The 107,049-nt window shown below is 38.8% G+C and overlaps 5 protein-coding genes across 9 annotated transcripts; 3 read left to right on the forward strand and 2 right to left on the reverse strand.

Moving 5' to 3' along the window:
- Positions 1-721: 721 nt before the first annotated feature.
- HDAC10 (histone deacetylase 10) lies at positions 722-85,482 on the forward strand. Of its 5 annotated transcripts, XM_063307919.1 has the most exons (21): positions 3,377-3,548; positions 5,883-6,017; positions 8,467-8,563; positions 9,979-10,076; positions 10,158-10,262; positions 10,341-10,409; positions 11,442-11,568; positions 12,237-12,302; positions 13,273-13,332; positions 13,438-13,527; positions 15,299-15,405; positions 16,715-16,782; positions 17,828-18,110; positions 18,606-18,693; positions 20,553-20,638; positions 21,689-21,742; positions 22,042-22,123; positions 23,170-23,355; positions 24,575-24,734; positions 24,896-24,966; positions 85,472-85,482. In XM_063307919.1, the coding sequence occupies exons 1-20, from the start codon at positions 3,418-3,420 to the stop codon at positions 24,919-24,921; spliced, it is 2,118 nt and encodes a 705-aa protein (XP_063163989.1). In that variant the 5' UTR covers positions 3,377-3,417; the 3' UTR covers positions 24,922-24,966; positions 85,472-85,482. The 5 variants fall into 5 exon arrangements, with proteins under 5 accessions (XP_063163990.1, XP_063163991.1, XP_063163992.1 ...); XM_063307920.1 differs by lacking the exons at positions 3,377-3,548; positions 85,472-85,482 and adding an exon at positions 722-739 and having other exon boundaries at positions 24,896-25,392; XM_063307918.1 differs by lacking the exon at positions 85,472-85,482 and having other exon boundaries at positions 3,380-3,548; positions 24,896-25,393.
- On the forward strand, positions 29,451-53,157 carry TUBGCP6 (tubulin gamma complex component 6). Its single transcript, XM_063307909.1, has 25 exons — positions 29,451-30,279; positions 31,635-31,798; positions 32,813-33,023; positions 34,572-34,745; positions 35,240-35,361; positions 36,212-36,287; positions 36,686-36,795; positions 37,311-37,402; positions 37,754-37,893; positions 39,985-40,134; positions 40,291-40,372; positions 40,468-40,556; positions 40,703-40,818; positions 41,667-41,805; positions 41,897-42,013; positions 42,908-44,159; positions 44,730-44,782; positions 45,368-45,560; positions 46,832-47,000; positions 47,678-47,819; positions 48,086-48,280; positions 48,471-48,603; positions 48,836-49,049; positions 50,494-50,693; positions 51,689-53,157. Exons 1-25 carry the CDS (start codon positions 29,530-29,532, stop codon positions 51,778-51,780), a joined length of 5,175 nt encoding a protein of 1,724 aa, XP_063163979.1. The 5' UTR covers positions 29,451-29,529; the 3' UTR covers positions 51,781-53,157.
- Positions 54,416-63,752, reverse strand: SELENOO (selenoprotein O). The gene is made up of 9 exons (XM_063307910.1): positions 63,282-63,752; positions 61,266-61,469; positions 60,644-60,824; positions 59,878-60,008; positions 58,979-59,259; positions 58,635-58,785; positions 57,080-57,265; positions 56,594-56,750; positions 54,416-56,317 (listed from the first exon to the last, which is right to left on the reverse strand). Exons 1-9 carry the CDS (start codon positions 63,734-63,736, stop codon positions 56,111-56,113), a joined length of 1,953 nt encoding a protein of 650 aa, XP_063163980.1. The 5' UTR covers positions 63,737-63,752; the 3' UTR covers positions 54,416-56,110.
- On the reverse strand, positions 66,444-85,548 carry TRABD (TraB domain containing). Its single transcript, XM_063307923.1, has 10 exons — positions 85,534-85,548; positions 84,257-84,319; positions 83,236-83,314; positions 81,514-81,680; positions 80,671-80,811; positions 77,892-78,002; positions 76,408-76,547; positions 72,610-72,782; positions 71,329-71,440; positions 66,444-69,748 (listed from the first exon to the last, which is right to left on the reverse strand). The coding sequence occupies exons 2-10, from the start codon at positions 84,278-84,280 to the stop codon at positions 69,571-69,573; spliced, it is 1,125 nt and encodes a 374-aa protein (XP_063163993.1). The 5' UTR covers positions 84,281-84,319; positions 85,534-85,548; the 3' UTR covers positions 66,444-69,570.
- Positions 85,549-102,769: 17,221 nt separating this feature from the next.
- Positions 102,770-103,507, forward strand: LOC134500734 (tetraspanin-7-like). The gene has a single exon (XM_063308102.1). It carries the CDS (start codon positions 102,770-102,772, stop codon positions 103,505-103,507), a length of 738 nt encoding a protein of 245 aa, XP_063164172.1.
- Positions 103,508-107,049: the final 3,542 nt, after the last annotated feature.

Below are 107,049 nucleotides of genomic sequence, written 5' to 3' on the forward strand. Positions count from 1 at the left end.
ACTAAATGATTGAGACGTTCAGCTGAGAAATGATACGCAAATCTTTTAAATAAACGATGTTTTTAAAAAAACAGCAACGTACGAAGGAAACAAGGGGCGATTTTTGAAACACAATAGCTCAGATTGAACATTGACACAACCAGGTTCTATTGAAGACAATGTCAGCGAAGCATGAGCGATGTAGAAAACCCGGAGTGGATTCTACAAGAAATCGGAATGCGCCGAAGGAAAGGAAAGAAAATGGCTTAAGCGTTTTTTTCCCGCTTATATTACTCTTAATGTCTCCTACACAGAAACGTTATTTAGTAACGAATCAACAGCAAGGCAGCATTAATCTTGAGCCACTTCCGCCCATGGAGCTAACATAACTGAAGAATATTACACTGCAGCATGCTTCCCGATTCAGTAGCAGCTCAAACCTAACTTCGATCGGAGTCAATGAGCGGAACGCGTTGCCCATTCTTTTAACTCACCTCTTCTACTATTGGCAAAGAACAAACCGTCGGATGGTCCAATCAGAGATGGAAACGCTTAGGAAGGGGCGGGAATTGGACCCTTTGTTTGGCAGGTTGATGTTCCCCGCCTTCTTTGCTCTGCTGTTTCTCATTGGTCCGACTAAACATTCTGTGTATACATTCAAGCCAATAAGGCATTGCTGACTGCCCGCTCCTCCCTCCGGGCTCTTTGATCTCCCCCTCCCTGCGGTGAATGGAAATATTTAGCAGAGGCTGCATTTCGGGTAGGAAAGTTCGTATCTTAAATGCCGTTTGACTTTTTTTTTTACAGTAATATGGGGCTGGGGTAGCTAATCTAGACGTGTTGCTTCTGGTAGGTTAAAATTAAATTTGGAATAACATTAGTGCAAAGAAGAGATTCTTTTGCGATCTTATCTTGCTAACGCCGATCACCTAATTCCAGATGTTTTCAAGTGGCTGGTTGTGCTTCCTTTGGAGAAATAGAGGGAAATTGCTCTCTGCACATGGTCAAACGAATAGATTTTTTTGGTTACTTTTGTACATTCCGAGCTCAATCTTACTTGAACCATAAGTTCCCCACTCCCCTTTTTAATGCTCCATTCCTTGAGAAAAATATGAATAGTACGCAGAGTTGCAGCACTTCTCATTTTAAATCACTTTATTTAGACCAGTATTTTTCAAACTTGGCACGTCTAAGGTATGTGGACTTCAACTCCCAGAATTCCTCAGCTAGCATGAGAATGACTTCTAAGTGTCTTTCAGCTGGATAGGAACATGCTCTAATTCAGGGTTTTTCAAACTTGGCAACTTCAAGACAGTCATGCAGGCTGGGGAATTCTGGGAGTTGAAATCCACACGTCTTGAAGTTGCCAAGTCTGAAAAACACTGTTCTAATTTCTCAGTAGGAGGCTGAAAGTCCTCTGAGCATGCTCAGTTTTATTTATTCATCATATTTTGCCACTGCCCATCTCCCCCCAGAGGAGGGACTCTGGGCTTTTTACAAGAAAGGTAAAAGATTCAAAATACAATAAAACCATAAATGATACACTTACTCTTGCTAGATCCTTGGACTGTGAACCTGAAATTAGTTTCTGGAGCAGGACTTTCTGGATTGCACCTAACAGATGAGAGAACCCTGAGTGCTATTAAGAGTCCGCAACGCTGGGTGGTGTTTCAGGGGGTTGAGAAGATGATTCTTCTGTGCTCATTCAAGGATAAATGTGGGGGGGGGCTATCTGATCTGAAATACGAGAAGTCTGATGTGTAAAACTCCAGATGACTGCTAGATGGCAGCACAGATAGATCCTTTTGCTGCTATCTGGTAGTCACCTGGGTAATTCTAGAAAAGTTTTTTTGCTTTTATTTCCTACTATTTTGTTTGCAATATTAACTGAAATTAAGTCCTTCCATTATTGAAGGGCCCCAGCAAATTGCTGTAGCTTCAGATATCCATGGCTGCGTTCTGACTACAGTACTGTTTGCCATAGGAAGGAAAGTCTGCGTGTGGTGATGCAATTAAGGATTCCAACTGTTGAAACCCAAGTTCCAGACTCTGATCCCAGAGGTCAATTGATGACTTTGGACCATGCTGGCTGGGGAATTCTGGGAGTTGAAGTCCACACATCTTACAGTTGCTGAGGCTGAGAAACACTGTTTTAGCCCATCCTACTTGACAAAGTCTTCACTGTAAAGATAAGCTAATGGGAGATCTCATGTGCACCACCCTGCCCTCTTTGAATTAGGGGTGGGGGGACATTTCCTGAAGAACTGGCACATTTAGGGGCCCTCATGCCTATGGGGTGCCAAACCATGTGGCAGTTCAGTTGCTATTATTCACTTAAAACAACACCCTAAACCATATTTTAGAGCAGCCTCCCCAATCTGGGGCTTTACAGGGGGCTGCAACTTCCATCATCTCAGTAGCACAGTATTGTTTAGAGCAGCCTTTCTAAACTTTTTGACCCTGGAGGAACCCTTGAAATATTTCTCTGGCCTTGGGGTACCCCTGCACATTCAGGCTCAAATATAGGCCAGAAGTCACAAAATTATTATATTTGTTTCATGTGTAGGCCTGTAGATATGCATTAACAGTGTTCTTAAACTAAAAATATACAATGAAACTTACCTCTTTAATGTGAAGTTGCCCAAATTTGAAATTTTTTAAAAAATAAATCCTGATCTCCCAGGATTCCACAGAACCCTGGTTGAGAAACCCTGGCTTAGAGGTAAGGAGTCTGCAGGATTTTTTGCTTTGTCAAAATTATGACAGAAGCCCTGCACCACAAGCTGTGTCCCATTTGAGCTTGCAAGTGAGATCACAAGGCATGTAGAGAAGGGGGTGGGGCTTGCATCACAATGCCACAGTACTGCTTTCATCACTCTGGACACCCCCCCAGCCCTTTCACAGATGCTGCCATTTAGAGGACCCTTGGTGGGAAAATTCATTGACACACTGAGATGATGAGTCTGCTTGGGCCTTGAACTAGAAAACCTCCTTTTCCTCCTGTGCGGTCTACGACGTTCTTTAATTAGTTACAGTTCAGCAACTTATGCAGTTATTGGGGAATATGCTTGGTTTAACCAATGATCTATAGCAAAACAAATTAGAATTGGAAACTGTGGTTTGATCTTGCCCTGCTTTGGTGAACCATAGTTGAAACACAGTTTGTCCTTGTCAAAACTAACAGTTATGGGTAGTTTGGATTTGAAAGAAGATGCTTCTAGTTTCCTCCTATAGAATGGGCTGGAGAGGGGAAGAAGATGCACTCATGTCTGAAGCTTAAGGAGACTAGTTCACATTGCGCTAAGCTACAGTTTAATGTTACACTTAAACTGAACCAAGATGATGATTGCTCTACTAACATTTTGATCTGTAGCATCATTTCAGAATGTACTAAGTAGAATAACAACTGATGTCTCGATTCTGCTACTTCCCTTCTCTATGCATGCTCTGTTTCTTTATGAACCATGTACAAAATATTTGCATTGTGTTTTCAGACAAAAAGCAATGGCAGCTGGAACAGCCTTGGTTTATGATGGTGAAATGAGCAGCCATAAGCTACTTTGGGAAGAGTAAGTACAGCTTCCTTTCTTTTTTCTTGTTTAATTTTAGAAATGTCTATTACACAGTAAAAGGGAATTACAGATACAGGTAGTCCTTGAGTTACAATAGCAGTTGGGACCAGGATTGCTGTCATTAAGCAATGCAGTCATAAAGCACAATATTATGTGACTGCACCACTTAGCGACAGCAATCCAGGCAGTCCTGGTTGCCATCGTAACCCCAAGGTGCGCAGTTCGTTAAGCAGGAAGTGGTGGGAGTCCCAGGTAAGCGTGGGGTTGCTGTAGGGGAGTGGGGGAGGCCACATGTGAATTAGGGTAGGGGATGCTGTGGGCACGGGTGCATGCAAGCCCAGGGAAGCCCAGGGTAGGAGGGCATGTCATAGTGCGCAGGAAGGCCAGGGGGACTTAACCAGAGTGACTTGCGACCTTCCTTGCTGGCTTCCCCATTGACTTTGCTTGTGGGAAGCTGGCAGGGAAGGTCACAAATGGCAATTGCATGACCATGGCTTGCTGCAGCCATTGTAAGTGTGAGCTGACTGCCAAGCCCCCAAATTGCAATCACGTCACTGTGTGGGCACTGCAGTTGCCAGAACTTTGAGGACCAGTTGTAAGTCCCCCTCGTTCACCACCGTTGCAACTTCATTGCATTGACTGCCTGTTCTTGACAGAGATTTCCTTGATGTGGAACCCAGTAATGTGGTTTTCTTGGCAGGAATACAGAAGTGTCCTGTCACTGCTTCCTTCTGGGATGTGTTTCTGACAGCTCAGTCTAGCGTAGAATTTCCTGGTGGTATCCCATCCAAATACAGACTAGATCTTACATTTCTTTCCTTGGCCCTGGAAGTAATACTTTCTGAAGTAACACGTTTGGGGGAATTCGAAGAGAATCTAACATCTGATAGTCTGTCTCCCACTTTTTTTCTCTTTAAGGGGGCACAATGATGCCCTTTCTGCTGTTAGACAAAGAATAATGGTTTGTGATTAACAGACAGTCCTGAGGCTTCTCCCCAATAATGTTTTTTTAATAAGAACTTTCTTATTAGCACATCTCAATGTGGTCCCTACAGCTGTACTCCAGGAAAGATTTAATAATATACCTGTGGTTCTGGGGAGGTGGAAACACTCCCACATTTTTTTATTTATGCCAGAATATGCAGACTGAAATTATTCCTCTTTTTATAAATAGACCCAGCGACTCAGATCTCTTTTCCTTGACTCTGCTACTAGCTAATAGACGGTGGCCAGATTCTGTGCTGCAGCCTGTAAGATTAGATCAAAAGGCAATTTGGGAACATTACTTAATTGATTACAATCTGTTCTTGTGTTATCCTGTTACTGATTGGTGTGGTTACATGATTTAAGTTTATTGCACCATAGGAAAGTTTTATTTGTTTAGCGTTTATTTGTAAGGTTTTCTTTTACTCCTTTTATGGTGTGCGTTATTGATGTACTCACTCCTACTGAATATGCTTATTCATGTTATGAAGCTGGTCTATGACTGTAATAAATATTAACAAATGAACTCTTAATTCCAACCAGATCTGACCCTGCTTAGCTTTCTTCAAGGTTAGTTAGGTGCTGCCACCTGGTGTGACATACTGGTTATTACAAGGACATTTGATCCTCATAGGATGTTGACGGCCCTGCAACCCTGGGGATTTTTTGCTCACCCAGAAAAGTAGTGCCTAGGTCCCTGCTCAGCGTTTTTTGAGGTCAACCAGGTTGGCTAGATGGTGCCAATGTGCTATGTGTGCAGATTTTTTTACATGTATTAAATGTACTAATCAGCAATACTGCTGTTTGAGGGTCATACCTCGACAGTGGTACTCCATGGGCATCCATGGTTTTGTTTTTTCAAAATTTGCAAAATGGTGGATGCAGCATCACGGCCAAAACCCTGCCCCTTTGGTATGGTTGTGCATTGTTGCTGCACATGCAAAAGGGGCAGGGCTTTGATTACAACACTGCTCCCACCATCTTGCAGATGTTGACACATACACCCCTGCTGTGGATGCTACTGCATGCTTCAGAAATGAAAGGAAATCTGGTCTTGATCCTGCCTGAGTCCACTGTATCATGGCAGAGTTAATTGCCTTGCCCTTAACTAAGGCAGGGCTCTTAATGGGGGTCTCTTTGTACTTGGGCATCATTCAAACGCCCGGTTTTAAAGGGCTTGTTTTAATTAATATCTGAGACACTTCATTATCACTAGTAAAGAAGACATTCCTTACATTGTTTATTTTCTCTTTCTAGTAAAGAAAAAAAATCTGCTTCTTTCTCAGCTGTAACACAGATGGATTCTTCACAATTTCACTGGGAACCTAAATGTTGTTTCATTTTTAGCCCAGTCTGTGATATTGAGGTCCCTGAACGGCTTTCTTCCTGCTATGACTGCCTTCAGCACTATAACCTGGTTGAACGATGCATTTCTGTCTCTGCCAGAGAAGGAACTCACAGTGAAATCATGCTGATTCACAGGTATGCTCCTGTGGCAATGTCTTTCTGCCTCAGCCTGCGGTAGAGAAATAATGGGGAAAGAATCCGCAGCATCATGTTTCTTTTACACTATACAGATACAGTTTGTTTTCATAAAGTCCAAGTTAAGATCTAAACCCCTACATGGGGAAGTCCCCATTTGCCCTTTCTGAAGTACCGCAAAAGCGCATCACCAAAATCTCGTGACAGAATAGCCTAGGTTAAATGATATGATTTTTAGCACCCATGATGTCATATATGTATTGATGTCATTGTAGAAATGGTACATTTTTGTGATGGCATCATGACATGTATGACATCAGTTGCCCCTGCTCAAGGACACTCACAGGAACAGGTGTGCAAAGCCTTCCATTCCCACCTGTAAACTCACCCCATATATGTGGGAGGGAGGGAGGGAGGGAGGGAGGGAGGGAGGAAATTGTTCCAGTCTACACCATTGGAAGGTATTTGGCAGTTCACTGGATGGTCAGGAGATAAAATGATAAATTGGCTGTTGGCTCAGATGTTGCCCATGAAAACGTTGCAAAGAGAGTTTTGCAGTATTTCCTCTGGAGCTACAGTTTCTCATTGAAAAGATGAGAAACTTGGAAGAGGGAAAACATAAAAAATTTATTTCCTTCCCTTTCAGCATCTTTATCGCCAGTGGGCACAATTACCACAGAAAGCAACAATATGACAATTGAATCAAAGTTTGAATAAAGTGTATTGAATCAAAACTTGAATAGGTTGTCCCCTTAATTACATTTTTTTGGTCCCAGCACAACTAATTAGAGGTACTAATTGCTGATCAACATGATTTTCCCAATTAATGTAAGCAGAGAAGTTATCTGAATTAGTAATTAGATAGTTACCGAAAGCTGTCTTGTAGCATTTTAATTCCAGAAAGATTTCCCAGTATGGACTAGACTGTGGGAGAAGAATTGGGCAAAAAGCAGCAAACAAAATATCAAGCTAGGTAAAGATAAAGGTTTCCCTTGACGTAAAGTCCAGTCGAATCCGACTCTAGGGGGCGGTGCTCATCTCCGTTTCTAAGCCTTGGAGCCGGCATTGTCCGTAGACACTTCCGGGTCATGTGGCCAGCATGACTCACGGAATGCCGTTACCTTCCCGCTGAAGCGGTACCTATTGATCTACTCACATTTGCATGTTTTCGAACTGCTAGGTTGGCAGGAGCTGGGATTAACAACGGGAGCTCACCCCGCCGCGCGGTTTCGAACTGCCGACCTTCCGATCGACAGCTCAGCGGTTTAACCCGCAGCGCCACCGCGTCCCTTAAATATCAAGCTATATAGAAGCTATTATTACACACTTCATGCACTTCTCCCAGCTTATGCACAAAAAGCTCCTCTTTATCTCCTCTATTATAACCTGGAACTGTTGGACACTGACTGACTGGTCTTCATCAATTCTGATGTGGAACATTGCTATAATTTAGAAGACAATTTGAGGAGGAGTCTATCTGCTGTTGAGCGATTCTTGACCATGGAAGTTCATGTCTAGAGCCTTAGTGTTTTTATTTGATCTGTTCTTTCACGGATCATTGTTTTGATCCACCCTAGTATGCTGCTGTGTTTCCATGCACCTCTGCATACAAATGGACTTTATGTATGTTATTAGACTGAGGATTCATCATATGGTTCATTAAGCTCATTATCCATCGTGATAACTAGAAAAGGTCACTTGCTGGGCAAGCCGCAAAGACGTAACATTCTGTTCCGAAGTGGATTCTCTCTGGTTCAGCTAAGCCTTGATTTCTGTATGTTTCAATTACTCTTCCAGGGAGATTTCTCTTGGCTTCTTGGACCCGCCACTGCTTCCTTTAGCTATGGCAGCATGCCATCATCCCCTCCCCATCTCTAACTGCTCCCTGCTCTGCCACTCCCCACAGTTTCTTAGCATCAACACTGATCTGCACTCAGATTAATCCACAAAGAAAAGGAAAAAGGGAAAACGCGTTTGAACAGAAAGGGGGATGAGTTCAAGGCTGGTATTCATCCTCTGTCTCTTAACCTTAGGAGATTGATCGTTGCCCAGGGCTGAGCCACAGTAAGGAATGAAGTGTCACTAAGAGTTGTCCTTATGCACTGTTGGATTGCTAACTTCAGTGCCTCCTAGACTTATTGTTCTAAACTTTTTTTTAAAAAAGTCCATCCCAAAGAAATGTGGTTGCACTGTACATGGCTGTCCCTGATCAGAGAAATGGTCCCATCAGTACTGTTTTGGCTTGGGGGCAAAATCAGTAATGCAGCCCTGTCACATGTATTGGTTCAGTATGTTGTTTCAGGTCGCTTTCCACGGATAGCTGCCTCGTCAGTCTCTCTGAAGCAGATTCCTGATTAGCAGGGTTACAAACAGAGACAGTTGCATTTGAAATGGGCTCCCACCCTCTGCTGTGCCTATGGGCGACCACAGGTTTCTTTTTCTTCTCCAGTGTGGATTATGTGAACACTGTGAAGAGCACTGAGAAAATGGAGGAAGAAGAACTCCAAAAAGTCTCTGCTGGTTACGATGCCGTTTACTTTCACCCGGTATGGGGGTGTGATCAAGAGCTTTTCCTAGACAGAATGTTCCTTAGTGATAAACCTTTTTCTCTAAGCCCTGTTGTCCACCCACAGTGTTGTGAGGCTGCTCTTCTTCAGAATTAAAGTGTATTGTCCTTCACCCATGAATATTTCTAAAGGATCCAGGGGTATCCTGGGGGTGGGGGTGGGGAGTCTTTGATCACATGGCTGCAGATGCCATCTTGACTTTTTTGCCCTCCCTGTGGAAGGTCTGAAAGGATCTATTGATTTTGCTGCCACCCCTAAACCCTTTCCTGATATTTAGAGATTCTTTTCTTTTCCTTTTTTTAAATCTCTCTCCAAAATAATGTAACTAGAGGAAGATGCAGAACAGCACAGTCATTTCGTTAACATTTAAGGAAGGAACCAGATTAGCGTTTAAAATGGATTGTAAATGGCCTCCCTTAATATTAAAATGTTTCTATAGGCTGTCAGTTTTTACCTTCCCTGGAACTAAATTTATGTTCATAAACTTGTCCCACTGATAGATGGAGGTTTTTGTATGGCCAAGACTCCAAGCTTCCTCCAGACCCATCCTTCCCCCCACCTCCCCCAAATTCCTCTTTTCTCAGTTCTGCCATTGTCTGGAATATAAATTGGGAGGAGGTGACTGTTGAGTGGTTCTTTGAGTGACAGTTCTAATACCCAATGCCTGAATGAGTGGGGAAAGACGGGGTTGTACAGTGCCGTCCTGTTCCCATTTCTCCAGCCTCCATGTGTTCAGGAAGGAGTCTATACTGCTTGCTCACAAGAACAACTCTCAGTGTGATTCATATTCCTACTTTATTTGAGTCTTCCTGAATCACCTGGAAAGCAAACATAGGTAGAGTTTACCTCTGCACTTCCTGCCTGGCCATATGGAGTTTTGAAACAAGTGGGGCTGTGAATGCAACTGCCTCCTGCCTTCCCTGTCTCATCTCCATGCCTATGACTATTGGAATGTCTTCCCAGTTCATGTGTGTGAGCAATGTCAGATTGAGATGGAGAAGGAGAATTTGGGGGATTTGTCATCATTTTGCCTTTCCCATGATGTGTTGGTTTTCAGCTCTCCAATCCCCAGCTGGCATTTCATACCCAAACCATAACCCAATGAAACCCAGAGCATGATCAGCGGTCTTGGGATGCTGTTGAAAAGGGATGGAAAACCCCCCAAAAGGGGGAAATGGAATGGGACACCTGGAACAGGACTAGGTCCTCACCAGCCAGCCATAACCAGGAACATCCCACACTGGAGCCACTTTGCTTCTCATTCTGAGAAGAATGAACAAGTGGGAACACATGCTTTGTCTTCATGTGTGTGCATGTGTTCCCACGAGAATGTGTTCATTCTTCTCAGAAACTACAGTAGAGTCTTTGAATCACAAACTTGTTCTGTTCTTCAGACAACGTATCGTTGTGCCAAACTGGCTGTGGGAGCAACATTGCAACTGGTGGATGCTGTGATGTCAGGAAAGACCCGTAATGGCATGGCTCTAGTAAGGTAATAGAACTGAAATGTTCTCTTGGTGAATGTTCTCGAATACAGCTTATGGTTAACTGACCCCATCATGCTTGGTTGCAGGCCTCCAGGTCATCATAGCCAAAGAAATGCAGCCAATGGATTTTGTATCTTCAATAATGTTGCTATTGCAGCGAAATATGCTCAAAGAAAATACAGCCTGCAGAGGTTGAGTATATCTATTTAAAATTGCATCCTCTTGAAATGGTCTTACCTTTTAATGAATGTTGTTGTTGGTTCTTTCAGAATTCTCATTGTTGACTGGGATGTGCATCATGGACAAGGAATTCAATATACATTTGATGATGACCCAAGGTTGGTCATTTACTTGTTCTTGGAGATTTTGTAGCAAACCTGAATATGACTTTTAATTTTTTTTTTAATTTCTTTTGGAAGTGAATTATCAAAGAACGTTAGTAACAAAACAGCAGGCTTCAAGACATTTTGACAGTTTTAAGTCCACAATTTATTGTTATTTTGGTTTTTAGGCAAAGTGTATTAATTTTGCTATAATCTATATTTTATACTCTGAATTTTTTAACATTGTTGTAAGACTCCCTTGAGTGTTGGACTAAAGAGAAAGATGGGGTATAAATCCAAGGATAAATAAATTAGTAAAAAATAAAGTATCTCGCATTTGAATGCCTGACTCCCATGAATGAAATTCCTTATTTTTTATTGTGTCAGTTCAGTCCTCTGTTTTATCCAAATTTTGCTGAATGATGGCTCCAAGCCTCTCTGGTTTTTGGCCATAATTGCTTGGTTATGCTCAGTGGCATCCATGGATGTGTGTTACGTGTGAGAATGTGTGTGTGTCAAAATCTGCAAGATGGCAGATGCAGTATCGCAACTGAAGCCCTGCCCCTTTTTATTTATTTATTATTTAATTATTAAGTAACTAAAATGGCTGCCATATATTAAGCAATTATCTCTGGATGGCTAACATGTAATGACAAGAACAATAATAAAGACAATATAAAAAGAGAAAAACAACTGATTAAAAGTATAGTTGAGTTGCCCTTTGTATGTGTGTTAGTGTCAGATGCTTGTGCAAAATGCATGGGGCTCACCCCGACACCCACGGTTCTGCGGAAAGTTTCAGTTCAGCGCCATCTTAAAATGTATGTAACTATGCCGAACAGTTACATACATTTTAACTGGGTATGTAACTATGCCAAATTAAACTCTTTTTGAGGCCACCCTATATTTAGATCAGTTAACAGGAAGCTGGATTGTGAAGATTCCGATCTTAATTCAGCTGTTCTCTCCTGGAATAACCACGGCTGAGACTAGTTTGCTTGTTTGTTGTAACAATGACTTCATCAAATCCTACTTTGTTCTTGTTAGCATTCTCTATTTTTCCTGGCATCGGTTTGAACACCAGAAATTCTGGCCTTCACTCAGTGAGTCTAATTATGATGTGGTTGGTCAGGGGAATGGAAGAGGATTCACCATAAATGTACCTTGGAATCAGGTAAATGTTGTATAATAGCACCATAATACAAATATATTTTAAGCTAATGTGAGTAGATCAATAGGTACTGCTTCGGCGGGAAGGTAACGGCGTTCCGAGTCGTCATGCTGGCCACATGACCCGGAAGTGTCTATGACAACGCCGGCTCCAAGGCTTAGAAACGGAGATGAGCACCGCCCCCTAGAGTCGGATTCGACTGGACTTTACATCAAGGGAAACCTTTACCTTTTTTTACATAGAGCAGCATAGTTTCCACTGAAATACTGTAATTTAACAAAAACAAATGAAAAGACTTCTTCCTCTTCTTCTTCTACTATTTGTATGCTCAGAACTGAGTTTTATTTGTAGCAAGGACTTTAAAAAAAATGACAAAGTTTTATCAGTGTGGTAATATTACTGATGGCTGAATTTGGGGCAAAAAAAGAGAGAGTAAAATAGAGTTTTCGTACTGTCAGCTGGAACCCAATCCAATATTTAAAATGTCCATACAATTTTTCTTCCTGGGGATTTAGGAAATTGTATGCTGAATACAATTTGGAAATTGTATGAGCAGCACAATGCTCCCCTGAGATGATTTCCACTGAGGTATTTGTGGAATAATAGGCCTGTATAGCAGTTTGGTTTTTTTTAAAAAGAACCGTTATTTTATGTTATGCTCGGCTTTGCAGGTTGGATTGGGAAATTCAGATTACCTTGCTGCGTTTCTTCATGTCTTGCTTCCAATGGCTTTTGAGGTAACTTTTTAATTCCAGGCCCACCTTTGTCCCCCAGTTGCACACATGTTATTTAAAAGTACTGTATAGAAAAGCAATTGTAAAATATTTTTGTGTAGTATTAAAAATAATCTTCAGCTATTTAAAAGCAATGATCTCTTTTTTTAAAAGTTATGAGCAGCGACATCCTCTTGACTTTTTTGCCTCCCACCAGAGGCCCTCCAGTTGTGCTGTTGTGCTAGAGTTATCTCTGGATACTGGGAGCTGCTAGATTTTTTTAAAAAGAGCAAGGGACTGTGAGCCCCTTCACAAATGGCACATCTTCTACATAGACACACATTGTTGTTCTGTTGTGTGACATAGCCAATTCTCTTACATCTCTGTAGTGGCATGAAAGGAATAGCTCCAGAGATGCTAATAAGAAATGCCCCTCTTGGCTCCTCACTGTTGGCCCTCTGTTTGAGGTCAATTGTCTTAAAATGAATGGAAATTCCAGCTCAACCTTGCTGGATTGAGATTGAATTGGCCAGGAAAACAAATGAGCAAGGAACTGAGGATGACAGTGTGGGCTATGAAAGACAATTTTTGTCCTCGATATCCCATATTGGTCAACCGGAGGGAGTATTTGCATGCAGATTCTTCCAGCAAAAGAGGAAGCAATGGGAACCCTTGTGGGTTGCTCTGAATCAATGTTTCTCAACTGTCTGAGGGATTCTGGGAGTTGGAGTCCACACGTCTTAAATTGGCTGAGGTTGAGAAACACTGCTGTGAAAGGCTTTGTGAAAGTTTGGAAAGTGAACAGTAGAGTAGAAATCAGATCTTAATTTAAGAATAGTAGGTGGCTGGACATGCCCTGAAATGCTTATTGGGGGAATGGAGAACTTGTGACCCTCTAGATCTTGGTGAACTACAACTCACAGCATCTTTATAGTGTGCTGCATTATACTACAATATAAGCTCTGTTTATGGTTGATTTTTTTTCCAAATGTAGTTTGATCCAGAACTTGTTTTGATTTCTGCTGGATACGATTCTGGAATTGGCGATCCAGAGGTAGGCCCTTTTCTAGATAGCTTTTCTTTATATTTTCCCTTGAAAACAGGCAATAGCTTTTTTTTTTTTTAAAAATTGTTTCTCTTTGTTCTGTCTTGTTTTTAGGGGCAGATGAATGCAACTCCAGAATGTTTTTCCCATCTTACTCATTTGCTAATGAATTTAGCTAAAGGAAAGTTGTGTGCAGTTCTAGAGGTACTGATTTTACTTCTGTCTGATTTCCAATTTAGTAAACGCTATCAACTTTTTGACTTAATGTTGGAGGCATTGTTCAGATTTTTCTAGGATTATCATATTGACGCAAAGCAAATTTCAGATGCTCAGTGGTCTAAAAATAAACTAAACCCCGCCTATTTCCATTACATTCTTTCATTTCTGCTGGCTTCCTTGAGATCTGTGATTAAGTATCACATGGGGATAAGATGGTATAGTCACTGACACCTTGAGAGAAATGTTATGCTTAGGATGTATTCTTATGGTTAGTGAAAATCCTAAGTTATGTTTCAGCTGAGTGCTAGTGTTTGCGGAAGGGCAAGTATTGGAAGAAGAGTAAATTTAAGATTATAATTAGGTGTTCTTGATCTCTATGATAACATTTAATGTCAGAGAAAACGTAGGTTTTTTCATGTGTTTAGGGAAAGGACTTGAGGGAATGATATTAAAGGCAAAACTGAAATACTTTGGCCACATAATGAGAAGACAGGACACCCCGGAGAAGATGCTGATGCTAGGGAGAGTGGAAGGCAAAAGGAAGAGGGGCCGACCAAGGGCAAGATGGATGGATGATATTCTAGAGGTGACGGACTCGTCCCTGGGGGAGCTGGGGGTGTTGACGACCGACAGGAAGCTCTGGCGTGGGCTGGTCCATGAAGTCACGAAGAGTCGGAAGCGACTAAACGAATAAACAACAAAGGGAAAGGACAATATTGGTTTTGGCAGAAGATGAATTTAGCGTTAGGGTTCTTTTAGGTCTCTGATAAAATTCTATGTCAGAGGTGATACAAAAAGCAAAGGAAACCTTATTGGCCATAAGAAATTTTGTAATAATTTTAGGGCAACACAATTTGATTAGACCATTGCAGAGATTATAAAAAGATTATAGGCCGTTGCAGATTCTAGGCCATTGCAGATTATATGCAGAGATTATAAAGAGATTATAGGCCATTGTTACAAAGATTATAAAGAGATTATAGGCCATTGCAGAGATTATAAAAATAGGGGAGATTTTGAGATGTCAAGATGATACCATTGCTTTTTTATATCACTTCTTTCTTCCTTTATGGAACCTAAGGTGTCATACAGGAGAACTTTTAGGTTTTCTCATTTTTTTGATACCTGAAGAGATTCAAGGTAGTTTACAGGTAGTCTTTGGTTAATGATGGTAATTGGGACCGGAATCTCTGTAACTAAGCAACGCAGTTATAAAGCATGACATCATGTGACTGCACTGCTTAGTACAGCAGTTCTGGTACTTCTGGTTGCTGTCATTAAGTGAATTCCTTGCCATTGTTAAGTATGATGTCATGTGGTTGCCATTTGCGACCTCTTGCCAGCTTCCCCATTGACTTTGTCAGAAGCCAGCAGTGAAGGTCACAAATTATGATCATGTGACTGTGAGACCCTGTGACATTGTAATTGTAAGCTGGTCACTGAGTGCCTGGATTGCAATAATGTGACCGTGGGGATGCTGTGACAGCTAGAACTTTGAGGACCGGTCGTAAGTACTACTTGTTCAGCGCCATCATTAAGTTCAAATGGTCACTGAATGAGTGGTTGTTAAGTGAGGACCACCTGTATTTTCAGTAGGTGACTGTATCAGGTGTTTGGAGACCATTGTACACTGGCGCCTTATGAGCACCAGTTTTATTTCCTAATAATTCAGCACCTGAATGTTGTTGTTTGCTTAATATTTACTTGGAGTTTTGGTGTGCTCCTTTACGTTTTACATCTGTTTGTTTTCACTTAGGGTGGGTATCACTTAAGGTCACTCTCTGAATCAGTTTGCATGACTCTAAAAACTTTGCTTGGAGATCCTTTACCTCCTTTGTCTGGTGAAATGATGCCATGCTTAAGGTATATGTATGTGCATGTTCATATGTGTATGCTTGTGTGTACTTGCATGCATGTAATAACAAAAAAGATAGATATGCATTGACAAGTTGTCATAGATAGAGACAAAAGACCAGTCCTAATCAAGGATCTGGGTGAGACACAATTATTTCCATCAAGGGATTGTCCAAAAAGCCAAACTGGCGGTCATGCAATTGAAACCACCATCTGGACTTTTTGGATTCCTCTCTGGTTCTGTCTGTACATAGGATCCAATGATTTAGATCTTTAAGGTCAGGCAACAGTGCAAACTCTAGCGTGTACTAGGTTTTTAGTAGTCTACACAAGCCATACCATTTTGCATTTAAATGCAGTGTCCAACAACTTTATCTATGCTGAATTGTAGTAGACAAATCTGTGAAGATCTTACAGAGCAGAGATTAGACATATGTTTGGTATGTAGCTACTCTTTTGGTATTAGGTCTATACACCATGCTTCACTATTCCATCATAAAGCCATTGCTCAGTGAGGAAGATAAGTTGTTGATCTGTTCTCCTTAACTGTAGGATGGTGTACAATTATGGCACGGATAAGTTGTAATATTTTTGAGGATTTCACATGTTCCCCTATCTTTAGACTTTGGACCACAAGGAAATTCAAATTTGTCTTTGAAAAAAAAGACAAATGTTGCCCTGAGAATAAGAACTTCTAATGACTTTCACTGTCTCTCCTGATAAATGGCATAGAAATATAGGCAGTATTTGATGAGACCTCAGAAACTGGTGCAGGAAGCACCACCCACATGGGACTTCATCTTAGCTATGTAGTGGGTTCCTCTTCACGGTTTGGATGTTGTAGGTAATTTAATTGAATTAAACCAAAAGTGTAGAATTACCATTGTTCTATTCCAATATTTCAAGCACCTCTGCAAGTTTGCTTTATTAATCTCTTACAAATATGCCAGTCTGTACACACAAAAGAATCCCCAGTGCTTGTATCAAAGAAAGAATTTGCTTCAACAAAGGCAGACTTGAGCTCTTCTTTTAATTGTCTGTGTATTGGAGTTTGCATCACTGCAAAACCCTGGGAATTATGGGGAAGAAAGGTAGAAAAAAATCCATGTAAAGCCAGATGGTGATGTTGAATATTGATATACCCAGCTTATTATGCTTTAATAATTTTATTATACACACATAAGTTGATTTTAGATGGCCTCAAGTTTTTGTGCCATATATCATTGCAGATAACACATTGCAGATTCTTAGCATTAAAAAACAGAGAATTTTAAAAAATATTTTAAAGATAATGTGTATTCTACTTGGTCTTTTTCAGTGCAAGGGAATCAATCCAGAATGTGAGAGCTGCACATAAGCCATATTGGAAGTGTTTGACATATGAAGGTAATGGCAGGAATCTCCTTTTTTTTTCTGATATACTGCTGCAGGTCATGGAAAAAGAATTAAAACTATTTCTGGATTTAGCCTACTGTCAATCCTTTTGTTTCTTAATTCACAGAAATCTTACCAAGTTTAATTATTCCAGAGCAGATTCTCAACTAGACAAGTTATCAAATTCCTGTGCCATTTTAGAAGCACTGTTAGAAACTTTGGCTAGATTTTAATGTCACTAGGTGATAAAGCCACATAAATTGGCAATATGATTGACTAAATTAACACGTCAAGTTTTTTTTTCCTCCTTTCTGAATTGTCTAATGAAGGATTGAAGATGCAAAGGATGTCAATGGCAAATTTAGCATGGATAGTTAAGCCAGTATACCTGGTTGAAATAACTGGAGGTGAATTAATTTAAAGGTATAGGAATTTAGGGCTATGCATGCTTCAAAAATCATCCAGAAGAAGTGTTTCAGAATGTGGGAGCACAAGCATAATGAGTTGCAATAAGGACATGGCTGCTTTAATGAGTTGATTCATTAAAGCAACTACATCTTTTTCATTCTTGTGGCAGTTGGAAAAAGCACTGCTGCTTTAATCAAGTAGTGTGCTCACTCTCCTCTGAAGCAACCCTTCCAAATCATTTTCAAAGTAGGCACAACTGATTCATCTGGCTTGTAAATCACAGTACATAGCTCCAAGAATCAGCAGATTGTTAAATACTATGCAATAGGTAACAAAAATGTGAAAAATGTATCTAATTTTAATATGATTTTTTCTACTAAAAATAATGTATAGATTGTGAACTAAATGAATCATCCCTGAACTGAATGCTTGTTTTCAGAAAACTGTTCAATTTTGGTAGCTTTGAAAATGTGATAATGTATAAATGCCAAGTATAACTAGGTGTTTTTCACCCAAACAACCTTCCATAACTTGGTTAGAGTTCTGAGACTTGTAATCCCAAGAAATCTGGAGGCCACTGGCTTGAGGAAAACAAGCATAATTTGTCTTCTCTGAAGAGACAGGCTCTGTTCTGTGTTGTTGTTCCCAGATGTAACCCCACTGCAAGACCTCAGTACTAGATCCTGTCAGGCAGAAGAAGCTGGGTCTACACAAACTAATGTGGAACTCCTAACTCCTCAAGAAGTTGGAAAGGGAAGTGTCAGTGAAGTCATCAAAACAGATAGATTTTTGGAGGTGCATATGAAAAGCACTGTGTCTTTGAAACCTCCTATTAAAACAGCAGCAGCTGTTGAGAGTGACACACACCTGCTCCCACCAGCTGTTCACATTCCAAAGGGACTGGATGCGGAAGAGTTCAAAACTACTATCAGGTTAGCCATACTGTTCATCAGCTCAAAACAAGGTATATCACGATACAGCCAACATTTAGTATTCAGCTTTCAATGAAAAAAATGTTCAGCCTCTCCAGTTCAAAGGATTGGCAGCAAAAGCTTGTATGTGTAAAGCATTCAGGAGGTGAAGCAGAAGCGGCCTGTGACGCTCTGTTCACCCCAGAGTTCAGTCTCTGTGGTCCTTTATATGTTGCAAGAAGGAATTGCTGAGTTAGATCTTTTCCTCCTCAATGGACTTGACTTCTACTTTCAGGGAGACATATTCCACTTAAGATTTCCAGCCTTGATTTTGTAAACTGGGTTAATTAATCTTGCAGAATTTTTAGTGTATGGTATACAAAGTAATTTGTAATCTGGGTAAACTTTATGTCCACTAAGAAGTTATGAATTCAAACCTCAGCATGTTGCTCAAGCAGTACAATTGTTCCAAATGTTCCAGTGTGTAACCACCATTCAAAAATATGTGTTTCACAGTGCATTTGATGCTGAACTTATGAAAGAAGAGGCCTTAAGCTCACCCTTGAACATGCTGACCGTCCTTAACAAAATCATTAAAAAGGAGGTAACATCACTTGGCAAAACTGGGTTGATTTGATCACATATGACAGAATTTCTTCTAATTTGGTTTTGAGGAGAACTAAGTGCATTTTAAAATCTCACAGCCACCCCTACAGGAGAGTTGTTCTTAAACTGAGGCCATGATCTTTCTTTCTGGCACTTTTCCTAGTTTCATAGCATCTTAAATGTAGGCTGGAGGATATTACATTATGTCTGTCATAAACAATTAGGACATAAGTTCATTCTCTTTAAAGACACATCAACAAAGCTCCATCTGCATGCTTAACTACCCGATTGTTGTATGGTTGGTTAACTCTTTACATTCTCCTAGAACAATGCACTATTATCCCATTACACTAATCCCACCTTGGGCATCATGCTACAATGTAGATGATGATGATGATGATGATGATTATGATGATGATTGTCCTGATTACCAGGAAACACACTGAGACGAGGACTTGGTCTCTAATATTTATTAGTAGTACTTAACAAGAATCCTAACAAACTGAGAAGGCGTGGGAAAACCCAGCCATATAAACCCCAAAGGTTAAGGCGGTCCCGATCTGTGTCTCTTTGAATGGCTGAACAGTTCCTCAGTGCTACGCATGCGCTTGACAGTCTGGGTGGGAGCCCCCTGCTCGCCATCCTTACTCATGACATTGATGATGATAATGGATTCCAATTAACTCAGTAAACCTGACAACTGCATGGAGAGAAAGCCAACCTGGGTTGTAGGGCTGAGAATAATTTTCTTAAACCAGTGAATCACATCTTATGGCTAAACATTGACATTTCTGCTAGAGCTGAAAAAGCTTATTTGGTGTCAAGCTGGGCTGTGTGCAAAGATGTCCTCAGGTAACCACAATGATAAATGACAATGTCACAATGCAGATCCTGGCTTTTGTACTTAAGTTCCAATGTTGAGCATAAGTCCCAGAGTTTGAATTGTGGCATCAATGATGTGCATTTCATTCCACCATACACACCTGTGGCTGTATGACCTATACACTTGCTTGTACAAAGCCATGTAAGAGTTTGAAGAGGCCCTGAGAGTATGCAGTCCACCTCAGTGCCAAAGCAGGCCATTCATTCATGCATAATCTTTGCTAGGATAAAAATTACAGAGCAGAAAAGAACTTCAAGCCACCTAAGTCAATCCTGATACTTTTGTAAATTGAATGACAGTGACTCCTTCTTTATACAGTTAATATGCCCCTAATGAATAGTAGAGAGGTGCTGCCAAATTGTTAGTGTGCTTAGCTAGGCTAATCAAATTTCTTTGTGCTAGCAACATGCTTTTTAGAATAGGAGTCCTTCTTTTTATAACAAGACACAAACTTGGGGAAGCTTAAGTTTCTTTCTAATTGCCCAATATCAAAATGTTTTCTTACTGTAGCTTGACTGAAACCGGAACACAAATGTATCATTTGTACATTCCTATTTGGTTGATTACCAGGATTCATTCACTATTGAATTCAGGGAAGCTATTTCATCCAGACACTGGTGTTTGCTGGTAGCCCCTAGAGACAGAGAACCTTCTCTGATTTACTGACTTGGACTACTCACAACTGGTTGTAATAATGGCTGAATTAATCCTTATGTGGCAGAATAATAGAAAGGAACGTAGCCTGCCTTGGTAACATTTATGCTTTTAAAGGTCCAAATGTCTTGTTTTGATATAAATTTTACAGTATTTTCAAAGAGGCTTTATTTGCTTTTATAACTATATCAATCTAGACATTCATGTGCTATATATAATTCATATATAGAATGCAATGTAGATATGTAATCTGTATAATCTTGACTGTAAGTAATAAATAAAACAGTAACATTCTAGTTATTATCATGTTTATTATGTAGGTGATCAATGGGCTTGCAGTTTCATCTACACCTTCACTTTCTTCTGCCATTGCAGTAGCACATTGCAGAAACCTGAAGGTACAAAAGTAGGTATAAGAATTTTGTACTTAATGCCTTCTTGCACAGTTGTGTACTTAAAGGATAACCTAATAAACTACTATTCAAAAATGATTCAAAGACATGTTTTGAACTTCATATAAAGGCAGCACCTCTCTACTATTCATTGAAGTAGTTGACTTTTTTTAGGCTGCATGATCCTGAAAAAAAGCACTAATGTTTTTGGAGTCATATTAACTTTAATTAGCCACCTGCAAACCAGGCACACTTTTTCAAAGCACGCACAACCCTATATATTGCTTTTTTTGCAGGGGGCGGGTGGGTAGTGCTTTCAGTTCTTCTTAACATTGTCTCTTATTTGGGGGCTTGGGATAATTCTTGTCAGATTTTAAAAAGCAACAATCCTGTCATAACATGGACCATTTTGCATACATATGCAAAGTGAGCGGTACTCGTTTCTCTATGAATAAGCTCCATTTAACACAGTGGGATTTATTGCTGAGTAGTTTGTGCAGAATTGTATCATGAACTGACAAAGATACAACAGGGTTGGGGAGGTCGAAAGGGACTGAATAGGTATACCTAGGGGATGGATAGGACATGGTGAAAACCAGAGGTTTGCTGCTACTTAATGACTACAGAAGACTTCTGTATATTACTTCGATAGAAATAAATTAGATGGCACTTCCCTGTATATAGGTCATACATGATGCACTTCATGATGCACAATATTAATTTGTAGACTAGGAAAGGTTTTGCCCTAGATGCTGTAATCCTTAAATTGTGTTTTGTAACTAGGGTATTGTCAGAATTATATACATAGATTTATAAAAGAGCTCTTTAATTTAGGAGTTTAGATTAGCAGTTCCTTCACTGAATCTTCAGGGTTTGTTATTTATACTGCAATTCCATTGGTAGCTGGCTATACTTAATTTTCTTGGCCTCTCATGCCACTGTTTTTTATGTGATCCATTATCAGATTATATTATGTTATATAGAATTTGCTACTTAACTTAAAGTTTCATATATATTTTATTATGCAAAACAACTTGTAACTCTTGAAGTATTTTGTTTTGCAGAGTCCTGTGTGTATTTGTTGGTGACATGGATATGGAAATTGAGTTAGATGATGGGTAAGTCCTAGTGTTTCATCCAGTTTCTTTAAATTTGTGCAGTTGGTTCTGAAAATGAAATTCTGCCAAAATCAGTGGGTCTTCTTAAAAAAACATGAAACTTTGCATCTGTTTTTTGATTATCAGAATAACTACTATTTATACATAAAAACACACATTGGGTTATAGCAGTTCTTTACAGCTTGCTTATAATGTCTTTTTTCCAGATGTGGTTATTTGCTTTATTTTATTATTACCAGGGTGGCAACTATTTTATAGAAACAATATTGATAGAATCTACTTTCTTCAATATTTTACAGCAAAGTCCTCTTGATCAATATTTGTGCTAAACATTCTGAACGAGTTAACACCAAACACAATATTTCTCTCAACTGGAAAGAAGTAAGTTTGGAATTTTATGTTCTTTTTTCTCACCAAGTATGATTCACTGAGAATGCAAGGACATAAATCTTGAGTTGAACAATATATTCAGTAACTTCCAGTGACTTTAAAGCACGGATGACATACAAATATTTGAACATTCTGGTCCAACTGAGAATTCTGCCTGCTGGACATGTACAGTTTGCTTCCAAGAGTCATGATGGAGTTGGGTGGGCTATAAATTTAACAATCAGTCCCGTAGGAAATGCTATAAATAGATTTGGGATAAACTGAAGAACTGCTATAGTGGAAGAAATTGGCACAAAATGTTTAGAAACTTTGAAACTTTTGCACAAAGCTTAATCTTTACCTTCTCTGCATGTATAGAAAGGGACTGAGAACAAGCATGACTGTAAAACATATAGATGGTTTTTCCCACCACTATCATCCACAGATTTTTATAGAAGTTTTCAGAATCTTAATCATTCTGGATTCCAGGAACAAAAGTTTGTTCATGCAGACCATGGGTGGGCAACCCAACACCCAAGATTTTACCAATGTTCAGCAGCAAAATGGCCAAATTTCAGCAGCATAATTTTTGGATTGTTTATAAAGGTTTGGGGCAATTTTGACAGCATGAATGCAAATAGTTTGACTCTAGGAAGTCTCCCACACTTAAATTCACCCAAGAAGCCACCCCCCTCCAAAAAACCCCCCAAACAAACAAAAAATAGGGCAGAAATGCAACCACACCTCTTCTGGTGATGTCACAGTGTCAGCAGGAGGTGAACAACTCTGTACCCCTTCACAGCTCACCCCACATAGATGAAAGTAAATATCAAACTTCTGTGCAGTCACATACTTGATTATTAGTCTGGAAAGAACTGCATGTTGTTATTATGGCCCTATAGAGCCTTTCTACATGCTTTATCCCTTCACACAAGTAATATGTAAATAGGGTTTCTATATTGAGAAATTAAGACATTAGTTTTGGTTTATTTTAATATACTAAAATATTGTTACTACATAATACTAAAATACTGTAATTTTTTGTCTATTTTTGGAAGGATCCTGAAACAAACAACTTCTTCTCTGCCACCTTTGGATTTATTCTTCCAGTAGCATACAGCTATCAGCCTAATTTAACCATTGTAATTGTTGGACCAAACCAGAATCTTGGCAAAAATAGAATTTCCTTGCTTATTAGTTTATTGCAAGGGTTAGCACAATCTCAGATTCTTGTTCTAATCCAGGTAAGAAGTATTAGTGGTTTTACAATAAAATAGTTTATTGACTGTTAGAATAAAGGATCCAGAGGAAATGTGTCTTTACTTCCTTCCAGAACTCGGCCTGTATGGCTTCAGATTCTCTGTTTTCCTGAAGTAAATACAGGAGGAATCTAATAGGGCACTGCAGCATTTCAGTTTCAGTTCTAAAATAAGAGTGGAGGGCAACTGTGAATATCCAAAGAAAAGATGCATTGGCTTTAAAGAGCTTCAGACAGATGTTTCATGTTTGTGTGCCAAAACACCCTTTTGGAATCCAACCAAAGGCATTGCGTGGCTATGTTTCTCTGTTCCTCTGCCCGGATACTGGCAAAATCCAAATAAGTCAAACCAAGTGGTCTGCAAGTCAAACACGCAAACAATTATCACAGGGTTCTTCAACTCTGCAGTACCATGATACCCCTAAATGATAAAACAAATTTATGTGAAACAACAACAACCCCCCCCCCCCAAATACAACTAATGATTTCATTGGGGTTAGAGTTTGGCAATACTTAAATACAAAGTTTACTATTCATAACTCAATTTTAATCTATATATTACCAGGGGTTCTCAAACTTTGTAAAATCACAACTCTCCACTGCAAGCTGACACAGGCAAAGCAAGAAACAAAACAGAGCAAATTTTGGCAGGAAACCATTGTCCAAATCTGTTCTACTTTGTCTGGGCAAGCTCATAGCCATCATGCCCAGCTAAAGGGAGAGAAAAAAACAGAGAACAAGGCTTTGACAGTGCTTCTACTTTGCTACTCTAGCTTGGCGCCCACACCCACACACACTGATTCCCACCTCACAAATTGCTGAGAGACTTCTCAGGAGTGCCACTTCACAGTTTGAGAAAGCCTGATTTATAGTATTTGAAACAACTGACTCCTTAATGGATATGTTCCCACACTGCACTAAGCGTGGTTTATTTAATTATGTTTTACTAAATAAATCCAGTTTGGCTGGGTTTGCAAAACACGCCAAACTATAAACCAAGGTTTGCAAACCACAGATATCTAGTTATACAATTCACTAAACCAAAACCAAGCAAGCCACGTTATGGCTTAGCCCAGTGTGTGAACACAGGCATTCAATAAAGGGTACAAATTCTCAAATGACACTGCAAGCAATAAAATACTATCTTTCATTTTTCGGACATGATCAGTACACATTTCTGCAAGTCTTTTGTTTTGTTTGTAAAGGATACTGAAGAAAAAATAATGCAGGATATAACCACCATCTTGACAGGTGACTTTATACCTAACTTTGGGGTCTATGCACCAGATTTAAAGGAGAATGTGCAAATGATCAAAGAATTAAGAGAGCAATTTCAACAGGAATGGAAATTGCTTCAGTGTTCAGGTAAGCAATCAGAGATGAATGAAAACAAAATTTAAATCTGCATTAAATATCTTACTGGAGAGGTTTGAATTATCTATGGTTAGAGATTCTCAAGAGGAAAAACATGCATATTTTTTTTTTTTTGCAAAATCTGACTATTTTCTTCTTTTTGTTTTGTGTAGCAAAGAACTCCAAAGATGAAAATTAAAATACCTTTATTTCAACGGTCTCTTTTGTCCCACATGAAAACAAAGTAAAACAAAACATCAGAAGAAGACATGCTTTATGAATACAAGGGCACAAAATGTTCCTGAACTATCTCCCAGCCCTTCAGAAATGCTATTGGTTTTGCTATAACGACTTTTTAAAATTTGATACATGCCTAAATATTTGTATTTTTAGCTGCCTCCTCTTGTCCTTTACAAACGGTTGTGACAAGAGAGGAGTTGTGACTGATGAGGTGGCGTTGTGTGGCTCTGCTCTAAGTGGGGAAGACACCAGGGGCAGCCACTTAGCACTGTACAGCTCCACTTTTAACAAGCTGGGGAAAAGATGTAGGGATCTCAAATGGGATTGTGCTTCTGCAGTAGTTTCCTGCTGAATGTATGTTTATAAGTTAAATCTCAACCATTTGTCAACTGCCAATGAGTCAAGCCTATTATATCTCATGTATAATTTTCACAATATTTAGTTAAACTTGATTATATTACTTACTGCCAGGAGACTGATTGCCTTCTCTGTGTAAGAAATAACTTTAATGTTTGTTCAGTAGGGTTACTAACACCCTTGGGATGGTAGCAAAGTTTTAAATATTTCATCACTGACCAATAATTGGGGCAAGAAGTCATCTGTGGGGAAAAAGCTATCTGTTTTCTTATATTATCCAGCAGGTTGTGGCATCTGGCTGATGAAGTCTGGGATTGAAAGTTAAGCATAATTGGGCCTGGTTGTACTGGAGAACCTGTAGGTTGGACTGGGAAGTCAAAAAACATCCCCAGAGTAAGCTTCCACATTGTTTCCAAGATCACTATATGGACATGTCCATGCAATTACAGTTCATGGACTCATACTCGACTTTTGTCAAACGTTTTGTTTCTATAAAGACTTAGCAGATGTGCTGGGAGCTGAATAAAAGCGGGCTTGTTTCTCAAGGGCCATGAGATGCTTAGCTACTTGTAATAAAATTGGAACCTAATCTGTACAAGAATTTGGAACCTAATGAAGTTGGACTCTAATCTGTACATGATTGTACTGAACAATTCAGGATGATCTACCATGCTGCACTGAGCTACAGCCTGTATTCACACAATCCCAACCTGAGCCAGGGTGTACACGTTAACTCAAAGTTCTAGGTTTGCACGGGTGCTTGAAAGATCAGTTAACTGCCGCACTCTCAGCCAATAGTTCCCCGTCTAACTACTAGCAAGCGCCGCCCGTCGTTCTTTCAAAAAAGCAGGTCCCATGTTGAGGAACTCAACCCCTTTCCGGTCCGCGGGCGCTCTATTGCTCTGGCTTTGCGAACGAGTTTGAAAGGCTTGAGCCTCTCGCCTGCATTCCCACCCTCGCGACCTCTGAGTCCCACCCGCGGAACACATCCATGTCAACTGCTATAGCCGACGTGCCGTGGGAGGGTTGTCGGACTGGGGGCGTATTGTCGGAAACGCACACAAGGTATGATTTCATTTGACTCGGGACCAGGCGAGAAACTCGAACAGCGCCCAGCACAGCACAACCCGAGTTGCTCCTTCCTGCGCGGGCCTTGTGTGCAAACCAAAAGGCTCCACGCGCCACATCCCAGCCCGCCAATCGCTTCCTTCCGCCCTTCACACTCCGCCTCTAAGTGCCGGAGTCCGACTCCTTCGGGTCCCCTCCCTCGCTAGCCGAGTGACCCTATTAGGCCGGCCACCCGCCTATTACTGCCTTCATTCGACGACATGATACTTGTGCCATTCTGCGCCTGCCCGACTCCGCCCTCCTGCGGTGGCTCCGCCTACTTCTAGCTGCTTTCTTCGTCCCCCGCGGTAGGTCGACCTTCCTTTGAATTTTAGGTGTGGGTGCTGGGTGGTCGCTCTTCCCTGACAGGCGACATGGAGGTGGGGGGGATTGGTTTTATTTTGGGGGGGGGGCGGTGGCGCCTTCTCGGCTCAGATACTCCAGGCTCGCCCAGCGCGGGATCCCCGGCGGTTGCCCAGGTGGGAGTCCGGCTTTCTTGCCGGTTGGAGCTTTCAGTCAGGTGGGGCGGCCAGCCCGGTTGTTTAATGAATCTACCAGAAACGGCGCGACGCCCAGGCGGCCACGCTCGCTGGAGACTGGGTCTGGGCCCGGTCTGCCAGCTGGGAGTTTCCATTCCCTCCATCGTTATCGTCATCCCCGCTTTGTGTCTTTGACTCGAGCTTCCCAACCTGGTGGCTTCTAGGATATCGAACTCTAAGATCCATCATCCCCAGCCAACATAGGGCGTGCTGATGGTGGAGAGGAGGCATTGCTATTCATTCCTACTTACCTAGGCAACCCTACCTGTCGGCACGCTACAGGATTCCCTTTCTGCAGGGGAACCATAACGAGAGAGCAGCTGTATAAATTTCATAAATTAATTCCTTCTTCCAAACCTCAGGCACAGCTGCAGCCTTTAAGTGCATCAGACAATTCACAACGTCATTCCATAAGCAAACCACATCTGTATTTAAATACCTTCCGGGTTCATCATGTGCACCTGCATCCTTAACATTTGTGAAATTTCTTACAATATTTATGACTTCCTTTTCATTATTTGGACACTAACTTTTGTAGCATTTGTTTCAGTATCACTCTTGGTTGTATCACCATCATTCCCATGCAAATCTCTGAAATACTCCATCTAGCAATTCCCTTTACTATCGTTTCATCCCAGACCTTTATCTAAGCAGATATTCACCAAACTTTCACCTTTTCTCACTCATTCCTGGGGCTCTAAAATGACCCAACCCCTTTTTTGATGTCCCATTGTCTTTTTCCCACCCATCCATTCATATCACTTAGAATAATTTTTCCCTTGTGTTGCATTCAGTCATAATGTTGCACAAATATTTGATTCTTCCATGGAATATAACATGCAACTATCATCAACCTATCGGTTTCTGCTTTCATAGATGCCATTGGTTCATGCTTTCAGATATACATGTCTGTTATGCACTTTAGCCTTTTCATTCATAATTATCCATTGGTGGCTCCTTTATTTGAGTGCCAGGCTTCCAGGGATTCTCTGGTTCTTCTGCTGTTTGCATGCTCAATTATTTCTGTGTTTTCCCTGTTGAATGTGTGGATCATTCTGAGGGCTTGGGTAGCTGTTAGGTACTTCTGATCGTGGTTCTTCATTGCAGTTAGGTGTTCTTTAATTTTATGGTGTAGTTGGCGCCCTCTGTGCCGTATGCAGTGTTGGCTGTAAGCCCGACAGTTGATTCTATATACAGTGGTGGTTCTTTCTTGGTAGGGTATTCAGCCTTTTGGTTTACACAGGATTCTTTAGCGTCATGCTCACCTTTTTTTCTCTTGCATTGCTTTCATAGTTACTGGTTTGCTAAGAGATATAAGGTAAGTAGGCAGAGGCTTTACAGGAATTACAGAAAATAGTGGTGTCATAGCCTAATTAAAATAAGCAGGGACTAGTCGCCAGGAGTCAAAAACAGACTTGAAGGCATGCACACACACGCACACACACACACTGTCATGCTCCCAGATCAAACGTTCCCAGAATATCTGATCCGACTCGCATGCATGAATGGAATCAACACGGGTTGAGATTTGCAAGTCAGTAGAAATGGGAGGGGGGACAAGCCAGGAGTGTGAAAGCATCTTGTTTGGACTATCTCTGGCATCCAAGGTCAACTAGCAGAGCCATTGCAGACATCTGCATAGAACACACACACACAATGTTGTTAAGGTCTTCTGAAAAATAGTAGCAAGTTCTGACAAAACTCTCTTGTATATTAATTAGCCTTGTAGAAACATACAAAAATGTGTTTGAGATGGGAAGGGCAATTGCTAATTGTAGAACACATTCTGTGTGTGCAGTGGCCTCGACTTCAGTCTCTGATAGCTGTGTATAAGGTTGATATGTCTCATATCTATGACCCTGAAAGGCCCTTGCCAGCCAGGATATGATAATACGTAGCTAAAGAAAACAACAGTGAGACCGAATAAATAACTTCCAACCTAGTTGCCTTGGTCTATATTTATTTAAGAATATTGTTTTATTATATTTTAATTGGTATTTATTTTTGCTTTTATTATGTTCTGCTTTATTTATTTTTGCTTTTACTATGCTCTGCTGCCCAGAGTCTCTCTTTGTGCGAGATGGGTGGTGACTAAGTTTGAAATATATACAAATAAATAAATGTGCTAATCCCATGCACCTTTGCCGGAAAGCAAATCTTTGCTAAGTTCAGTTACGTTTTACTCTCAAAAAAAGATGATTCAGGTTAGAACCTGTACATGTTTGCTCGATCCAGTGTACACAGGGTTGCAGACTAGAAGACTTAAAACAGGTTATGGCTCTGATGGGCTGTCTGAAAAAACCTTAGTAGTCCCTGAGCTGCTATGGCAGTGCTCCCATTGTTTGCAGCATTCTTGCTGCTTGCTTTCTAGGAGTGAGACATGGCCAGAGTATTGGCTTTTAATTTTGTGATGCTTGCAGAGGAAATCACTAGAGACAATATTAACGATTATACTAACAATTGTGCTTTCTTTCACTTTTTCAGGAACAGAAATCGACGCTGGCTTGACTGTTAGTGCTGGATTCATACTGAGTTGATTGTGGATATCCATAACTGATGGGACCATGGAGAGTATTACAAAGCTATTTGGTGACTTGTGTGAGGCCCACATGGTATCTGTGTCAAAAAAGGTCCATTTGAGCAAAGGGAAGAGCAGCAAAAAAATTTCAAGCAGAAGTCTCAAAAAGATTGCATATAACACTTTGTTTGCTAATCTTTTCTTGGATGAAACCCGGAAAGTTTCTCAATCAAGTTTCTCTAGGCTCCCTGTGAAAAACAAAATTTTAATGCTGTCTTTCAATTTGAGAGTTGCTGGAATGAGCCCAGAGGCAGAGAGGCTGGAGCAGCTTGTCGAGGAATTAGAAAGGTCTACTTGCTTACCATTTATTGAAATTACTTCTGTTTTGGATTTTCTGGTACAGCTTGCAGGAACTGGTCCTCCTCATTGTTCACCCCTCAAAAAGGATTATTTCACGAATAACAAATATGTAGGAAGAAACACTAAATACCAAGGTTATGATTATTATGATGTTAGTATATTTGAAGCAGATATGCAGGCTTTTATTGCAAATGAAGAACTTCAATTTAATGATACAATTCAAAAGACACTGCAAATTATGGAGGCAGCACCTGGTACAGGTCTTCCTATGGTGGAACTGTTTTCACAAAATTGTCCAGTGGGGGACAGGTATGAGAGAGAAACTCGCGTCTCGCTCTTTGGTGCTCTCATTCACAGTCGTACATATGATATGGACATCAAGTTGGATTTGCCACCAATGCCTGACAATGCAGATCTGTCTGGACTTGCAATTAAGGTATAGGGTTTCTGTTTGTGTTTTCTCTGTGTCAATATCTGTCTTAATGAATTGGCCCACCTGCATGAAGCCTGATAGTTTTTTGGAAGTAAGTCTTCCAGAACAGGAAGCGGTTCACGTTGTTTTGGAGATGGACTAGCAATGATTCTAAAGCAAGAGAAATACCTATTTTTTAAAGTTGCTTCTCCTAACATATCCTCTCCTTTTACCCATCACCATGTTGCCCTGGTGCCATCCCTCAAGTCTCATTTCTTTTTGGGCCTGGCATGCGGTTTTCCTAGAAGAAGGGCTTAAATGGGGATGGTAGGTTGACCTCCATTCTATTTGTTCTTTTTTTCAGCCCCTCACAAGTCTCTGTTAACTGTCTTTGCAGCTGTTAAGGCAGCAGTCCTGTGATTGCTTAGAAGCAAGATTCATTCCAATCTGTGACTTTTGTATGCATTAAAAAAAAAGTTGCATAGCTGTATCCTTAAGTGATATTCTTTTGAAGTTAATCCATCTTAAAATAGATAGGGCTTATTTTCACTGGCTTCTTCAGAGTGAAGAATTTCATTTTGATGCACTTAGTTGGATATATCCCCACTGGTCTGAGGTAGGCTTACCCAAAGCATGAACAGGATTTGGCTGTAAACCTCTTATTTGCTTCCTCTTAAAAGTCCCACCATACCCTTGGACCTGCAGAAGCTGACCCAGCCAAGTCACACTATGCATCCTGTCCCCCTCTCTCTGTTGAACCTGCCTGGTTATCTTCTTCCCTGACATGAAGGTTGCCAGTCGTACCTATTCATACTTCCTCCATGGAATACAGATGACATTGAATAAGGAGCACCATTGCCTCTATTCACTCTACCTCTACAATTCTACAGTTATTAGCTCATTGGAAAGAAAAATAAAGATAAAAATGGAAATTTGCACCTTCATGCATCCTTTTGATGTGATGATGTATGTTGCCATCGTGGAGTATACTGTGTTTCACATAAACATACTGAAGGAGATCAGTATACCTTGCCCCTGTCTCAGCACTACCATATATTTCTTGACCAGTAAAATGCTTGTGATACATCATCCGATATTTCACAGCATCCTAGGGTTTCAAAATACTATGCTTTTAAGACATGCTGTTTTATTGGTTTCATGTATTGATATTATTTATTCCTGTTTAACTGTTATAATATTGTTACTCATATGAGATATTTTTATAGAAAGTGGAATACAAACATAATAATCTAACAACTATTTTTAATTTAATTTAAACAATTTATAGGGCATGCATTTATTAGAACAATCCCAAAGCAGAATTATTAATTAAAAATAATAACAATATAGGAACAATGAGTGAGTATGTTTGTTTGCAGGTTCCCCAAAGTATTGATCCTTCTGAAGATGAAGGATTCCAGTCAGCATCCAATCTCACTCCAGACTCTCAGTCAGAACCCAGTGTGACCCCAGATATTGATCTCTGGGAGGCAGTGCTTACTTATGGACCTAGCAAACGAAGGTGCTGGGAAAGGATTGGATTGTGAGTATTTGGCTTTACATTTTTAAAAGGTGTTTGTTGTAATGAGCTGTCTTGGAGCAGGAAGGTGCAGTGATTAGTACAGCATCAGTCCAAGTCCTTTTTTCATTAGATTTTGGACTACAGTTCAATTGCCAGAATTATCTTGCTGATACAAAACTAAAATCCATGGGTTTGCAGTGAAATGAGAACTGGAGAATGGCAGTCTTTGGGTCCCAAATAACACATCCATATCTAAGTTGTTCAGTCCTTCCTCTTTGCAACTTGGTGGAGGACAAGAGGCAGGAAGTTCTTGGAGTTGCACACAAAATAGTGTGAAGGCTGTAGAAGTAGGGAAAAACTGCCAGAAACTCTGTACATTAGACATCCCTTTGAATAGTACATAATTATTGATGAAAAGGAATGCACAATAACAGGATTCAAAACTAAGATGTCTCTTTATCTGGCATTTTCTAAAAGTATAGCTTTAAAAGAGAAATTGTTAAATTGAACACCAATTGTTCGATTATCACGGTTACTAGTGTAGTTCTGAAGAAAATTGTTCATACTTTATAAACGTACAGAATATTTGAATCCAAGTCCTCTAAAAGTTGTTTATTTTATATAACTGGGTCATCTTTCAACCCTGTCCCCAAAAGCCTACGAGTTGGCGTACAAATAAAATAATAGTAATTTGCTAAACAAATTAAAATTTGTTTGTTGTTCTTTTTTCTTAAAATATTTTTAATTCCGCAATTATAAAAAGGTCTTTGCTATTTCAAAAGGAATGGTGGCCATAATGTTTAGATGCCAGCAACTTGGAGACAGCTGGTTTCTAATCCACATCTCTTTATAACATGGTGGATACCTGTGCATGATTCATAGCTTAGCTATTCTGAAGGTAAAAGAGAAGAGGAAAATCACAGATGTGATATGTGATTTTGTCACTAATAGTTTTCTTGGCACAAACTGGAGTCTCAGTTTGAAAGGTACTTCAGACTCCTGGTTTTAACATTTTTGTGGTTTTTCCTGACATAGTCCACCTGGGAAAAAAGAGGAGCCATATCTTTCAGAAGCTGGAAGAGAAGCCTTTGACAAATTTTGCAGACTTCGAGAACAAGAATTGCAACTTTTCAGCAGTACCAAATTTCAGTTTCCACAACGTATACTAGTAAAAGAACCAGAAATTGTTAAAGATGTGTTGAATGTTCTTATTGGGGTTGTGTCTACTTCTTTCTCATTTAATCAGGTATAACATTTCCATACAGTGTATAATAGTTTTGTTTTTAACAGAAAAAATCTAGATGTGCACATTTGCATTTTATGCTGGACAAAAGATTGATTGATTGAATGATTGATTAAATTTATACACCGCCCATCTCACTATATAAATGGCTCTGAGTGGCTTATAAGCCTAAGAAAAGTACACATTTCTTAATTTTGCAAAATCTATCAAGGTTGTTGTTCAATGCCACTAATTTAGGAGCAAATGCCATGTCGTGAGCACAGATTCTGGCTCACAAAATCGACCTTTCTTTACCCCCTTTCTCTTGCAATACCTGATGTTCCCCCCCACCCCTTTCCAAAACGCCCCCTAAAGAGACTCAAAAGAGTCCTCCATCCAACTGGAATAGATTCTTATTGCTGCTGGCGGGGAGGTACAGTGGAAGGGCAATTGTACTACTCAAGATGTTTCCGTAAATGGAAATGGGCACTGGATTGCTCCTACATTTTGCGTACTCTTGAAGACGTGTTTATAAAAAACTAAGTGGAGCAAAAACCTCATAAGATTTAAATCATGTAAGTATCCAATCTTATACTGTGAAAAAAAATATTAGTTGCTGATTTTAAATGCCCACATTGTTAATTAATGTTATATCTGTTGCTACTTACTAATGTTTTAACTTCCTCTAGTTTTTAACTATTTTGAGTAATTTCATAAACTCTCCAGTGGCTTTTATTTTTGAATAGATTAAAAATATACAGGTAGTCCTTGACTTACAACCACAATAGGGACTGTTGTTAAGTTGTGCAGTCATTAAGCAAGGCATCACATGACCGCACCTGATTTTACAACCTTTTTTGCCATGGTTGTTAAGCGAATCACAAGGTTGTAACCAAATCTGGCTTTCCTCACTGATTTTGCTTGCCAGAAGCCAGCTGGGAAGGTCACAAATGGCAATCACGTGTCCCTGGGATGCTGCAACTGTCGTAAATACATGCTGGTTGCCAAGTGCCTGAATTTTGGTCACGTGACTGTGGGGACGGTGCAATGATCGTAAAGTGCGAGGACTGGTCATAAGTCACTTTCTTCAGTGCTGTCATAACTTCAAATGGTCACTAAACGAATGGTTGTAAGTTGAGGAGTAACTGTATTATAGAATATTAATTATCGTAATTTTGATTTAACTGCAAGACGTTAAATGTGTATTCAGTAAAATTGACTTTTTGTTGTTATAAAAGAAATTAATTTCCCATATATTTACTAATTAATTATCAATATCCTAGATAGTAAAACTTTCCCGTTGAATTTAAATACAGATTTAATTTTCTTAAAATATTACATTTAATTTTACTTAAATGTATGTATGTATACTTACTTATGTATTCTTACAATGTCAAATTAATATTTAGCATTGAGGTAATATGTAAGCTGCTAAAAATATTTTTATATGAAAAAACAGCATACTTAAGTAGTAGAATTGGTTTTATGAGGACATCCATTTGCTTAGTAAATATATTCTGTGCTGTGCATTTTAGTAATTTCCTGGGATTTTTTTTTTCCCCAACTTTATAGGCAGTTCAGATATTTGTAGTCAAACAAGGCTTATATGTATCTGGAACTTCACCTGAAAGTGTGAACTGTCTACTGTCAGAAGTGGCTGAATATGGAACCTATTACACACGGCTTAGCCGTTTCTCTGTTCAACCAGTCTTGGACTCATCGTACAAAAAAGGTCTTGTGTTTCAGGTAATGTACCTGCAGTTTTTACCACTAAATCGGTTGAATGTGCAATTATAGTCTTGTCTTCACCTGATATCTTTTGGTAGGATCTGGCGCATCTTCCTTTTTGGAAGAAAACATGGCCTTATGCTCTTTCTCTTATGCTCTTCAGTTAGATCCCCAGTTCTACAAATGCCTTAGGAATTGGCAGTGACCCAGTTGTGGCTCATTTATCAATTGTGATTAAGCAAGCCATAATTTAGCATGATATACAAATAGGTTTTTTCATGCGGAGTATGTGTACTGCTAATGAACAATGGTTATATATTATTATTATTATTATTATATTTCAAAAGGTTGGTGGATAAGTAGCTGTAGTGTGTGAATATGCCTTGCAAAGGACCCTTATCCTCTGTAAAAGATTAATGCATCCTATCCCCGTTTTTCAGTTTAGCAAATCAGGAGATATCTTATATACAGTACTTTTTAATTAAAAAAAACTTTCTCTTTGCTGTTGTTAGGCATTCACAAGTGGGCTGAGGAAATATCTACAGTACTACCGGGCATGTGTTTTGTCCACTCCCCCAACTTTAACTCTTCTAACAATCAGCTTCCTTTTCCGAAAACTAGGACGCCAGCTAAGGTAACATTACAGGATTAATGTAATAGAACAGAAAGGGAAGATTGAGGACTGATCAACTGTGTCCCAAAGATAGTGGAGCGAAAGATGCTGCCTTTATTTTAACAATTTGCTGTAATTTAGTTGTAGCTGCTAAAACAAGTCTAGAAGGCTAGATTTAGAATTTGTATGTACTGTACTGTTCCTATAGGTCTGTAACTAGAATAAACTGTTGACTGAATACTGAATTACCTTAGCTTAATTCAGGATTGTGTCATGGGATCTTTATACTTCCTGTTCATAGAAACTAGCAGAAATCATTTTTAATGAATCACCTGTGATGCTCTGTTCCTGAAATAAACATATAATTTATTGTGACTAAGAATATATGTTTCCTGTAAAAGAATCTACAGCACTTAAATTAGAAGAGCATTAGGGAATAAAAAATGTAGGGATTGACCCCTGGTGTCTAATAAAGCTCCATAAAAAAGCTGCCGCCTCAGTGTGATGCACATAAACTTATTTATGAAAGTAGTGTCACGTCAGTGGACACATTGATGTTGTTTTCTTGGAACTAAGTAGAAATGGTTTGCCGTTGCCTTGTTCTGAGATTTCTTTTCGACTTTCCAGACTTTCATCAGTTTTTTATCATAATAATATGTATATATTTATTCTCTTGTTGTACTTGTAAGCCGCCTAGAATAAATGAACGAATGACTAGAAGCTCCATTAAGGATGCTAGACTACTAATCATCATTTGCTAGGCCAAACATAAGGATATAGCTAGGAGCTTATCCTGTCTGTAAACTTCTTTAGACGTTTTTATGCTCTATAAAAGGTTATGCAAGTGTAACTGGTATGTCTCTTTGTGAAGATATTTAGCTGAACTCTGTGGCATAGGAGTGACTTCCGTGGGAGTTGGTGGAGGCACCAGTGCTTCCTTTCCAACTGTGAGTATATGGTTTTGTTTCTCTTCCTAAGTCACATTGAAAAATGTGTATGTTTTTATGTATGGCTTGGTTGGAATAAACACATGGTCTCAATATACTTAGGGACTGTGTGTTTTAAGTGCTTTTGTATGAGTGACTTCTGTACTATTCAGCTTGTACCTCTTCATTCATCAGTATCTGAAAGAGTATAACTGAGCATAAAACACTATTCTGTACTTCCTCATCTGTTGAGAGCCTGAGTAAGTTACACCAGCCTTTACCTAAGCTAGGAAGCAGCTATCAACAGGCACCTGCTCGTGAAAATAAAATTCTTGGATAAAACTAGGCAAATGAGTCTGAACTGAACAATATGTATGAGTTTTACGATGTTTACACAAACTGGCTTGTATGTATTTCAGGGAGTTAAACTTCTTTCATACCTCTACCAAGAGACTCTTAATAACTGCAGCAGTGAGCATTACCCAGTTCTTCTGTCACTACTGAAAACAAGCTGTGAGCCATACACGAGGTAGGAGCTCTGCATTGTCATAGTAATGGGGCAAAAATGATGTAATGCATTTCTTACAGTTCTCAGTTCGGGGGGGCATTTCTGAAAGTGGTTTTCCCAGATACTGTAACTGAACCATCTCAGTAATATTCTGATGTGATATCAGATTAAAGATTTCCCTTGACATTAAGTCCAGTCGTGTCCGACTCTAGGGGGTGGTGCTCATCTCCGTTTCAAAGCCGAAGAGCCGGTGTTTGTCCGTAGACACTTCCGTGGTCATGTGGCCAGCATGACAGTCACAGAACGCCATTACCTGCCTGCCGAAGCAGTACCTATTAATCTACTCACATTTGCATGTTTTCGAACTGCTAGGTTGGCAGGAGCTGGGACTAGCAACGGGAGCTCACCCCGTCATGCGGATTCGAACTGCCGACCTTCCGATCGGCAAGCTCAGCAGCTCAGCGGTTTAACCTTACATAAAACAGGCATTCTAGAATATCTTTTTAAAGAAGGGTGTTTAATGTTTCATGCTTTAGGTTTATCCATGACTGGGTGTATAGTGGTGTATTCAGAGATGTGTATGGTGAATTCATGATTCAGGTGAATGAAGACTATCTTGGATTTAGAGGTAAGCTTACTTTGAAATCTTATTTGTTAAATATATATCCTGCCTTTTGTTCAGGAGCTCACGGCGACACACATAAGGCTCCCTCCTCTCATTTTCCTCCACAATAACAATTATTTCTGTAAGGTAGGTTGGAGTGAGAGAGATACAAGACATAGTAAGTTTAACATGTATGAAAAATATTTGCAACACTAATACCATTCAAGGGAAATTGCCTGGCTTGTAAACAACAAATGGATAACATTTGTGCTCTTACTGCATTTTATTTTATTTTTATTTTTATTGCTTTAAAATGGTGCCAAAATTATAAATTTTAAAACTCTTTTTTAAATGTATTACTTTTTCGATACTTAGACAAGCATTACTGGACCCACGGATATGTTTTGATTTCTAAAGAAGTAGAAGATTGTGTTCCTGTATTCTTGAAACATATTGCTAATGATGTATATAGTTGTGGGAAAACCATTAATTTACTGAAGTTGTGTTGTCCCCGGGTAAGTATTAGAAGATAACAGATTATTTTGTTTACAAGTATATTTGAAATCTTAATTCTAGGGCTATTTGTATAATTCTAGAGGCTGCTTATGCTGGCAGTCTCTAACATCAAGTAAAATGTTCGTTCTTTGAATCCATGGTGGAGAGCCGTTGTTTTTCTGCGATACTGAAATTCTCTAAGAGACTTGCTGAATGACAAGTTTTTCTTCTTTTTCCAAAGTATATTAGCTGGAACCAAGCAACCATTAGAAATTTCTGTTAATATTTTTAGTTCATTTAAATAAAAAGAGCTAAATTCCTTTCTTTTGTACTCAAAGGGTAGAGATTTTAGGAGATGCTTTTGATAGAATTGTAGAATCCTAGAGTTGAACATTTTGTACATGCAGTCTCAACTGCTGCTCAGATCAGGATTGGAAATTACAGCCATCTCAGACAGATGATAGTCTAGCTTCCACCTGAACACATGCAGTGAAGGGGAGTCAACCACCTTTCACAGGTTCCGTTGCTGGATTGCTCTTACTGCTAGGAAGTTTTTTTTCTTTTTTCCCTTGTGTTTATTTGGAATCTGTCTTCCTATAATTTAAATCTATTATTTGGTGGTCTGTCCTCTGAAATGTGAGAGAATAGGTCCTGATTTTCTATGAAACTTTCTTTCCAGTATTTGAGGAATGCTGTTATGCCCCCCACATTTCATATTTTTTCAAGGCTAACCTACCCAGCAACCTGAATCTTTCTTCCTAGGGCTTACTTTTGAGTCTGCTGATCATCTTTGTTGTCATTCTCTGAACCTGTTCCAATTTTTCAGACTCCTTCTTAAAACAGTGCCCAAAACTGGATCCAGGACAGAAAGTGAATCTGACCAAAGCAAAATAAATTAGAATGATAATTTACTGTTATTTAGAAATTAGACTTCTGTTGATACCGCCTAAAGCTGCCTTTGCAGCCCCATCACAATGCTGACTTAAAGTCAGTTTACAATCATCTACTCTTCCAAAATCTTGTTCACAAGATTATCATCAAATCATAGGCCTGTTTATCTGATTTTTGTTTCCTAAGTGAAGAACTTTGCATTTATCTCTGTTAAATGTTAATTTCAGCCTGTTTTTGTTTTTTGGCATCCTTCATTAAATTGAACTCTTTCTGTCCTCATGTTGTCCTCTATAGTTCTGGGCCACCTGCCTTTACTCTGACCCTCTTTCCATTTCCTATATATTGTCTTGTTGGGTGTACCCACATTGGCTTCTTTTGCTGTCCTTCATTTTTCCTCCTCACTGGAATTGTTTGCAGTTGTTCTTTTAATATCTTTAGGAACCCCTACTAATCTTGAGCTCTGTTTCACATTAGTTTCTCCTACCATCAGATCCTACCCGTCATTCTTTATTAAAATCTGGTTTTTTGAAGTCCGTAGTACATGTTTGAGTATATACAGTTTAGATTTTTGAAAATCAAGAATTCCAGAATTAGATGGTCATTTTCTCACACGTTCCTACTGCTACTTATTCCTCAACTCAGTTTCCCATATTGATTAGTATCAGGTCAAGGATTGCTGATCCTCTTGTGCCTTCTTCCAGCCTTTAAAGGAAAAAAATGTCAGCAATACAAATCAGACATTTTTGGAAGGAACATGCTTGGTAGAGTTTGTCTTCTAACAGATGTTGAAGTAAGCCTTCCATCAGTACAGCTTCATTCTTTGTTGAAAGAAATGCAGTTTGCTTTTGGAAGGTACTATCCACATCTTCTTGCTTCTAGTAGACTCTAGCAACAGAAATGCTTTCATTTTTTTTTCTCCACTTATTTTTAAGCAGATTCCCTCTGCAGGCTCTCACATAGCTTGTTTCATTTACAGGGCCCTAAAAACTATTTATAAGAACAGATGGACAGAATATCTACTACGTCTTTTGCTTCTGGTTATTTCTCTTACCTCCTTTGTAATATAAACACTATTTTTAAAAGTCTTAGGCTGCAGTAGGAATAAAGCTCACCAAATTCAGAAAGTATAGGATTGAGGCCTTTAAACAATGTAGGGGGTTTATGAAAAGCTAAAGGTGCATAGTTTAAAATCAGATTTGATTTTAATATTGTTTTTGCAGCACTACATATGCTGGTCTGATATTCCTGTTCCTCGGATTTCTGTAACTTTCTCCCTTGATGAGTTAAAAGAGATTGAAAAAGATTGTGCTGTCTATGTAGGTCGAATGGAAAGAATTGCTCGTTATAGTACCATCAGCAAGGAAGAAAAGGTAAATACAATAATTTCTGAAGTGTATTCCTGGGCAAGATTCTGGTTCCTGAGTGATAACATTTTGGATTTCAAGTTTTCCAACTTATTTAATATAAATATCGTTTTGTGGTATAACATTTAGAAATTACAATCAATCATGTTGATTTTCGCCTAGGTTTTGCGCATGGAACTTGAGAGACAGGAGTTAATTGTTCATGCTCGAGAAACAGCTAGCAAAGCTCTCAAAGCCATTACTGGTAACTTATACCCTGTCTTTGCAGTCTGGTTGAGTTTCTTCTATGTTGGTTTTTCTTCTTATATAAAATTAGGCATTTTAACTTTTTTTTTTTAGATCAGCAGACATCAGAAAAAATGGCACTGGGTGCAAAAAAACGTGAGCAGTTTCAGAAGTTGAAAGAACAATTTGCAAAAGATCAAGAGGTATGTTTTATTTTCATTCATGTGAAATGCACATTTTCTTCTAGTAGCAAAGTTTATATTTATATTGGATTTGCCTGAAAAAAATATACAACTCAGTTTAAGGCTTTGGAAAATTATTCTGAAAAACCTTTTGAATATTTTGGTAGCGTCGACGTGCTCTGAAACAGGAAGAAATTGATGATGATTTTAGTTATGCTCGGGAACTCAGAGAGAGGGAGAAGAGACTGAAAGCTTTAGAAGAAGATTTAGAGAAAAGGGCAAGGTAAACAAATAGTATTTAATGCTCAAATTTTTCAATCAAAAGCAAACTACTGAGCTCAGTATTGGTAAGAATGTTTAGTTTTTATGCTAATGCTAAAAGTCTGTAAGCCATGTATGCAATAGCTTTAGATATGATGAAAAAAAGATGCTTTGGGATATGCAGAAGCACAAATGCAGCATCCCTCTGTAGCTCATTAAAGCAGACACAGCTGTTTCCTGGAAACAGAAGTAGTTGCTTTAATGAGTTGGTTGAGAGAAGCTGCATTCCTGCTCCAGCATGTTCTGAAGTACCTCTTGCAAAATAAATCGGAAGCATTGCACGGTCCTAGTATGCAATATTATTACCTGTGGAGTTGTCAAATGCAGACATGAATTCAGCCAATCTAATGGATCGTGCATGTTCTGCTAATCAGAGTAAATAATGACAACGACACAATATATTCACCATAGGCAGTCACAAAAGCACACAACTGAAAGGTGTTTTTCTTTATAGTGTAGAATTGTGATAGTGCAATATTAATCTTGATATCTGATTGCACAGGAAAGTGCACTGTGTCCTCTGGAGATACAGCAACCCATGGCATGTATGGTTTTTATTCTGTAAATTGGCATATAGTTAGGACAGTCTTTTCTCAGTAATTAATTGTTTTGTAAGCTTTGATCATTATAATTATAATTATATCAAATTGAATTCCATGAACATCTTCCTTGCTCATTGATTTTGACCTTTTGGGCTAGGTTTAGTTTGGAAGTAATGCAGTTTGTATTAATCAACAGTTAGTTTTGCTCTGCTTTGATATTGTGTAGACATCTTAAATGTCTGGTTTTTTTCCCTTTCCTTTCATTTAGACAAGAATTAATTGACCATTATACTAAGCTGTCTGAAGATGCAGCTCGTAGAGAAAAAAAAGCTTTATGGAAAATTCAGAGGCATAAACTGGAAACAGCCCGTCTTAATTTTCTGTTGAAAGATCAAAAAAATATTGAGGTACTGATAGTTTCTTTTCTTTTTCTTTCCTTTTTTAAAAGCATGTTGGTCTTACCAACTTAAAACATTAACATTTCTGTTTTATGATTAGGACATGCTTGAAAAACTTCCTGGTGGAAAGTACAGAAAAAAAGTAAATATAATTCCAGAACATCAAAGTCAAGAGGTTACGTTGGCAGTAGGGCAAGGGAGAGATGCTAATCTTCAGGTTTGTACTTCTTACATACGTTGCTTGGGGCCGGAGTTTAAAAGCTATTAGTAGAAAGAGACATTTTGTAGACCAGCTACTTGATAACAGAGTAGCTATTTTTACAATTATAAAAGCCCATTCACTTAGCTCCGTGCTATTAAAAAGCCGTTATAACTTTTCCTGTTCAAAGGAAGTGTTCAAAAGAACCAAAATGGGATAAATTTTCAATACTGAAATGTTAGATTAGTTTGGTACAGAAAACGTAATGCCTTCAGGATGATACTTGTTATACCAGTGCATATTGCGACGTGTCCCTTTCAATGCTTTGTTCCAGCTCTAATGATTAGGATTGTTTCATATGCTATGTGAATATCAAGTGTGTAATAGTATGTCATGTGTATCTACACCATTTCCTGGAATTCATGAAAGCTGTGTTTATCTTCTTTTAAGCATGTTGTCCAATCAAGGCTGGTGCAGTTTAAAAATGAACATAGGGATTTATCTTACTTCAGACCATTTCTCCTTCTAGCCAGATTTATTCTATTCAGATTTGCAGCAGCTCTCCTGATAGTTGTTTTAAACTGCAGTTGCTAGTGAGGGACTTTCTTCATGTATGTGGCCTACCATTAAATTGGTTATTAATTTAAAAATGAATGTGTCCTTTGAATAGTGCTTATATGTTTGGCATAAATAAGTACCAGATGATTTCCATGGTAAATGAAACAGCTGTTGAGGCCTTTGAGAAACTCAATGAAGACAGTAAGATGAACTAGTAAATAAAATAGTAAAATAAAATTGTATACTAGTAATTTTAGAAGCTACAAGTGAAAGAAATGAGTTGAAGCTAAGTCAGCTGTGTAACTGAATTACATACATACACTGTTATAATTATTTTCAATTTTTGCCCTTAAGGTAACTTCTGTAGAGCCTGACCATCCAAAGATTGTGGACGTGGGCAGAGATACAAAATCTGAACTGGCAAATTACATTTCAAACGATCCGTTGTTGGAATTAACACAGCCCCCAAATATACAGCCTAGTGACTCTTCTGAATCTGAAGAAGCAGGAATTGCTTCTCAAACTGCCTGTAGTGAGCAGATGGCAACTCTTTCAAAGGGTGTGTCTGAGCTTGGTCTCAATTTTGAAGATTTTTTGCCAAAACCTCAGGAAGAAATACTTTCTGTCCAAACAATGCAGGAGACAAACCTATTAGATGAAGCTTTGGAAAATATCGATTCAGATCTTTCCTTAAGAGATCAAAGAAAGGAAAGTAATTCTGTGCCACAAGAGGCTACAGAAGGAGAAACAGTCTTCGAAGCTTCTCTGCATAGTGAATATGACTTTAATACTGTTCTCAGGCCTTCAGTCTCACAAAGCCATATTCAGGTTGGTGAAAATGTTTTCAATGTCGAAAGCAGGAGACCTCGGTGGAACATTCATGGCCACATATCTGATGCAAACATTAAAATAGGGGGCTACGCACCTCATACTGAACTCTCCCAACCACGTTCAAATCCACATGGGCATTCCTCAGATGCACACATCAAGGTTGGAGAATATGCTTCTGAGGAACAGCCTCGCCGGCCTCGCTGGAATATCCATGGGCATGTTTCCATAGCTCATATTCCTATTGGAGAATATTCCTCTGAGGTAGAGCTCTCAAGACCCAGGTGGAATGTTCATGGTCATGCTTCAGATGCCAATATAAAGATTGGTGAATATGTGCCACAGGTAGAAGCCACGAGAACTCAATGGAACACTCATGGGGACATATTGGACGCCAAAATCTGTACTGGGGAAAATGTTTCTGAAGCTGTATCTTCTCGACCTCGATGGAATATTCACGGGCATGCCTCCCAGTCACACATTAAAATTGGAGAGCTGGTTTCTGATTCTGAGAGTTCAAAGCCTCGATGGAGCTCCTTTGGTCATGTGTCACAGTCAAGTATTCAACTGGGGGAATGGACTCCTTCAACTGACAGTGATCCAATACCTCATTTTAAAGCAGGTTCTGGTCCTGCGTCAAGTTGTACAGTACAGACATTTCTATACAGTGGGGGATTCTCTGATATGAAAGAGAAAGAACAAGAAACAAGACCATCTGACCTTGTGTTGGCTAACTTGGATACAAAGCAAGAAGAAAGCTTGGAGGAAGAGGAACAGGGTGAGTGACAAACACAAATATATAGTGTTACAGCTTCTAAAGAAATCTGTTAAATTCAGATAGATGAAACACCTAAGTGGAAATCATCTGAGTTCTCTAGCACAACCCTTACCCCACTTGTTGCTCTTTAGATGTGCTGGCCTACAATCCCCATCATCGTTTATAATTGATCATGGGAGCTGAGGTACAGAATGTCAGGAGGTCACTTGTTTGGGGGAGTTACTATAGCAAAGTAAAAGATTTGTCAGTTACATGAAAATAATTAAAACTTATCTGAATTGATACTTAAAACAGATCTTAAAAATGCCCTCCTTAACTAAAAATAAATGGACGATGAACAGTATATAATAGCTGAAATCTATTTATGAAACAGAGAAACAATTTCATATTGCTCCAGAAATATATTTATCCTGATGTTTCTTCTCTTTGATTATTAGGGGAGGTGAAGCTGTATATGCCTGTATTATTAAAAATACTAACTGAATGCAAAAGAAAGAAAACATTCAGTTTCTGTGTATGAATTTTATATATTTCTTCTGTCCCCCACATAACATTTTTTCTCTTTCATAGGGGAAGACGTAGTGGTCATGAGAGATGATATTGAAGATCTTCAGCATTTCCTGGTGAGAAATCTGTACATGAATCGTACATCTCTTTGTACTGTTTCAAAGGATAGGCATAGTGTGTGTTTTTCCAATAACCACTTTGGCAAAGGTATCCAAGGCTCAGCCAGCAAGGAAACAATTATAGAGTCACAACTTAGTAGTAGTATTCTTTTGCTGCTTTACATGCGTTGCTTCACTGAGCTGGATCTGCTTAGCAAAGCCAGCATAAGTGTACAGATGTGGAGTCTGATGCCTTCATAAGGAGCAGTTGACAGACAGAAAGAAAGAGGGAGGTGAGGATATTAATTATTCCACTGTCTCTTTTAGCATTAAAAGCTGGATTTTCTAACTTGAGAACCAGCAGTGGGAGTTAGCAGTTGACATTAGTGATGTTAGTGCTACTATGTTTACTTGAAATTAATTGCTGGTTTATATGGGAACAGACTAACTTTTTTGCATCATGGAAACTGGGGGAGATTTCTGCATTTTTGTTTTTGTTCCACTATATTTTTATGTAGATTTGAACTTTCTAGAATTTAGAAAAATGAATGATACTATAATAATGGAGGGAACATTCTAATGCCAACGCTTCTTTTTCATCAGGTAGAAGAACCTGAAAAATCAACCTCATTGAGTCTTGTGACTCAACAAACCTCTGTCTCTGAAGTCATTGCGTCTGAAAATCAGGAAGGAGGAAACACCGGTCTTGCCATATGGAAGAAAGAAGAAGATTACATGCGAGCCTTATCTGATCAATATTGCCTGGAAAAATATCAGGACCAATATGAATTTATGTGTGAGTAATCTCAGAGTGAGATGCATTAAAACAATGGAACTGCTTGATATGATGTAACCTTTCAAAGAAAACCGTCCTGAGTGTTGCTAGCCTAAAACTCGACAGCTCCTTTAGATCACTGTTTCTCAACCTTGGCGACTTAAAGATGTGTGGACTTCAATTTCCAGAATTCCCCAGCCAGCCATGCTCCACACATCTTAAAGTCACCAAGGTTGAGAAACACTGGTTTAGATGTTCTACATCAGGGACTGCTAACTTTTTTAGCCTAGGTGGGGGGCTGATTTTTTTTTAATGCTATTTTAGTTCCTAAAGGCTGTGAGAAAAGAGGCCCAGTAATAAGGCTTGTGGAGGTTTAACATGCTTATTTTTCATAATCGGAGAACATTCGCTACAGTACACAAAACTTCAGTGGTATGATCGGTAAGCATTTTAGGGCTTGCAAAATGGGAAGTCATGCAGCTCCCATAATCTCTGACTAAGGATGCACAGAACTGAATGTTACGAGAAATGTGGCTGTACTGAATGTTTTCCTGGAAGTTGATTCTCCAACCTAGAAGCTGTATGTAGTGATCCAGACATGGTCCAGCCCCCAATTTTTTCTGGAACATTGTAACCTGCTTCTGGTTTTAGGTTTAACTTCCAGGGATGGTCCAAAAGAGAAATGGGACAGCACTTGAAAATTTGGTTTAGAGATCCCTGTCTGACTATTAGTGTGACTATCTCATACTAAGATATCCAGCAACATATGGAAGATCATAAGTTGTCACCTTTACTGTAAAACTCTTTGGGATTTAATTATTTTTCTCAGTAATTTTGAACTCTAAATAAAAATACTTCTGTTGTGTAGAAATGGCAACTTTCCATTACTCTTGGAGCTTCGTTGCCGCACTTCATAGTTCAGGCACTATAAATTGTTACCAGAATTGCTAGGCAAAGATACATATGTATTTAGGCAATACTGTTTTCTTTATTGGTGGTTATGTGCTAAATTATGTTTGTGTGCACCTTTTGTCTTCCAATGGTTAATAATCTCTAAATTACCCTAAACCGCTCTACTCCTTGGCATTTGAGATTCCATTCACTTTTCAACTTTTTGAACAGCATTTTATAAATACTTCCATTCTTCTATGGTTTGTTATATATTTACTAAGTAGAGGTAGATTGTAAACTACAGGTTGTTACATATTGGTTGTTCATTGTATTTTATCTTTTGAATGGTGTTTAAAAATAATAATGCTTAGCCTTAAAAAAACCTATTATCTACAATGCAGCAGAGCTTCCGGTTTCCCATCTCTTACATCACATGATCCCCAGATCCTACACTTTCCCTGTGGATCCATCAATACAGTCAGCAACAGATGAAACAGCTGTGCAACTAAGTGAGCTCTTATCGCTTCCAGTGCTGATGAAACGTTCAATCACTACCCCCTTAGTTTCTCAGTAAGTAGTGTTTGGAAATGGTAAGTCGATGCGTAAGAGTATTTTGTTCTGCTATTCACATCTTTTTGTTAAAGACCAACTAATTACCATCTCCCCTTTTTTTATTCAGTCAGTAGTGTGGGCAATTTAGCGAGTACTGCAGAAATAAATGTTTTATATAGTATGATATGATATGATATATGATATATAATATGATATAAATTATAACTTTTATTAGATCTGTAAACTCCGTAACATATTTTCTCTTCAGTCTTTTCTTCATCAGGCCAAAATCGCTCTTCAGTCTGTTTATTCTGCAAACAGTTACACTTCCAGATATGGCATCATAGTACAGAAGGATTTGAGTACAGATATGATTAAAGGGTTAGGATGGAAAGCCAAGCTTATTTGAAAGGAACTTTTAAATTATTTTTTATCATGGTGCATCCTTATTTAAAAAGCAACCAAAGGATATTGAGCTATTCTAGTTTAAGTTCTTTGGTAGAAACTAACCGTTAATTCTAGATACAGAATCTAAAGGTTGGCCATTTTGAATATACTTCCCAGCTTGATTTTTGATCCAGTTAATTTCACCTTAGTCTAGCTTATCATGGTTTTGCTTCTTCCCTTTTATAATGAGCAGTGAATTTTAATTATTCTACATTTTAAAAATTGGCTCACCCGTTTCTTTTTTCTAGCGCTTCCCTTGTGAATAAAGCCATTGTGGATTACTATTTTGTGGAACTGAATGTTGAGAAACATTTTGAAGCACTGAGGCATTTTTTGTTAATGGAAGATGGAGAATTTGCTCAATCACTCAGCGATTTGCTTTTCGAAAAGGTATTGAATTGGGCTTTTTAAAAAATTATATCGATTTGCCAAACTATGAAACAATGATAGGTCAGAAAGTAACCATTTCATTGATAATGTTTCCCATGATGATCAAGAGCAAACAGCCACTTTTGGAACTTTGCATTGTAAGAAACTCTGGCACAGGGAGATTTTCTGGTACATGAATACACATAACAGCATGATTAACTTCTGTTTTCAAGAGATATCCTGCCCAATGAATTCTCAGCCTTTAACATGGTATTTTCTAATTCAAGCTGGGATCAGGACAGACACCTGGTGAACTACTGAATCCGTTGGTCCTCAATTCCATCTTGAATAAGGCACTTCAGTATAGTCTTCATGGAGACAGTCACTTGGCTTCTAACCTCTCTTTTGCATTGAAGTACCTCCCAGAGATGTTCAAACCCAATGCTCCTGATGCCCTAACCTGCTTAGACCTACGATACAAGGTGAGATGCCCACAGAACCTTTATACTTGTCTTCTAAAGCCGTGCACAATTTATTGGAATAATTAATCCTGAATATTCTCTGATACTATTTATAAATGCGTTTTTGCGTTGTTTTTGAACTTTTGTCTTAAAAGATTGCAAAATATATATGGATATGCATTGAGAATTACTTTATTTTTCTTTTCTTTAGGTTGACTGGCCCTTAAATATTGTAATTACTGAAAACTGTATGAATAAGTATAATAAGATATTCTCCTTCCTGCTACAACTGAAGCATATGGTATGGACTCTTAAAGATGTCTGGTTCCACTTAAAGCGAACTGGTAAGATTAATTTGCGTACTTCTGCCAAATATTTACCTTATTCCATTGGAGTATTTTTGCATGTATGCTATAAATCAAATACTATTTTATTTTATTCAACATTATTATACTTTAGTAATGTATATGATGTATAAATTTGGCTTGTCCTCTTAAATATAGTTTCCCATTTTTAAACTAGTAACCATATATTTTCAGGCCCTGTGATTAAATAAACAAATGTTTGTTTTTTCAGCATTGGTAACACATGCATCAAACTCTGTCCAATTTCGACAACTCCAGCTTTATAAGCATGAAATGCAGCACTTTGTTAAAGTTATTCAAGGTTATATTGCCAATCAGATCTTGCATGTAACCTGGTGTGAATTTGGAAATAAATTATCTTCCGTGGGGAATTTGGAAGAAATTTACAGAACACATGCAGAATACCTCAACAAAGCGATCTTCCGGTAAGGAAGCTGTACAACATATTTAATGGAGTTTGTCTGCTTATATTGATAATAGAATTCATATAGCTAAAAGGTTGGATAAACATGAATATCCATTATATTGGCTTTTTAGTTGGTTTTTCTGCTGCTATACTATAGCAGGATGGATGCGTTGTGCATTGATAGAGCAATGAAAGTAACTGCGGGAATAAAGAGAATCTTATAATTCAAAAACATTCAGTCAAATTTGCAATTGCAGTGCCAAAAGAGGATTCCTTTAACATTATTAGAAAGTCAGCCTGTGTATATTTTGAGGAGCAAACTGGACTGGTTCTGCAAAGTGGTTCTGCAAACCAAGGTGGCTACAGTCCAAAACTCTTGGAAAGTTTTGTAAATAGTCTATAGCACTACATACTAGTTTTAAGAAAAGGAGATTGACCACTAGTCTAATATTATTACTTTGGTTTCAATCCTAGAGACTGTCAGATTATTGATTACAGTAATTTATATCCTGACTTTCAGGATAACAGGTCTCTCAAAATGGTACTTATCCATGATAAATAAAAATCTAATAAATATTATTAGGATCCTTTGCACAGGTGGTGATGGCCCCATGCAGGGCAGGGAAGAAAGAGTCAAGATTGATCAGCCCTTCAAGGTAGTCCAGGGTCAGAAAGCAGACTCCACACAATTTTGACTTTATAAATAAATACACTTTAAGAAGCATTGCTATAACCTAACTTAATAAAGTGTGGTCCTAGGACCCCTGGGAATCCCCTAAGTCCCTCTCAGGAGTCCTCAAAATCAAAATTATTTGCCAGTTATTGAAGATATTTGCAAAAATTTAAAACAATGATTCTTCTCATTATCTTTTATTTGTTAAAAATATAAGGTTTTTTCATGGAAAAAAAAGGTTAATATCTAATGGGTTTAATATTGTTATTTTTACATGATTCAATAAATATACAATATATTCTATGAATGCATCAATTTTAATTTTTAATGCAGTAAATATTGATAAATATAACCCCTACAAACAAAAGCTCTTTTGGGGTCCTCCATAATTTTTAAAAGTGGGAAGGGGTCCTGAGAGCAAAATGTTTAAGAAATACTGGGCTGTAGGAACAAAATCTGGAAAGCCTGACTGCATTATTCTTTCCTTCCCTCTTATACCCTGGGGGTCAAGGTAGAGCCAGTTTGAGTTTCTTTTTAACATTTTCTTTTTAATATTCTATCTGTCTAGAATTTTACAAAAAATGGAATTTGTAAGGAAGTACTGGACTTAAGGAACTATCTGTAGATAAAAATTGATTTAGCTGAGCTATGTAATGGGGGGAGGGCAGTCAGATAGTTAAAGCTGTCTTTTAAGTATCTACTACAAAGTTACAGGAATTGCATTGCTACCTGTCAGTGAATTTCACATTGGTATCTGTTTAAAAATGCATCTTTGCTTTTCTCTTGACAGGGGATTGTTGACCGAAAAGGCAGCCCCTGTGATGAATATAATTCACAGCATCTTTAGCCTCATTTTAAAGTTCCGTAGCCAGTTAATCTCTCAGTCGTGGAATTTTGATAGCAGCAAACAAGTGGCTGTTCATCCCAATTTTGGATTAATGCAGCAATCCTATAACACGTTCAAATATTACTCTCATTTTCTGTTTAACGGTAAGACTTTTCATGTAGTTGGTCTGAAATGTTAGTCTGGAAATCAAAGAGAAACTCATGGGCTGCATAGTCGAGTAATTTTGTTTAAGATTACATTAAAGCCTATTTTAAATTAAGACTAGTTGAGATAATTTATTATCAGTTTTCTTAGAGCAAACCTTCAGGGAAACGATGCCCTGGTATGGTGTGTATTTTAAGGTGAGGTGCGTGTACAGAAGAAAAACTTGGATCTAGGCTCGCACTTCATTTCCTATTAAGTCAAAGCATCATTTAGTACCGAGGTGGTCAAACCTGCAAATCAGGTGCAGCCTCAGCCCTGCTTCTGCAGTCTGCAGTGTCCTGCCCACCTTGCCCTGCTGCCCAGCTCCTCAGCTTGCACCGGTTTGCAGAAAGGAAGGCAGGAGGCAACAACAGTTTCTCTTTCCCCAATCCTGTTCATAGTTGTTTGGTTCCTTACTGTACATATGCAGCAGGTTCACCCTGCCCCCTGCCCCAAATTAAGGGTCTTCTGTATGCACAGCGCGTGCTTTTTTCTTGAGCACTACTTCCATCCTCTTGTTCTGAGCTTTCTTTCCAATCTTTTCCCTCTTTATTCAGAATCAAGCCCCACTGTAGTCGGTAGACCACACAACAGTTAGAAGCAAAATCTGCTGATTACTGCCATGCTTACCGATATATTTGCTAGCACCGCTTTCATAGCAGGTAACTAAAACACTCTTGGCGGAGCAGGATGCTGGACAAGGTTCTCTACAATTAAATGAAACTTTGCTGGGGCAAATAATAGAGTGCAGAATTTGGTGTGCATCATCCAGTCGATGCACACTATTGCAAGGACTCATTCCAGGGCCACTTTACTTTTCCAGTAAGAACATTTGGAAAAGACTCAGTAACATTTCTCTTGCCATAAGCTGTTTCAGACAGACTGTGAAGATGCAGATTCAATGGATGGATTGACTTTTCTAAGCTTTTTCTCTTTTTCCCCCCTTTCCCTGCAGTAGTAACAAAGCTTGTCAACAGAGGGTACCAGCCTCACCTGGAAGATTTCTTACTACGAATTAACTTTAATAACTATTACAAAGACAGTTGAGCTTTTACAGCAGACCAACTGTTCTGTGTATTACAAGGAACCCAGGCCATTTGAAAGCTGCTAACCTCAGAAGCTTTGAAGAAAGAAATGAGCTTCCACTGAGAATACTGACAGAGTGGAACCGGCTCCACTGATACTGCAAGATACTCCATTTTCCCCACATCGCATGGCAGAAGTTCATACTGTCTTTCTCAGTGCAGGGAAGCATGTTTCCTATGTTGGTGTGATACATCAAAGCGTGCGTTGATGTAAATTTGATGTGTAAATTCTTCCTTTAGCATTATGAAAGCTTCTCATGTAAATGTGTAATAAAGAGCAAAGCAAAAACTTACTATTTTGTAATGGATATGCAGATGTTTAGAGTAAAAAAACTTGAAATTTCTGAGTTACCTCCTTGTGAATAGTTTTAATAATTATGTGTACACAAAAATCCAGAATCTGTTTAACTAACTATGCTATAGTGGCCTATAACTGTAGATACTGTGTAGATTTTTATAGATATAATTACTCATTCCCCAGTACAGCTTCTGTGCATCTCACATTTCCCTCAGTGTTCATATAGTGCCCTTTATTATTTTTTAATTTCAATCAAGGCACATCAGAAGACCATCCAGGGTCACTGGGAGTTCAGCAACATAAAAAGTTTTACTATTATTATTATTGCTTTGGAATGGGAGGGGAGGAAGGAAGGAAGAAAACTTGAGGGAGAGGAGAGACTGCAGGGTGGTGCTGGATGAGTGTGTTGTACTGTTTTAGTCCTTGACAAGTTGACTAGCACATCACCAAAGCTTTTAAGTTTACCTTCTGTGAAGTGATTATTCTACTGTATTTTGTAGACTCACATATGTAGATTCAATCTCTGCTGCATTCAGATTCTTTGCAAAGTCACTTTGTGCTCATAACAGGACATAAATTTCTTCTTCAAGTGAAGTCAAAGGTATCTCAGTTCCCAAGACTACACTCTAAAAAACTTCCCAAATCCTGTGTTAACATAATGCACAGTCCGTAGCAATAAAATCTTGACTTTTATGAATGTGTGCAATTAATGCAATGCGTCAGCAAGAATAAACTGGGAACTGAATCCCTGTTCCCTGATTATTAAACATAATCATGCAAACTTTTTCTAGAGTTGGAGATTTGGAGTTGTTAGGGAATAACTAACATAAAATATAGTATTATCTATTTTATCCAGGTGACTACTGGACTGTTACTGTTTATTTTAGCACTAAACAGCCAAAACCCCCTCAAGCTAACGTAATTAATGTACTTTGGCCATCTGTTTAATATATTAAGAGTACACTAAATTTGATGTTTCCTTGTTTTCAGTGCACATGATGACTGGAATAGCAACTCCTAATAAATTATGCTTACAGAATTGTAATGACAGTGATCTGGTCTAATTGAGTCAATGTTAAATAATGGAGTGGCATATGCAGTTTGAAATGCTTGAGAAAGTAAACAAATTTAGAAATCCAATTAAACATTCCTCAAAGCATTTTTACATTATTTCAATCAATCAATCACAATATATAAACTTTGGGTCTAAGGCTTAGATTAATAGAGTGAAACACATTGTGTAAAATCTGATGGAGGTCAGATAGATTGCAAGTGGCATCTCAGCTCTTCTGAGCTTTATCTTTGTGGTTTTTTATTTTCATCTGGTTGAACAAATTATAGTTATGTAGCAGTAGACCATGAAAGTGTTTCTAGTGAATTATTTGGGTGGAGGGTCAGCTTGGCAACATGAATTTGCATTATTGCTCAGGATGAAAACAGACGGACAGAAAGTGCAATCTGAGGAAATGGCAGCATTTGGCTGACCTTGAAACTAAGCAGCGTCAGGCCTGATTAACACTTGAATGAGAGATCTCCATGGAAATTCAGGTCTACAAGCTAGAATGGAAAGTCAAAAGCCAAAACAAAACCAGAAGAAAATGATAAATCACTTCTGTACTGTTGCCAATAGGGTGCATGGAAGTGTCAGTGAAGCTACTAGAAGTTGAGTTTGACTTTGCACAAGCTTGAGAAATTTGAGTTTTTATACAATATTATGGGAATATTTAATCAAAAAAAGAAAAGTCAATAGAAAACCATTATAGTACTGCAGTGGCTTTTTTCTACACTAGACTTTCTTCCCTTTTCTCATCTTTTCAATCTTTCTCCCCATCTTGTTCTCTCTTCTATGGAGTAATGCCTGGGTAGACAAGGGACAGTGAGTGGGTTATTGATGATGCTCTACAGGGCAGTGTTTTTCAACCTCAGCAATTTTTAAGATATGTGGACTTCACCTCCCAGAATTAATTCCCTAGTCAGAATTCTCAGTCCTGCCCAGAGCAATGCAGCCCCAGTAATCAGTAAAACCTTCCTCTTAGCAGGTTTCCCAAAAACATGTTCTGCAACATCATTCTAACTCTGCTGCATTTACACAAGTAGTCTTCAAGGAGTATGCAACCCCAGCAACCCCTTCTCTTTGGGAAATAAAATGAATTCCATCCATTCAGGCCTATCAACATGGGATCAATTTACTACAGTGCCATTCAAAAAACTAGGAATTTGTTGCACATGATAAATTTCATCTATTCCATCTCCTGATTTCCTTACTCTAAAAAATAAAGAGACAATCTTTGCTATAAAAATGATCAAATTCATTTATTTTCAATTAATATAGCTCATGGTGATAGCTTGCAGATTTATGATGAAAATCATAGCACTCATTTAAAAGACAGAGTGCAATACTTAAAGCATAGTAAAAACATTCACATGGTGCATTTTTATTGCCAAAAAACTGAAACCCAAACCCAATAAAATTACTTGAGTATTTTCATCCACATATTTTGTCCTATTATGTTTTATTCAAACAAGTACCAAAAGCAAAGCCATAAAATAAGACCTTCTAATAGTATGACTTAATGGAAAAGAATAGTCCAGATTGTTATTTTTCAGAATTTCTCTTCTATCTATTTGTCAACTTCTCATCAATATAATCAATGAATTCATTATTAAGGCAGAAAGAACACAACATCTCCTTTGAGATACATCACAGCTCCAATCAGTGAAAACATGACAAAATGTCCTCTAACTGCAGCCATTGCCAGTCACCCAGTGAGACACTTATTGTAGTGATATTCTTCAGTAAGAGAAGGTATGTTCTTATCCAGTTACTTTGCTGAATGATCTTTAACTAAAATATATGCTGAATGCTATGGTTAAATGTAATTAAAATATAATTGGGCAGTAACCCCAAATAGCAAAAAGTGGAAAAATGGAACTCTCCTGAGGTAGCAAATTTGAAACACAAAAAATACACAACTCATACAAAATGCAACATTGGAACGGGGAAGGCTTGTTTAAAATCAGCCATTTATATTTTCACCTACTACAGCAATATAGCTTAAAGGTGCCCCTCTGAGCTATATTCCTTTAATCAGCGGGCTAATAAATCACCCCTTGAGGACAGGAGTAGCAAAGCTAAATTCAGTTTGTTCATCTATCCAACAAGTAATTGGTGCCATTAACTTTGAAAATCTATTTTTTGGGGAGTAAGGTGTACAGTGTTCCTCATTCAGTGAAAGGAACTGCATGCAGAGACCCAGAAAGCAGAATACAGCCCTGAACCAAAAGCAAAGAATAATTTGTTGTATGCTTCCTAATCCACAAAGAGATGGAGATAGCAATTCAGGTTTCTGGATGCACATCCATTTCTGTGTAGATTATCCTCACCCACATGCGATGTAGTTGTTGAAACTATTTTTCTGAACTGCACCTATTTGCTTTTTTACAGTGCAAAGTACTGCTATTTCCCTAAAGCCCAGTGATAATTTTTCAACAATCATGATCGAGTCACAAAGGTTCACAATGAACAACCCGCTTAAGTGAAACACAGCTTCAAAATCAAAGCAGTGGTGTGCTTAACCTCGCTCCCCACTGAGAGGGAATCAAAATATCCCCGCATAAGTAAAAATTAAAAACATGGCTCTGAAGCACTAGTAGCTCGTTCTCAGACAAAAATACACCCAGCGTCTGGGTTTCGTATTTTTATCTTCACAAACACAGATTTCATTTGGATGTTCACCAGCCAGTATGCATAAAAATATAATAGCACTTCTGCTCAAGAGAGAAGATAAAACTTCAACCTGCCCGGCCTCCCAGCACATGAAGTGGGTGCCTGGACGACTGATTGTCACATCTGATAAAATAAACGTGGCTCGGGTGAGACAGGAAAACATCCAAATGGTCTGTTTCAGACTTAATAGCACTTCTCTTGCACCTTGCTACCCTTTCCACCCACAAGAGCTTTGCAACCTCTTTGTGGAAAACTCTAGCAAGGCAGTTACGAAGATCACGTCACGCAGAGTTCAGAAGCCCATAGTGGAGGCTTACTGCTGTATGAGATTCTCCCCTGGGTTCCTGAGCTGCAGGTAGCAACGGCAGCAGCTGCCACCACTACGCCTTCTTCCTCATCCCTCTCCTCAGATACCTCCCCGACGTGTTCTGAATCTTCATATGGCCTTTCTAGGAGTTTCAAGACTTTTCTCACCTGCAGAGAAAAGGAAGGATACAAGACACCAACACAGGAATGAATGTGGAGTCACCCCCCTGCACCTCTCACAAGAATTTGGTTGACTGGTTGTATTGCTTTTTGTGGCAAATCTGGAATGATTTTTCTTGACCCTGGACTTGGGTGATGTGAATTATTGGTTGTTTGATTTTATTGTTGCTTGGTTTTAACTTCCGGTATGCCACCCAGAATCCCTGCTATGAGATGGGCGGGCAAAGAAAATAAACATATAAATATGGGGAAAGAACTGTTTACCTCCAGGAAGTCACCATTTTCTGCTGCTTCAATAGCATTTTGAGCAATGTAGTTTCTCAAAATATATTTTGGATTGTTGGCATTCATAATTTTCAGACGCTCATCATTCCAGGTGTCAGTATTACTGATGTGCTCCATTTCTTTTTCTAGCCTAACTCTGAAAGCACATAAAAGTGAGTGCCTAGATCACCACAGAGAAAAACCTAAAACGCTTCATTTAAAAGGGACTGTTAAAGGAAGGACAATAATTTGAATATATTCTAAAAATATGCAATACAGGATAAATCTCATAGGGCTTAGCTAAATAGGTAATATTAACAAGCGAAAAATAAGAAGTTATGTAATAGTATTAGACACAAACATTCATCACACTTCACAGGACAATGATGGAACTGTTATTAGGTAATTTCTAAACATATTTCAATAAAAGGAAAAAAAAACCCTCCACTAACATTACTAAAGCAAAGAAAATGTAAATAGCCTCACCTGTAATTCTGCAGCCAGTTTCTCCAGTTTCTTTTATTTCTACTGACTAAATCGGATGCTGTTAATTGCTGCAGCTTAGAGAACTGTTCTATTCGTTCCAATTCCTTATTGATATTGGACTTCGTTCCAATTAAGGCAAAGAGCTGTGGGTTAGACTGTGCTAACATTAGCATCATGGAAAGTTGTCTAGAAAAAGAAAAGGGGGAAACAGGAAAAAAAATGCCACTAGTTCCATATGATAACCTATCTTCAGGCATTATACTGGTCAAGATTTCTTTTTTATCCTTTTAAAGCAGTGTTTCTCAAACTTGGCGACTTTAAGACATGTGGACTTCAACTCCCAGAATTCCCCAGCCAGCATGCTGGCTGAGGAATCCTGGGAGTTGAAGTTCACATGTCTTAAAGTCACCAAGTTTGAGAAACACTGTTCTAAAAGCAAGTTTAAATAAAAGTGGGCAGACTTATATTTTACTGTTTTATCTGTACTTTCAACTCTGTAACATGACAGACAGCACCATTCCAGACTCTTCCCTCAAAGACCCTTAACATGCAAAAGGACAGTTTCCACCATGAATGGAACCACAAAGCAGGTTTTGCTTGCTTTCCTTGTATTGGTTATTCTACCCTATTCCCTTCTTCCCTTGATCTACATGTATATTCCAGCCAGGAAAAAAAAAATGGGGGGTATTAAATTCAGAAGCCTAACTCCCAATGACTCTGGGTGGCTTACACTTTAAAAAGTGAAGAACAATCACAGTTGAGGAAAAAGGTCGTATCTGGCCAGAAAAAGCATGCAGAAGACATCAAAAGAGAACTGGCCTGGTTCAGCAACCACCCTGCCCCAAGGTCTGGGAAAACCACTAGCTTTTCAAAACCTTCCAGAATACCACTGGAGGGGAACTGTACAGGGAGATCCTGTTCTGGAGGGTATCTATGAATTAGTTGCCCAATTCATCTTTTGTTTTCCCTTCTCCTTTTGTCTTTCATCTACACCGATTTCTTAATCCTGATATGCGCAACAAAAAAGTAGAGACCTTATGGCAGAGCCACTCCATCTCATCCCTGTCAATGCTTATGAAAGAGCATGTCCTATTATAAATTTGTAATCTTATATTATAAATGTGTAATCTTTAGGCCCAAGGGTGCTTGGAGTTAAAATGACATGTTGAGACTTATTTCTGTAATGTGGGTGGTTAGTAAGCATACCCTAATGTCTGCTAATTTCAACTCAAATTGGTTCTAGCGGTTAATAGCTTAAAATCTCCAGCTGAATATAAATTTATTTGATTGATTGACTTCTATAGCTGCCCATCTCAACAAGTAACTCTTGTCACTATATAGAAGAAAATGTTATTTCAGTCCCCTGGCCAGAACTCTAAGAACATTATAACAGCAGTGTTGTTCTTTGGCAGTCAATCTTCATGTTTATCTATTCCATAACTATACTTTTATATATAAAATTTGATCTGTCAACAATTATTAAATTACTCTTCTCCCCCAGAAACACTGACACAGCATCAATGCTCTCCCAGTGCTGTCCCATGGCTCAATATACCTGGGATCCATCTGAGGCTTATAAGCAACTTTCAGTTCCTCCAAAGATGCACACTGCTTTGAAATCTGATCTAGAAACTCTTCTAGTTTTAAAGGATCAGAATCCACAAGGAAAGAGTTCAGCAAGCGGAAAGTATTGGTAAAATCTGCACCTGTAGAACAGAACAAGAATGTTCAGTTCAGCCGTATCAGAGATTCAATTTTTAATTTCAGCTTTCTGTAATTGAGTTCTAAGTGTTTTGACATGTGTAATATTTTTCATGTATCAAAATTATCCAAATGCGTGTGGTCAAATGGATGATTTTGTTTTTTAGTATTCAGAATATGAATATAATACATACTAACCCGTGATGTGCATAGTCTCCAAGAGATCAACAATCAGCTTATCATCATCATCCAGCTGGAGCTGAATTAAACCTAGTTTCTTTCTCATGATTTGCAAATAATGCTTCTCAAATTCTGCATTGTATTCCTCCTCCAGAATGGGTATGCTGATTTCCAGTGGAAGTTCTGGGACTAAGGCTTCAGCAAATTTGGTTAGATTCCACTTACAAATCTCTGGTTGCTTATTATAAGCATATCGTCCTGTGTTATCAGATCCATTGCAAATATGATCAGGATCATACCTAGAAAAGATATAAGATATAAAAGATATAAAATTATACAAGACAATATGTAACTGATAGGGATAAACAGCCCAGTATCATTAAATACTGCAGGAAGCACTTAGATTAGATATTTGAAGATTGTACACATCTCTTTCCAAGAATAGTTAATCAAATATAAGACAGGTACAAAACACAAAGTTGCAAACGATAGGTACAGATGGAAGAAATTTCAGAATATTAAAATTGCCATCACATTCATTTTATCACTTTATCATCATACTCATCCAGATAGCGTTGCTATCCGAAGCAACGACTTCAACAGATACTTATATGTCATTCAGCCTTTCACTATGGTCTACTAGTTAGAGACAAGATCTTTTTGTAGCCCATCTCTCCACCTTATAGGAGGTTGTCTGAGTGGGATTTCTATATACAGAATTAATCATTTTGGACTAACTCCACAATACTTAAACATACTGCATGGCAAGAATACAATTTATCTTAAATAATAATTCAACATGCTTCAATTTCTTTCACTGTGTCCACTAAAGATTACTATTTAAAAAATATTGGAAAGAAATTGACTAAAATTGCAAGATAGCATTGATACATTTTATGTACCTGAGCTACACTAACCTGTCCATAAATCCAAAAGGTCCATAGTCAATTGTAAGTCCAAGTATACTCATATTATCTGTGTTGAGCACACCATGACAAAATCCAACACACTGCCATTCAGCAACCATCCTGGCTGTCCGCCTTGATACCTTAAAATATACACCAATTAGTTTTCAAGCTCTCTTAATCTGAATTGTATTTTGGAAGAGCTGTGTTGATAATAATATGGTAAACAAATGTGCATATTGAGCATTTTCTATTCTAGTATTCATAGAGTTTGAGATTTCAGTATCCAATAGAGCTTTAATTTTGGAAGATACCCTGCACATAGGCATCAGAGAAGAAAATGGTGCAGTGGGATCTTATTTTTTCCTGTATACAGAAATATAATTTCACTGGGCCATAAATAACGTTTTGTTCTTTTTGCAGGTCAACAACCTTCAAAAGTACTTTCCAAAATCTTAAATTATACAATTAGCACAAGATAAACTTGAAATGAAATGAGAATCTCAGGAATGTTCTGTTAAAACAAGAAAATACAGTAATCTGAAATAACACAACCCATACATTTAGAGATTGAGAAGTGGCCCGCTGCTATTTAAACAAGCTTTGTGAATAGGAATCTTCCTTTCAAATTCCTACTCAGAGATAAAGAACTGAGAGGAATTAGCCTAAAATAATTATAGTGTTAATAACTATTAAAAAGCCACCCTGAATGCCTTTGAAGGAGGGATGTAGATTAACTTAGTGAATGCTTTAAATTGTCAGCTAGCTCTCATCTTACCTCTTGAAAGAAAGCGGCATTCCTCTGAATATTATTGTCTGAGTGTGTTTGTAGAATCTCTGGATAGAAAGTGCTGATCACATAATCAAGCATTTGTATTCTAATATCATTTCTATTAACACTGGGACCTTTACGCCCTGTATATTCATCAGCAGGTTTAAAAATTTCAAATGATCCAAACCTGTTTAAAATAAGGGACTGTCAATTACTCACATCCATTCACAGGGTATCTAGATATTTCAGTAAGATTTTTTTCTCTGTAACTACTTCTTCAAATACATTTAAGTATAAAATGAAAATAAACTGCTGTCTGATATAATAATGATAAGAATTTCTAAATCTATTGCACATATAAAGAGATAGCTAAATAACGATTCAGAAATGAAACCAGTCATTGGGTTGCAAAAAATGCATCTTCCAAATATTAGTCTAACAAATAAAAACTAGTCATCGTAGCTTTGTGATCCCAGAAAACAGTGAAGCTGAACATTTACAATTTATCATGGCAGTAGGCAAAAATCCTGTGTACCTGATTAACTGCTATCCTGGTAGCAATTTATCCATATCACATTCAGTTATAGAGAACATCAAGTTTAATATTATATCCAACCACAACAATTACCTAATAAATGTTGGTGCTATTCTTAGTACAACTGTACACTTTTCTTTTTTGGGATTCCCATCATAAAATATATCCCGAATAACTTCTGAATCCGATGTTACACATGTCCCTGCTCTGGTTGTTGGTATTCCTAGATGAAACATAGCTTCACTGCAAAGGAATTCTCTTATGCTTGATCGTAGAACTTTACGACCATCCGCTTGCCTGAAATAGTAAAATACTATTTGTAAATATAATATAACCTCAAAGCTCAAAACTGAACATAGCAGACAGGGCCAGAAATCATCCTACATATTAAGAATTCTTTATGGCTCACATAACCAAAATGAATTTGTTACTTTAAATATTTAAATACTTTAAAAAGTATTTCCAACCTAATAAGTATGAATGTATGCTTCAGTAATCAATTTGATTACTCAAGTTTGAAACAGTAATAGTGTACAACTGTGGAATGACCATTTCTGACATTCTTCTAGAAACACAGCTGAAAACAGAAAACGGTAAAAAAAATATGGGAGAAAAAAGAGGGACACCTAACAGACTTGGTAGATCAGAATCACAGAGGCTTTTAAAAAAGATTTGGTTCCCACATCACACTAACTTATAATGTAATTTGTTAATTTTGATGTAGCATCAAATTATAGCTTATAATTTAACAAGTGCAAACTCAACTTGGTTGATTTATTTGGTATCCCATAGTTAAATAAACTACAGCTTAGTGTGATGTACAAACCCCATTAAAGAGGGCTCTTTTTGACAGCAGACAGATTAGTGCTGGAAAATATATAGGAATAGAATAATCTTTCCTTCAGACATTAGCTCTAACAACCAAAAGGCTTTGTGCTTTTCACTTGTACCCCAACCACATTTCCTACGTCTTTCCTTTTCCACTTTCCAAAGGGCGAAGGGATGGAACTGCTGCAGAATGTGATTCAACAGCAGTAGAACTCTGAAAGTACTCCTAGATACAGACAATATTCTTTCTGCAATGTAACAAAAAAGTCATCTTTTCAATACTACACCAAATTTGGAGGCATACTAGATTGCCTTAACCCCCTTGGCCCCAACTTGGCAGCAGTAATTAAGAAATTAAACAAACATAGGCACCAATTTATGGTATAAATTCTAAATAGTCAGAAAGCAATTTCATTTTTAATAACCTTCCTTAAAAATCCACAACCTAGGAGCTTAGCAAACTAACACAAGATTGACCTAGAAGCTTCCAGCATTAACAAATGACAGACTAAAGTCCAACTGTGACCTATTTAGTATCTGATGGCCACAGTATTGATTTTTTTGTAGCCCATCTCTCCATCTTGCAGGAAGTTGTCACACTATTGATGAGTGACAGCTTCCACACGTGTGGCTTATATAGAAACAACACATTCAATCAAACTACAATAGATATATTTTGACCTCGATACAATTCAATCCTATACTTTATTCAGGGGAAACTATTCACCTAGAGAAAATACAAAGGCATGCAAATCAAACCTTGCCTGTTTGGAAAAAGAATTCTGTGTGTGTAACGGAGATCACAAACCAGTTAGGGAAGTGAGAATAAATCAAGAACTGGAAAGAGACATCAGGGCCTCTGAGTCCAACTTCATTTTGTTCAGCAATCTAAATTAAAGCATTCCTGACAATTAACTGCTTCAGCCCATAATTAGCTTCCATGCCTATTTATTCAGAGCAGTTCAGTAGAGATGACAAAGGCCCTGGCTGAGAACAGGAACCAAATCCTATACAGCAGGGTTCCTCAACCTTGGCAACTCTAAGCTGTGCGGACTTCAACTTCCAGAATTCAGCTTAGAGTTGCCAAGGTTGAGAAACCCTGCTATACAGAATCGTAGAGTTGGAAGAAGGGACCTCGGAGGCAATCAAGCCCAACCCCCTTCATGCTGCAGGAGTCACCGCACCTCATGAAACCCAAGTAGCTTCTCCCTCTCCCATGCAGTCCAGCAGCTGGGGAGCCCAGCTAATCCCCCACCCCCGTCACATGAAGCAGCTCTTTACCGGGAGAAAGGCGTGAGTCCGGCGCCCTTGAGCTGGATCTCCCAGCGCTCCCCACGCGGGTTTAACACCTCCCCCAGATAGATGGCCGCGCCGTCGCCAAGCTGCCCCGCAAAGCTGCCGAACTGGTGGCCGCAGTAGCAGTGGGCGGCCGGCTCCGCTCCCGGCAGCAGCTGGTTCCCGCTGAAGCAGAGCGCGGCCTCCGATTCCTCCTCCGGCGTCTGCGGTTCCCTCAGGCCCAGCAGAGCCAGAGCCGGCGCGGAGGCGGCCACCAGCCGCGGGGACTGCACTGGCGTGGGCCGCACCCGGGAGAAGCAGGCGCCCGGCACGGGCCGAGGGACGTTCTCCTCGCTCGGATCCAGCGGCAGAGCCCGTAGGGCCCGGTTATCGAACCGCACAGCGCCGAGCCACCCCGGGGCCGGGGCCGGGGCCGAGGCCGAGGCGGCGGCTGCCTCCATGCTGACGAGGGGACGCGCGACCCCCAGCGACCGAAGAGGCGACGGTTACCACACGCAGCTGCGGCCATCCACTGGCCCCGCCCTCTCCGCCACCGTCCCGACAGTTCGCCTGTCATGCAGCTCTTAGTCCCGCCCACGGCTTCTCCACTCAACCTATCCAAATTCGCCCACAGCAACATGCCTCCGGCTTTCACCCTATCACGGTACTGGGAGACTTAGCCAATCCGAGGACGGGGTATATAAACCTAGAAATAACAACAACAACAGAGAGTATCCCTCGATTTGCCTGTCAATTTAGGGCATTTCCGGATCCTCACTGATGAGTCCTGCCATCAACCCGCCAGGGCTGCGCCAAGAGGCCAGTAATGCAGAGAGGCTTAATAGAGGTGCAGTAGTGGCTGGTTAACCCAGTGTTTCTCAAACCTGGCCACTTTAAGATGTGTGGACTTCAACTCTCAGAATTTCCCAGCCAGCATACTGCCAAGTTTGAGAAACACTGGATAAAACTATACGGTCGTGGTCACATCTTCCTTAGCTGTTGCATAACCATGCCTTGCAGCCCTTTTTATCTGGTATGTCTGCAGCTGAGCAGCCTACACTCTTAAAGTAATGCTTTATCCCCTTCTCCCAACACATTTGTCCCCTGGATGCAAAGTAGGATGCTTCTGAGTGTTGTGGATGTGGACGCAGTCAGAGGTTGGGAACTGTGCAGTTCCCCTTGGCTGCTGCAGAACATGCTTCCTCAGAAAGGGCCTTCCATGGCCATTTTGGCTTGGGCTGCAGAAAAGACAGGACCCCTGGCTTTCCCAGAAGCATGTCCCTGCATGACCACAGCTTTCCAAAGTGTTGGTGAGGCCTTCTATAGACTCCTTAGAAACACAGCAATCCATAGAAACTATTGCAAAGATAGACAATTGGGTGCCCTTTTGAAAGAGTGCTAGATCTTTCCAAAAATGGCCAGTTTTCTCAAAGTCTGGGAAATGGATGGATGGCTAAGTGAACTTTTCAAAGCATCCACCTACTATGGGTGTCTGCAGGACAGAGCAAAAAGCCAAGATGGCAGGTGTAACTTGTAATCGAAGTGTAGAGGTTGCATGCATGGACAAAAGGATGGAGCTTCAACTGTACAGTTGTGCCTTCCATTTGGCCTTTGGGCTGAACCCTGCCACTTATAGTCACTTGATCCTGTCTCTAAGTGGGGTTGTTTTTTATTTATTTATTCAATTTGTACGGCTGCCCACCTCAGCAAGTGTCTCTGGGTGTCAAACAATTTTAAAATAAATTAAAAACGAATTTCCATCATAAATACAAAAATTAAAATACACAGCAGGAATCCATCTATTGTTTCCCTTAACCTCTGCATTAAAACTGTAAGGACCCCCTCACTCACCAGCTTTATTATTGTGGCCAAAAAGAACTTGACTGTCACACTTGGCAAATGTTATGCTGATGTACTCTCTCTCTCAGGTCACACACTGATGGATTGCATTTCAACCAGCCATCCGGTTATGCCCTTATCAGTCACTAGTTAGGATGTGGCTTAAGAGCAATCCATACAAACCATTGCAGTCCTTGGTGCTGAGTTGGTTGTTTGCTTGCAGATGTTTCGTTGCCCAACTGGGCAACATCTGCAATGCATTGTCCATACTAGTGATAGCTAGCGTCATCCAGCCATCACTGGAGTTATATAAAGCCTATATAAAATTCACATTTCTGGTATCACCATACAATTACCACTGGTGTGGATGGCCTCTATATTTGCGTTTTACAGCAAGATGACTGGGACTCGATTCTGAAATATGCCTAAAGGATAATAGTATGATCCAGAAAGTTGTTCCATTGAAAGGGGCTCAGTTAATTTACATACTGAGCTGCAAGTATTCCACATTTGAATTACTAGCAACCTTGTTCCTACAGATACCTCTAGTAAATACCAGCAAAGGAAGAAGCTGTTATGGCTGCCTATGAACAAACCTCTCTCCAGTAATTACACAGTTGCAGAGGCATGGGATTGGTGGACAACTACACCCTCCAACTCAAAATAGCCATTTTAATATTTTGTGGGATGCCAAAATCATTAAAGCCAATTCTGAAAGGTGAGTTTAGGAAAAAAAAACACCTTGGTTCAATGCAAAGATGGAGAATCTGTTGCTTCCACAACTTATCATATAACAGTAACTCTGTTCAAAGGGTGTGTTAAATGCTGCAACACAAAAGCTGAAGGACTTTGACTTGTAGTGTCTTAAAACTTTCTACTTATGATATTGCCTATTTGTTCACACCATAGTGGAAAACTTGAAAAATGTATTGGTTTATATCAGCCCCAGCCCCTTATTTTGTTACACGTTTCTTTTACATGCTTTTACAATTTATAGAAGCAACATTTCTATACAATTACTTTATCCTGGATACATAGGATATATTTAACCCAGTGTTTCTCAACTTGGCAGCTTGAAGATGTGTGGACTTCAATTCCCAGAAGTCCCCAGCCAGCCATGGCTGGCTGAGGACTTCTGGGAGTTTAAGTTCACATATCTTCAAGCTGCCAAGTTGAGAAACACTGATTTAACCCATACTGAAACAGCTAGATTAGAATGAAGAATTCAAGATAGAGACTACCCCACCATAACTATTCACTGCATGGAGTAGAATTCCTGGATATACATCAACAAATAGCCAATACATTTTTTTAATAAAACACACACAATTTCTTGGTAAAGATGAGATACCTGCATACAGGTAATGTTTATTTACTTTTGGCAAGAGGAAATACATATAGCACAGTGTGCCTCAAGTCCCTCGTTAAGCATTACTCCATTCAAGTTAAGGCTTGTATTTGCCATGTACCTTGTTTTAAATCTCATGTAATAATTACCCAATTACAAATACTTCAAAGTAAACATATTTAATCTACAAGATGAGGAAAACACAGACTAAGAGTCCTATCCATGTTTATTGAGAATTCCCACTAAACTCATTGGGAGTTATTCCCCAGTAAACAGAGGACTGTGATTGAAAACTGAAAGTGCCACAAACCTGTTCAATGAACTAAGATGTAAGGTAATATTCTGATAGCTCCTCCACTCGGTTCTCTAATTCCCCAAAAAGTAGAATAATTTTCACAGAATTTCCTTGTAAACATTTGATTCACCTTAAGTGTTAAAAGTTAAAGGAGATTGTAAGAATTAATACAGTTACTGTACTCTGGTTTATTAGACACTGCTTATACATGATACCTTTAAGCTGAATTTCCTTCTTCATCCAACCATCATCAAAAAGCAGTATGAAGAATAGTGACATAATCTTTGCATCTTGTGTTGATTTGTACCTTTAAAAGCCAAATCCCCCATCATTTCATGGATCAGACCCTATTCTTGTTCTGACAGGTTTATCATGAGGGGAATATATATATAATTAAGGCTGTTTCTCCACCTCCCATACAATTACTTTGATTTTTGAACTCAGATCCCATATTATGGATATCCCATATTACGGATCCATCTTCTCCAACCTTGCTGGCTGGGAACGTTGGGAGAAGTTCCACACATAACAATACTTCTCTAGATACTTCAGTACAACTGACTGGCACAATCCCAGAGCAAACAGTTTCTAATGCAATTAACTAGCAAGATCAGGTTGCTGTTTTTGCAGGTTTAACAGCAGTGCACAGTGCCATAAAAAAAAAAAGGAAATTAGGCTTTAATTAGCAATATTTGTTTCCCCTGCTGCTGGGGAACACAGCCCACAGGCCTTTGGTTGGTGTACCACTACTATTAATTTCAAGAAAACTGTCTTGAAGTCCATTCTGACCAATGAATGATGAGATGGCATTACTCTACTGCAAGATCAGCAGTAAGAAAACTAAGGCCATTGCTCCCTTAAGGCAAGCACTAAGCATAGGCCTGATCCTTAGTCAGTGGTGCTTAAGTCCTACTTTTTCCCTAACCCTAAGCACACTTCCCTGTTCCAGATCATGCTAAGTGAACAGGAGATAGGCCCAAGAACCTTTCAAAAAGCAGGATTCTGATAGCCCTCAATGGAAGGTTTTGACTCCCATGTTTGCTCAACTAAATATGCAGTCAGAGTATGGATGTTACCACAGGTAGTCTTTGTTTAGTGACTACAATTGGAGCTGGCAACTTGGATGTTAAGCAAAATGGTCACTAAGTGAAACTGCAACCGTGCTTACAATCTTACTTCAGCTTTCCTTTTGCTTTACAGACCTGCAGAGGTCATAAATGTGAGGATTGGTCGCAAAGTTCCTTTTTCATCACCATCATAACTGCAAATGGTCACTGAACGAGCACTACCTGTAATTTCAACCACAAATTGTTCACTTTCATCCATCTTCCCAAAAGGTGAGGAGAGTAGAAGGAAGATTATGAACTGTTTTTCAACCAATTCAACACAAGTTGTAGTCCTAACAATATGTTTTCAATGCGCTGATTACTTATTATGAGTTTTATGATCTGTAGGGAGGACAGAAATACACATTCCTAAGTAATCCTAACGGCATATAAACATACATGACAGTTTTTTTAAAAAATGTGATGTTAAAAAGTTCAATTAGTTGAAAAGTACCCATAATGCAATGTTAGCAAAATCCAGAGAGTTTAAAAACACTAGTATCTGTTAAAATAACATTCCACTTATTCTTTTAATCTGTATTTTATTACATTCACATGGAATTGTGATAATAGCTCACATGATATTCAAGAAATGAAGGATAAATTCTACATACACAGCTGTTCCAGATTTATTTTTCCCCAAAAAGGAGGAATGAAAGGAATGAAAAGGTCTACAATATAAACCTATAATTTTCTCAGCAATTTTGAAACACTGACTCATGCCATCAGGAACTGAGAGTCCTGTAAACTTAGGTTTTCTAACAGAATTTGAAAAAGGAAAAAAAAAAAAAAGGCAGATGGGCTGCAGCTAAATTTTTCATTGAAGGAAAAAGAAAAAAAAAGATTGTTGTAGAGGCCTCAAAACAAAAGCATGATCCAGCCAAGGTTCTGCACTCCTGAATGGGAAGTGTATAAGCCTTCCACCTATATGGACTGGATTTTAAAGTGCTTAATTTTGGCTGGATCACGTCCACTTGATAATGCTAAAGGCAACTTTTAAAGCGAGTAAGGCTTTCAAAACATAACGGTGTTATCAACAATAGCCAGCATATTTGTGATATTCAAAAGTTTGTTCAGGTTTTTTTTTTGTCTTTTAAAAAAGCCACTACGTATAAAAGGTTTCTGGTAAGAAGAGAATCCTTCTAAAGGTTGAGTTACTTGACTCCAGGAAATATAACTCAATATTACTTATAATGAAAACACACACACACCGTATGGGCCACTGTGCTTCTAATTGGAACACAATTCGCATATTGTTTTCCTGTTCCTTTGACAGACAAATCAAGGGTCACATCAAACCCAGCACTTCTCCTGTACAAGCTACAGTGGTGAGAAGAACTGTATTGCTGCAAAGGTTTCATTCATTTTAAGGGTGCTTACTGGAAGTTACCAGTGGATCATGTTGAAGAATATTGGGCTTATTGTATTTCATGATCATCATAAATATGCTACACACACATAATAATACAATATATGTGTACATACTCTAGGTACCTTATGTTGGCATATATGTTTATGCCACACATTTTATTCGATTGCTAGGAAAACATTTAATTATTTAGATCACAGCTGGTGTAGCACTTAATGCCAATCCATTGATTACGCAGTAACTCAGCATCAGAACAGACTTTGGGACAAAAACTCTCGCCTTGTTTCCAGTTTTATGTTCATTCCATTTTGTCCCAATCAGATGCAGAGTCTCCCAACTCAACGCTGAGATTTTATGTCTATCAGTTTCTGAAGATACTTCTGTGCAATGGGCACAGAAAGAATAAACCGAACTGTCCTGTGTCCCATCCGATAGCAGCCGTAGCCCACCAGTCCAAGTACTGTAGCCTTTATAACAAACTTTAGGATTTTACTGGAGGTGGATGGAGGAGGCACACTGCAACAAGGAGACAGGGAGAAAACAAACTCACCATCCAAATAGGTTATTAGAAAAGTGACCAATCATTATTTACACCAAATATTATTAGAGCTGCCATTAATTTCATACCTCAGGCAATGTATTGAATCTTCTATGTATTGCCTTTTTAATTCAATCAATAGATGTGCAATTATTTCAAAGTTACCCACATAACAGCTAATAAGATTATAGCAGAAAAGGTTATTTTACCCATTTTTAACGTATGCTGGATAGCAGCAAATAAAATGAGCTTCGAACTCTAACATGTATGTTTACTAAGAAGTTCCCTTGAGTTCAAGATAATTTGCAGCCTTAGTTACTACATGTGAAAATCATCCTGTACAGATTAGGCTACAAACAATAGTATTCATTGTCCCTCCAGAGATAAGCTATAAGATACCACACAGACATTTGTTGAACTCTAACTTATATCAACCCCAATCAAGATGCCCAGTGGTAAGGGAAGAATAACACCAGTGGTTCAGTATCTGTAGCTTATTTACAGTGGTTTGATTTCTGATGCCATTTTCAATTTTACAGTGATTCTTCAAGTTTAAAGAAGCAGTAAGTATAATTTCAGTTGAATTCCAGTTTTATTAAGGATTTTTTTCTCCATGTTGTCTTTCTCTACCACAGCAATCCTACAATTGTGGATAGAGAAAAAATGGAAACCAGAGCCCTCTAAAGCTCAGAATACAAGAAAGGGCAACTATTACTTGGTTCTCATTGTTTTGTCCCCTAATCTCATTGATTGCAATGGGGAGGAAGTAATCTATAACAGTGCCAGGACTGACATAGATCTGCAAGTCTAAAGGCATGGAGCCTTCTTCTGACAAATTCAGAGAATCCCTTCCCAGGAATTCTGGGACCTCAGCTTAACTCATCTTCAGTTAAGCCTTTTCACTGAATCATTGGATTGGCTCCTGATTTGGTCATATTATACGTAGGCTCATGAAAATCAGCAGGTCTTGAGTTAAATTTCCATGGGTTACACTCCAATTAAACTAGGGATCAATCCATTACAGGTAGTCCTCATTTAATGACCATAATTGAGACCAGCAAAGCGGTTGCTAAATGAAACCATGACCATGCTTATGATCTTACTTCAGCTTCCTTTGCTTTACAGACCTGCAAAGGTCATAAATGCAAGGATTGGTTGCAAAGTTACTTTTTCATAACCATTGTAACTGCGAATGATCGCTGAATGAGGTGGTCACTAAACAAGCACTACCTGTATTTACATATCTGTGTCTACCAGTCACATACATTTTTGTCAATTAGAAGTTTTTCTGATTCGCTGTTGATGTCTCACTCCTACTGCTGTTTGCAGCCATTCGTATCATGTAGGAAATTGCATAATAGGCAGTCTGCCAAATATAGATTTTTGAGATATTTCCTATCTATAAGCCATGTTAGCACAACTAGGGTGACTGTTTCATCTGTAATATTACACCTATGCCTATTCATCTGCTTTTTTGGGTTGTTGTTCTTGCCTCAAGGTAACTGCAGACATTGTAACTTATAAGAAAAATGACTAAACCTACCCGAGGGAGAATTACCTCATTATTTCCTGGATATTCAAATCAGTGTTCCAGTTCTTTTCAATCCCGGGTACATGACCCATGCCGACCACCCCAACTACAACGGAAGGAACACATCTTCTAGGTTCAGCTAGGATGGAGAGCAAAACAAACAACAATGGCAATATCAGTGTTAATTATTTATGTTACTGTTTTAATAACACAGACAGAATTCAAACCAATGCATCGTTTAGCCCAAGTCAGCATGGTCAATAGCGAAGGATCTTGGCAGTTGTAGCTGAGCATCTGGGGAGTCAGAGGATCTCCATCCCTAGTCTACAGGGCCTGAAAGCAATTCTCCCCGATTCCAGGTTTGAAGGTTAGGTCATCTGCCTCCAAAACACAAGCTCTCGCATTCAGCTTCCACTCTTTTCCTCTGTCTGAGATAGAGGTCACAGGATAAACATCCCAAAATGCAAGGAGGAAAAAAAGAGGAGGAAGAGGAGGTGGAGGAATATGGCTGCCATCTTTCTTGATCGCAAGGGGGAAAAAAACCCTATTGTGATCTTGCTTGAAGAAGGAAGACAGTAACTGGGTGGCAAAAGTTTGGATCACTGGGTTAATCTATTGCCCTGAATCATAGTTTGTTCAACCAAGGTTTCTTAAATAAGCTGAATATACAAAACTCTAAACTAAAACATGATATGTAAACCGTAATAACTGGATTGATTCACTTGGCTAAGCTAGAATGTGAATTGCTTATTTGTACTTAGTGCAATGTGTGAATCCAACCATTGTAAACCATCCTTCATGACTGAGCACATGTGGTTTATTCCACAATATATGGTTTTAATATCATGGTTTAGCATGATGCAGAAAACCATTCACTGACACATCCACAAAGAGAGAGAGATGCAGCCTGAGGTTCCTGGGTCACATGTAGACATGAGTTATGTCCTCAGCGTTCCTCCAAATCTGACTGTCCAATTATGATTCTTAATGTGACAACGTTATTAAATACATGGGTAATCATATTAATACTGATTTTAAATTTAAACGTACTGCTTCTCAGCCTTTTTGGCTAAGATCAAGAACGTAAACTTAAGTTAAATTTTGATTTGATCAACTTTGATAATCTAGACAAAGAACAAAACTGCTAGCTAAGAAAGTTATTTTTGAAGCGCTCCATAATTAAACCTCTTTGCGTGGGCGGACTCAACTGTTATCCATATAGATTGGCTTAGATTTCCTGAAAAACAACAGAGTTGAAGAGCCACTACCATTGTAATGTATATTTTGGGCTCATACACTTCAGCATACCTTCAGAAGCACGAGGTAGTTCTGTTCGCTTTGCAGCTTGCTTCAACATATAGGTCAAGTAAATATCTCTTTCAGAAACGATTGTTCGGTGAAGATCTGGAAATTCTCCAATCATCTCTGCCATCATTTGCTCTAGTAGATCCTTTTGTTTGCATTTTTCCACATCATCTTTACTGAAACAAAAATGTCTCAATGTCTATATTAAGTTCTCAGAGGAAAAAAAGAGTGGAAACTGGAGACTAAAACAGTTACAATGAAATGATAGTTAATTTAGAAATTAGTGACAACTAATTAATTTAGAAATTAGTGACAACTCTCACATAATTTAGAAATTATGTGAGAGTTAATCACAGACATTAGAAAAGAGCCATTGTTTTTATTTTTGATGTTCATGCTGCTTTTTCTTGCTGGGAAATCCTTGTAAGGTCCAGCAGCCAGATGTGTAGACTATTTAGCTGTGACAATTCATGTTGCCCAGGGTGCACCATGAGGAGGCTAGTCTAATCATGGCAGGTGCCAATATTGGAAACAAAAATTGGGGCTGGTCGATAATTCTAACTGTGACTGCGGGAATGTCCCGCAAACTTTACATCACATCGTGATGGAATGCCCCCTCAGAAGGTTCCCTGGCTCCCTGCAAGAACTACATCATCTTAAGGGCACTGCTGTCCAATGGCTAAACGATCTAGATATTCCGCCATAGACTTAGCCACTCTAGTAACTGCTCATACATAACTTAATTCTATTTATAATTTTACTCATTATTCGTATTGCATGTTTTTAAAATAATCTACTGTGCCAATGTTTAATATTTTATACACATTTCATATATCATTCTGTGAACTCTTATGCAATAATGCTGTATTCTGCTATGCCATATGAAATAAATAAATAGACAGACATTAGAACATGTAGGAATGATGTATTAGTCTTCCGTCACTAGCCACAGTATTCTTAACGATTATCCATCCCAGTGCTTTGCCAATTCACTTTCCTTAAACAATAGAAGATATTCATTTAATAAGCAATAATTAACTACTTGGAGTGGAACACATGACTGTGTTTTCTCTTTACTACAAAGTGTTTTGTAAAAAACAATCTGGATAACTGATGTCAAAAACAAATGAGTAAGCAGCTTTGGATATTACCTAGAGAGATTTCTGGGAAAAAATGGCTTATGATGGAACTTACATTGAGTGAAAAGCTACTGATTAATATTATTGAAGGTCAAAAATGTGACATTTTTCTTTATTAATAATTAAAAATTATTTCAGGTATAAACATTAAAGAGCTTCACAAACAGGCATCTACAATGTTTTATATATACTGTATATTACATTTTACCTAAAATGGTTCCAAAATTGTATCATTTTGCACCAATAACTGTTTTCTCACTGATGCAACCAAGTTATTTATTTCCCTGAAAGATGAGGAGTTCAGACTGTGACTTCTGACTTATAAAATATTAATTATAAAGTAATGTGTTATAAAATATTGAGGAAAAGGTCTGGTGTTTTAACTATGATTAGTACAATATCAACTTGAATCCCAAAATATTCTAGGGGCACACTTTATTAAAGGACTCATCATCAGCTACAGGGTGTAAAACAGGTAAAATGGCTTCCATAACACTCAACTCAAGCAAGATCAAGCATGACCCATGACCCCTTCCCACTTTTCCCCAGTGCTACAAAAATAGCATTCTAATTGCTATAAATTATCATTTCTGTAGTTTTCTACACAGTCTGCTTTTAAATGTCCTCTTTATGCTGGAAATATGGATTTACATAGTTTATTTTTCTGGTGCTTATGAATAACTTATTAATAGCATTACTTTTTTTAAAAAAAGGGTTTAGAACTGTCAAATGTTTTAAGAAACTGATCTATTAGATTGAGCAGTAGTAACTGCAACACAATGAGGAGTTGAAGAAAACGTTGAACATTTTATTTGCATCTGAATGCGTGAACTTGCAAGAATCCTCCCCTTTCAACTAGTGTGCAGTACAATCTGGACATCACAACTTTAGAAAAATATTATTTAACTATGGTGGTAGTAATATAACCAGGTTAGAACATTTGGTTCTGGCTGCTTTACTCAAAGAACAATAAGGAGAAATTGCTCAATGAGTGTGCATGATGACACTGTAAGTGCTGAAGGGATTTCCCCTCCGCCATCTTTTAACACTGCTTCCCTTTTATCATGGCCAATATTGTACACAGATAATTAAAACAATTGTAAAGACATTATTGGTGAAAAGGCATCAGCCTCAATCCTAAAACCTGGCCATTCTGATACTTGGGACAGATTGATATAATTCAGATTTATATAAGCCCAAGGTCTATTCAACTAAGTAGACATATAAACATTGGGGAGATACTTTCATCCATAAACTACAGTTCCCTTCATGTTCTTCTAAACAGGAATCAACTGATGTTAAATTATTCATTAGGTGCTTAAGTCCAATATCTTTTATAAAACTGAGCACCTAAGTCAAAACTTCCCATTTTTTCTACTCTGCCTTGACAAGCTGGCTGTCTGGAAGCCTGGAGTACATGCCAGGACTCTGGCTTTGCCTGTCCATGCAATGTCTGATCCCTCTCAGGTACAATCTGGACTTTTCTCTCCATTCTACCTGAGATGCCAGCCAGACAAAGAGGAATTTTTGGCTTAGTTCTAATGTGTGCAACCATTTACCAACTGGTACTTATGAACCAGACCAAACTGCCTAGATAACATTCCTGCATGAGCAGCTAACAAGACATTAATACAAAAACAAATTACAGTTGCAAAAATTAAAAACAAATATTTTTTTCAAAAGCACCAGGAGTGCATGAAAGCAGCCTTGTCCACAAGGAACTAACAGCACCATCTAGTCAATGGCATGGTAGTTGTCATTCTGAAAAGATCTGAAGACCTAACCATTTTTCTGAGACTCTAGTTTTAGTTTAACTTGCTTGTATTGTGTTCCCTTTCTAGTTCAACCGACCCTTTGAATTTCAAGGAAATACATAAAATGAATAAAATAAAAATAAGCCGTTCTAAACCTGAAATTCTGGCTGAAATTGCTGGCTTTATCAAATATATTTTATATAATTAGATCACACAAAGTGGCCATTTGTGCCTTTTAGTGCAGAATATTTTTAAATGCTTAATTACAATGTACTGCTTTAAGTTAATTTTTAGTTAAAATTCATTTTAAATATAGACTTTTTTTTTCTGGAAATAAAAACAAGAATGGCAACTGTTAATCTCTGGAGTGGTTTCCACTATTTGTTAAAAGATAATTCAGACATAGCTTCTATTTGTCCCACTAGCAGCATTCCAGCACTTCAATTTTCCTTAACCTTGTGGTAGAACATTAATCCTCAGACAGCCTTACTAAAAAAAAGTATTTTCTCTGAATGCAACATTCTCTCACATGTTGATTTCTTAATAACACTGTCATCCAGCATAGCAATCCTTTATTTATATTCTGAAATTCTGCTTACCGGCTGAACTTCGCTCTTCATGTTGGAATAAAGATTTGTACATGTCCTTTTTCATGCAGTGTCTGTTCTAGCCTCCGGACCATTATTTTTTTCTGCTAGCTGTTACAAAATCTTGAATTCTAAACAAAAGATTTATATCTTACTAGGGAGCTATTTTGCAAAGCTTTCCCTGCCTACCTCAACACTTGCCCTTCTTTTGTTACAGAACTGGCACTAAATCTTTTACTGAGCTTAGAAATGCTTGCACAAGCATCTAGCATCCCTTGAGCACTATGCAATCTGTTCACCAATTGGCACACCTATGCCTACCTGATTGGGTCAGACAGGAAACAGAGGCCCCACGCAAGCTTTACTTTCTGCCAGAGAGAGAGTGCAGCAATGGCCCTCTTGAATGTGACCGGGATCGGTCTGTCCCCAAGATGAAACTTGCAGAAAGGCACTTTACTCGCCTACAACAGAGTAGTCAGATTAGCCGCTGCATTAGTTTCCATACAGCAAGGAGGTAGGATAATACTGACATGAATATCTTTGTTCATTTTTATCTTCTGTTATCAGTGAAGACAAGCTGCTCATTGGAAGATCCCAACACAGTTCGATAATAAATTTTAAAAAAATGTACTTTTGGTTCTACAGAACACCCAAGCGAACCACAACCTAGGTTCAAGAGAAAGCTTTTGGTACATGTGGCATCCTGACAGCCAAATAACAACCAGATTTTATTTTATTATCCCGCCTTTATTATTTTTACAAGTAACTCAAGGCGGGGAACACTCCTCCTCCTATTTTCCCCACAACAACAACCCTGTGAGGTGAGTTGGTATATGGTATAAAACAAATATAAGCTTTTGGGGGATTAAGCCCCTGGGCAAAATGAAAACACGGAATGTGTCTTGCAGTGAGCTGGGGGATTTTGCAATCAAAAATTCCTTTTTGCAGTTAAAATCATTTCTGACTTTCAAAATTGCAGAAAAGTTTTATATTTGAGACAGCAGAAGATGAGCCAAGATCAGGAGATGGGTAGCTCAGGGAATTTAGAACGCGCTTTGGATTCTGGATGCCAATATTATCCCTGAGAATTTTATAAGGCGACATCACCGTCCAGATCAAACGAACTGAATGTTGCCTACATTTGTCTCTTTCTCATTTTAGTTATCATCCATTAGACAGTTACCACTGAAATAGGTTAAAGGGGGCAATCTTCACCAACATTTTAGATAAATTCCCCCTAAGTGTTCATGTTCCAGAAAGGCTTAATTGCCAAGTATACAGAAGTAATGTTAGCATGAATAGAAGTATGTCTTCAGAGCAAAGAAAGTGACAGCTTTGGGCTCAACTGTGATGAAATCTAACCATCTACATGTAATAATTTAGTGCATGGCTGGCTGGGGAATTCTGGGAGTTGAAATCCATAGATCTTAAAAGTTGCTAAGCTTGAGAAACACTGATCTAGCACCACAGTTACATGAAAATATATGCCAGAATCTTTTGAAATCTCTGTCAGATTCCTTGGCTATGTACCAAACCATCATCCTTACGAAGCACTGTCATTAGCCACTGAGTCTGAAAGCTACAGAAGAGAAGCACAGACTTTGATGGATACTTTTAAAGAAAAAAATGGCTGTTGTTTTTTCAAACATTGTTCCCATTTTTAAAAACCAGAAATTGGCCCAGGAGAAGCTGATGAAATAAACTGGCATCTCCGCTTTTTTTTTTTTGTTTTTAGCTACCAGTCTTTTGCAATTTGCAATATTGCCCCAGGGAGAAAAGTACTGTTATTTTTATTTTAAACTCACCTCTTTGAAAGCTTCCCTGAATTCCCCTCCAGGAGCCATTCCTAGTTGTTCTGTGATATGTGCAGAGACTTTCAGCAACAGCATTTGCATCAATCCAGACATGAGCCCGTTCTAACATGGGGGAGGAAGAGACACTATTAAAAAGAATGAGTTGATCTTGAATTGAATAGTAGAAAAGACAAATATAGTTCCATTAATAGTCATGTGAAACATCCATTATACTGGGAAAGGGGAAAAAATATTTCTACCATTTGGAGCTGGCTTACTGCTAAATACAGTAGTTTCCTACTCACATATAAAGTGTGTGACACACACACACACACACAAAACCAGTGTGGTGATTAAGATAGTGAACCAGAAGCACAGGGGCAAGTTCTAATCCTTTCTTAGGAACGGAAGTTGGCTGGGTGACTTGAGTCAGTCACTCTCTTTCAGCCCCTGACTGGGAAGTAAAAAACCTTCTATCTACCAACCAGCACTGGACCAAAATGGTAGACTATGATCCATAACATTCAATGACGAGGCCTTCATCCTTCAGTGGATTCATTCAGGCAGATGATAATAATACATATATATATATATATACACATACATTTTTTTAAATCCATTCAATCGTGTCCAATTCTCAGAGACTGCCTCAAAAGTCCCTGCAATTTTCTTGGCAAGGTCTTTGGAAGTGGGTTGCCATCGCCACCTTCCTAGGGCTGAGAGAGAGAGACTGGCCCAAGGTCATCCAGCTGGCTTTGTGCCGAAGGCGGCACTAGAACTCACTGTCTCCCAGTTTCTAGCCCGGTGCCTTAACCACTACACCAAACTGGCTCTCACATATTCATATACATGTAATCCAATAGTTACTAAAAGCCTTTTAGTCATCTGTTAATTTGTTTCCTTGAGGACCAAAAGAGAAGAAAATAGTTCTAAAATTATCTGCCTCATTCTGGCTTAATAATGTTTATTGTTTCAACCTCCCTGTCAGAGACGAGCAAGAATAATTCCTAAAGTGATCAGCAATTAAAAGATCAAACACAACACATAGCTCATTTTCTTGCTACTTCAGACAAAAAGAGGTTTATTCGTTCTTTTAAAAAATTCTGATTTTCTACTTAAAAAGCATTCCAACAACTATGTAGCATTTTGTTCCTTTGCTAGTGTTACGGTTTTAGTTGATTTCCTTGCATTCACTCATGCTTAAAGACAGAATGTTTAAATGTCTGTCATCGATGCATGTTAGCATACATATGCAAAAGACTGAACAAAGTTCAGTGTTGCCAGGTTGAACATAACTAAAATATTCAGAGAACAGCATCAGCAGACTGTACTAACCCTTCAAACAGCTTTCCCTAAAGTAATTTCATTGTTATGTATATAAGATCAGGATTTCTGGTAACCAAACAGAGCTTTTCATTCAGAGGAACATCACCAAAAAAAAAAAAGGAAAAAAAAGAAAATTTCCTGTTTCAAAGTGTAGATTAGAAAACCATCCTATTTTAGGCATATCATTTTGTAGGCATTTGTTGTAAAACTTTAGATGTTGCAATGTTTTACAATATGCAACAGGAAACAAAAACTATTTTTTTTAGGCTTGACTCAAAAGTTACTGATCACCCATTCTCTGTCCATACTTAATCAGGACCAAGTAGAAAAGTTTAGAATATGGAAGTCTTGAATATTATACGTATATTTTATGTATAATATTACATAAAATTTATTATATCAAAGTTGCGAGACATGTCTTGGTTCTGTATCTGCATGTTGTTGGAAGTTGCACTAAACTCTTACAATTCAGAGTGTCAATCTCCTAGATTGTCCTGCCAAAAAGTTTTGTTGACATAACTGAAATTATCATTTTTAAAATTTACGTGAGCTGCATTTGGGTCTCTGGTCCCCAAACTATTTAGGCCAGTGTTTCTCAACCGTGGCAACTTTAAGACGTGTGGACTTCAAATCCCAGAATTGCCCAGCCAGCAAGGTTGAGAAACATTGATTTAAGCTATATACTTTAAGGCTATGTAAACTTTTTGAGTCAAAGGGAAGAGGTGCTTTGGAGGGTTTGAGGGTGCAAGCATAGCTTGTGTGTGCAGCTCCTTAAAACAGCAGCATTTTTCTCCCAGGATCAAATGGCTGCTGTGCAATTCTGGGAAAAGGAGCCTTGTTCACACCCCTGCATACTCTGGAGAGTATTTCCTTTTCCACCACTAGAAACAGGTCTTTATTCTTCTTTCTACTGCTTGTTTCATGTCCAACCTACTTATAATGGTTCATTTCAACCTTAAATAATAAAAACGGGCACAACGTCCAAAGCATGGCTGAGCAGATGAAGGGGACCAAATCCCATTAGCTGTTTGCACAACACAGCAATTCCCCTCCATACCCCCTCTGAAAAACAGTGAAGAGAGAAAAAGAAGCGAAGGGATTGCTAGATAACTGCTCTTTCGTTGACCCTAGACTTAAGGTTAGAAACACCTAGATAAAGGAAATAGTTCTGACTGGGTTTGTTAAAAAGATCCTGGAAGCAATGGAACCTCAAACAATCCTTCCAGAAGAAGTTGGATGTTTCTGCTTGTATTCACAGCTGTTGTCTAATGCTGCGTATACTTACTTCAAAAGACACCTATCAAAAATGCTGAAAAGGGAGTTCTACAGTTGGTATCATGCTGTGAACTCACCACCAGCCTCAACAGATTATAAAAGCTAGAGAAATGAAGAAATCTGCATCTGTTTGTAATGAATTATCTCAAACACCCAATATAGGTGGGTTTTACCACAGAGGAACACATACCTGCTTTATAGCTTGCTGAAGCTTCTCCAGATTGATTTCTTTGGCTTCCTTTAGCAAAGTCCTTTCATCCATTTTTAACATTGAAACTCTATATTGGCACAGCTCGACCACAACCACATCGGGCTGTACCTCTTGTATGGTCTGCAAGAGATGGATTCAGTCTCAAACCTACAGACAAAATTAGAAAGAACCAACCTGCAACCTTCTATTCCTAGAGTGCCAAATAACCTCAGCAGAGACACCTTTAAGAATGCACTAAAAATATGTTTGTATTTTGTTCTGAAAAGCTTACCATTTTAAATTATCTGAGTGTAATTAAATTATTAAAGTGATTTAAATAATTTAAGCAATCCTTTTTTTTTTTTAAATCTTCTCCCTAGCTTTTCTAGTGTTCTTATAGAAGACATCAAAAGAGGGAGAAAACCACCCTTCTCTTTACGTAAAGGAAGGAATTCTGTTTTTTTCCATATCAGGACTTCTGTCCTCAGAAGGTTTCTACACACGCTATTCTTCCTTCTAACCGTCAAAGTTGTATTAAAGCCGCAAAGATGTCCTCACAAGTGTGTAAGCACAGATTATATATTTATGCTACATGAAATGGTTCGATGGAAACTTGAAACAAAGCTACATTCTCTTCAGCCATGAAGAAATACCTTCCTTTTGCATTTTACAAAAATATTCAAGACTTCCCAGATCATCCATTAAGAAAACCCACTCCAAATATTTATTTATTTATTAAATTTCTCTGCCGCCCATCTCCTGTACAACAACTCTGGGCGGCTTACAAGTATCCATAATTATCCATAATTATAATTACGGATAATTATAAATATCCATAATTACCTTTACTACATCTTTTTTGCTGCTATCGCTGAAGTGGGCAGTGCCAACGACATAAACTTTGGAGCCCTCCTCAGTCGCAAATTCCGTCACGGTGCTTGGAAGGTTAGGTTTCTTCTGCCTCTTCTTCATCTTCATCTCCAGAAGTATTTTTAATGCATCTGCATCAGCTTTATGTTTGAAAACAGTAACATTCATTCCAAATATTCAACAGCTATCTTTCACAATCCTTTCATCTATGCCAGTGTTTCTCAAGCTTGGCAACTTGAAGATGTGTGGGCTTCAACTCCCAGAATTCCCCAGCCAGCCTGCTTTTGAGAAACACTGATCTGTGCAATGGATGTAACTGGACTAGAACTTTACTAGACTAAGCTCTACTTTGGGCTGTGAACTTTGGGGACAAAAAGAAAAAAAAAGGAAGGCTTCAGAATGTATACCTAAAACCTTTCCATACCGTCCACTCTTTTTGCGCCCCATTTTGGATTTGTTTGCAGAAGCCTGATCATCCTCTCCTGTAGCTTCAATGCCATCCAAAATAAGCTGGAATTTTGTGTTAAGGGGATTCCAGCTGATTGTTTGAAGGCACAGGCAGTTCACAGATGCAATACGGTTCTAAACAATCTGATTTTGTTGCATGTCAACAATAAAAAGTCATATCAAAGACAAGGCAATCCATCTTCATCACGTTTGTCATTCTCTATTCCAAATCACTAAATTGGGGGGAGGTGTTGTTTGCACAGGCAATTTTTCATAAAAGGCTTACAGTTTTAAGTACCATCAAACAAGCTAAGCAGCCTGCCCACAGAAATTAACTTGCTTTACTGCCCTAGCCTTTAATTCAGGCAGCAGAATAACAGAGTTATCTGTAATGCAAGAACTCTGTTCAAGAGGACATTGTAACTATAAAGTCTTATTTACACCAGTTTCCTCTACAATGCAAAAACTTTGCATATGATGGCTGATCCAAGTCATCCTATGAGCTACATGGCTCTTAAATGCCCAGAATCAGCAATATTCCATCAGTAACAAAATTTTGGAATTGCCCCTTATAGTGGCTACCCATAGCCAGTTTGAGAATTCAGAACTGATGAAGCTGTCATTGTTTTATCTGTGTTTTTTAGATAAAAAGATTCTATTCCATCAAAATAGGTCCAAAAGCTGGATTACTGAAGGCAACAGCTCAAAAGACAGAGCAAAACTAATGGAAGCTACTGCCCATCAAATCCTGTCTTCCTACCAGCTTTATGCTAACACAACATTATTCTAAAAGCCTCTACCTTTAAATTAATTTAGGTAAATAATACATAACAAAGGTCCCAGCCAAGCCTGCAGTAAGAGGTTTTTTTTAGCTGAAGGAGGTTATAAAAATATATCAACAGTATGTTCGGCACACAGAAGCCTTCAGAACACACCTATCACAGTTCTAAATAGAACAAAATGATGTGGTTCATTCTACCTTCTCTAATACGCCTCCTATTCTGATACATGTGTAGATTAATCCAAACCGGTAGTCATTCCAACATTTCAAGCTCTGTTGCTTTATGCTACGGCAGTTTGTTTATTTTATTTGTTTTTCAAATTTCTATCACCGCCCACCTCTCCCGAAAAGGGGACAGTTGTAGACAAGACTTAACTTTCTTCAAGAACTCTAACAAAAACTGCTAATGGCTTTGAAGGAAGACCTATTTATGCAGCAAACGGGCTTTCCAATAGGATAAAACATACAAATATTTGGTGCAATGTCTGAAGCATCTTCTGGCCCGTCGCCTTCTGCATTAGGCAAGGGTGCTGGTTCTGCAGCGGTCTATATGGAATAAAAATAAAGAATGCAGAAGAACGTGCTTTTAATTATTATTTTTATATTCTTGTTCACCCCATTCAAATTCATTCACTATTAGTATTGGTTGTAGGTTAACAAACAAGCTAACCTACAACCACAACTATTTTACTGTTTGGAAACAGTCTGTAATTGAAGAGCACAGACAATTCCAAATGTATACTGTGCCTCCCCAAAAGGAACAATAAAATTTTAATTAACATTTTAGCCTTAAATTCACTGAGAATAAAGCAATGGAGGCAGCTGAGCTTTTTTTCCCCTTTTAGAGGTGGATGGCCTTAAATGGATGGTTGTCACCCTTCCATGTAAACACAGTATTTGTGCTATTTGCCCCCTAAAGTTTTGCTGGATGCTGTGAAGCCACAGGCGAGGGTCTAATCCTATTTCCTTAAGGCAAGTCAATGATAAATAAAGTAGCTGTATTAACTGTATTAAAAATGTAAGATTTATACCCATCTTTTTATTCAAATGAATGCTCAAGGTTTAATAACAAATGCAGAGCAGTAGTATATAATGCTACAGCTCTCAAGGTGAAAGGAAGATCCATTGGGGTTTTCACTGTCACAATGCATAGTTTCATAATTTATAGTTCCCCACAGGGCAGCTATATACACAGAGTGTAGCCTCTGATACCTGATTTGCAAGGCCTAGTAGATGGATAACCTTATCTTCAGATCAGTCAATCAGTCAATCTGTCTAACTTAGCCTTCCCCAACTTAGTGCCTTTGACCCTGCCCACTGGGACCGATGAAAGTTTTAGTTCAACACATCTGGAGCTTATCAGGTTAGGGAATGCTGCTAGGGTGTTTCCATTTTCTGCTTGTATACTGTACACAGCAACACTCTGCTAAATTTACCAGCAGAAGTACTTCTCCCAGCAACACACCATATTGCAATTGGCAGATTTACCTCTTGCTGTTGCTCCTCCTCCATCGCTGGAATGAACTTTATGTTTCACCAATCAAATAAGATCTGTGAAAGAGAAGGGAAGAGATAAGAGAAGGTCTCAGGACAATGCACTGACAAAGTTTAAAGTATCTAATTAAAAAATATCAGCTCAAGCCACTGATCAGGGCTGTGTGTGTGTGTGCGTGTGTAGGGCCGCAACTAGGGTCTGTGTCACCCGGGGCAAACGTGGATTCTGCGCCCATTTTGGGACCCCCAGCTCTCATTTTGGTGCCCCCCCCAGTGCTCATTTTGGCACCCCACCAGCGCGACACCCGGGGCACATGCCCCGGTTGTCCCCTCCCTAGTTGCAGCCCTGTGTATGTTCCAAGAAGCTTCACTCCTAAATGTCTGCTTAAGCCAAGAATATATAAATCCTTCTGCAAAAAGGATTCAAGAACCACGACAGACTGTCTGTGACCCTGGTTTGATTTCTAATTTTTGTGTGTGCCTTCGAGTCAGTGTTAATTCCCGGTGACTGCCTGGACTGGTCCCTGCAGTTTTCTTGGCAAGATTTCAGAAGTTGGTTGCCATTGCCTCCTTCCCTAGGGCTGAGAGAGAGGGACTGGCCCAAGGTCACCCAGCTGGCTTTGTGCTTAAGGTGGGACTAGAACTCACGGTCTCCTGATTTCTAGCCTGGTGCCTTAACCACTACACCAAACTGGCTCTCAATCATAATAATGTTTCTTAGTTTATCCAAAATGTGAAAGAAACCAAAAGGAAAAAAAGGCAGTCTGGAGTTGAACATTTACTAGTGACAATAGAAGACATATTAAGCTTAGTCAAATATACATAAAGCAGTTCTCAATTATTCCCCTTGCCTGTGTAGAGAGTAAGGCAGATTATCTTGATGGGCATACGCAGAAGCTGTTGCCTAGCCAAAAGGGACTGAAAAGTCCAGAACAGCCTGATAACTTTTGGAGGTGGCTTAAGCAGACACCTCCCTAATTCACTGAAGTATAAGAGGAGGAGGAGGTACAGCACAATCAGACTGGCAAGATTCTGCTATTATGGCCAATCCCTTATTATCATCATCATTTTAGCCTTCCTGTGTTGTTGATTTCATGCTCTGGCCTAGCTAGTGGGGCTGACTAGAAAATCACTCTCTCAAGTTAAAAACACAGGATATAAACAACAGAGTCTTCTCCCAAATGTAAGAGCATTTTCTTCCAAGAATGCACAAAACATCAACCAAAAATGTATCTGCTGAAGTGGCTGTGGTCCACAACAGCCCATGTCACCTTAAATGTGATAGCCTTCAGACACTGCAAAATTATTTGTTTCTGCTGCCAACTGACATGGCTATTTCTTTCAAAGATAAAACTTGTAAAGGGTTCAGAGAAATTAATTACGTATTCATTCCAGCAAGTCCTCTAAAGCCAAGTTATTCGTCACAGGAGACCAGATAGCTTGGTGCCATCCTATCAATGGCATGGGGACAAAAAAGTGACATTCCTGAACAGAAGAAAGAGAACGGGTATCAGATTTACCTCTAGCACTAATTTCATACAATGTATTTAAACAGTATCATTAACAACATATCAAGTGTCCAAACCTGTTTGGAAGACGGTGTGCCATACAGTAGAAATTAACATTATAGAAGAAAGGGGCACAGCTCTTTTTCTTACAGACACAAATTGTAATTTTCTCATTTAAATACTGACTTAACATTCATACTTGTACTTTAAATCAGAAATGTTATTGAATGCCCTGTGCTGAAAGGCGTAATGTTACAAATAATAGTATTATTTTTAGATATGCTCTACTCTAAGTATTAAATTAATTTCTAATATCCCAGAATGTACTGGATAAATCTATATAAAGACAGCTAATAATCCTGAAATTGCAAACGATAATTTGCATCAATGAGACTTGAGTGTGACTTGAAGCCAGCTAGGAAAAAAGCCTAAATTTTCACTACAAATTTGTCTAATTTAAGCTCTCTTAATTTCAATTTGTTCATGTCTGGATATACCCACTGTTTTCTTCTTTTGGCCTTTATGGAACTACAAAGGGGTATTTAGTCAGTACTTGTTGGATGAGGCTAGTTATTACCTGTGGCTTGAAAATCTGACAGGCTGAAGTGTACTTTTAGCTAAATAATTCACACACTGTGACCTTCAACTGCGCTCCTTTGCAACTATAGAGAATCAGTCAATATGTGGTCACCCATCGGTGGCTTCCTGAGGCTGGACATCTTTGAAAGTAAAAATTTGCTGTTCTATTTATAAACAATATACTCTAACTCCCTAAATGTACATCGTCCCTAAGAAACTTTGTTGTAAAATCAAACTTAACTAGCTCGTGTCTCAATAGAAAAAGAAATACAATAAATGATCATCTTTATGAATCATTAAACCATATTATTGAAAAGCAGAAAATTACTACAACGTTCAATTAAACTTGATCAATTTTCCATAAATTCATCCTATCATTTACATATACGCCATTCTAATACAATATGCTATTTTTACTTTCACACCACAATCCGACACAATCTAATCGTCTATCTACAAGTTTGGCTTTAGCACCAATTCTGTTTGCATAAAATATCCATGCTATGGTTACCATATGTTTGCTCTTTATGAAATTGGATTATTTCCAATTGTTAATTATCTCCCACTATTTGTCAGCAGACCAACGTTTCTCATTAGATACTGACATTTTCAACAATAAGCAGAACGGTTCTTATTCATCTTATTTATAATTTTAGTGTCTAACCGAGTTCTGAATCACCTCCTATTTCCGTTGAATACATGAAACCAGAGAAAATCCATATAATGAAATTCCAATTTTCCCTTGTCTCCAGAGAAATATCTGAACCTACTTAATCTTGCTCCCTAGTCTGTTCTTTGTCTGGAAGCTCTGCTGAAACCTGTCCACCATGGGTGACCCTTTTGGTAGAACTACTTGTGGCATAGCTTCCAGCATCATAGCTACACGCAAGCCACCACAGTACGACAAAGTGACAGACGGGTGGTGGCAATCTACTCCCGAAAATGTGCCAATGAAAATCAAAGATTGTAGTCAGCAGTACAGACTATACCTGAATGTGAAGACAAAGATTCTCACAAATGGACCAATAAACAATGTCACAATAAATGGAGAAGAAATTGAAGTTGTCAACGACTTCATTCTACTCGGATCAATGATCAATGCCAAGGGAAATAGTAATCAAGAAATCAAATGATGTATTGCGCTGGGAAAATCTGCCGTCAAAGACCTATCTAAAGTTTTCAGAAGATGTCAGTTTAAAAACAAAGATGCGTCTGACTCACGCCATGGTCTTCTCAATTGCCACACATGCCTGTGAAAGTTGGACACTAAAAAAGAAAGATAGAAGAAGAATTGATGCAGTTGAATTGTGGTGTTGGCGAAGATTATTGAAAATACCATGGACTGCCAGAAGAACAAAACATCCGTTTTAGAAGAAATACAACCAGAATGTTCTCTAGAGGCGAAGATAACTAAGCTTAGACTCTCATACTTTGGGCACATTGTCAGGAAAGACCGATCGCTTGAAAAGGACATCATGTTTGGTAAAGCTGAGGGCCAGCGGAAAAGAGGAAGACCTTCAGTGCAATGGATTGATACAACTATAGCAACAATGGATGCAAACATTGGAACAGTCAGGCATACGGCGCAAGACCGAACAGCATTTCGTTCTGTTATACATAGGGTCGCCATGAGTCACAACAACTCTATGACAACTAACTACTTAAACTTATCTTTAATTTATTCAGATTCTGTTTTGTATTTTAAAACGATCTATACAAATGACTCATTCTACCTTTACTTTTTCAGACTGTGGCCTAGTCCATTACAGCTAATTAGTTTTAACATATTTCAGTTGAGTTTGAAAGTTTTCAAACCATGGGTGATATGACACTTAATTTTCTCTAAGTCACCACATTGATTCATCTAGAAAAGGATTTTTAAAATTTTAAATGTTAAAAATTTAATTGCTTCAAGAACCAGTCTGATATAGCGGTAAAGGCACTGGTCTAGGAACATGTTCAAGTCCACCCTCAGACACTGAAACTCATTTTGGGACAGTCACACTCTTTCACTTCATTGTTCTGTGGAAAAATGGAGAAGACAGATCCTATCATTTACATATATGCCATCCTAATACAATATGCTATTTTTACTTTCACACCACAATCCCACATGATCTAATCGTCTATCTACAAGTTTGGTTTTAGCACCAATTCTATTTGCATAAAATATCCATGCTACGGTTACCATATTTACTACTAGAGTTTTCAAAACAAATGAAGTAAAATATTCTCCCAAACAGATCATCATTTTTTAAAATAAACTTTGCAATCTACTATTTTCAGCTTTTGTATAAAAAAAAATCCCCCCATTGCCTTGGAATTGATCAAGTTAAATCAAGTAAGAGAAGGCAGAAGCAGATCATCCGCTGGTATTTTTTGGTCAATGAAAGCCACAGTAGTATACTCTTTTGTTATACTAACCTGCTTCCACTTTCTCTTATTCTACTGTATAGCCAATGGATAGATCTCAGTGCACTTTCCACTTCATTGACAGGTTTCAAAACAGTGAGTAGTGAAGAGCCAATGTTCACTTCCAGGAGCCAAGAAATAATTGGATGCTGGAATTAGCACCCTATCAAACTAGCTCATCTTCCCAGGATTTTATGCAATCATCTGATGTGCTTTTCAGTCACTGTGAAACCTGTTAGACTACAATTCTTCAACTTAAGATTGCACTTAAGGAAAGAACTAAATGTTACTTCATAAAGTACAGACAGAGTAAGCTCACCATATGAACTTCTTGTACTTCATAACGTACAAGAGGGGACTAAATACTTCATCTTAATAATGTATATTTAGTCAAAGGGTTAACTCTGGATCCTTAAATGCAGGAGACAAATATGTATGTTTATCTGATGTGTTAAAGCAGTGTTCTCCAACTTGGTGCTGTCCAGATATGTGGGACTACAAGTCCCATTAATGCCAAGATGACTACTGGCCAGAAATGACTGGAGTTGTAGTTCTTACATATCTAGAGAACACAAGATTGGAGAAAGCAGATTGTAATGTACCACATACAACACACATGAATTTCCAGGACATGGTAAAAGCATGGTAATTTTTCCCCAATTATTAAACCAAAGAGTTTGGTATCTCTTCTATAAATCTGAAACTTTTTCCAAATGTCCATATATTATTTGATTAAACAGGCCAACCTGCAGACTATCCACTTCCAGGTGAATTTCCAACAATTACAGTTGACCCACCTTCATTCAAGACTTAGTTGACCCACATCCATGCAGGAATTAAGACGATGAGGGGTAAGTGCGTTTTCAGAGTGTTTTAGCTAGGTCAGTTTTACTGGAACTGGCACAGAAACTGACAACATCTTGATGCAGAAACACCAGAAAAGTAAATTGTACTTATTAATGAGGATATTTGAATGAATTACGAATAATTATGTTTGGGATAAGCACAATTTTTACACTGTTGAGTAAGCAACTTATACTGACAGGACAAATAAACTTATTAAAGCCACTTTCACCAATCTAGGACATATTTGGCCCGTACTTCCATAAAATATCCTTTGTATAAGCAATATTTTCTGATTAACTGAGCTGTTAAATGTGTTTCACTGACTCAAACCTTCCTACATAGTGTCAATTAGATAGTGACCTGTTAATGTTCAGTAATTTACACAGGACAATATACTAGAAACTGTATCATGAACCACTGCACATTAATATGGCCAGAAAGGTCGCAATAGTTTTGGGCATAACAAAGGATAGGAAAGTCAAACCCTGGAATTAGATCACATGAGATTGCCTTCTATCCATGTTAAGTTGTATCTAAAGCTGTTTTAAGCTACTGTATATTACTTTTAGCATAACATTTATGAAATAGAGCATGGGCAGGTAGCCAATTTGATATTAGATAGTTACACGTGCATACACTATCATTAAAATGATTTTTAATGATAGTGTAAAGAGTCCCTTTTGGGAGATGGGCGGTGATAAATTTGATTAATAAATAAAATAAAATGCCACAATGTTAAAAGATGATACAGTATTTACATAATATTCTCATGCCACTGCATTAATAACCCAAATAACTCCAAAACAAGCCTCTGTTATCACAATGGAAAAGTTATTGTAGTAAGGGGATGAGACCTTAAATTTTTTGGAACATGACATTAGTAGTAACATGAAATTAAATGCATATTGTTGTGTTACAATCTGAATTTTGCTCCAACTCAATTCCTTCCACAAGCTGCGTCACTGACAATTTATACATATGGCTGAATAGTGACTGCCTTCACCAAAAATGCTGTTACTACAGGGCAAAGGGAATTACACACCAACAAAAAGTGCAAAAGTGTGCTCTGCCCCATCTCCAGCAAGCAATGTAAGTTGCTTTTCCAGTTTCTGCAAAATAGCAAATATATGGGGAGAGCTAAGAATAGGCAGATAAAGTCCCTTTACATTGTCACGCTTATATTGTAATATTGTCATTTTCTATCCTTGCTGGGAAAAAAAGAGAGGCCCAGAAAAGTTTTCTACAATTCAGACTCCCCAGCGCCATATGCCATTGCCATGTTCCTTTGCACAACTTTCCAATCAAGCTGCCTCGTGGGAAAACCCCTTAAGAGACTTTTACCTAGATAAGTTGGGAGATGCTGGGAAAAGAAGAAAAGTTTACAAGTACAACAAGCAGACATCCCACCATCAAAATAAAGCAAAGCCCGTTTGTTCAGAAACTCCTACCCGGATAAAAAGAATAAGAAGATCACTTTCACACCTCCCACTCTTTCTTCCCCATTTGGCCATTTTGGAGAAAGGACGGGGAGGGGGGTTGCCTGAAAATTAAACCGATTTTGTCCCTATTGCACCGTCAAAGCCTTGCCAACGACATGCAGTGGACAGACCAGGAGCGACTCGGCCAACTCCGTGCTGCTCCCAGCAAAAATTAAGCAGGAAATACTAACTACCTCGCCCCTTACTTACTTTCCAAGCTATGCCGCTCCCCGACAAGGGAGAAGCCTTGTGCGTAGGAACCACCAGCTGAAACTCAAAGCTGTTCCGGGACCAAACTTAGAGAAGAAAAAATCCCCAAAGGGAAAACGAGTCCTCCAGGGACTCGCGGCAGATTAGTGTGACAACACGTTGTATTAGTCATTCATATGGGGAGGTGGAGAGGGGGGGAAAAGTGCGCCGCGATGCATTCTGGTAGCTGTAGTTCAGCCTCGCTTCCTGCTCCTCTCTCCTGCACGGCAAAGGGAGGAGAAGAGAACGATCAACTACAACTCCCGAGGTGCAGAGCAAGGCGCATGTGCTGTGGCTGTTGGCGCGGAGGCTGGACCGCTTTCGCGTTGGAGCTCCTCCGTGGGAGGGTTCCTGCATGGGCGGGGATGCGCCCTGCAAGCTGCAGTTTTATTTATTCGTCGAATTCGATGTATAGATCCGCCCATCTCTGGGTTTGGGAGTTTTTCTCGGCTATCAACTTCTGTAGAGGATTGTTGGGCAAAGTAGTGTTTCTAACCGTAGCAACTGTAAGATGTGTTGACTTCAACTCCAATTTCCCAATGGCTGGGAAATTCTTAAAGTTGCTAAGGTTGAGAAACACTAGGGTATTAAGCATTACAGTGTTGTGATACCTCTGCTCCTTGGCCTCTCTTAGTTTCTGTTAAACCAGTGGAGTTTGCTTGGCCTGCAAAACTCCAGGCAACCACTGGATGGCATCAGAAAGCTAGAACTTTCCTAGAAATCATCTGGATTTGTGCAGGCCAGATCTGGTAGCCCCAAGTGTGTTCCTTTTAACAAACGAGGGTAGGATTGTAGGTGTCCAACTGGAGATGGTGCAATGACAGAGAATAAGATGCAATCCTAGACATGGATCTCATTGAGCTAAGCCTTCTAAGCCACTTTGGGAATTTAACACCAAGAAAGGAGAGTCAGTGTGTACGTCCAAGACTAACACATATATTGTGGCAGATGACCTCCACTTACCACTTGACTCCATAGAGGGGATTTCTGTATTTATGTCCTTTGGGAGGAAGAGGTGGTGACCTAAACAGGCCAGACAGAAACGGGATGTGAGAGATGTAATGCAGCTGCTGAGGTTCCTGTAAGACAAGCTGTCTCAGTGTGATGTGAAGACTGGAATTTCCCCCTTTCTCCCCCCACTTTCCTACATCTAAGAAAGGTGGTGCTATAATTTTAGATGCATTTATTGTTTTCTCCTTCCAAGTAAAATGTTCTACGTGGGAAGCTACATGGTTCACTTGGCGTGTTGAGAGGACTCTTGGCAAATGATTGCCTTGGTGGCCAATCCACCCACCATAGAAGCCAGACAGAGCACTGAGCTGCAGTCACCCATCATTGTACTTTCCAAAGTTTCTGGGTTTTATGAGGCACTCACAAGGATTGTTGGAAAGCTTGTTTTGCTTTGTAGCATGCTTAGCTTCCTCTTCATTTTTGTTTTCTAATTAAAAGATTTTGAAAGCTCATTTTAGGTAAGGCAAGGAGGTGGCAGGTGACAAGAAACATGGCATCAGGGACAATGTCATTTCCAGGCACTAACTGGAATATTCAAATACTGGAAACCCATTCAAAGGGCAGTTTAACTCATACCATTCCAGTGTTTTCATGCAGTGTAAAATCAGTGTATGTTTTAACAACAAGGACAAGATAAAGGGACTCCCAGCATAGTAGAGATGCAAATGAAGATCTCTGCAGTTCAAAACAGATGCTGGTTGCAGCGTCTGGTAAGATGGTAAGGGACATGAGGAATGGTAAGGCAAATAGGGATGTGAGTTAACTGTTCAAACGGTCCTGATGCCTGGCAATCCCATCTTCTAACGGAGAACTCCCTAGATCCCTGGTTCCTGCAAGGGCCTTTGGGATTTCTAGTGTCAGGTTTTAGGGTTTCATTGGCTGTGAAGTGAGTGGTTACAGTCATTAATATGAATAGGACAATCGATTCTAGGTATGGGAGTATAGATTAAAAGGGCTGGAACAACATGCAGAATAACACAAGGCACTTGGGTCAGAACAGGAACCAAGGACTAAGAATGCTGGATTACCATAAGGCATTGTATACTGAAGGTGGAAAAAATCAAGAAGAGGAACTAGAGTTATTAGAGATACACCAACTAGAATTAAGTGCATCTTGCGCTAATCCCTGGAAAAGCTTTTCAGTGATCTGGAAACATGCTGAGTGTTTATATGGAAAGAGAGACACACTGCTCAATAGTATCTAAAATCCTAGGATAATAAAATAAAAGCAGGTCTACTAATTGCACATTTTTATGGGGTTGTTTTGGTATTCAAAAAAAAAATCCCATCAATATAGTTTGAACCTAGACAGGACATTACTCTTGCCTTAGTACATTTGTAAAAGAACTATCTGGAAATGCTAATAAAAACATTTAACTATGCACTAGTCCATTATATATGATGTGTACTATTTAAGAAGCACATTATTTCATTAACAAGGAAAAGACTGGTTTTACCTAAGGCAATTTATTGATCTGCTATGTATCTATATACTTTTCTTAGGTGAGCACAAATTCCTAGCCTATAGTGACAAATGAAAGATATTCATGTCTAGCTTCATAAAATGATTTTGACAGAAACATTTAGTATCTGCCTTTTCTTCATTGACCTTCAACTCCTGTTCAGGAGACGGAGGACATTTTGTGACAGAGTGACTTTTAACACTTTATTTCCAGGTTCTTTAGAGGCTTCTGGAAGCTTTTCTCAAGAGAAGTTGCCTTTCACCTCTTGTCCTATCTGAACACACTTCTGAAAGAGGATCCAGTGGATTGTATTCATTGCAGATTATAAGTGGGGATCATATCTATGAATGCCCCTTTATCTTAAATTGTTTTCAAGTAGAAGCTTCGCTCTGCAGGGGCATTGTTCACCACATTTCTCCTGGGATTTTAATTTCTTTACTACTGTAATAGGAGAAATAAATTGCCCACTAGTGGTATTGTCCATTGTGATGCATACAAACCCACCATCTCAATTTCTACTACTATAACACAGGTATCCACAGAGGATGAGGGCAGTGATGGAATGTCCATTGCCATGCAAACCCCGCCCCTTACATACCTGCATGTAGTATTGCAACAGAAGTGCAAAGGGGCAGAATGTGCATTGTGACATTATGAGGCATGTTGCACCATTTGGTGGCATGGTAGATAGAAATGGACCTCTATACTCATGTGACACCTCTGCTGCATGAGCTATATTGATTACTAGTAAACTTCTAAGTGCAGTTCAAAATGCTGGTTGCAGTGTATAAGCCCTGGTTATTTTTACATACATACTGTACATACTAATGCTTCACTCTGTTGCTTATATAGAAACCTCTGATGTTGTTCTTCAGGCTGGAGTTGAAGTCTTTCTTTGCTTCTGGAGTCCAGGCTGAGAAGCTGAGGGCTACATTCCTGAAGGAAAAGAGGTTGGGAGTGTCATGAGTACTGATGGTGAGCAGGAGGGGGCCTCTATCCAGGGGGGAAAATGCACATGTAGTACTGAGGAGTTAAGCAGCCATTCAAAGAGACACAGATCAGACCAGCCTTGACTTTTGAGGTTTATCTGTCTGGGTTTTTCCCACGCTTCTTCAGTTTGTTAGGATTTTCTGTCTAATGTAGCAGTAATAAAACACTGGAGACCTATTCCTTGTCTCAGCGTGGTTCCTGACTGTTAGGACAATCTTGTTGTTACGTGCTAGCAACAAGAGGGATCAAAGCTTGAAATAGGTGGAAGACCTTTTCCTTCTTTCTCTGTCCTCTTTTATTTATCCTCTTTCTTTTCTCTCATAATACCTGAACACAGCATGCATCCTCAGTTTTGTGATCATCACCCAGCCATGTTTATAATAATATAAATTACTGCAAGCCTGTCCCCATTGCTGTTACATCAGCACAGATAATGCTAGAAGACATTAAAAAACACTAGTGAAGAAATGGCTTCAAACTCTCTTGCAGGATTCACACATTACACCATGCCATAATATCAGTTGCTTTTGGCTTCATCATCTTGTGTGCTCCCAGTTATTGAGGCTTATTTCACAAACCATGACTTAAAGCAGGGTGTGAATCCCACTTTCCCGTCTCCTTCTACCATCTCTTCCACTCACTTTCTCATCCACCCATCCACCTCCCATGCCAACCTTTGAGTTTTTCTAACATTCTTTCCACTTTTCCAATCCCCGACCCTGGTTGTGAGGGAACAAATCGAGTGGTGGAATATTGTGATCAATGGCAGCTAAATTGGAAAGGGAAATTGAGAGGGAGATAATAAAAAAGGATCAATGGCTTGATACCTTTTCTCTCAGATATGACAACTACCAAGAAATAGAAAGGGAAATTACAACTGGCTTTTAGTGAGAACAAGTGCCATCAAAGAAAGAATAATGTTAAGATTTCCTCTGCTCACACAGACTTTTTCTGTGTTCTTGGGAATAGCCATATTGAGAGACCTAGAGACCCAATCCTTATAAATTATAAAAGACCTGCATTTCTACCACTAAATCTTCTAAAAGCAATGTTCTCAATTTATCTTGTTTTCATATAGGAGAATTTTATTTATTTTTATTTATTAGGATTTTATTTCTAAACCAGGGCCCCCTGGCTTATGGTTCAGCTCATTGACTGCTTCATGAAATTTCAGATTGTTCATTTATCCCCCAAAATTTATTATATGAAAATAATTTAATAAATGCTACTTTAACTAATAGTGCTATGAATAATCATACATACATACATACATACATACATACAACTCAAGGCCACTTTCGCTGGCAGCTGACCATCCAGCTTTGGGTAACACTATCTCACTGCTAGCCACCTCACCTTCAGAACTAGGGACTGGTATGGAGCTCTACAGAGACCCCAAAAGATTAATTGACCTCAATCGACCTTCCATCATTTCTCAACCACCTACTGAGTACTAGACATTTACTGACCCCCTTTTGAACCCCAGCCATTGAGCAACCCCTTGGATAGTCCCTTGGATCATTGGGGTCAATATTGACCACTTTGGGGGACCCTGTTCTAAACATTTCATAAAATAGTATTTGGTACACAATTTGACACCCTAGATCAAGCAAAGCAGAAGCTGTATTTCATTCTTCACTTTTATGGAGAAACAGTTGAAACTAAGAGGGCTGTGCTGCAATCCAGATTCAAAAGGGAAAAGGTGATTCAGAATTGGTGTGGGTTTGCAGGTCACCTCATACGTTCTGAACCACATGTTTCCCTTTGAGTCTGGATTGCAGCACAGCCCTAGCAATTAATACAGCTGGCTTTCAAAAGTACAGTACATGCTTTATAATAGATTAGCCACTAGAAGGAGCTCACATATTCTCTTTGATGTTTCACAAACATAGCCAACTGGATGCAGTTCAGTCTGGGGCATGACAGCGTATGCCATCTCCATATATTAGTTTAAAAAAAGAAGTTGCAATACAAATCATTTTCAGCAAGGGGTTTTTATGAGAAGAGTATAAAATCATCCATTACAATTGAATCAATTTAGCTAAATAATTCAGGAGTGGCAGATAAAAAGCTTCCTTAATATCCAGAGTCGTTTCAGATTGTCGTTCTGGTGGCCATATCTAAAAGAAGTTAGGACTTCGGCAATTTGAAAGGCTGGGCAGACAGGGCAGTTCATCATCCTATGACCTTCTCTGTGATCGCAAATCCTCATTTGCAGCCCTGATCTAGAGGTCTCTTATACATCCTGCCATGAAGAGGTCTGCCTGGTGGAAAGTCGATCAGCTAGTTTCACCCCAAACCACTTAAATTGGAAACCAGTGAAGCTAAGCAATTACAGTTTGCAAAATAAGGTCTCCTTCAAGTTACGCTTAACTCATAGTACGAATATGTGATATATTTAAGTGATTTCTATCAACTTAGTATGTTAATTCTTAGGGAGATTGTTTTATTTTTCTTGCATTTGCTTTGGTATTTAACTTAACGACTAATTAATTCATTGGATGTCCATATATTATTATATTACTCTATATTACTGTCTTAATTTGTTTCTGTATTTGTTTCTGTGTATTTTTTTTTAAATTACATTTTTTTTAAGCTTGACTCTTGGTGGCTACATGAATATATTCATGCAGTTTCTTGGCCACGTTCAAGAAATATTGCTGGTTCTAATTGCTTTCCAAGGATTACCACACACAGAACATACACTACAATAGAGACACAAAAGTGATATCAAACTGGGCTGACTTCGGTGACAGCTTCTTCTGATTTTTCTGTTGCACGTTATTTAATTTTACTTAATCTAGTTAGATACTGATAGTCGGTTTTACAGTGTCTAGTGTCTTTACTTTTTTCATTATAAAGAGGTTATCTGTTTGCTATTCCACTCTTCCATTAGAGTCAGAGCTGCCTAGACATACAGTAGCTCTGTCTGTCTGTCTACTTTGTGTTTTTGTACATTCAAATCCAATTAATAAATCTTTATTCTGTGTTTAGTTTTTAAGCGCAATATATACAATATAATAATAGTTACCATCATCATCATCATCTGTGGTCAGGTCTGCTTTCTTCAGAGATGATGCTGTCCATTGTTATTAGGATCAAACCTTCTTTGGATTGGCATGTTTAGGGTTACCGTATCTGGGCTGCAGAAAACGGGATAACAACTGGAAGGCAGGAAAGAGATACAGGGGAAAAAAAATCTCTTTGCTACCATCCAGTGGTCATCTGGATTTTTGTGGCCCTGAAGATGCTCCGAACATCCCTGAAAACCTGGCTGTTCTCCCAGATTTTGGGGTAGGGTGATTGTTGAACCCCTGTTGGTTTTTCTTTGGGAGATTACATATGAGTTTTCTTTTCCTGGATGTGCATTTTTAAAATTGTTCTTTTTTAAAGTGTAAGCTGTCCCGAGTCATTTGGAGTGAGGCAGCCTCCAAATTTAATTCATTAAATAAATAAACAAACAAACCAAAATAACTGTGGTTTATTCAAGAAATCGTAGTTAGACAAACCATGACTTAACCAAAGTCACATGCTTCCTCTGGCGTTAGTCCCATTATGTTCAATGAGACTTACTCTATAGGCGAGTGGGTACAGTTGTGTACAGCCTTACTTTTGTGTGATAAAAGTATCCTGATCCGCAGAAGAAATGACAGCAAATTAGAAATGCAAGTCTATCGAGAAACAACCCACACCAACCAAAGGATCTATTACCAAAATAACAACTCAACCTCTCACAAGAAGAGCTAAGAACTTTATTCAGACAAGCACCAACATGCTGCAGCAACCTGGAACACCAGAAAAAAGGAAACAGACCGCCTATACAACATCTTCCTACAAAATGGATACCAATACAACTTTATCAAAAAGTGCCTGACCTCTCAATCAACTACAGCACAACCAACACAAGCTATGAAAGGGATAGCATTACTGTACACCAAAACATCTCAGAAACAACCAACAGACTATTACAAGCACACAGCAACACCGTAGCACACAAACCAACTAAAGCCCCCCCCCAAATCTTAAGTAGACAAAAGACCCAGTAGCCCAAGAAGAAAAATCAGGATTCATCTGCAACATACAGTCTAAGGACTTCAACAGCCACTATGTAGGACAGACAGGCAGAAGACTAGCAGAGCGCCTCCACAAACACCAACTAGCAGTCAGAAGATATTATGAAAACTCCTTAATCTCACAACACATGGACAGACTCAACCATAGTTTCAACTGGGAAACTGTGAGCATCCTTGACCAAGCTAAATCCAAAAATGTTAGGGAATTCCTGGAAGCTTGGCATTTGGTCAAATCAGCCTTCGATAGACACATAGAGATAAACCACATTTGCACACCATTCAAAAGAGACAATAAAAAAGCTAAGAAGGAAACAAAAAGATCAGAACACATCCTCCCCAGCACCCAACATCTAGATAAGCAAGGATTAACACCAGACAAACAATCAAGCAGAAAACAATACCATAATCAAGAAACTATCACACCCCCACCAACACTGGCAGGTCAAGCTACTGCATATAAACAGGGAGCAAACCTCACACTCACTTGCACTGATGATGTTACCTAGTCGGGTAATGAAATGTCTACAAGCAAACAACCAAGCTCAGAGAGCACCAAGGACTCCACAGTACTCTTCTCAGTCACTATGAGCAGTAACAGACTGTAATCACACAACTTCCTCAATCACATCAAGGTTTTTTTTCCCCCTAATGGATTGGAGCTTTTAGAAGTAGCAGAAATAACATTTGGAACCAAGTTTTGTAACTTAAAATCACAAAAATTTAGAAAAGAAACCTTTCTGTCTCTCCTACATTGTTCTTGTATATTTGTTAATAAAGCAAATAAATCAAGCCTTGTAACACAGTCCATGGGATTCTTCTCACAGAGTAAAATGCAGAGGGCAACCAGTGTATTATGTTTAGCTTAAAGCAAGTTACGTGTAAATTATTAAACCACATAGATTTCTTGCCTTTACTATGAATAGGACAAGCTGCTGATTTCAAATGCAGATTGAGAAGAATTTTCCGATCAGTCTACGTATTTTATAACAATTAGCAGCATTTTATTATTTTATTTTAAAACTGCTAACCCTGTAATGGAAAAATGGGGAAAACAATCTGTCCACAAATCCATAGGTGACCTTAACCAAGCATGAATCTAGCGTACTTTGGACTTCATGAACCCAGATGCCAAATCAAGCAATTTGACATAAACTCAAAATACAGAATCATAATTTTATCTTAAAGTAATTGTTAAGCCTTCAGCTTAAACTGCCCAGAGTTGCTTTGGCGAGATGGGTGGTGAAGAAATGTGAGGAATAAATAAAATAAATAAGCCTTCAACTTTGTAAATCAGAAAATGTATGAGCTTCCCTTTTCACATATTTGTGCTGTGTACTTATTTACCCTAGCAAATTGATCTTGCTGCTTAATGTGCCCTTTGATATTAATTTCTATTCAGATTACTTTATGGCCAGTAAGTTTCTGTTTAAATAGTTGACTAGATTTGTCTGAGTCCCTAGTTTAAATCTCACAATTTGGGAGTTAGGTTTCATGTTCCAACAACGTGAAACATATAGCTATAGAAACTATAGTGAGCAACTACATGTTTTAATGTTTTTCCCTAAACATGGGGATATACTGTGGAATAGAACCCCAGAATATTGGGAGGGGAAGAAGAAGTCTTCAGTTCTCCCTACACTTAGCAGTCCTATCAGAGCCTAAAGGATTAACACCACACCACCCTAATCCAGATTAAATTCTCTGTTCCTATCATGAAGTAAAAAGAAACTTTGATGTGATCATTAGCTGTATGTTTAGATAAACCAGTACTTTTGATGTGGGGCTCATTATACAGCCTCAGAAACAGGGGCATCTATAGGGGTGGGGCAAAACCAAACCACCGCCCCCTTTTATGTTCATCAACCCTGCTCAGGACATATCCAGTCTGGTTCAAAGATGTTTTCCTATTGAATAGAACTATTCAAGGACAGCTTGTGAGCTAGTAGTTGTGAGCTAAACTTTCAGAATTGTCTTGTAAGAAGATAGGTGGTACATGTGCCTGATTTTGTGTGTGTGTGTGTGTGAATGCCACAAACACCTTGACTGCCTTTTTTACTGTGTACAGTAATAATTTTGCTTGAAACTTAGAAATGCATGGAGTATCAAGAAGGGGATGCTTTCCCTTAATTTGTCTCCAACTACGTTGTTCCTTAATCTGTTGAAGAGAAAAAGCTGGGCTTTTTACAGAATTCTTTGTAGTCTACCTGGAAACACCCATAATTAGCCATTTGTCTAAAACAGTGTTTCTCAACCATGGCAACTTTAAGATGTGTGGACTTCAGCTCCCAGAATTCTGGGAGCTGAAGTCCACATCCCTTAATGTTGCTAAGGTTGAGAAACACTGGTCTAGAACATCCCACTACATTCTGAGACACAGTATTCCTTCCATGAAAATATCCAGAAGGAAAAAATTGGACTGGTGTTTCTTTGTTAGCATGATGAGAGAATCAAATAAAAGCAATTTTGCTTTCAATTCAACCTCTGTAGTAAGGGCGAACTTATTAAAAGGTTTTGGGAGACTCCGTTATCCAGAACTGCTGAAAACTAAATAGATTGCATTGGTTGCTTTTATACTGTATGTATGAAGGTGTAGTTAAAAATATGTAATGTGGGACTACCAGACTTTGGTGCCCAAGACTAATTGTCTGCCCCAGCTGCAAAATGCTTTCATTTTATGAGCTCCCATTAAACAAAAGAGTAAATAATGTCTCTCTTATACAGTACATAGATACATAACAGTGTGGCATAAATCTATTGGATGGAAACATAAACTGTCTATCATCTCTTCTGCAATCCTGTACCTCTTGCCATATATTAGTTGCAGAGGAGCAAGAGTACTGACCAATATCTTGGGGCTTTCTGTGTATTTCTAAAACTTTTCTTAAATTAATGCATAAACCAATAAAGGAAATTTTTGCTAAGGCTGCTTGCATGCTTCTCACTGATCTCCATTAACAGTACTATTGGGTGCATTGTATTTTAAAAGGGTTGACTGTTTTTCAGACTGGGGCATCTCACAGAAATGCATATGATGAAGCAAAAGAGCTGCGTACAGTAACATTTTCAGCACTTTTGAGATGAGGAATTCACTGCTGGGGTGAGTGTTTTGGTGCTGGGTAAGACGTGTTGAAAAATGGTGTGGTCTTCAACTTTGCAGGGGGGAAAAGTATGTTTCATTTAAACAGAATCTTATATTTTGGGATGAGAGAATCAAAAGAAGGCACTATCAGCTTGCTAAGCCAATAAATCAGGGCTCTCCTGGAAGCTGATTTTGCTATGTGGCAGTTCAGTGAAAAGCAACCTCTGAAGTTTAAAGGTTTTCTAGCATCGGGGAACCAGAGAACCACGACAAACCAATTAGCAGCTGGGATATCAAGGTGGGGCATGTAACTGGAGAAACGACGACAGGAGCCATTGAGTGACAGGTTGAGGGCAGTCAATTCTCTGGAATGTTAGAAACAGCTTTTATTGCAAGCCCAGAGTTGAATAAGTCCGGTTAGAGATTTGACCAGAGAGACAGTCCAACCACATTTGTGATGTGCTGGTGGTTCAGCTCCAGCAGACAACTATACAGAGTAACAAGCTTGGATTTTGGATTCTGACCTGGTTGAGCCAGTTACAAGCTCTGCTTTTTCTCTATGAGAACTGCCCTAAAAACACTGCAGCAACATTCACCAGCACAACCTTTTCCTAACTGGAACATCTTGCAGTCTCATTATCGGCATTCCTCAAGAATCTCTGATTAGGCAACCATCACCATCCAGTTCACAAGGTGGAGATTAAAGGTGGAACTCAGGAGCATCCATTGACAGCATTCAGGGAGCACTCTCTAGGATCATCCCTTGGAAGCACCTCAGCAGCACATCAGAAACTCATCTCTCATCATCCGAAAGGTATCATGGCTCTCCTCAAACTTTTTCTCATGGCTTTCAGCTTTGTCCTCTGGGCAGCAGGTCTAACCATGCTTACCATTGGTATCTGGGCCAAGATTTCATTAGGTACCTACTTGATGCTATCGACCAATGAATACCCCCCCACCCCATTCATTTTGTTGGCAGCTGGCACCACTATCATTGTGTGGGGCGTTCTGGGTTGCTTTAGCGCTGCCATTGAACACCGTTGCCTACTGCGCACTTATGGGGGCTTCCAGCTGGCTGTCTTGGCTGCTGGATTGACAGCGGGGCTGTCTAGCTTGTTTTATCGTGAGAGCATTGCTGAAGGTTTCCAGAACGGGCTGAGAGAAGCCATAAATTTATACACCAAGGATGAGGAAAAAGCAGAGGCCCTGGATTCCATTCAGCGTAACTTGAATTGCTGTGGGATAGAGAGTTATCGCGATTGGTTTTCCTCACCCTGGTCTGTGGAGCAACAGGTACCTAATGGCTCCGTGCCTCTGAGCTGCTGCAGGACCCGAAAAGGTTGCCTGCATGCTCCACTCCCTTCTGATGCCAGAGGCATTTACCACAACGGGTGCTTCAGCAAGGTGCATGACTTTGTCAGCTGCAATATGTTCTACATTGCCTCAGCTTCACTCGGGCTGGCCCTCATGCAGATTGTGGGCATTATCCTTTCTTGCCTCCTGGCTGCACGTATCCTGCCCCATGCGGAATCACCTGGAGGGGCCATCCCACACTGAATGGAGTCATGAAAATCCTTACTTCCTCCAAGGCACTGTAGTGTTCTTCCATCAGGTCCACTTTGCAGGACCAAATTCTCCAACCTGCATCTCAGACCCTTTTAGACTTCCCTTGCCCCTTCTAGCAGCTCCAGCTTCTTCAGTGCTTCATTCTCCTCCTCATTCTTCATCCTTCTTATCCTTGTCACCACGGCAAGGTATCTACTTAACCTTGTTCTCTTTTTTTGTAAGATAGAACAATGCTATTTTGTCCTCCAGATTTTTTTTTTCCAATTAGCTTCCTTTTTCACTCCTTTGGTGAACAGAATTGGCAGTCCCTCTGCAATTCAGCTGGAGTTTTTTGGCTCACTTCACAGATAATTAAGCTGTAAAGCTCTTCTCAGTTGGATGCCCTTTTAAAGCCACTTCCTTGTATCAACAGTGCTAGAAAGAACAAAACCTGTTTTTTTCTGGTGTCAGCCAGTGAAACTCTCATGATAACAGTTTGCTGGAGAAGGGGAGTGGAGAGAGACAACACAGATTTGTGTCCTAAATTAGTCCCAGTATTATGATATGGATGAGGGGGAGGGGGTTATAACTTATTATAATTCAATCATAATATATACTATCTTATCGGTGGTGCTATATGGAAGCAAAACATGGTCACTAACAAAGGCAGAAGAGGAAGAGCTTTCAAGAGCAGTGAGGGCTATGGAAAGATCCATGCTGAAAGTCTCTCTCCAAGACCATATCCCAAGCAGCCAGAGTAGAACATGAAGTGGAATAAATGATGTTGTCCATATCGAAAATGGAAGCTACGCTGGGCAGGACACATCACGCGCATGTCAGATGGCCATTAGACAACAGCAGTTGCCGAATGGTATCCAAGAGAAGTAGAAAGACCCATTGGCTGACCTCCAAAGAGATGGGAAGATCCAATAGCCAAGGACTTTGGCCGAACCTGGAGAAGAAAAGCCAGGAATTGAGACAAATGGAAAGCGAGTTGCGACCAGCAGGACTCTGTCCAGTGACAGTCTGGTCAATCGCAGTGATTGAGGTGATAATATACTATAATATGTTCCTTGAAAAAATAATGCCATATGCACTTCCACTTAGAAACATGTCCTATTGCTTCAATAGAGTTTACTCTGAAGGAAATTTATAGCAGTGCACTAAATGGCAACATTCATACACCCATGAAAAATGTATTTGACATCATGTTGTAGATCTTAATTCAGCAACTCTCTGACAAGTAAGTAGTTTATGCACATTATTTCAAAACGTGGTTATAGGGCTTAAGATGTTTAAGCTAATTGTCCTAGCCTGACCACCTGACACATAATATTTTATCTACAGCTGACATGACCACACATTAAGTATGTGGACATCATGGAGTTAAAAATCTGGGACTATTTTTTGTTTTGTTTCATTTTGTTTTTATCAGCAAGTGAAAACATTTTCCTGCTTAGCACCATTATGGCATCAAAGTTTTTCCTTTTCAGCCTGTCCCCATTCCTTGTAAGGCATTTCTTGTAATGGTATGTGGGAAAGGCCTTGGGAGAGTGGGTAAAGAGACGCTGCTAAGTGAATGGTCAGATAAGAGACGGCATAGCCCACAGCTAGATAGTGGGTGGGGTAAGAGGCTCAGAAGACTGATGTTGGCCTCACAGGTTAAACCAGATAGGAATCACAACCAGATGAGCTAATTTTACTTTATTGTTAAACTACATTGACAGAATCTTGCAAGTCTGAAAGTCTGAGCCTCTTGCCCCATTCACTATCTAGCTGCAGACTATGCTGTCTCTTATCTGACCTTTTCCTTGGCAGGGTCTTTTCATCCAGTCTCCCAAGGCATTTCCCACATACCATTACATATACCCATCATCATAATTGGATCCACAGGGAATACTTCCAGTGACCAGCTAATAAAGTTGATAATTTGGCTACCCTCATTTTGAGCACATGGTTTTCCTGTGGTTAACTCTCCAGAGTTAAGCCTGTTCATGTGGTATGTCATTTGCAAATATGGGTCTTTTCCTTCCATAGCAGTTAACAAGAACCTTGGGGCACCAAACTTGCTGATCTGGTCAGAAGTAAGCAAAGTTAGCCTCTTTTTCCTGGCAATTTTCACAGAGAGAAAAAGTGAAATATCCTTCAGAGTAACATCTTGCTATCTAAGAGAGAAGAGGACTCTGAATCAAGGCACTTTCTCATTTTGTTATTTAGAGGGATTCCTTTGTTTGATTCAGTTCCTTTTAAACTACATATTGTCAGATAAGTCGATAAGTAATAATTTCTCAATGACTGGGATAGCTCTGATTGCCCAGACTCTTATATTGTTCTGTTCAATAACCAGGAGCTTATTGTCAATTGTCATTGGTTTGGTTTAATTCAGTGTTTTTCAAACTTTGCCACTTTAATCGACATGGACTGTAACTCCATGCTGGCTGGGGAATTCTGGGAGGTGAAGTCCATATCTTTTAAAGTGGCCAAGTTTGAAAAACACTGGTTTAAACAGTTCCAGGGTAACTGTATTAAATTTATAATCATTAAAATTACTGCCTAATAAAATAAATTAATTTCTTCTATGGTTGCAAACTCAAATGATCAAGCTGAAGAAGGAGAGTAAAAAGGTATAGTGGTGTCATTCAGTGAAAATATAGCATATTAGTTGTTTTTAAGTTTTTTGTGTGACTATGAAAACTGAGGTTAGCTTACAGTACATTTGAAGGGATTTTGTAATGTTTATAGTATTATGTTTTTATTCTTCATTAGCCTAGGGGTGGGCAGCTTGCAATATTATACTGTGTATGTCTAGCAAGTAAATAGCCATGATATAAAGCAATGGTACCTAAAGCTTTAGCATTTATGGCAATTTTTTAAAAGTTGCATTTTCCTTTCTATTTCTATACAATTGTGTATTTTATGTTGTAACACAAGAAATCATAGCTATGTGCTTTTAAAATAAATCAGTGATTTTTGCAGAGAAAACAAGGAGTTCTTTATGCAGGGGAAGTAAATTCATCCCTGCAAACTGCAACTGAGAAATGACTTGCTGTGTGTGTTTGTGTTTGTGTTTGTGCATGTGTGTATGTGTGTGTGTGATACTTATCATTATCCAGGTAGGGTGACAACATTCAAAGTTATCTTTGAAATTCATGATATATGTTCAATTAATTTTGAGATTTAAATGAGGCTCAAAACTCATCTTACTATGAGGAGCAGTACATTTCTGAGCCTTGCACATCCTTCCACAGCTATGTATAGAATTACATATCATACTGTGTTCCCTAATTGTGATTGCACACAGTTGAGTATAATAAATATTGCAATGTTCCCTACTAAGTCTTGTCCAAAAATCACTTTTTCTTTTTCTCTGCACTGATTTAGTGCAATCTTCCTGATATGATATGAGCCAATAAAACAGTGACATCTTGAATGTGACCATTTTACCAAATTTGCGTCTTCGAGTAAACAGTGGTATTATGTTGAAATAGTGAGCAGAGTTATCTCACGGTGGTGGAAAACAGTGTAATGCTCAGTCACACAGCTGCTTTGCCATG

This window comes from Candoia aspera, chromosome 7 (assembly GCF_035149785.1).
Source record: "Candoia aspera isolate rCanAsp1 chromosome 7, rCanAsp1.hap2, whole genome shotgun sequence".
NCBI classification, from domain to species: Eukaryota; Metazoa; Chordata; class Lepidosauria; order Squamata; family Boidae; genus Candoia; species Candoia aspera.

Coding starts and splice junctions, on each gene's coding strand:
- HDAC10 (XM_063307919.1), top strand. CDS start 3,418: ATGCATGCTCTGTTTCTTTATGAACCATGTACAAAATATTTGCATTGT. Junction 3,549..5,882: donor CATAAGCTACTTTGGGAAGA/GTAAGTACAGCT, acceptor TTTCATTTTTAG/CCCAGTCTGTGATATTGAGG. Junction 12,303..13,272: donor TGCTTCCAATGGCTTTTGAG/GTAACTTTTTAA, acceptor TTCCAAATGTAG/TTTGATCCAGAACTTGTTTT.
- TUBGCP6 (XM_063307909.1), top strand. CDS start 29,530: ATGGAGAGTATTACAAAGCTATTTGGTGACTTGTGTGAGGCCCACATG. Junction 45,561..46,831: donor GGACCAATATGAATTTATGT/GTGAGTAATCTC, acceptor TCTACAATGCAG/CAGAGCTTCCGGTTTCCCAT. Junction 47,820..48,085: donor GCGATTTGCTTTTCGAAAAG/GTATTGAATTGG, acceptor TTCTAATTCAAG/CTGGGATCAGGACAGACACC.
- TRABD (XM_063307923.1), bottom strand. CDS start 84,280: ATGGAGGAGGAGCAACAGCAAGAG. Junction 83,315..84,256: donor AGGAGGAGCAACAGCAAGAG/GTAAATCTGCCA, acceptor TATTCCATATAG/ACCGCTGCAGAACCAGCACC. Junction 78,003..80,670: donor TTCAGCAAGCTATAAAGCAG/GTATGTGTTCCT, acceptor CCCCCATGTTAG/AACGGGCTCATGTCTGGATT.
- LOC134500734 (XM_063308102.1), top strand. CDS start 102,770: ATGGCTCTCCTCAAACTTTTTCTCATGGCTTTCAGCTTTGTCCTCTGG.